General features: G+C 51.6%; 2 protein-coding genes and 1 pseudogene across 3 annotated transcripts; all 3 read right to left on the reverse strand.

Annotated features, from left to right (window-relative positions):
- Nucleotides 1-20241: 20241 nt before the first annotated feature.
- Nucleotides 20242-80250, reverse strand: ADGRB2 (adhesion G protein-coupled receptor B2). Of its 2 annotated transcripts, XM_016217442.2 has the most exons (32): nucleotides 80147-80250; nucleotides 79393-79518; nucleotides 49138-49945; nucleotides 38055-38138; nucleotides 37637-37801; nucleotides 36360-36524; nucleotides 35572-35736; nucleotides 35324-35491; nucleotides 35148-35249; nucleotides 34884-34990; nucleotides 33907-34101; nucleotides 33667-33735; nucleotides 33482-33590; nucleotides 32823-33153; nucleotides 32347-32452; nucleotides 32114-32157; nucleotides 31724-31850; nucleotides 31208-31311; nucleotides 31007-31109; nucleotides 30125-30275; nucleotides 29895-29964; nucleotides 29401-29467; nucleotides 29175-29260; nucleotides 28776-28874; nucleotides 26590-26761; nucleotides 26203-26298; nucleotides 25813-25852; nucleotides 24561-25183; nucleotides 22201-22236; nucleotides 21808-21906; nucleotides 21655-21711; nucleotides 20242-21255 (listed from the first exon to the last, which is right to left on the reverse strand). In XM_016217442.2, the coding sequence occupies exons 3-32, from the start codon at nucleotides 49928-49930 to the stop codon at nucleotides 21070-21072; spliced, it is 4719 nt and encodes a 1572-aa protein (XP_016072928.2). In that variant the 5' UTR covers nucleotides 49931-49945; nucleotides 79393-79518; nucleotides 80147-80250; the 3' UTR covers nucleotides 20242-21069. The 2 variants fall into 2 exon arrangements, with proteins under 2 accessions (XP_016072928.2, XP_016072912.2); XM_016217426.2 differs by lacking the exons at nucleotides 79393-79518; nucleotides 80147-80250 and adding an exon at nucleotides 56704-56842.
- A 1983-nt stretch (nucleotides 80251-82233) lies between these two features.
- Nucleotides 82234-92287, reverse strand: LOC107542024 (SPOC domain-containing protein 1). Its single transcript, XM_087820827.1, has 13 exons — nucleotides 92192-92287; nucleotides 91711-91752; nucleotides 91507-91567; nucleotides 91136-91211; nucleotides 90206-90365; nucleotides 89964-90080; nucleotides 88357-88482; nucleotides 85333-85486; nucleotides 84956-85106; nucleotides 84521-84656; nucleotides 83901-83990; nucleotides 83451-83637; nucleotides 82234-82886 (listed from the first exon to the last, which is right to left on the reverse strand). The coding sequence occupies exons 1-13, from the start codon at nucleotides 92273-92275 to the stop codon at nucleotides 82234-82236; spliced, it is 2037 nt and encodes a 678-aa protein (XP_087676953.1). The 5' UTR covers nucleotides 92276-92287.
- A 7589-nt stretch (nucleotides 92288-99876) lies between these two features.
- Nucleotides 99877-101259, reverse strand: LOC148092377 (SPOC domain-containing protein 1 pseudogene; annotated as a pseudogene).
- Between the last annotated feature and the right edge of the window lie 40969 nt (nucleotides 101260-142228).

A 142228-nucleotide genomic window follows, 5' to 3' on the forward strand; every position in this document is an offset into this window, starting at 1 on the left:
GGGTCCGAGGACGCAAGAATCGAGGTTGGATGAAAGAACTGGACTTCTGAGGAGAAAGGAGCAGGTAATATATCCAGCTCTGTCCAGAGGCAGGGGAATTATCAAGGTGACCCTTCCAAGGGTCTCCCTCTGGAGGCAGCAAATGTCTGGGCCCCAAGGCTGAGGAGCTACAGGGAAGAATGTTCGAGAGTCCCATGAGTGGTAGGAAAGGGTGTGGGGGTGAGGGGAGGCAACTGGAGTGCTCTGGGTTTGGGGGGCTCCTGTAGAAGCAACATGGTGGAGCCTGGGCCTTATGGCCCCATCTAACCCAGGATTTCCCGCCTCCAGAGCCAGAGGTGCTGAGTCAGCGGAAACCCCAACCACGGCCATGGAGGCGCCCGGGCTGTGGTCCCTGCACGGAGCCGGCCCAGATGTGGCTACGACAGTGGTGGAGCCTGGGGATAGCTGAGCTCAGCAGGCGGGAAGTGGAGGGGGTTGCTCTTTCTGGGTTCTCTGGCCTGAGGGGTGGGTATAGGGAGCCTGGCCATAGGGAGCTGCCCCAGTGGTGGGCACTTGGGTAATAACAGGCAACACAGCTAGGTCAGGCTGTGTTAGTAATGTCACACAGGCTAGCCCCTTTAATCCTCACACCCACCCCAGCAGGGAGAATTCTACTCTCATCCCCACTTTACAGATGGGGAAACCTGGGACACAGGAACAGCACAACTTGCCCAGGATCACATGGTTAGTGGGTAGTTGGGCAGGACCTATGCCCAGTTAGCCTGGACTCACAGCACAAGTTTTTAACCCATGTACCATGCTGGGCAATTCCTACCCTTCCCCCACTCATACCCCTAGACTCTCCCAGGCAGGAGGGGATGGCTGAACCCAGAGCTGGAGGGACCTTCCCACAGCACCCCAAGGTACTCACCAAAACAGCCAAGCCTGGGGTGCATCCTAGGTACACTATCATATACACAGTCTGGAAATGTGCCCATGCCCCTTCCTCCCTCTGACATGTGTACATTCATCCAGAAGCGTGCAGTCAGATATGCTCTCCCATGACACGTGTGCGTAGACTCCATTTATACGTGTAGGTGCTTATGTTCACACACAGACACATGCATACACATAATACTACTCCACATAAGCAGACATTCAGAGACACAAAGTCAAACCCAGGTGCATAATTCTCAGAAGGCTTGCACACAGCACTGCAGGTACTTGGATATACACACATGCAGGTACACACAGACATGTACATGTACAAACAGACCCACAGAAACACACATATGTGTCCACAGGGATAATTACTCATACATGCAAGCAGAGATACCCACAGACCTACAGTACATACATAGGTGCCCACACAGACACAGGTGGCTCTCGCAGAACCCCCACTCAGACATGCACACATGTACACACATGTATGCCTGCAGTGAGGCTGACACATTACATGCATTCAGCCCCAGAAAGCCCTGCCCGCCAGCAAGCAGGGTATCTGTGGTGCTGGGCTCAGTGCCTTCACCCCAGATGGCATTGTCACAAGGTAATCAACACTGCTAATCGCCACCAGCTGCCCCAGAGGCTGCCTGCCACTGCCGGGTGGGGCTTCCAAGGCCTCCTGGGCCTGGAGTAGTATGCCCAGATGTCAGCAGTGCCCAAGGGCCAACCCACCATACTGTCCCAGCTGGCCACTGGGGAATCCCTGTCTGGCAGCAGCAGCACCTAGGGCTGGGAGACAATGAAGAGCCAAGACAGGGCCTGGTCCCAGAACAGCCCCAGAAGCCCCCATCCAGCCAAGCAGAGGTGATCTGAAGCCTCATATGCACACTACACACCTGGTCCCACACATACACACACACAGAGGCACATCACACATTTAAAACAGACCTCTTTGTTATTTCCCCACAAATCTGTTTCTCTCTGTCTATCTCATTCTACAAAATGCCACCATAATTCATTTGGATGTTCAGTCTAAAACCCTAGTCATCATTGGCTCCTTCCTTTCCTCCACCCCCCTGCCATCCTATCAATTCTACCCCAAAATACAGCCCGCATCCGCCCACTTCTTCCTAAGCCATCGCCCTCTTTGCCCAGATTGTTGCAGGAGCTTCCCAGCCTCCACTTCCCACCCAGCGGCCAGCAAGACCTCTCCCAACCTGTAGCTGTAGATTTCAGTCTTCTGCTTCAATCTTCCAGGTCTCATTTCACCCACAATATAAGCCAAAATCTTTCCCTTGGCCTTACCAAGTCCTTCATGGTCTGGCCTCTGCCTTCCTGTCCATACCTCACCCCAGAAGCTGCGGCCCCACTGGCTTCCTTCTCAGACCTGAATTTGCCAAACTGGTTTTCTCCACAGGGCTTTTGCACCAACTCTTCCCTCCTCCTGGAAGGATTTGTTCCTGATCTTTGCTAGGCTGGCTCTTTGACAGGTCTCACTTCATAAGTCACCTCCCCAGAGTGGCCTTCCCTGACCACCAGATTGAGAGGATCCCTAAGTAGCTTCTTATCACATGACTCTGTTTTAAATCTCTGCCTAGCTCTGTCATGTGTATTGTCCTCTGCTAATAAACAAGAGGCTCCATGCGGGACCCTATCCACTGGTACTCACTGCCCTACAGCTGAGCCTGGCACCCCACAGGCACCCACTGGGGAATTTAGTGGACAAATGTACATGAGCACTGTCCACGGTCTGAGCTCAGACATAGACGTGCACCCACAGGAGATGTGACGTGCAAGCACACACATGAATATGCAGCCCTGGCTGGCATGCTCAGTGGTTAGAGTGTTGGTCTGAGCACCAAAGGGTCACGGGTTCGATTCCCAGTCAAGAGCACATAACCAGGTTGCAGGTTCAATCCCCGGCTCTGGTCAGGGGTCATGAGGTAGGCAACCAATCGATGTGTCTCTCTCACATTGACGTATCTCTCTCTTTCCCCTTCCCTCCTTTCCTTCCACTCTCTCTAAAAATCAATGGAAAACATATCTTTGGGTGAGGATTAACCAAAACAAAAAACAAAAAATAGGAATGTACACGTGTGTGTGCGGAGATATAGACGCACACAGCATCTGGGCCACAGAGAAGAGACTGAGAACAGAGACCAAGGTGTCTGCCCACTTTTGGTTTCTCTGGGTGTCTTTGGCCTGTCTCCTGACACCAGTGTCTCACCATCCCTGTCCTCTTTTCTCTGTGTCTGTGTCAGATTGCTGGTTCTCCAGCTCTCTCCTCCCTCTCTGTGATTTGGCCCCTCTCCAGCACTCTCTTGCTTTGTCTCTCTGTTTTTAACTCCCATTTCCCTCTGTTTTTGGATCTGTGTCTCTAACTCTGCATCTCTATCTCTCTGTGTCTCTGGCCTTGGTCTTTTGCTCACACTTCCCGTGTCTTTTTGTCCCGTCTCCTGTCTGTCTTTGCTTCTCTCCACCATGTCTGTCTCTGTGTCTGCCCGTGTCTGTTTCTGGCTCTGTATCTCTGACTCTCTGACTCTGTCTCGTCCTGCCTCCCTCTCTCTCGTGGCCCTAAACCAGCGCTGCCACCCTGTCTCATGGCTGTCTGCACCCCTGCGGCAGGGAGACCCATCATTCACCTCTGATGGCAACTTTATGGTCTCAGCGGGCCAGCCGGTGTGCCACTCGCTGGTGCCCACCTTCCCTGCGGGCCATGGTGAGCTCCATACCCTTGGCCCTGGCAACATTGGCCTTGGCAACATTTTTAGATGCCCAACTGGGGCATCCCAGTTCAGTAGCCCATGGCACCAAGCAACTGCTTGGTTTGGTCACCGTGGTGCTTCTGGAGAGGTAGCTCAGACTCTTGACGGGCACTGCTGTAGATGTGGCAATGGCCAAGTAGGTATACACCGGAGGAAGAAGGAAGAACACTCTAGGCATCCTGGACCCCAGCTTGGTTGTCCCCTGGCTCTGCCCACCTGTTCTGAGGGGCCTGTGGAGAGGTGACAGGCACAAGAGTCCTGATTCCAGTCCTACCTCCACCCACTGTGTGACCCTGGGCCCAGCCTGCCCACCATCCCATGGGGTAAACTGTAGGATCCCATGTTAATCCACCTGGTGTGGTAAAGCACCTAAAAGCACCTTGCCTGATTACCTCAGGAGTTCTCAGCGGGGGCATTGCTTCCCAGAGGACATCTGGCAACATCAGGAGACATTTTTAGTTGTTAGAACTTGGGGGTGGGGCTGCTAGCATCTAGAGGGTAGAGGTCAGGGATGCTGCTGAACATCTGGCACTGCTCAGGACAGTCCCCACAATATAGAATTATCCAACCCGAAATGTCAATAGTGCTAAGGCGGAGAAACCCTGCTTCTCAGAACTCCCACACTCTCTGCCCTCCTTTAAACTCTTAATCATACTCTGACCAGGGGTGGGGGCCATTAGAAGACACCAGAGTTTGATCTCCGCTCTGCCTTTAATAACAGCAGCTAGCATCTATTGAGCCCTCTAAAGTGCTGGCCGGCACCATACATAGAGAAACTCATTTCAGTCTCACAATAACCGTAGGAGGCCCAGGCACTCTTCCGATCCCCATTCTCAGCACGAGGAAGCAGGCAGAGAGAAGAGGAATCGACTCTGGGCCACACAGCTGGCAAGGACGGAGCTGGATTTGGACTGGTCGTTTAGGGACAGACCCACAGAGCAGCATCCTCCCTGGGAAAGAGTCCACACAGAAGAGATCTGGACAAGTCCTTTTCCCTCTGGCAACCTTTATTTTTTCATCTCTTCAAACAGGATCTACTCTCTGATTTAACCCAGCAACAATTCTAGTGAGCAGGTTCTGTTATCACCCCACTTCACAAGCGAGAAAGGCAAAAACTCAAGATTTAAGCCTCAGGTCATAGGGCTGGGAAGTGGTGGGGCAGAGATTTGAACTCAGCTCTGCCTGACCCCAAGGGTTCATGACCTCAAACAGGTCACCCACAGCCCCCCAAGTACTATAAAGCAGTAGAGCATTAGTTCTTGAGCTTGGAGGACTTAAACACAGATTGTCGGGCCTCACCCCAGAGTTTCTGATTCGGTTGTTTGCTTTTTGAACAAGTTCCCGAGCAATGCTGAGAACCCCTGAGGTAGAGCATTGTGTTAGATCACCTGTACCTGGGATCAGATCCTGCCTCTGGCTCTTGCCGGCTTGAGAACTTGTGGGTATTGCTTAACCTCTTCCTCTGAAAGCAGAAATAGCAGCAATATCTATCACTTAGGGTTTGCCCACAGGATTAAAGGCAATGATAACCAAGGGAAAGCTCCTCTCACGGTGCTGGCACCTAGTAAACGCTCATAAATGCTCACTGCATAGAGATCCCCAACACAGGAAACTTCTTGCACCAGGCAGACTGAGAGTTCCCAGAGAACGAAGGACTAAAACTTCCCCTTCCCCTGTCTACCGGCACAGAGATGACGTCTCAGAACAAGCACAGGACGAGCAGTGGGAAGTAGCCCCCATCTGCCAAGACCTCCCAAGAGGCCTCTGTCCCTCAGGGCCTGTGGACAAAGGTGAGGGTGGAGCATAGCCTGCACTGAGGACACCCAAGCTGACATTGCCCCCAGCCTTCCTCAAGGCCCTGCCCCACCCCCAGTGATCCCCAAGGGGCAAGAGTTGGCTTCCCCAAGGCCCTGATGGGATAGTTTGTGTACCCTTACCCAAGCATCTCTTTGGCTACCAACCAACTCAAGTCAGTCCTACTGTGCTTTGGGACCTCTAGCCAATCCCTAGGCCTCTCTGGGTCTTAGTTTCTTTACCTAAAAACCAAACAAGAATTCAGCATAGTGGCTAAGGGTGGGGGCTTTCAGCCCCAGAATAACTGGGTTCGAACCCCACCTCAACCACTTGCTAGCCGTGTGACTTTTGGCAAATCGCTTCACTTCTTGCAGTGAGTTTCATTTTCCTTGTTGGTAAAACAGAATTGCCCACAGCTCACAAGGATGCTGTGAGGGTTGCCTGGGATGATACATATAAAGTGCTGAGCACGGTTCCCGGAACTCAGTAGATGCAGCTATTCCGTAAGTACGGTGAGAAAGTACAACCTCCCCACCACAACACCCGCAATCTGTTGGCAGGCTTCCCTCCCCGTCTGTCCCCACACCAATGTTTAGCTTTGAGACTGTCTTAACCTTCCTTCCACTGCGGGGTGAGGAAGGCAGTGGGAGCAGCCTCCCGGATGGGGTAAATCTGAACAGAAGCTTGGAAGAGGGAGGGGTGCAATCAGTTATCAGCCCCTGATTCATTTGAGAGTCTTTGTGCCCTGCTAGACTGTACGCCATAGAAAGAACGGCTTTTGCCACCATTTTATCCCCAGTCTGTGACAGAGACTAGGCACTTTATAAATATTTGCTGGATGAGTGAAAGAAGGGGCTCAGCTCCTTTAGAGGACAAACTCCTCTCCATGGAGGGCAAGCCAAGGAGTGTCCTGTGGGAGGTGTGGTGAGGAAGGGAGCATTCGGGGACTCCCAGATTATTTCCTTGCATGCAAGAGACTCAGACAGTTGGACTCGTAATTTCTTTGAATCCTGGAATCTCTGGATGGAGAGAAGCTTTTGCGGTTGCCCAACCCGTTCCTCCCAGCAGTGCCCAAGGCTGGGCTGGGGTGACCTGACAACCTAGCCCGAAAGGGAGGCTGAAGGAGAGAATGTTTGGGGTGAAACCCAACTCTTTCACCAAGGGAGAAAATAAAATCAAAGATCTGAGAGGGCCTGACTCTGGCTCTGCCACTTTCTGGTTTTATTCTCTTAGGCAAATTTCTTCACTTCTCTGAGCCCTTAGTTTCCATATATGTTAAATGGGGTGATACTGACGCCTAACCACATGGAATTTGGGGGAGGATTAAATGAGATAATATGAAACTAAGCCAAGCCCATAGTAGACACTCAAAAGTGTTCATTATTAACATTGTTATTGAGGGGGGAGAGGATAGTAATTCACCAGGGACCCTTGCCCTGCACCTCACACCCCCTTCATTATTTACATAGCTGATTTCATGTAGCTTTAAGAGGTCAATGACATTTCTGACAAATATAAGATAGGGTTTGTTTTTTCCCCGCAAAGTGACCTAAGTAGCAAATAACGCGTAAAGAAATAAAACCACCTGAAGTATTGTCAGCCTTGACCATACAGAAAAGGCCTGACTCTGGTGCAAGGATAGGTGGTTGACGATAGGAGGACAGAGCTTGGGACTGAACCGGGGTTCAAAGGCAGCGTCTGCCTTCATGCATTATTTGCCCTGAGGAGGGTCCACGTCCTTTGGCAACAAGGGAAAGCTGAACCTGGGGGCTCTTAAGCTCCCTCCATTTCCCAAGTTTGATGGTAACTGATTTGCTGAGCTGGGATTGAACCCAGGCATACTATAACTCCCAATATGTCTATGCTGTTGTTGTTTTTTTAAAAAAATAATTTTAACCATCAGGACAATCCTAAGTATCTGTCATTATTCCCATTTTACAGGTGCATGGTTGTCATCCTCAACTTGAGCACTTTACATAAGACGACAGGCCCTGAGAAGTGTCTTGCTAACAGGCAGAGCTGGGATTTGAATCTCTGCTTTGTGATATGCGCCTTCCTCTCTTTGGTACTCAGTTTCCTCATCTGTAGAATGGGAATGTTTACTGCAGAATCTCAGAGATCCAAGTTGGGACTTTTTGCTCCTCCAAGTCCAGGTCCCCACCCAGAGAACAGCCCCTTGGGCCTGGGAGGGAGAGTAAAGGCAGGTGTAGACATGACTGTCCCGCCAAAGAAAGGGGTGGGGGTGGGGTTTGCTGTACACAGCTGCCAGACACACAAAAACAACTAAATAAATCAGGGCCAGGAACTCCTAATCCTTCCCGGCTGTGGCTGCTACTGCTCAGCTCACCGGCCTCTGGCCCCCATCGCCTGGCCAGCTCCCTGACGACATGGCACAGCCAAGAGCAAAGAGTTGGGCCAAGAGCATGATGCCTGGCCGTCAAGGCGGCCTGGGCTCCAGAGGAGGGCGGAATGCCGTCCCTGCAGGGTGACTCAGGCCTCCCAGACCCCCTCCTGGGTGGGCACCGCCTGAGCCTTGGTCTATTTTTAGAGCCGGCTCCAGGCCTGAGCACTGAGGCGCAGGGAAGGGGGGCGTCGTGGGGCACAGAGCCTGACCAGCTCCTCCCGCTCCAGAGCTCAGGTCCTCCAGCTGACCGTTTAGAAAAGAAGAGAAGCACTTGGGGTGGGAGTGGGGAGTCGCAGGGCTGAGGTGCAGGCCAGATGCGTCCCTCACCCCTTTTCCCTGCCTCCCCTCATGGCCTGGCAGTTCCCGGGAGCTGGGCGCGGCCTCCCAAGAAGCGACCTCTGTAAAGTGGGGCCAGGCAGTTGGTCTGTCTGGCTATTGAACTGGGGGCCAAAGCGGGCGGGGCTCCCGGGCGACCTAAGGGGCTACGGGGTGGAAACCCAGGGAAGCTTCCAGGTTCGAGGATCCGGGCCCCGCCCCGCCGCCAGGCCCCGCCCCATCCCCGCCCCGCCCCCATCGCGGCCACGCCCCTGGCCCGCCTTGGGCCCCGCCCAGCTCGGGGACCTCCCCTGACTCCACCCGGCCCGCCTCCTGGCTGGCTCCGCCCTGCTGGCCAACGTGGGATCTCGTCCCCAACATCTGACAGCCTGGGACTCGAGCTGGGCCTGTCTCTGGGGCCTGGGGCAGAAGTGAGATGAAGGGGCCCCCTCTCCCAGGAAGGGTGGGGAAGAAAGAGCATTTGGGGCGGGGCGGGGGGCGACAATGGCGCGGTTGACGGGGAGGCCTCTAGTCTGAAGACGAATCTGTGGGAGCCGGGCGGTCTTCCAGACCGCAGTGGCTGAGGCATCCCCGACACGCGGACACCCCTGTGTACACGGGCACAGAGCGGCACCCGGAGGCACCCGGGGCAGAGGGCTCTGGACTGATGCCCCTACTACTGGACCCTAGAGGCTGAGGTGACAGTCCTGGGGTGTGGGGGCAGCTGATGGCCCCAAATACATGGGCTTGCCTGGCAAATTCAGGGACACAGGGTCTGAGGAGGCCCAAGTGGAGGCCCATTCCACTGGGGGTGGGGGGTGAGCGACCTGAGGATGGAAGGAGCGGCCGGTCTCCCAGCACCAGCCCTCCATCTAGTGGGAAGTTTGGGAATCTCGGGATGCAGAGGTGGGGTGTTGGGAGGGATCCACTGCACCCCCAATCCTTCCTCTCCCTGGTTGTCCCACTGGCACCTACACATCACCATCCTGCTCAGTCTGCTCCATCTCAGGGATTCACCCACATAGTCATTTGAAGATCTGCCCTCCCCTCTTCCCCCAGCCCCAAGTCCTGTCCCTTCTTCCTCTTATTTATCTGTGGATAATCCCTCTCCATCACTACCACCATCACCACCACCGCCACCGGTCCAGGCAGCTACCATCCTTTGCCTGGATTCCTGCAGCTCCTACCAGTGGCTCCCTCTTCCTCCGGTTTTACCCTCTCTCCAACTACTAGCCAACTAGTGTTTCTGGTTTAAACCAGAAACTTCTTCATTAAAATCTTTCAGTGACTTCTCATAGTCAAGATGAACTCCAAACCTTGGCTTGGGACTTAGGAGGCTCCGCCACCCAGCCCCACCTCCTTCAGTCCTAGCTATTCTCACAGGGCAACTGTCTGTTCCTCACACACCCTTGTACACTCTCACCTTGAGACCTTCACACCTGCTGTTCCCTCTTCCTGAAACACCTTTTCTTGCTATCTTCAGTGCTCAGTTTGGTAAAAATTCCCCTCCTTGGAAGGCCTTTCCTGACCCCCCAGGTGTGTTAGGTAGCCCCTGTCTGAGCTCCCACAAACCCCAGTGCCTCTCTGCCCCTCTGAGAGTATCATCGCCTGGGTCTCTCCTGTCTATCCACTCTGGTAGGATAATTTATTGCAATGTTAATTTTTTTCCTTTCCTCCCAGATCCAAGCTCATAGCCAAGCCCTTTGATTTCCCTAGCCTCAGGGAACTGTGTAGGGCTGAACACAAAAGCTGCTTGAAGTCTGATGGCTCATCCTGACTTGTGAAAAAGCTAACCTCTTAGAAGTGACTGTGCTAGGTGTTCCCAAGAGGTGAGGAGAAAGGGCGGCCTATGTTGGCAGAGGAAAGAGAGAGAGCAGCTAGCTGAAGAGGGAGCAGAAGTGGGGGTTCTGTGAGCAGTGGGGACCTGTGTCCAGCAGCACCTCCCCTGACAGATGACCAGAGCTGTGGGATACTGGTGGCTGTGTACCTGGGGAGCCTGGAGCCCAAGTACTGGGGTACTAGCCTCAGCGCCCCCAAGAGGCAGAGGAACAGCTGAGTTGCTGAACCTCAAGGGACCATGTGGACCAGGACAGTGGGTATCTCCGTGTGACCAATGTAGACCCAAGACAAGGCACCTCCTCCATGCTTAGACCCAGGTGGGACAGCAGGTCCTTGCACAAGCCTCTACAGGGGGCCCCAGTGATGGTTGAGATAGACTTTTTCTGCCAACTCATAGGAAAGGGCTTAGAGTGAGTCAGATTGGAGCTGATTTAACGAAAATAGAGAAATGGGGAATTTCTTGTTTGCGTGCCAAGCTTCCTACCTGCCACACCTGTCTGTTGCATTCACACTGCAGGGCTGAGATGTGTGTGCCTCATTCAGAACTGAGTCCTCAGGCCCCAGCAGGGTGCCTGGCACATAGTAAGTGCTCAAAACATATTTGTTGAATCCACTTTTCCTTGGTAACTACAGAAATCTTTCTAAAACCCAAGTCAGCTTCAGTGATTCCCCGGCAGTCCTCAAAATAAAATCCAAACCCCTATTGTGGCCCACCAGGCCCACTCTAATCAGAGCCTGCCTCCCTCACAGCCTTAGATCTGCAGCCCATCCATCCTCCCTGCATTCTCCTCTGCAGCCAAACCACACGATTTGCAATTCCCCAAACTTGCCAGATTGTTTCATGTTTCATGCCTTTGCTTACGTGGCACCCTCGCCTGGAGTGCCCTTTCCCCTTTCTCTACCTGCTGAGCTTTCAATTAGGTTTCAAAGCTCAGTGCAAATGTTTCCTTCTTTAAGCCTCCCCCTAAAGGCAGAGGAGACCCCCCCACTCATCTCTATGTCTATCTCCCTCTTTCTCCAGGCCTGTTTCCTGGACTGTGGGCTTCTCTAGTGTGGCAAGTCCCCAGGGCCCAGCACAGCACCAGGTACACATTTGGTTCTCCATAAATGCTCACTGTCCACTGAGCATTAGCCTTGACCCTCCATGGACTCATGATGTGACCTCAAGGAACCTCTCCCCTCTGTGGGCCTCAGTTTTTCTCTCTGCACAATAAGGAGAGTGAAACTCAATGGTTTCTATGGACCCTTCCTTCCCTGGTTGGGTTTAGAAGTGATGGCATGTAAAACATGTCACCAGTGTGCGCTGCAGGCCAGCTAAGGGCCCAGCACACTCAGACGTGCAGCTACACATGGAGCACCCATGCATAGCCACCTGGGAGCAAGGCCCTTCCTAAATGGCTGCAAATGATGCTTTCACAAAAAGTGTACATGGCACCCGGACAGTGTGGCTCAGTGGCTGAGCATCGACCCATGAACCTGGAGGTCACTGTTCAATTCCCAGTTAGGGCACATGCCTGGGGTTGTGGGCTTGATCTCTGGGGGGGTGGGCAGTGCATGAGACAGCCGGTAGATGATTCTCTCTCATCATTGATATTTCTGTCTCTCTCTCCCTCTCCCTTTCTTTCTCTGATTCAATAAAAACATTTTTTTTTAAAAGTATATGTGGCCTTCTGAACTTGGATGCTCCTGTCCTCCCAACCCCCATCCCCGGTCTACCATTGGCTCTGACTGAAAAATTCAGCAACAGCGGGGAGCTGCCAGTCCAGCAGCAAGTTTATATGGAAGGAATGAGCCTCCTGCATATGCATGTCCTGAGGCCGGAATCCTATGGGGCTCTACACATGCAAGGCCCTTCCCAGGCCTACACATGCAACACCATCCCTCTTACCCACTCCGCAGGACTAGATATCGACACAGTTAACCTGTGGCAGGCCAGAGCTTTAGCTCTGCTTCCAGGACACTCACCTTCTTGATGTCCTGTGGGAGCCTTAAGCACCACATTCATTCATCATTTATTCAACAATATCTTTTAAGTTCCTAACGTACCAGGCAATGGTATATATGTCAGTGAATCTCACTCTGTTCTGCCCTCGGGCTCATAGTCTAGTAAGTGAATGTGGATGAAAACGGGCCGCATGCTAAACCTGACAAGCCCAGGGAAGGCCTGCATGGTACCTAGCAAACTCAAAGGCCTAACGTAACCACAAAGGATGGTCTGAAATGAAAACTTTTTAACTAAAAGCAGTCTATGGTAGGTAGTCTCATCCTAAGGCAATATTTTTCCTTAACAAAGATTAATTTTCACCTTAACTAAGCCTGCCCATCTGAATTTTTGCATCTTCAATAACATACCTGATTAACATGCCTTTGCAAATCGAAGTAATTTCCCCTTTTTATGGACCCCTTAAAGCACAGGCACCACAACCCCCTCATTATCATTGTTATCATGTTAATTGTTGACTGTTAACTATCCTGCACTCACCTAAGTAAAAGAAGTGTGTGTCAATCATTTACTTCATCCAATCCCAGATGTTCCCCCACCCCACCCCCACCCCCACTTTGCTTCTCCCGCCTCCCTAATCTATCACCAATGGGTTTCACTTAACCTACTGAAGTCTCCTTTGATTGTAATCTATAAAGCAAGGTGCAAAACTGCCATTCTCCGGAGCATTATCTCCACCCATTGAGATTCTGCTTCTCTCAGCATGTGTCGACAGTATGGTTCAAATAAACTCACAAAAATTCTTCACAGGTTTGAATGTTTCTTACCTTAAGGGGAGACAGACAGTAAAGAGGAAACTGGCCAGTGTGGCTCAGTGATTAGAGTGTAGGCCTGTGCACCGAAGGGCCACGAATTCGATTCCCAGTCAAGGGCACATATCTGGGTTGCAGGTTCAATCCCTGGCCCTGGGCAGAGTGCATGTGAGAGGCAACCAATCATTGTCTCTCTCACATTGGTGTCCCTCCCTCCCTCCCAGTCTCTCTAAACATCAATGGAAAAATACCCTCAGGTGAGGATTAACAAAAGAAAACAAAGAAGAAACGCCCGGTAATTTCAGATTGGGAGAAGCAGTACTATGGAAGGATTAGAATGATGTGATAAAAAATGACTCAGGGGGGTAAGGGGTATGCAAGAAAGGCCTTTCTGAGGAGGTGGTATCAGAGCTTCAATCAAAAGATGAGGATCCAGTGAAGTAGATAATCCAGGGAAGAGCCCTTTTAAGTGGAGGGTACAACACATGCAAAGGCCCTGGGGTCAGAGAAACTATAAAACGTGTAGGAGGAGCAGAAAGGAGGCCATATGAGTGGAGCTCTATCAGTGAGAAGAGCACTGTGGAGGGGACCAAATCAGGCCCCAGCTCTTGGGCTACAGTGTAGGGCCTTAACTTTATTCTAAGAGCATTGGGAGGTTTTGGACAGAGAAAACAAAATCCATCCCTTCCCCCTGCTTCCCTCCTCCTGGGTATCCTTCCTAGAGACCATGTCTTCCTCATCTTTACCTTGTCAGTGTCCAGCTCAGAGCCTGGCGTGACTTGGAATCAGACAATGTTCACCAAATAAGTGAATGACTAAGTCAGGCTCTTCTGGTTCAAGGCTTGACTGAGTGGCTCAGAGAGGGTCAGCTGGGCCACTGAGAAGTCCTTGGGCAGCTCAGGATGGAAGTCATCTGGGCCAGATTAAGACATTTAGATGCCCTACCCATTGTAAAGAGTCTGGTGTTCCCCATACATAATTCATAATGGGAACACTATTAATCCACGAAGAACAATACGTACACGTATGCTGAAATGCAAACAACTTCTTCTGGGGTTTTCAACTGCAAAATTCTAGATAAGGTCATCAAAGCCTAATTCCTTTTCATTTATGTGTGCGTGTACCTGTGTTGCTGCCACCTTGCCGGTGCCCCAAGCTGAACTATCTGCCCATTGGGTCGGTCACCCAGTGCTAGATGGCAGACCTGGCCCAACTGTCCCCTTGGTGATCTGGTCTTGGCTTGTGAGCTGGAAATAGTGAGGAACACCAAGGGTGCCGTGGTGGCCAGGACTGATAGTGGACAGCCCCACAATATTGTTGGCAGCTTCTCAAGGCCACACCAGATTTGGCAGCTGCTCTGTGTGAGGACCCTGAGGAACACCCCTTTGCCTCATGAAGGCTTGCCCCTCCCCAACCCTGACCCTCTGAAAACTATAAAATGACTAAAGTCCTAAGAGACTTCTCAGAAGAGGAATCAAAGGCTTAGAGAGGTTACTTAACTTGCCCAAAGTCACTCAGCATGTTGGGGATGCAGTTGCTATTTGAGCACAAGTCTGGCCCCCAAAGCAGATGCCATTCCCTTCCTGAGGGCAAATGGGCTGGGGAAGAATGTCAAGGGTCCCAGCTTACCTGCCCATATCTAGATCCACAGAACTGATAAGAACAAACGGTGGAGCTGGACACAGCCCAGCCTGGATGAGGGCCCTGCCCTTCCCCCAGCCTCTTTCACTACCCAGCTGGGCTCTAAGCCTCTAAGCTCAATGCACCCAAGATACTGTCTGGGACCTAGAGGTGGACCTTCGCCTCAAGGTCCCCATGTGGGTTCCACAGCATCACACAGGCTCAGCCCTGGCCACCCAGGAGAGGTTCCAGAAGCCTGAGCCAGCACAGCTCTTGGCCTCCCACCTCTCCCCCATGGTGGTGGAATATCCCACAGGTTCGATCCTTCCCTCTATCATTCAACCCCCCACCACACCTGCTCTGTTTCCGGACCCTGCGGGGGAATTAGACAGGGCCTGCCTGGGAGGAAAGTGGGCCTTCCCTCTCCACTTCACCGCACACCACTGCCGCCCCCTCCCTGTCACCTCCCTCCCAGGAGCCAAGGCTCAGGAAACTCAAACAAAGCAGATCCGTGATTCTTAGGGAGAAAGAAAGCTGGGTAGCTCAGGGCAGCACTCCCACCTGCAGGCCAGTTCCCCCAAGCCAACCCCAGGCTGAGCTCTGCCTCTACTGAGTCCGGGCGCTGCCCCTGTCCCCAGTGGGTAGGAAGTGACAAATGAGCCTGAGGAAGTGGAGGGGGGTCAGTAATCGATGGCATTAACATGGTGCCCAAATTAAATATTGACTTTCTTGGTGGACTCTAGGGGCTCCTGGATTGATGGCTGGGGCTGAGCCCTGCCACCACAGGGGATGGGGACATACCAGCCTGGAGCAGGCCCGTGGGAGCTGAGGCTTTGGAGGGAGAGCTTACCTCTAAGCCTGCGTTGGGGGGGGGGGGGGGGCGGCAGAGGTGAGGGCTGCAGAGAGCCCAGGGCACCGTGTCTATATCTCCATCTTGTGCCCGGGTGCTGCCTATGGAGCCCAGAGTGCCCTCCTCCCTCCCAGAAGGTCTGAGGTTTTGTGGAGTGTCCACCCCTATCCCCTCTGCCCCCGTTCAAGAACAGTGGCTGGCCTGCAGCCCCAAAATGAGCAGAATCAATCTCTGTGATGATTTCCATTACCAGGTCTCAGGACCCTGCCTCCCAGGATGGTAGGGCTGGATATTTTTGGTCTGTCGTTATGTAGGATTTGGGGGAGGGGTTAAGGGCCTCTCCACTCCTGGAAACATTCCATCAACCTCTGCAGCTGATTCACTTTCAGAGCCTACAGTGGGCCCTGAGCTTTATCTCCCTCTTTCCATAACCCGACTTTGAGAATTGCTACACAGTCTTCATTTCCTCCCACTCACTGTACAGCCGGCTCCAGCCCAGATTCCTGCCACGCCAGTGATTCTAGCCCAGCCCTTCTGATTCCAGTCCTGTCTAACCACCTACTTTCCACTTGAAATTCCCCCTTGACCATCTCCAAGGAGTTTCAAGGTTAACATGCCCAAGGCCAAAGTCATGATTATCTCCCCCAAATCTGGTCCTCTTTCTGTACCCCAAATCCAGTGGCAAGGTCACCCATCCAGGTGTGTAAGACACAAGCCCACAGGTCATCCTTTGCTCCTTCCCATGCCATCCACACCAGGGCTGACAATTCTACCCACTACTTACATATAGATTCCATGTCCCCTGCAAGCCCCCCGCCCTCCCCGAGTTAAGTGTCTTTCATATGAATGGACTCCTCACTGGTCTCTCCTCATCCACCCTTACTCTGCAGTCCCCCCCCCCCCAATCCATTTCCCATCCACCCAGAGCAATCCTGTTTATATGTAAATCTGATCATGCAGGTCCCCTGCTCAACACCCGTCTTGATATGCACTAGTCTGAAATCCCTTGCTGGAGTCTCCCCTTGACACTTAGCATGCCTTAGGACCTAAGAGGGTAGGAGTCTTCCTGGGATTGGTCACCTTGGAGGAATACAGGAGAAACAATGGGGGTACAGCCTTAAAAAGCCCCAACTGTGGACCCCATGTGCTGCCGTGGTGGGGAAGAGAAAGCCTCAAGGGGAATGAGTCCAGAGAAGGAGTTGGCAGCATCCTGCAACCAGGCTTTCCCCCAGGCCACCTAAGTTTTTTTAATTGGTGCCTAATGGAAGTAAATTAAATCCAAGTGAGTTTTAATGTGTCTGTTAAAGCGCCAGTCCCACCTGCCCCCTTCTCCCAGGGCCTGGGGCCATAGGTTGAAAGAGGGAAGAAAGGCTCTAGGGGTGCTTGTTGGTGTGGGGGCAGGGGTAGCCTCCCCCCAGCTCTGCTAAGGGAGGCCTGATACCAATCCACGGGTCTCAAGACCTTCTTTTGCTTCCCCTCCCTGCCCACCTGTATCCCCTGAATCCCTAGGTTCCAGAAACACTGGCTTAGGGTCCAGAACCTTCCCTACCTCACCTCCTTGAGCCCTCACCATGATCCAGTGATGCAAGGCAGAACTCATACCTCCTTTTCGCAGAGGACACAGCATTGACGTGCCCAAGGTCACTGCCTTTTTTCTGTCCGGAGCTGTGCTGTCTAATATCGTAGCCACTAGCCATATGTGGTTACCGAGCACTCAGAACGTGGCCAGATTGAATTGAGATGTGCCCTTACCTGTAAAACACACTGGATTTCAAAGAGTGTTCAGTGTCTCACTGGTAACTTTATTAATTATGGGTTGAAATGATGTTTTTTGATATATTAAAATGAATTCCACCTTTTTTTAAAATTATTTTTTGTTAATCCTCACCCGAGGATATTTTTTCCATTGCTTTTTAGAGTGTGAGGGAGGGAGGGGGCAGGGGGGGAAGAGAGAGGAGTGAGAGAGAAACATCAATGTGAGAGAGACACATCGACTGGTTGCCTCCCGCAAGTGCCCCGACCAGTGCGAGGGATTGAACCTGCAACGCAGGTCTGTAACCTTGACTGGGAGTGGAACCCAAGACCCTTTGGTGCATGGGTCGGCGCTCTAACCACTGAGCCACACCAGCCAGGGCTGAATTCCACCTTTTAAAAACATTTTTAAAATGACTACTAGAAAATGTAAAGTTACAGATGCAGTTTGCATTTTTTATTTTATTGAACAATCTCTGGGGTCTGGTCTTATGGAGGTTGGATTGCCTGATCACCCATGACCCTGCCACAGTCTGGAAAGGCTGCAGCCGAGCCTGAGTGAGCCTCTCAGGCAGTCTCTTTATCTCTGGGGAGGGCAGCAAGTCGCTTTCAGGACCCTGGACAGCACCCAGGACTGGCTTTCCACTTGGGGTCCTGGGATCGCCTAACCTAGGCCCAGGAAGGAATAACATCCCTTCCTGTAGATATCACCTGCAACACACTCCCCATGAGTAAGCTCATGTCACGCTCCAGACACCCAGTGAGGAGGGCCAGTTAAGGGTTATTACGATCCCCATTTTGCAGATGAGGGGACTAATATTCGGGGACATTTGCTCATTCCATCTGTTCACTCAGTAAAGACCAGCTGATGCCTGGTTCCTGTGGAGCCCTTGGCTGAGTGCACAAACCCAAACCGGGTCAACATAGATGCTAGTAATTCTGCAGTGAGATGGTGAAAGTGGGTGCCAGGCTGTGGGAGCCCAGCAAGCGCTGACTGCTGGGGCTGCGGAGTTCAGGGACAGCTTCAGAGACAGAGGGGTCACTTGGACTGGATCTCAAAGGATGAAGGGGACTTTGCCAGAATAAGTGGGAGGGCGTTTCAGGCAGCAATGGGGTGCATAGGTGTGGAGGTGAGAGGTGGAGCAGGACAGGTGGGCGAGGACCACATCATCAAGGGCCCTGCATTCTAGACTAATTCTAGGATCGTCAACAAAGGTGGTTTTATTTTACTGATTTTTTTTTTAGAGAGAGAAACATCGATTTGTTGTTACCCTTTTTTATGCATTCATTGGCTCATTCTTGTATGTGCCCTGACCAGGGATGAACCTGCAGCCTTGGCGTATGGGGACGATGCTCTAACCAACTGGGCTACCTGGCCAGGGCTTAATTCTAGGATCATCAAAAGGCTTCTGAGCAGGGCAGTGGCCTGGCCAGATCTGCATTTTGGAAAGATCACATGTGGGCCAGGTGAACAAACCACCAGATACTGGGGGCAGAAAGAATGAGGACAATGAGATGAGAAATCCAAGACCAGGAAAGAAAGGGCAGGTTGCTGGATATTAGCCCAAATGGAAGGGCTATTAGGCCTACAAATGAGGAAACTGTCAGACAGGGGACAGTGACCTCCCCAAGGCGACACGGTCAGCGCCTGGGGGGCGTGGGGACTGAGGGACAGAGAGGAGCACCGTCCTCAATGCAGGAAAGCTCAGCTCCTGACCATGGAAGTGGAGTCTCAAAGCCCTGAGGAGCCTCTACTGCAGCTGTGGTTGCTATTTGAGCAGAATCAACATGCTAAATGCTAAACTTCCCCCTCAAACCAAGAAACTACAAGAGGAGAGAGGAATGAACTCCGCAGCTTAGTCCCAGAGAGATCCTACTTGTGGCCAGTGGAGCCCAGGGTTGGGAGGGAAGGAGATAAGAACACAGGCACCTAGAAGGTGGCAGCTGAGACAGGAACTTTGCTTGTGTGTCTATCACACTCTACTGGGAACTATAACCTCTCCTCCCCTGAGGTTCCCAAGGGGGCTGCCAATCCCAATGCCCCACCCCTGCCTGGGGCCAATCAGAGCCCTTCCTTGGGGGTTTTCTGATTGGAATTCAAGAGAAAGTTTCTTTCCCTCTGGGGCAAAGTTGAGTGCTGGGAGCTGGGAGCTGGGAGCTGGACTGAGGGGGGTGAGGAAGCTTGCCTGGAAGAATGGAGCTGACACAGAGAGCAGCTAGAAGGGATCAAACATCTGGTGGCACAGTGACCCTGGGTCCCATCATGCAAGGCCCACCACACCCTCCCACCACTGTCCTTGCTGCAGCTTGCTACCCCTGAGCAAACAAAGTTTCCTTCTGCCTTAGCTGGCTAGTAGTACTGGGATTCTGCCACCCCTGGCCACAAGTCCCAATATAGTCACTTACAAGCTATAAGCATTTTGGAAAGTCACATCCCTCTCTGATCCTTGATTTCCTTAACTATAAAATGGGGGAGTGACAATATCTACCTTGAAGACTCCAATGTGGTGCTCCCTGAGAGTGTTTTATATGTGTAAGTGCTGCAGCTGCCCAAGGGGAGGCTCCTATAGCACTTAACCCGTCCCTCTGACATGTTGGCCACCCCCAGAGACTGTTAGCTTTCCAAGGGCCTGTGTCTGTGGCTCAGAGTCACTGTCTGGGGGCTCAGAGGTGCTAAATGACCAGGCCGCAGCTGCATGTGTAGCCCCTACTTCCATTGCTACCTAATTACAGAAGAGCCAAGGCATTTAGAGCAAGACGTTGGATATACATTGATACTACACTCCCTCTTCCTGGGTGACTGGGAACTGAGCAAAGGTCCATGCACTCAGGCACATAAAGAATACGCCCCAGCGATAAGCCTCCCACCCTTGGCCTCTGAGACCACGCCAGCCTGTCCCCTCCATCCCACAGCCTCCCTGAGCCCTGGCACCCGAGCTCCACCACAACCCAGCCTCCTGCCACTCCCCTGCAGCCATAAAGATCAAGCACCTAGAAGCAGAGCTCAAGCTTCCTGTCCTACCAGGGGTATTGACAAAGGTGAAGCCCCGGCTCTGCCTCTGGCTGTGGCCTTGAGCAAGTCACTCCTATTTCTGTCCACAAAGCAAGCAACTAAAACCTTCCAGCGAGGTGTGGTGAGGGGTCAGGGGCTGTGTGTGTGTGTGTGTGTGTGTGTGTGTGTGAGAGAGAGAGAGAGAGAGAGAGAGAGAGAGAGAGAGAGAGAGAGAGAGAGAGAGAGACATGCTCCTGACACAGAGCCCAGCGTGAGAGCAAGTGCCAGGAAATACAAGCTGATACTTACAGAGCTTATTGTGCGCCAGGCACTCACTATGCTTTACATATAGTAATTATTTTATTCTCATAACAACCCAATGAGGTAAGTGTTAGTTCCATTGCTATGTCACAGATGGGGGTAAACTGAGGTCACTAAGCTCTGCCTGGGCTCCAGCCCAGGCAGTCTGGCCTCCAGGCCTCAGTGAAAGGCAGCCATGACCATCACAGCCACTGGGGATGGCCGCTGCAAGCTGCCCCATCCCACATTCCCAATCTGCCTACCCCAGGCCCCAAAAGGGAAAGGAGTACGTCCAAGGTCACCCAGGGATTCAAGGGCAAAGGCACCCCCTCCCAGTCAGGGCTGGTCAAATCACACAATTTGAAGAGACCAAGAGAAGTGAACCAAGGAGATAAACAAAGTCAGGGTCTCAGGGCTGGGCTTTCACCTGGGGGAAGCAAACAGCTCAGCAGCAAAATCCACAGAGTGAAGTTTATTCCCAACAAAGTTCTCCTCCCCCCTCCCCAGCCCAGGACAGGGACAGACAGGCTGGGGCAAAGATGGGGCTCCAGTGGCTGAGGGGCCTCTAAGAAACAGGGAAGGGCCCTGGCCCCCCAGGCCACACCGTGTCTGGCTCCCCCAGACCAGTTGAGTCCACTGCACCTCCCTGCCCAGCCCTCGGGAGAGGGGAGGGGGCGCTGGCTCCTGGGTAGTTCCAAAGTGGTGTGTGAAAATAGAGAGATATATATATTTATACGCAGAGGGCAGTCCGGCATGGCACTCACACCTCTGTCTGGAAGTCACCATCCGGTGGTTCTGTGGGCTCCCAGGCTGCTGCCCTGTGCAGGGCCAGCCTTTCTCGGGGCTTGGGGGGCAGTGAGCCCAATGTCATAGACTTGAAGGTGCTCCAACTCTGATGTCGCCGCTGTTGGGACAAGCTAGGACGCTCCCCTGGACTAGGTTTCTCCTGTGGAGAGAGCAGGAAGGGCCCGTGAAGATGGGACAATACCTTCTCACCCGTTGTACAGATGAACAAACTGAGGAGGCCCAGAGAAAGCCAGTGATGCCCAAAGTTACTAAGCAATCAGGCGCCAAAGTTGGGTTCAAATCCAGATCTGCCTGGTCCTAAACCCTGTGCTCAGAGTGGACCCTTGGGACCATGTCTACTGAGTCTGCCCACCCTACTCAAGACCCCAGTGGAGCCCCCATCAATGCTCTGCATCCCCACACAACCCCAGAACTGTTGCTTATGGCACAGGTAGGTCCTTGGTGAGGCAGGCTGAGTTCATCCAGGCAGGGGAGGTGGACAGGGAGGGAATGAGCCCCTTGGAGCCCCCTCACCCCCACCCAGCCCAGGGAGACTTACACTGGACAGGGTCCGTTCGGTCGCCCCACCCGAAGACACACTCCAGCGCTTCTCCCTCTGTAATGGGGGCCATGGGTCAGGGTCTGACCCCCGAGGCCACTGCACCAGGCTGCGCCCTGCTTTGGGGAGGGCGGCCCCAGGAAGAACCCTCACCTTGGCCGTGGACTGGCTGCGGTAGCGGTCGAAAGTGTGGAATTTCTGGTTGAGCTCGTGGTAGAGTTCCGAGTGCCGTTTCCGGGTGTGCATCACCTTCTGGGAGCCACAGGGTGTCAGAGGAGCTGCTCCCCACTGGGCCAGCCCCGCACTCAGGGCTCAGCATCCTGGGTCCCCACACCCCTGCCTGTTGCTGGCCCCTCTAGGACGAGGCCTGGCTCTCTCTTCACCCCAGAGCTACAGGATTGGGCAGGGTGGGGATGTTAGGAGGATCCTACAGAAACCACAGGCTCATGGGGTCAGGCTCTGCAATGGGCCTTGGGCTAAATTTAAGAGTGGACCCTCTAGGGACAACCCCCACCCTCTCCATACACACAGGCACATAGCACTTACCTCAAAGTCCAGGTCTGAATACCGTAGCTTCTTTCTCTGGGAAGGGGCAGCAAGGAGGCAGTGAAGGAGAAGAAAGTTTTTAACACATGCAGGGGCTTTAGAGACCGGAAACCTGGTGCCCCAAGGTCTGCCCACTGCCTGGGGCCTAGGAGTTCAGAATCCTTAAAGGGCAGCCCTTGGGTTGTGGGAAGAGGGGCTGAGGCCTGGAGGATGGGCAGCCGAGGCACTACCCTGCCACAGGGCTGCAGCTCAGACCCCAGGCCCACATTCACTGCCACCCCTGCAATGCGCACACGCAGGCAGGAGCTCACAGGAGGCGCACACACTGGCACGCCCTCAGACACGCAGCTGCACACGGGCCCAGTGTCCCAGCACAGACTTACAGTGTGGCAGGGACTCAGATTCCCACACGGGATCACAGAGCAGCCTTTCCTTCCTCTCTGCCCTGGATTCTACCCCTTTGCCTCATCTTGGCCCTTTCTCATTGCCAGCCATGGGCTTCCCTCTCCCCAGAACCCTCCACTTGTCCTGTAAACACGAGGACTCTGGTTTTTAGTCCTTCTGACCCTGCCGTGTCCCTTTTCCTGAAAAACCAGGCCCTGCCTCCCTGGCCTCCCACCCTCTCACTGGCCTCTCTTGCCCAAGATCACCTCCAAGGCCCTAAAACTAATCAGTGTTCAGTGCCACTCGAGGAGGAGGCCTTAGAGTCTTAGGATGTTGGCACGGAGCACTCATGCAACCGAGTCAACTTTCCAGGTTACGCTGGGGAAACTGAGGTCCAGGGAGGAGAAGGGACCTGTCCCAAGGCCCTCAGGGATGAAGCTAAAACCACCACCTAGATCTCCCGAGTCCCAGGCCCGCAGACATGCTTGCCACCACTGGCCTGCATGAACCACTCTCCTGGTCCTCCCCCACCTCCCCGCCTGCTCTTTCCCAAGCAGCCACCTTGGCTTCCCCACTAGGTTCTGCATGCTGTGCCCTGGACCTTCCCTGCCCTTCACCATGCACCCGTGTGTCCTCCCTGTTCTCAGCTACACCTCTATTTCTGGAGGCAGCACACCTCTCCCCTCCCAATGCCCATAGCTGTCCCCAACTGAATAAATTCAGAATCCCCTCCACCGCAAATCCACTCCTCCACCTCTGCCTCGTTGTAGTTACCCACACCAGAATTCGGGATGTCATCCTTGACCCCTCAAGATGCTGCCACATTTATTGCCACCTCCCACACAAGGAGCCCAATGCTGGCCCCTCCTCTGTGGTCCAACCATGGGCAGGTGTCCACAGACCAAAACCATAATGCTGAGCACCCCCCCCCCCCCCGATGCTGGTGTCGGGTTTTGTCTTTGCTACGCCTTCCTGTTTTTGCCATCTGCAACAGGAGCAGGCACCAAATGTTCAAGAAACATTTTGGGAAAAAATCTAAACTTACGAACCTCCTAGATGCTAACTTAATTTCCTTCATGCGGAGGATGGGGAGCAGGATTCTGAGGCCAAACGTGAGCAGCCAACAGTGTCTGAGCTATGACTCCTGCCCCCTTCCTTATCTACATCCCCTTCATCCCTCCAGCTAGAGTTCCAGAAGGTTCTGGAGTTCTAGATCACTGCCATCTGTCTGTTTCCAGTGATTCTGCTCAGGAAGCAGGTCTGAGGAGGTCAGAGGGAAAGTGGGGCATCCACAGAAACCGCCCAGGCAGGCAGAGTGAGGGGCTTACATTTTCTCAGAAAGGGGAGGGTCAGTTAGCCCAGGCCCATGGGCAGTGCTGAGGCTGATATCCAGGATAATGACAGCAGCAATCCCCATTATCTAGCACTTTCTACCTGCCTCACACAGAGATAAATGTTTTGTATCACTCACTGAGTCTTCGCAACACCTCTACAAAGAAGCTGCTCTGTTATCTCCACTTTACAAGTGAGGAAACTGAGGCTCAGAGAGATTCTGCTCAAGCTCTCACTGCTGATCAGCAGCATCCTGATCTGAACTCAGATCTGTGTGACCAGGAGGCCCAGGCTCTCAGCACCTGGCCTGAGCCACAGGCCCCTTAAAGAAAGACCCATCCTAACTATTCACCCCAAAGCAGGCATTAAAAACCAAGTGTGAATGCAGTGCACAGGGCACCTTCAGAGTGTGAAGTCCAAGCCCCCTCAAGGAGTTGAGAGGAGCCAGGATTTCCCTGCATTTGCCGTGGGCTCTAACAGAGGGGGAAATGCACAGTGTATATACTCCCAGCGACTTGGACAAAGACGCTGCTCTGGGGAGGTTGCTGGCTGTCCCTTCCCGGCCGCTGCCTGGGACTTAGACACAGTCTCAGGCACATGGGGGCAGGCCTCCCACGCCCACCCCATGCCCTACAGCCCCTCACCTCCAGGGAGCCCAGCTTCATGGTGGAGCCGGGCACAGTGCGGGGCATGGTTCGACTGCGCTCCCCCGGCTCCGGCACTTGGCGGGCGCTGGGCGTCGGCGGTGGTGGTGGTTGGAAGGTCATCCCATAGGGGTTCTGTAGAGACCCATAGGCAGGGCCCAGCCCCAGGCCTGAGTGGTCCACTGACAAGAAGCTGGGGTAGCCTTCGGTGTGGGCCAATGTCTTGGCAGCCCGTCGGGGGGTGCCCTCGGGCCGGGTCCTCGGGGGATCCTCACCACCTCCACCCCCACTGCCAGGCTGCAGGCTCAGAGTCCTTCGGGGCAGCACCATGTAGTCCCCCTCAGAGCCTGGGTCGCCTGGCCGTAGCCATGTGAGGTCCAGCTGCCGCAGGCTGCCCTCCCCACACATGTACACGGGGTTGGCCTCCTGGGGGGGCGGTGGCTCCCCCAGCCCTGACGAGGCTGCCATGGGCATCAGGATATTCCCAGGCAGCGTGGAGAAACTGAGGCCGCCCTCCGGGCCCACAAGGCAGGACTTGGGCTCCTCCTCCTCATCCAGGGACAGGCGGGACAGTGTGCCCGTGATGGTGGACGGGTTGCAAGTGTTGACCTCCTTGAACAGAACTGGGGGCAGGAGTGGGAGAGAGGTAAGTTCAGGGGAGGAGGAACCCCCAGATGCCCCTGCCCAGGCTGATCAGGTACCAAGCCCCTAAGCTCAGACAGAGGAGGAAACTGAGTCCTGGAGAGAGGGCTGCATGACTGGTACTCCCTCCCACACCCAAGGAGTTAGGAACACAGCTGGCCCGGAGACCCACAGCAAGGCAGGCAAGGAACAAAGCCAAGGCCCAACTCCTACGGGTCAGCTCCTCCTGTAGGTCCTGACCTCTGACCCCACGGCCCTGACGCTGTCAAAAGGGCCTTGTTCCTTCCCCGCCCTAGGCAGCTCCTCCCCAGGAGACACAACTGGAAAAGGAATCTGGTAAGAATCATGGAAATGATACAATATTGGGACAGCTACTATGTGCCAAGCACAGTGCTAAGCATTTGATGTCTCCTAATTCCTTTAAGGCTCAGAGAGGTCTGCTATCTGCTCAAAGTCACACAGTAAGTGTGTTCACAGCTTTGAATTTACTAGGGGCTGTCTGACTCTAAAGCTAAACTCCAGTCAGACCCCTATCAGGGCCTCCCACTGGGGGCCCTCCCTTCTTGCCCTTCCCTGAGGACCATTCTCACCTCTGTGCCAGCAGACTCACCTGTCTGACAAGCCAGATCCACATCCTTTTCAAAGTCTGACTATAGGCAGAGAGGAATAGAGCAGGTGGGCAGAGAGAGGATCAATGTATCACGGTGGGGGAGGCTCAGTCCCCTCCCACCCACCCAGAGGTGCTACCCATGGCACACCACCCAACAGAGCCCACAGGGGCCCCACACATGTCTACTCCAGCCCCACCTGACAGGTGAAAAAACTGACTGAGGGGAAAGACTTGCCCAGTGACACCCAGAGGTCAGTGGCTGGGTCTGAATCGAACCTGGTCTCTGTCCCTCCCTGTCATGGATGGGGAAGGTGAGGGGACTGGGGCAGGGAAATGGGGGTGGGGCATGCTCAGAACCCACCCATGCCCTGTCTAGGCCCCCTCACTCACCAGGATCTGCAGCTGTCCATTCTTACAAGAGTCAGGGGAGTCTTCGCTCTCATCGGCCCGGCACACGCCCATCTGGCACTTCACCACATCCTGGACCTGGGGGCAGCAGGTTCCTACTGGCCTGAGGCCGCCATAGGGCCCCTGGCAGCAGCTGGCTGTGCCTCCCGCCCCAGGCACCCAGGCGGGTTTGGAAGGACAGAAGCACATCCAGCCGAAGGGAAGGGAAGGCTGAGGGGAGCAAGAGCCCCAGGAGACCAGCAGGCCAGAGACAAGCGCTGCCCAGCTGGAGGCCTGGTCGGGGCCTCAACCCTCCCTGCACAGTGGGGAGAAGTGAGAGCACTGGCCTGGCGCCGTGGGTGCAAAAGGACAGGAGAAGCCCAGCCCCACCTCTCGGCGCAGGAAGCAGTGCACAGCCGTGATGACAAAGCCCTGCGCAGAGTTGAAGACAGCGAAGAGGGCCTGGAAGAGGACCGAGCGGCGGTCTGTCATGGCCAGGACGGCGGACATCCAGGTGAGCGCCAGCAGGGGCAGCACCACGCAGGAGCTCCAGAGCGAGGCCCTGAGGACACAGCAGAGGGTCTGTCAGCGGGACGCTCCAGGAGACAGGGTGAGCTCCGCCCAGGCCTGCACTGAGCCTGGCGCCCTTAAGCTGCCCAAGACTGGCAGGGCCCCGAACTCCAAGACCTCAGTAATGTCCCCAAGCAGAGATGGGCTGAGGAGCTGGAGTCAGAGAAACAGAGTACAGAAAGCGAGAACTATGGGGCCAGAGCAGGGACCCAGAGAGGTGGGAGGGACAGAAACATGGACGCAATGGGACTGAGCCACAGCCAGGGGACAGGGATGGAGAAGGTGGAACAGGACGGTGGGAGAGAAAAGGAGAAGGGAGACATATGCGGATGCTGTGACTTTCAGCTCCGATTTGCACAGAATCACAGGCCTGGGCCACATCCCCAGAGATTCTGGGAGAGGAGAAGAGGGACAATGAGAGATGACAGACACAGAGAGAATGAGACAGGCAGAGCCACATAGACAGAAAGATTAAACAAGCAGAGCCCACAGAGGATGTCACAGAGCACAAATCTTTGGGGAGAAGATGGCCACGGCCGGTGCAGCAGAGGCTCATCTCCTTAGGTTCCCCAAGGAGGGGGCACCAAGCCCCCCAGTGGTGGCTCAGAGCCCTGGGCAAAAAGATTATAGTTGGGGCTGGGGGTAAAAGCCAGGACCAGGGCCATACCCACACATCCCTCGCCTCCTTGACAGGGGTGGGCAGAGGCAAAAAGGCAGACGGGCCCTTCATCCAGCTACCAGTGCCAACCTGCCATCACTGGCTACAGCCCACGTGGGCACAGGAGGGCAGCCTTGCCCTACTGGGCCAGGTGCCACACCCAGCCCACTCTGCCTCATGAATACCCCAGGTGGGAGGGTCAGGCAGGGATGGGTACAGCCCCAGCTAAGGCAGAGACGGGCAGGGGCCAAGACCTGTCCTATGAAGAACGGCTGGGAGCTGCTCAGACTGACGCAGGGCAGGCACAGTGCTCTGCACAGCCCCCAGCGGCAAAGCCAAGACTAAGAGAGGGCCTAATCACAGTCATAAGAGCTACCATTGATTAACCACCTATTCTCTGCCAGGCCCTACACTGAACACTTAACGTACATTAGTTCACATTGTGATCAAAACAACTCCAATAAAAAGGCATGGGAATTATTATCCCAATTTACAGATGAGAAACTGGAGTGTGCCCAGCTGGGCAGACAGAGACCAAGCTGGGATGCAAACCTAGTTTGGCTGCCTCCAAAGCCCAAGCTTTTAACTGCTAGTTCTGACAGACTGGGTCAGAGAGGCAGCTGGCAGCCCAAGTAACAGCTTTCTACTCCATGGAGCTGCCCAGAGATGGTGCCAACTGCCTCCAGAGGCAATGAGCTCCCTGACCCTGGAAGTGTACAAGATAAAGCTGGACCCCACTGGTCAGGGAGGCTGAGATGGATTTCTGGCTCTGGGTGGGAGGTTGGGCCTGAGGCCCTTGTGGATTTGTGCATGATTGAAATTTTAAGTTTCTCAGCTGCCAAGGACAGGGGTGTCTCAATGGTATAATTCTCTACCTCCAAGATTCTCTGTCTCCCAATTGGTTGAGATTCAATGCCTCTAAAATCTTAACTTTCAGATTCTATAACAGATGATAAGACTCTATGATTCACATTCTAACATTCTTAGCTTCTGATTGTTTTATTCTAAGATTCTATCATTCTAATTCTAAGGTTCTATGGGCTCAGAAATTCTAAGGACCTGAAATTCTGTGAGCTTCTGTAAAGTGAGGCGTAAGGAGGGGTCTAGATAAAACCTAAGCTGGCAGTGAGGGCAGGGGTGGGAGCAAAGGGGTAGGCACAGGAACCCAGCATTTTCCAGGAAGCACAGACATTCACTCCTGATGCCCTCTGCCATCTGGACACCAAGCCTTTGGCAGGGCAAGCTTTCCAGGGCACTGGGCTGATACTCCCCCTCCCCCCACCAATGGCACTGCCCCCCCATTCTTTTGTCCCACCCCGCCTCCCCGCCCCCCAGGGGCACAACTAACATGGCGTTCCTGGCCGAGGCTGAGCTGAGCAGGGGACTGGGGACCGCTCCACACGCTGAGCAGGGGAGGAGCAGGCTGGCCCAGGGGCACCGCTCCGACCTCAGGGGCGGCACAGACAAGGGAGAAGGGGGGAAACACATGGGAAGCAGGAGAAGAGGGGCAGCATGAGCCCCAGAGCAGGGTGGGAGGGGGAGGGCAGGTGAGAGAGAGAGAGGTGGGTTAGGGTGGGCGAGGGGCTGCAGCTGAGCACTCGGAGTGCCCACCTTGCCTGCACCCTTGATGCACCAAGGTTAGGGAGTCCCGGTCAATCGCATCCTCGAGCCCTGACTCCAAAAGTGGCCAGAGCCCTCCCTCCCTATACCATGTCCCACAAGGCCAAGTCACAGAGACCCCCCTTACCCGGCCCTCTGCTTCTTGGACTTGTCCGAGATGCCATCTCGAGCCATGAGCTTGTTGAAGACGACGATTCCAATAAGCATATTCACCTGGGGGCCCAGCAGAGTGGGGTGGGGACAGAATTACCAGGTGCCCTCCTGGCAGGGAAAGCCCCAAGTGGGAGCTGGAGGGCAGGGAGGAGTAGACTCCCTGGGCCATACCCCTCCCAGGACACTGAAGGGGCACATACCAGGACAATGACCGCCGCGGGGCCTACAAAGGCATACAGCAGGCCACCCTCCAGGGAGAGCCAGCAGCTGGGGGAGGAGAGGGAGCATTAGACACCTGAGCAGGCTCCTCTCCACCCTCAAACACCATCCCTCAGTGCTCCCTGGGCTGCCAGGCCCACATTAGCAATGAGGCCAAACCCCAGGCAGGGTTAGAGGGAGCCACTGGTTCTTACTGAGCCTCAGTTTCCCCTCTAACAAAAGTGAAGACCATTAGGCCCAGCCCCATGGGAATCAAACAAGGCTGATCCCTGAGCTAAATGGTTCTTAAAGATTATCCAATCCCAGCACATCCTTTTACATTCAGGGAAACTGAGGCTCTGAGATGGGGAAGGATTTGCCCAAAGCCCCACAATAGGCGTGGACCTGAGGTGTAGCCTGAAAAGGCCAGAGGCCTAGACTAGGACCCTAAAAGGCTCCGTAACCCCCCACTGCCCACCATGGGAGGCCCACGTACTAGCTGGATGTACCATATCCTTTGGTGCGAGTAAAGCCAACAGACACAGCCACCACCAGGGCAGGCAGACCTGGGGGAGCAGAGGAGCCAGAATGAGATGGCTAGTCCTCAGGGCCCTCTCATCCTCCCAGACCCCAGCCCATGTGACCCCTGTGCCCACAAAGGGGGGACCTGTCTTGCTGCCCTTGCCCCAACATCCATTGGCAGAGTCCAGCACGGGCCCTGCTCACCCCAGCCCAGGCAGAGAAAGCGCTTGCGAACAAGGCGGGTGCGCATCCGTCCAATGACAGCCAGGTAGGACTGCCAAGCCTCAGTGAGCACCCAGCAAAAGGAGGAGAGGAAGAAAAAGTGCAGGAAGGCGGCTGTCATGGTGCACACACCCTGCGAGGAGAGAGACAAGGAGGGAGTGGCCCTGAGCAGCTGCCAGGGCAGGAGGCGCCAGGCTTCCCACGCCCGCTGCAGGGCTGCCATGGCTGCCCACCCGAGCTCCGCCCCCCACAGAGCCCTGCCAGGCACCCCCGTCTTCCTGCACCCACACACAGCACGACACAAGCCCAGTGACATGCACACAGCATTCAGCATCCGAGAGGCGGTCGGGCAGGCTGCCCACACACAGACGGGGTTGGCAGGGAGGGGGACAGACAGGAGCACCTGCCACGTCACAGTCGGGTGGGCCCCACACCTGGCGCTCACAGTGCGGGCACTACGCATAGAAGGCTGAGGGGGCATAAGGGGCAGCCAGCATAGGTCACCCACAGGCAGATGGCACAAGAGGCCTTGCTGAGACTCCTACATGTCCATAGACATGAGAAGGCCCAGGCTCCACAAATGCCATCCGCCCACACATGAGCTCGCAGGCACTCAGCTCACATAGACGTTCACAGATGTACGCAGACATTTATCACTCAAGTACACACCCCCCTCCTCTCCAATGCCTGCAGTATGCTCACACACAATCTCCCACACCCTCACCCAACACACAGCTGGAGTGTATAAAAACATCCATCACTTAGGTTCCTACACACAAACACACCATCACCTGCAAACTCTCTCCACTCTCACCCCCTGCACCCCACTCTCACTCCCTGATACCCCCATGAGCCTGCACCTGCCTTGCTCAGCACCCGCGACTGGCCCACGAGGATCAGGATGTTAGACGCCAGGATGGACAGGCAGAAATTGAGCAAGATGATGGAGCGTTCAGATTTTATAAACCTGAGGGCACAGCGGGCAGAGACAGAGGAGCTGGCTGCCCCAGCCCAACCTGGGATGACTGGTCACCTCCCGCCCTGTCTTCCCAGTGTCCCACCTACCTCCAGAAGGCAGCGTAGATGGCAAGCAGGGTGAGCAGAGCCATGCAGGACACAGCACAGCCAATCACAAGGGGGACCGAGGGGGAGCCCGCCAGCTCCAGGGTCTAGGGAAGATGAGAAGTTCAGATGGGTCACTGGGAGCCTCCCCACTCCCTGTCTGGTAGAGACTGCTCCTGCACCTTTGTCATAGCCACACACAGAAGGGGACTCACCACTGTCTTCACAGGTGCACAGAGCAGACCCAGTCACATACATGGAGGCATATTTATGCTCAGTCACCTACGCTCTTGCACATACAACCACACATGTACATGTGTGCCCACTGGCACCCCCCCCCCAGGCACATGTCATCACTGTGAGCACCATCCCAAGGACATAGACTTCCATGTGCAATCCCCAAAGTGCAGCTGCTCAGACACATGTGGGGTCACCCAGGTCCCTCCCAACACTGTCACAGACGGCCGCTGGCAGCCCAGGTGCCTTCTACTGGCCCAGCCCAGGCACCCTCCCACTCACCAGGTCCTTGGGCGGCTGGGCCAGCACGGCAAAGGTGGACAGGTGCTGGCACTGGCAGCGGGTGTGGGCTGCCTGGGTCTCCAGGGTCTGGCAGCTCTCGGTGTCCCAGTCCCCTGAGCTGGCATCTCTTGGGTGGGGGAAGAGGTAGAGTGAGCCCCAGCCCAGCTTCACAGCCCCACCCCTCAGCACTGGCCACTGCCCAAAGACAGGGGAATCCAGGGCAAGGCCACATCCAAAAGGCAGGCAATTGAGAGCCCTGGGATGTGCCCTTCATCCCTCAGGCCAAGGATGGCACCTAGGAGCCCTCTGGCCTTCCAGGAGGGAGATCCCCTCCTGAGATGAGGTCCTAGGACTGCACTCCTCCCCACACAGAGCCCCTGTCCGACTCACGCTCTGGAATAGTCCCAGCTGGCACAGTGGGGATCTGTGGTGCCCTGGGGAGCAGAAGACATGAGTGCAGTGTGGGTTGGGGAGCTCACCATGCTGACCACCGCCCACCCTGCCACACAGACCCCAGAGGTCAGAGGGTCAGCCTGTCATTGGGCACACCACCTTCCCATCAGCCAGGCCTTCAGCCGCGCATGCTGGGTATTCCCGGGGTCCCTGTGTGGGACCCCACTCACATTAATGATGTAGGAGAGCTCCACTGTGATGAGGGGCTCGGCTGGTGGCTGTGTAGGGGGCCGCACAGTCACTGTCATCACCCGGGATGTGACGGCCAGCGGGGGCCTGGGGACAGGTTCTGAGGTCAGCTCCTGCCAGCGGGTGCCCAGACCCAGTCAGGAACCCCGAAGGTGCTTTGGATGAGGGGCAGGGGGCTACCAGAGATCAAATCCAGGGAGAGGCCTAGATCTCAGTGGGGCCCAGAACTTCAGGTAAGGTCTAGAGCTCAGTCCAACATCCCCTGGACCCCAACGAAGCCTCTGGGAGTTTCGTGGACATCTTTGAGAGAAGCACCTGTATCCAGAGCCAGGGGTCCCCAAGGCTGCAGGAGGATGCAGCTGAATCTCTGTGTGGCCAGCACAGGCTCAGTCCTACTTCTCTCATCTGGAACTCCCTGGACCCTCAGAGGCCCCATCCACCCCTCCCAGGGACTCACCTGGGGGGTGGCAGGATGAGGCCCAGGGTGCGGTAGAGCACAGCACCAATCACAAAGTAGGAAGAGGAATCCTCAGGGTCTGCTGGGAGGAGGCGCTGATGGGAGTAGCCTGGGCCAGGGGGCACTGTCCCTGGGCCCTTCCCTCTGCCAGGGCTGTTTGATGCCCCTGAGGCAGCTGGCTTCGCTGGGGAGGAAAGGCTGAGCACTTCCTTAGGCAGGAAGAGGCGGTCCTCTGAGTGCCGCACCCAGTCCTTCATGCCCCGGCGGCCCCGCATGGGGAATGTGATGTCGCTGGACACTGCAGAGACTGGCTCTCGCTGAATGCTGATCACTGTAAGGGGATGGGGGGCAGCAGAGACAGACAGTCACATAGAGGGCAGGCACAGGGAGGGAGAGATGTGGGGGAGACAGACACCAGGAAGGCAGATGCAGAGACCAAGGTTGGTACCAACCCAGAGGTGTGGGGACACATACACAGAGAAACACAACACAGAAATGGAGGAGGGGAAGAGACATGGAGAGAAAGATACAAATGAGTTAAATAAGGAAACACAGGGTCCCAGGAAAGAGAGAGAGAGAAACAGCCTTAGAAACCACCCCTCCCCCATGTGGGGCCTGGGTTCCATATCCAGCACCCCCTCCCCGCCAGCCTCCTGTACCCAAGTTGTCTGTGACGATCAAAGAGCTCTGAAAGGCCTTGAGAGCATCGCCCACCAGGTGAATGAAGTCCTCCACCACCCGGAGCAGGTGCACAGAGCCAGGGGACACCTGGGGACGAAGATGTGTAAGGGTCCAAGTTGGAGGTGAGTCATGAGGGAGGAAACCTAGAAGCCTAGCCCCTCACCTGCTGAGCATCATCCCACTTGTCCTTGTTCTCTGCGTCCACCATGAAGCTTACCACCTGGAAGAAGCGCTGGGAAGAGAGCGGTGACTGTCAGGAAGTCCCAACTCCTGGGACGAGAGCTTCCCCATCACAGCCACACTTGCTGTTCCCAGCAGACTCTGCCATAGGGACCCAGACTTGTTCTGTCTGGAGCTTCTGCACCCTCAGTCCTCCTTCCCCCTAAGCAGAGGAGGGAGGTACCTGCACATCATCAGCTGAGGGCACATAGGTGGCCCTCTTGAAGGTGTCAGTGACGTTCCTTAGAATGTCCACAGAGAAGAGCAGGTCTCCGCTGTAGTAGGTGCGCCGGGCCAATAGCTCCTGCAGGCTGCGCACCACTTGTGACATGCCCTCTCCTGCCAGCATGCGCTGCCCCTTGGCCAGGTGCTCCCGAAGCTGCAGGTGACGAGTGGGCTGCTGTCATCAGAGTGTCAGGAGCTGGGACCAGCCCCTGGCCCATCCCACTCCAGTCCGCCCACAGCTTGCATAGGGAAGAAAAGGCAGAGATGCTCAAAGGGACTCAAGAAAGAGACCCATAGAGAGAATCTCTAAAGATCCTTTTAAAAGACTGAAATAGAAATAGCTAGAAAGGGGAGGTGCTCAGATGTACACGTAAAAGAGGATAAGCAGGGTGCAGGGGTAGGGTACCCCCATCCCAAAAGGTCATGCACACTCTGGACTGTAACTCATTCATATGCATATTTTCTCTCTCTCTTTCTCAAATACAAGTTCCAAATGCAAACACACAACTAAACCAATTACAGTCAGACCAACAAGTACACACAGGCCACATTCGCTGACAACATTCTTACCCCATGATAGGCCCTAAGTTGGACACTGGGGACACAAAAAAATTCAACTTTGTCCCTAGGCCTTCAAGGAGCTCCCAATCTAACAGGACACAGACATTTTGAAGAGTACTCATTACATTTAAGACTGAAAAGCTCAGGGAGCTGTAGGAACACAGAAGTAGGCACCAGGGATAAGGGAATACACTTGAGAGTTAGGCCTTGTACGAGTATGAGTTTGCCAGACAAGGAGAGGCACAGCCAGGCAGAAGTGAGCACAGCATATATATGCCAAGGTACATGGGCACGAGTGAGAATTAAGCTCCCTCCACCCCCTACCAGGGTCTGGGGTAGATCGTGTGTCGCCCCAGCCCAGCAGGGAACACTCACTGACAGATATAGGTAGCGGTACTCGTGGGAGATGCAGCGGGCAAAGCTGGGCAGCCCCCAGTATGCCACACCCTGGGCACTGAGGAGGCAGCGGCGGCTGGCAGACCCTGCAGGGGACAGGACAGAGGGTTGGGTGTAGGAGCCTAGCTCTCGCCCACTTCATTCTGCACCTCAGGATGGGGGATCAAAGAGGCTGGAAACCCAGGAGGGGGCAGCAAGAATGACAGGGGTAGCGGCCTGAGGGGAGAACTACCCGCCGCTCACCTGAGGCATTGGGGGGACACTTGTTGTAGATGATCTCGCCAGCAGCTGCCTTCTTCCACGTCATCAGCATCACATACTCATCCCTGCACATCTCATGGAAAGCTGTGGGTATAGTGAAGGGGCTCAGCCAGGCCCACATATTTGTCTCCCAACCCCCAGGGTCCTGCAAGCAATACCTGGACACCTCTTCTCACTGCAGGGCTTCACCTCCTCTCCGGTGCCCTCACAGGGATAGCCCTGCGCGCCCGTGGCCTGGCACATGCGGAAGCGGCGCTGCCAGCCTGTGTCACACGTCTTGGAGCACAGGCTCCACGAGTTCCATGGTCCCCACTTGCCATCTGTGGCTTTAGGAGAGGGCAGGCATGAGCGGTCCCAGGTGCCCCCAGGGCCAGGACGGCCACCTGCCGCCCTTGCAAGCACTCACCCGGGCACTCAAGGTTGCTGCACTCGCGAGTGTCAGTGAGGGCACCCATACACGTGGCCCAAGCTGGACCCGCCACACTGCACTTCCGGCTGCGCTGCTGGGTCCCATTAGCACAGGACGTGGAGCACGGGCCCCAGGGACCCCATTCTAGCCACTGGCCTTCCACTGCATGGGGAGACACAAGCAGGGGCGGCCCTTGAGCAAGGGGTGTGGGATCTGTCAGGGGCAAAACACGGCAGGGAGATGGCAGAACCTGCTATGCATTAAGACTTGAATCAGGCCAAACCCACTGGAGAGGGGTGGATGAAGGGGGCGATGGGGGGGAGAGGGGAGGGGGCTGGAGTGAGCAGGTGGTGCCTGGGCCCAGTCCTGCCTGCTTGTCACTAGCTCCAGGAACACAAGGCACCTATCCACTCAGCACCGAGGCACACAATCTCTTGGCTAGGGAAATGGGTCACCTTCTGATTGATCTTTGTCTAACTTAAGCCCAGCTTTGTGTCCCCTCACAACCCAATTGGCCATGAGCACCAAAGTGCTATGAACAGCAAGGGCAGCCCAGGGCTTAGGGGCAGGGGCACTGGCAAGCAGTCCCCCTTAGATGGGGTCATTATGTGCCAATTCCAACTGGGTTGGGCCAGGTCACCTCCCACTCTGACAGTCTCCCCATGCTTGGTCAAAGTTCACGGGGCCCCCAGGGGCAGGGCACTGGACATGACTGCCTCCTTTGAGTCTCCCGACCCCCACCCAGATGGCCAGCGCCCGCCTGGAAGCCCCTGGGCGCTACTGACCCGGGCAGGCAGCCATACTGCAGAGCTTAGTCTGCAGCTCAGGACCCTCGCAGGCCTTGCCGCCGTGCTGGGGGGGCACGCAGGTCCGCATCCGGCTCCGGGACCCCCGCCCGCAGCTGCGGGAGCACAGGCTCCAGGACCCCCACTCCTCCCACACGCCGTGCACTGCAAGGAAGCACGTGGCTGGTGGCTGGGCTGCACCTTGGCCCGGACCACTGCCCATCCACCCACCAATCAGGAGCTCCAGCAGTTCTGCGACCACTCCTCATTGGCTCTGTCCTGGGCCCCACCCTTTGGGGCAGGTTGTGGACTACCAAGGGTTTATAGTTCCAGCTCACACAGGACACCCAGACAGGGAGCCTAGGATCAACCCAGAAGGGTAGCCAAGGATCCTTCTCTCCTGGGAGCACAGGAAAGCTCAGGAAAGGACTCAAGATCTATCCCCACCCTACCCTACCTTACCCCTCCCCACCCCTCTCCACCCTAAGACCAAGAGCAGGAAGCCAACACAGCAGCCCTAGAGCAAGAGACGTGCCCCTCTGACTCCAAGCGCATGGACACACAAATAGACACGAACCTCTACATGGACACTGACACAAAGCTCACTCCAGAACACAGCTTTGCCCCAGCCCCTTTGCAAGCTCCTGTCATACCCCCAGGTATCAAGACCTCTTCCCAGATAACCCTACTTTAAAACCACAGCCAGGAGCTAGCCAGGCCTAGGCACCACTGCACTCCCTCAGGGCTGAGGAGCACGGAAGCTGCCCCAGCCCTGGGACTCCCTGGCCCAGGCAAGCGCATGCACACTCTCAACTCCATGCTGAACTGAGGAACGCTTCAGGGGCTATAGGAGGCTCCACGGGGAGTGGGGTGGCAAATCAGAGGAGGGAGGGGATGGTCAGGGAAGGCTTCACTTTTTTTTAAAGTGAAATTTGTCTTAGATCTTGAAGGACAGGCTGAATTTTGATAGCCCAGGTGGGGAGGGGGCATAGGGGGAGACTAAGGAAATGCAGGGAGGTGGGAAAGTGCAAAGGGTGTTGGTGTGGTCAGAGCATAGGGAACACGGAGGGCACCGAGGGTAAGAGGGGAGTGATGTGCCCGGAACCTAGCCCACTGGTGTGGGCCTTGGTCTGATTCATCTGAGTCCCCAGTGCCCTGGGTGGGGCTGGGCACAGTGTGGAGGACAGTCACTTCGCTGAATGAAAGGAAGATTAGCCTGCCCAAGCCCCGGTGGGACCTCACCCTGCAGGCAGACGGGGTGGGGTGGATGGGCGTACCTGGGCACGTGGCTGAATTGTTGCAGGGCCGGGTCTCCCGCAGGGGCCCGCTGCACAGGGTCCCATAGGGGGAGGACACACAGGAGCGGGTCCGCACCTGCAGACCCTGCCCACACGTCAGGGAACACACGCTCCACGGGGACCACTCCTCAGCTGCTGGGTCACCTACGAGAGAGGGACAGCGTCGGCGGCAGGGGGCACCTTCCAAGCACTCAGTCTCATAGGAATCCTCCTACCTGACCCGAAGTGACAGGCCCTTCAGAAAGCAACCCAGCCCTGCCCACAGGCCTCACATGGCAGAAAGATGTGACTGAGCTCCAGGACATAGACACAGACGGGCACATGCCAAGCACACATGCCACTAGACGCCACACAGTCGGGCCCCCGCCGCAAAGGAAGGGAGGCGGGCCCGAGTTACCTGTCTGCGCCAGGTATACCCCAGGCTCATCCGCAGACCTTGGCCACTGGGTTTTCACCTTTGGTTCCTCTTCCGGCTCCTCACCTGGAACACGGAGGTGGTGGCAGGGGCTTAGCCAAGGCCAGCTCTGTCCTGCCGGAGTGGCACAGAGAGGGCAGCCTTGCTTGCCCTCAGCCTGAGGGTCTGGAACCAACTGCAGACGATGCTGAGAGAGCATCAAGTCCTGCCCCTTGCCCCACCACCACCATTTTACAGATAAGGAAACTGAGGCGCAGAAGGCCACACAGTACTCGCCGCAGCCTCACAACTATCTTTTCCTCCTCTTGCCTCAGGCAGAACAGGGGAGACTGGAGAGGAGTGGCCACTCATACTAATGAGCTCCAGGGGACCTCTGTGCCCAAAGCTGTCCACACCAATCTCCTTTAACACTCCCCTGGGAAGTAGGGACCCCCATCTCTGTCTAAAGATGAGAAAACTGAGGACTAGAGAGGGGAAGTGATTTGTCCAAGACCACACAGCTTGGCGAGCCCAAAGCCCAAGCTCTTTCCCCTCACAGGGATGACTCCTAGGGCTGACCCTCCCCCACAAGCCTACCTTTGGGACACAGTTCATGCCAAGCCAGGGGCTGCGTCTTGGCCCCGGGTTCGGCTCCCCAAGCAGCACTGGACTGTGACCTGGAGGCGCAGGTCAGAAGGCTGTTTCTCTGAGACCCAAGGACTTAGGGCAGGTGCCTTCATCCGGCGGACCCTCCTTCCCTTGCCCCTTTGGCAGGACAGCAGCAGGTCCTCCAGGAGGCCGATGCTGCCCCGGCCCCCGCCTCACGGGGCTCGCGGCTGCCCTGATATATGTGTCTGGTCTAGGCCTTGGAAGCACCACTAGCGCTGGAGGAGGGGCTGGGAGCACCCATTCTCCAAACCTGGCCCCTCCTGCTCATCCAGGAGCTCATCCAGGCATCCAGGTCCTGGGCGCCCCCCCCCCACCACCCCCCCAGGCTGGGCAGCAGGGATAGGGCAGAGGTGAGTGCAGAGGAGAAAGGCCCAGCCCATGTAGAGGCTGCTGGGCAAGTGGGACAGGAACAGTATCTGGGGACAAGGCTTAGCCCATGCTGTCCCCAGACAAGATGGTACTCCTCTCCCCAAACCTCAGGCCCTCTCCTATTTCTAACAGCCACTCATGTTTAAAGGAGCCTTAGGGCTGCACTCTTCCTGGCCCCTGCCACCCAGTCCGGGCTCTGCATCAGAGAAAAAGCTCTTCCTGAGCAGGCATAAAGAGGGAAAACTGAGAAAATCTGCTGTCCAGGGGGCCTTCGACTGCCACTCGGCCCAGCTTTTAGTCTCATCAGTTCTGGGGCCCTTACCTCCACTGGGCCACCACTCCTAAGACCTGCTCCACAGCATCCCCGGAACTTCTCCACTCATCTCTGCCCGCAGGACAGCTTTGCGGTCAGGCAACCCTGGATCCCAACTGGGGCGTGGACACTGACCAGCTGTGTGACCTTGGGCAAGTGTCTTTGCCTCTCTGGCCCCATTTTTACCTCTATGACACAATATTCAAATTCTTCCTGACGGCAGGCCACCAAGCCCTTAGCACACTGCTTGGCACATGGCGAATGCTCAGGAGGCAGGAAATGCCTGGTTTATTTTTATCACCTCCCTCTCCCCTCCTAACTTCCACCCCTCTGCACCGTCACATCCCACCCTTCAGCCCCCTGGGCCTCCTCCTTTTGAACAGTATCTGAGGTGCCTCCTGGCCTCACTCTGGGCCCTGCCTCCATCAGGACCACTGAGAAGGTGTTGGTGCCACGCCTGCCAGCTCCTGAATCTGCTCACCCAGCCCTTCCACCATACCCGCTCAGCCAGTCCCCCACCCCAGAGCCTTGTGACAAGCCGCCTTCTCCACACCCACCCCCAGGCTGCTGAAGAAATCTACAGCTGTGCCAACTGGCACCGCGACAGATTCAAGGCTGCACATCCGCTGGGTGCCCAGGCTTCTCAGCAGCCCTTCTCGGCTCCCTGCCTTCCCCATTCCCCACCTCTCTGGCTGCCCCAGACCTTGACCTCTCTCAAGCCTATCTCCACCCACTCCCTGGGCGACAAGCTCCTTTACACAGAAAGCTGAAACTGATACAGGAGCCTCTCCCCACTTCTTGTCCCACCCCTCCAACTCCCAACTTTCCTGCAGCTCTTCTCACAAAGCCCAGGCCCTCGGCCTGGTCCTGCGTCCCACCCCTCCCTCTTCTCAGGAGGGTTCCGTCCATTACCCCCTCTCCCATCAGCATTTTCTCATCACAGCCCAGGAGCGTCCCCAGGCCTCCTCCATTCTGGGGGAGCCCTCCTTTGGCCCTCCTTCCTCATCCAGCTACTGCCCTCCGGCTCCTCTTCGCCATCAATGAGTGGTTCACAGCTGGCACTCCAGTTTCTCACCTGCCACTTACACCCTAGCTCAAATGTCACCTCACTTGGTAATCCACTGCAGCCTGGCTTCTGACCGCATCTTTCTACTGAAACCATTCTTGACAAAGTCCTCCACGCCTCCTTGTTAAATCCTAGGGACACTTTGCAGGCCTCATCTCACTTGACCCCTCGGCAGCATTTGTCCCTGTTGACTCTTCCTGCCTTGAAACACTCCCTTCCCTGACTCCCGCTTTCCTCCTGCCTCTGTGGCTCCTCAGGCCCAGTTTCCCTACTGGTCTATCCTCCTGCTGTTTCAGGCATCCACACTTTGTCTTGTTTTCACTGCACACTCTGCACCCCTCCTCCAGACTTAATTAACCTGTCATGCCCGGCCGGGTGTGGCTCAGCGGTTGAGCATCAACCTAGGATCCAGGCGATCAGGGTTCGATTCCCAGTCAGGGCACATGCCCGGGTTGCGGGCTCGATCAACGACTCTCTCATCATTGATGTTTCTATCTCTCTCTCTCCCTCTCCTGTCCTCTCTCTGAAATCAATAAAGATATATTAAAAAAAAAAAAACTGTCATTATCCCAGACCCTCCCCCTTCCCTCCTGTCTAGTCTCCTACCTCCTGAACAGGTCTCCCAATGGGGAGCACTCACATTCACTCAGCATGTCCAAAATAGGATCATCTTCTCCTCTCAGTCCTCTACCTGTTTGTTCCCCACCTTCTTTGCCTGGAAAACTCCTACTTGACCTTCAAAACCCACCTCAAATGACCTCTTCTCTGTGAAGTCTTCCTTATCCCCCACTTCCCAGGCAGAATTGACTGTCCCTTCTTGTATGTGCCGTCTCATCACAAATGATTCTATCTTCTGACTGTCTGAACTTCCTCCCACCCATGAGCCCTTTGAAGGAAGGTTGTGTGTGAGCCGTCCCTGACCACAGTGAATGCCCGCACAGAATCCGGTCCAGGGAAACATCAATGAACACACTGCTCCCAGCTTCCTCCCCCCATCTCATGGCGGGGTCGCTGGAAACAGTCATTTATAATCTTGAATATCAGCTCTGCCCAGCAGCCCTCCACCCACTTATTAATGAATCTGACACCCATTTACGAATAAACATTCTGGAGAAGCCTGTTGCGAATCTAGCCAAGAGTCCCCTTATCCAGCTCCTGTTTTGGTGTCTGGGCCATCATTGTGTCTGTGACAGATGCCCCACCAGCCTGGCATCCAGGAAGACCAGCAAACAGGAACACGTGACAGACTAGCCTGACCTGCTTGTCATGAACTCACACTGCTTCCTGTGGTCCTCAGTCCTCTGCTAACCACTCGCCAGCCGTTTTCAGGCCAGTGCCACAATATAACCAGACTGATGATGGTGGCTGCTGGAATCCACCCTAATTGAAAATCAGAACATGTCCCAGGTCCAGCTTGAGTCCCTCTCCTAGTCTCCTGGGCTGGGCCAGAGAGGGGAAGGAACACATCCAAGGCCACACAGCTGGGGCCTACACTGCCTGCCCTCCCTTCCACCCCCACCCCACCTCCCTCAGAGGAGTGCCCAGCTGTTTATTTCCCCCACATGTGAAAGCCAGTTTTCCCTCAAGGGGGAAGACGACAGATAAGGCCAGAGGTGTCATCTACTGAAACAAGCATTTATTCAGCATCTACCACGTGCAGGCCCCAGCCGGCTCCGGGCCCAGAACAAGGGGAGTCTGAGGGGAAGCTGAGCCAAGAAGAGAAGGAGAGGTCCAGGAAGGGGTGGGAATGCACCCAGAACTCCCGAGTGTCCCACCCAGTGAGCCAGAGGCCTTCCTGGAGCAGGGGCTCTGATGCTCGCAGGCCTGCAATCTACTAGTTTTCCCACCTGGCTGCCTGACGGCAGACAGACCTGCTGCTGGGACAGACTTACCAGATCAGCCCCTGATGGGTTCTGCTTTGTTTTGAGTAAGGTAACACACAAGCGCTCATGCCAGTCACCATGCGCTCCACAGCACCTCGTTTCTTCCTCATGAGGACGGTTCTCCCACTCACTAGTGAGGAACGAGGCTCCAAAGTCTCACGCTCGAAAGAGGCTGGTGGGGATTCGAACCCAGGCCTGTCTGACTCTGGAGGCTGTGCTCTTTCCACTGAACTGCACTGGCTCTGACAAAATGCAAGTCAGCTTGGCCCTCCTCAGAGACACCTTTCCTAATTCCCACGCAAGCCCGTCACTCCCTCACCCCATCAAAGTCCCTCTACCATGCCTCGATTATCCTGTGAAAAAGGGTAACTGTTCCTTTGCACACCTACTCCTCTCTCCTCCAAGGTGAACCTGATTTTCCTCTGTAGTCTCCAAAGTGATTGTTTAGGAATCTGGCTCCAGACACACTCTGCTACTGAGGAACCTTCAGTGGTTCCCCACTGCTACAGCCACAGTGTCAACCTCTGAGCCTATCATGCTCCGGCCCCCACTGGCCTGTCCAGTCCCGTTCTCTCCTCCCCATTAGGCAGCCAAGCCACTGGGGACCCATGTGGAGAGCGGGAAGAACATAGATTTTGGAGCCAGGCAAATGTAGGTCTGATTCCCAATTCTGCCATAGTCTTGCTGTGTGCCACTAAACAAGTCGCATCACCTCTCTGAGCTTAAAAATCTTCAACTAAAAATAAAGGTGAAATTTCCTACTGCAGGTTCATTGCGAGAATGAAAAGAAATGAGATATGGACAGCCTGGAGCATCATAACCTCTCAATGAAAAGGAGCTGGAACTTCTTGTTTTTCCTTGAATATACAAATGCCTTCCTCCCTCTATTTGCATTGGCCAATGGTGTTTCCTCCCTTCTTCCACATCAGTTTGCCAACATTTTCAACATGTCAATGCCACCTCCTCCAAGAAGCCTTCCTAGGCTGACCACATAGGGGTTTGGGTATGCCGGTCCCTTCTTCTCTGGCTTAGACCCCAGGCTGCCTCCTGCTGCAGCTGTGAGTATCCTCTCGTGGGCCCCAAGGGAGGGTCTCAATCTCCCTCACCCCTCTTGTACAGGCAACCTTGCTCTGAGCAGCCAGATACAAGACAGGCATTCAGCAAACATGGTCCAGAGATCTCTGAGGGCTCCTCCACCCAACAATACAGGGACCATTCTTGTCTCACCCCTGGCACTGGCAGGCAGGGTGGGCACAGGCTCTCTGCCATTTGAGCAGAACTGCAGACCCCACTCCCCAAACTCCATAACATCCAGCCCCCTCAGCTTCTTTTGTGGGAAACTTGTTAAAAATAATGACAATTACTTCCACAGAGAGAAAGGTACGATTTTCAAAGATTCCCCAGCTCCCTGCATCCTCCCTGAGGCTTACCCCAGGCCCCGAGTTGGCCCCAGATCCCCTTGACACGTGGCTCCCCAGCCCCACCAGTGCTTCTTGTACCCCATAGTGCATCAGAATCCCAGGGGGATAGGGGCAGAAAGAGGTGGCTTTGGAAACTTCCAGGCTCTACCTCTACATTTCAGAGCAACCAGGTGTCCCCATGAGACTAGAAACCCAGCCAGAATGCCAATCCCCCTCCAATGACTTCCTCCCCAAGCTGCCGGCCTATCTGCCCAGCCTCCCAACAGAGCTAGCTGGGTCCCTGCCACCAACCCCACGTGGCCAGGAGCTCCTCGAGAGCAGGGACCACATCTGACTCATGCTGTCTCCCCCACGACACCCAACTTCTTGCTGCCTTACTTACAGCCCTTGGCCAATAGGCTGATGTCCCAGTGTTTGCAGATGGCAGTCAGAGCCTTGGCCCCATCTCCCACCACTGGCGGGGGGGTGTGTGTACTATAATCCAGTAATGCCAGTCCATGTATCTCCCCATACCTGGCACATTCATACCTCCACTTCCTTACCTCCTATGGGGTTTCACAAAGCCTGCAACAGGAGATGACTTGGGGTGGCTCACAAAAGTGCCACAAAATAGCACTGGATCATGGACAGAGGAACGTATCTTCTTTCCATGTCTCTTTTAATTAAGGTGGCTTTTGCCAATCTGTCTGTGATAGTTATCACTCCTGCCCTGAAGCAATTAACAGTACCCACTCCCCACTTTATAACCTCAAAAAAGTCCCAGTTTAGCTGATGAATTATATGGTCATCTAACTTTTAATCCTCCCAAATGCATGGAAGATGAAGTCTCTAGGCTTTCAAGACTTTACCACCTGCCCACGTGCTGATTTCTCTGTCTAACACGCTGAGAAGAGGGACGAGTATTTCACTAGAATTTGATAATGTTGCCTTGTTTTCACTGTGGTTGTTTCTTCGGTTATCTTCTATTTCAAATGAGTGATACCCTTTTTCCATTTATGATATAAAATTTCTTTTTAATAAAATGAATTTTAAAAGCAAGTCAAGGAAAATTTCATAGGCTAGTGACTTCCTATTCACTCCTCAAAACCCAGCTCGGAATCACCATCTTTAAACTGCCTTCTCACTCCTGGTGGTTTTGTCCCTTACTCTTCCTCCTCCCTTAACATCAGCACACACATACCACACCTATTATACTAAATTATTGACAACAGGCAGCTATTTATTAGGGACTAACCATGTGCCAGGCACTGCGCTAAGCACTTCGCCACATTCTCTTGCTTAACCCTCACTGTTATTCTGTGGAGTAGCTCTACCATCCCCATTTTCCTGGTAGGGAAATGAGGGTGAAGAAACTTGCCTGCAATCACAGCTAATCGGTGGTGGGGTCAGGAATTGAAGCTGGAGCTGGGCGACTTCAGCCTGTGGCCTTGACCACCGCTGTACTAGTGGTCACTCTCCCCCACCAGAGGGCAGAAGGGGTGTCTGGTCCACCTCAGATCTCATTCACTCTAAGTAGCCCAAGGTCTGGCACAAACTGCACTCTGATAAAGACATGAAGATGCATGTGATAGATGGGCTGGGGTCCGTCCCTGCTGAGATGTGTGGGGGCGTCTGTGCCCCACTCTCCATCCTGTGATAGAGCAACAAAGCTACAGCACAGGTCTGGGCTGGAAGGATCTTCCAGGAAATGCATTGCACGTGCTAGGTCTTCCTCCACCCCCCAAAGATTGGCCCTGCCTCCCTGATGTCTGAGCCCTAAACAGGCAGGTAGGGCCCCACTTGCTGCCACCGGACCAAGCTAGGCTAGCAGAGCCTGAGTGTTGACAGGAGAAAGGCCAATCTAGGTAGGACTGGGCTGGGCAGGTAAGAGGCAGCTTCCTAGAGGAGACAGGCCTGAGCTGTGCTTAGAAGGATTCAGGAATTCTGGATAAACAAGGGCAAGGGCATTTCAGGTGAAGGAAACAGACCAAAAAAAGGCAGGGAGGCCAGAAAGCAGGGAATTCAGGGGCCATGAGAAGCCCTGGTTGAAAGGGTAGGAAAGAATGAGGGAAGGTTGAAAAGTAGGTGGCAGCTGGGTCCAGGGTTGGGCTAGAATGCCAGGCTAAGGAGTTTGGGCCACAGTGGAGAGTCACTGGGGGCTGGATCAGGGAAGTAACACAGAGAACTGGGGGTCCTGAGGCTCCAATGGGCAGCACCTTGTCCAGGTCACACAGCAGCAGCGGCAGAATGGAGATCTGAACCCACTCTTGCTTCCCCGGCCTGACACTCAGGAGACCCCAGGCTCACCTGGCAGCCATGACTCAAGAATGGAGCCTGATGATGGGGAGATAAGGGCAGGACAGGGCCCCTAGGGGGAGGCAGGGAGTGTGGCAGAGGAGGGAGGGGGATTGCAAGAGTGAAAGCTACTCTCTTCCGGGTGTCACTTTGCACAGCCATCCCCATCGGCCGATGCCTCCTCAGGACTGGAGGGTCAGTGGGCAGGAACTGCAGGTTGGTGGCCGGTCCCCAGGAGCTAGGTTCCTCAGCTGGCACCACCTCTACAACCCGCCCTCCTGCCCCTGCCTCAACCAGCCTCGGTACCAGCCTCCACCAGGCTCCTTCCTGCCTGCCTTCCCTTTCTTCCTTTTCCCCCACTTAACAGATTGCAGCAGCAAGATGGCACAAATTTATGGCTCAACTCACCAAAAATAACAAGAGATCTATCAAAGGCAGTTTGCGTGAAATTAACAGGCGCCTGTACCCTCTTGTCAAACGCACTCAGCTCTGAGGCGAGCCCAGACACTCTGCTCTGCCACTGCCTACCGGTTCCCGGCCTCATCGCTCTTCCAATACCAACCAGCCCCACCCCACCTGGCCTTGCCATTGATCCTATTCAGGGTGTCCCAGAGGAGGTGAGCACAGCTCCCTGCCCCAGTACCTGGCAAAGGGGCTAGGAGGAGGGTCCTGGCCTTCCTGTTCACCACCATCCCCACCACTCTTGTTCTCAATCTGGCAGCTCTATGTGCCAGCCGGTTCTCCTACAGTTGGTACATGTGTCCAGCTGGCCCAGGGGGAAGGAGGTGAAGAGAAGCATGGAGATGAGGCCAAGGGCTTGGCAAAGGTTGTGCTGCCACCAGGCACAGAGTGCCCTGGGCCCTGACGATGCCACTGGCCCTCGGACACTCCCTACCACACAGAACAAACTGAGTCTTGCCCCAGAGTGGTTAGGCAAAAAGAAGGAGGCGGCAGAGAGGAAAAGTCTCTTGCTTACCAGGGGAGAGAAAGAGGCTGTGCCAGGCCAGCTGTGAGCCCTACTGTGCCGTGTGAGCCCTCTTATGATGGCTTATACTCCATCACCCCATGCACCTCCCCACAGGGCCCCCTTGCAGGCAAGCCTATGGAGCACCTGGAATCAAGCCAAGTAGGACAAGGGGCATGAACAGAGGTCAGGCTTGGGAACAGCCAGGAGCCCAGGGCTCCCTGCTCAGAAGTGATACCAGACCTCATGTCCAAGGACAATCAGCATCCCATCTCCACCCATCCTCAGTCACAGAGGCTGCTGCAGAGGCTGTGATGATGGTAAGGATGATGGTGCCCTTCCTATAACCAGTCCTCTCTGATCCCCAAAGACACCCTAGCTACCAACCAGCTCCTGCTTCCGGATCCAACCAAGCCCAGCTGGCCGCTTCTGGCTCCGTGCTTCACATGGCAGCCTGCCCAGGTGGTGCCTGCCCAGGAGGGCAGAGCCTTGCTCCATCCACTACAGACCACTGGGCCGATGGACCACAGGGAAAGCCAGACAAAAGAACTCACCCTCTGCTGAGCATGATGGAGGCCCCCACAGAGTGACAGGCAGTGGCAGCCAGGCAGGAAGAGCCATAAACCTCCTGATATATGCCTGGCACTCTCCACAGATGTTCGACAAAGAGGCGAAATTCAATTTCTTCCTGCAGGCACTAAATCCCAGGCCAGCCTCCAGGGCCTGTAACCTGCCCACGGCCTACCTGTCACTGGGACAGCTTCATTGACCACTGTAAAGAGGCCAAGCTGGCCTAGGAGAGAGGCTAGAGGAAGGCCATGGGGCACTTGCCAAGGTTGGGCATGATGTCAGAAGTCTCTTGGGGGAGGCTGAGAAGCCCTCCCCCAAAGCATTGGGAGAGGCTATTGTCATGATAAACACTCCCTTTTATTAATTCAGAGATATCTCCTCATTGCATGGGTAAGAAACTGATGGCAAAAAAGGGGGATCCACCTAAGATAACAGCCAAAGGCAGTGCCCAACTCCAGGACTCTGGCTTCCAAAGCAGGGATGGGACAGATCATAGTCCTCCAATACTCCCAGCAGCCCTCACATGAGACCCAGTGCCTCCCTGTAATACTCTCTGTCAGATCCAGATGCCCCTTCTGACTTACAGTCCTGCGTGACACCCTCATGATAGTCAGCCAACACCAAATGAGGAAACTGAGGCCCAGAGAGGGGAGGGAACTTTCTGTTAGTACCAGAGCTAAGAACCAAATCCTAGATCTGCCTTCCTCCCACCCAACTCCCTGCCAGTCCCTGGCCCAGCACTGTTCAGCAGGCACTCAGGATCCAGCTGAGGAGCTTGGGGCCTTGAAGCCGCAGTAAGAAAGGCTGGCAAAAGGAAGCTGGGGTGGAAGCAGGAGCAGGCAGGACTCAAGGGCTCAGGGAGCTTTTGCCCAGTCAGCAGGAAGCTCTAGCAGCTGGCGGACTCAGTCCCAGAAGACATGGGCCCAGAGCAGGGAGACAGTGGATGCTGGGAGCTGAGCCAGCCCAGCCCTCCAAGGCAGCCTCGAAGCTCGGGCCTCTTCACCCAGGCACATTCTTCTGCACCTCCCTCTGTCCTGACCCTGGGGCCACTGCCAAAAATCAGTGACCCATGTGGGCAGGAACACAGCCCTGCTCCCTGCCTACTTCAGCCTCCAGGCAAACTTGTCAACTTGCAATGCCAGGGCCTTCCACAGTCACTCCCAGCTTTGGGCCTTTGTACACACTGCTCACTTGGCCTGGAATGCCCTCACCACGCCTTTGGCTTGGCTCGCTTCCACTTGTCCTTCAGATCTCTGGCCCTGTTTCACTCCCTTCAGGTAGCCTTCCCGGACTGCCCAATTAGGCAGTCCCTTCCCTGGGTTTATCATGATGCTCTGTCTGATCTGTGCCCCCATTCATCCACCCAGACTGCAAACTCTTCAAGAGGGAGGTGGATTAGGGACCCTAATCCATTTTGGTGACCCCAGCATCTAGACAAGGCTAGACACAGAGAGGACATGGGTGAACAGCTAGCTATATGAATGGCCCAGGGATCTGCTGAGATGCACCATCAGTCCCTGGACACAGGCACCCCACCCAGGCCCTGCTCAGACTCACCATATCTCATCTCCGTTGTGAACAGGTCATTGCTGCTCCCCGAGTGCAAATCAGCCTCAGCAGACGGGGGTGGGCCCCCAGGCACGAGGGCATTGGACAGGGTGTGGGCAGCCGAGGGACCTGGAGGTGTGGTGGTGGCAGGGCTGGACCCTGCCTCACCAGGGCAGCTGCAGCTGGGCTGCGCAAAGCCACAGGCCCTGCCGGCAGCACGGCCACACTCCTCGCTCCAGCGGCAGAGCACACCGCAGGTGAACTGGCTGGAGTTGTTGTTGTTGATGAGCAAGACCTCGACAAAACGGAAGGCCAGGGCCGCGGGTGCCAGAAGGCGCCGGGCCTCGGAGGGCTCGGCCGACAGGCACAGCTGCACGAAGTTCTTGTCGAAGTGCAGGAAGGTAAAGGGGCCTGAGCCACCGCACAGCTCCAACCCCGCCGCCTCCTCCTCCTCCAGCCGCCCAACCTCCGGCTCCACCTGGGCCACCGCCTCCTCCAGGCTAGGCCGCAGGCAGGTAAAGTTGACCAGGTAGTGGTCCAGGGGCAGCAGGCGGGGCGCAAAGTGGGTGCACACCTCCTCCTGGCGGTTGAAGCGCAGGTAGAGGGAGTACTTGGTGGGGTCAGGGTTCTCCAGCGTCCAGGAGCAGCCTGAGGCGATGGTAGGAAAGAGGTCCTGCAGTGAGAAGGCCCCGTAGAGCACACCGGAGGCCAGGGCAGAGCAGGCACTGGGGTCGGGGTCGAAGGCGGCGGCCAGGCGCAGGGACAGAATCACAGATAGTAAGAGGGGACAGGCTGGGGTCATCCTATGTCCCTTGCCCTGTGGAGAGAGACAGTGTCAGTGGCCCCAGGCACAGCCAGCATGGGCTCTGAATCTCCTGTGGCTAGCTACAGGTAGTGGGCCTCGGGGTTAAGACCACCTGTATGACAAGGGACTTGACATCTGAGCCTCGGCTTCCTTACCTGTAGAATAAGACACTTGGGAGGGTGCCTGAAATCTTGTAAGCCCTTAAGAAACATTCATTGTTGTTACTATTATCCTATAGTCCTGGGTCAGTCTCATCAACCACAAGCATCTCAGCTTGACAATCAGATCCAGCCCCATCCCCTCCCACCCAACTTGCATTCTCCAGAACTGTTGCTCTGTCGCAGTGTGTCGTGATCAGCTGTGGGGTGTGTCATGCGTAATACAGCAGTAACTGTCAAAGTAGTGATGTTTGACAACGATTTGCTTTTGTATAAATCAAAGCGATTCAAGGTTATTCCCAGAACGTCATTCTCACTCATTTGCTTTACTGAGTGGGAGACAAAGGGGAGGCGTTAGCACCAGTGTGCCAGGGACTGCGCACAACCTGAGCCATGCCCATGGGAGGGCATCGCAAGTATGAACATCAAGAGTATTGCTACTGTGGATTTCCTGGTGGAAACAAGCGGGAGTGGCATCTGCGAAATGGGTGCAGTAATTTCCCGAGAACCCTCCTTCCCCTCCCATCATGGGGTTATCTTCCAAGGCCTGGCTCAGGGCCTGCTACCCCCAGTGAGGGCACAATGCCATCTCCCTTCTCTTAGCTCCCACAGCCCTGGCCTGAAAGTCCACATCACCCAGTCATGACCTCTGTCCCTTGCTGTTTCCCTAGGGCTGACTCATGCGCCTCAAGAGTCTTCAGGCTCCTAAGAGTGGAGACCAGAGTTCATTGATTTCCACCTTCCCCACAAAAGTACAGCCCTATGCTGAGCTCCCAGCAGGTGTGAATGTCCTCTAGGTGTGGGAGGGCAACAGGGCGCAAGCCCAACCCTGACAGACATACCAGGCAGTCAGGCCAGGGTGGACCAGAGCAGCCAGGACACAGTCACTGCCCACAACCAGCTCAGTCCCACTTCCAGCCCTGCCCCCAAATCGATCCACACTGCCTCCTCCTCATGTCCACAGCATAGCTCACAGCACTGGATGGGCCCCAGGAGCCTGCTTGTTCCACATTAGAGGAAAAAGGATGAGGCTCTGAGGGGGGAGGCAACCTGCTCAAGATCACACAAGAGTGGCCGACCTGGGACTGGAGTTCAAGACCTGAGGCCCCAGCGTGGGTTTCTCTCTCATCCACCAATAGCCTCTTGCTCAGTCCCCTTCCTTGCTCAGGCTTCAGGCCCGATGGACAAGCCATTAGCTCTGGGAACTGAATCACGGGCATAGGAATATTCACAGGTGTGGCTAGATTGTCCTAAAACAAAGCTGCTCCTCAGGGACAGATTTCCCCTTAGCTGGTCAGGAGTCTAAATAGTGGCCAGAGGTTGTGGGGGGTAGGAATTAGAACCCCAGGATTCCAATCCCTGTGTAGCATCCACGGAGCTCCTCACTGCGCCAGATCCCACATGCTACAATTCTCAGCCAGGCCCAAGCCCTAGCCACAGTTAAGCACTTGCCCCTTCCTAGCCACAGGGGGGTGGGAGGGCAATAGGGGCAACAGCACTAGGCAGCCCCATTTACCGGGTAGGAGCCGCCACCCACCTCCTCCAAAGACCCTCATGGAGTTTTTCAGCAGAAGCCAGAGGCTATGTCTCCACTGCCCCCCTCAGAGCAGAAAAAGGAACAAGACCCTTGGTCTTCCCCGCCCCACATCATGCCTGTCCCAAACTGTTCAGCCCGCCCAGCGTGCTGCAGCACCAGCAAAGCCAGCGGCTGATGATGAGTGACATCCAATCCCCCTGCTGCCCCCAATTATTTTTAAGCAGGCTGCAAAATTCAGGCCATGGCTGGGGCTCAGCGGAGGGGAGGTGGGAGCTCATTATAATTGGCCTCACCTCCCCCACTTAGACCAGGCAGGGAATCTCCCCACGCAGTCACCAACACACGCAGGTTTGAACATCTCTGTGCCCTGTAGGCATGCACACAAAAGCGCGTATGCACAGATGCATATTTAGACAGGCAGTCACAGACACTGTGCGTGTGAGGAGATACACATGCACATAGATGAGTACAGACCACTGATTCGGGAACTCACATGCACACAGGGCTACACACATTCACGTGGACGAGGGTATAAAGAGCCAAACACTTGTTCACATAGGCAGAGATGCAAATGTACTCTCCAGTGTGAACACACACAGGTATTTGGTCCTCTGAGGCTCAGCATGACAGCTAAGTGTCAGACAGGATCTGACCTGCTGCTCCTTCCTTTGTGTTCCTGAAGCCTCTCGGGCGTCCGCTGCTCCCTACTCCATAGCCCCAACTCCCCCACCTCCTGGGCGTCCACTGCTCCCTGACCCACCAAGAAGCACTAGGTACACATCCTTCAGAGCCACAGCCTGGCTTCTCCAGAATTGAGCCACCTCTTAAGGCTGCCAAAACGCCTCCTGTACTCAGTCTCCTTCAGACACCCCTTCACACCAATTCTAGAATTTCACTCTTTGTATGGATGACCCTCACTGTTCTTGCTGTGACCTAAGATTTTTTAGAGGCCCCTCTTTATATCATTCCCCACCCTGCAAAATAAGGCAAAGAGCCCAATTCCAAGCTAGGTCAGAGAGAGCCTCCCCTGGTAGGGGACCTAGAAGAATCCTTGCCTCACAGGCAGCCTAAGTGGTTATTAGCCATGATTAACCTCCCTGAGCCTCAGTTTCCCACTCTGTGGAAGGATCCCTGCCCTCAGGATTGTATACACCTTCTCATTCAGCCTCACAGAGGCCAGCACAGAGAAAAGGCTCACAAGTTCCCTCCCCCTCCTGCCCTCCCTTTTCTCAGAACCTCACAAACTCTCCCCTCTTTCCTGCTGAGGTCAACTGCTGCCTCTGGGAAGGCTCTTTGGGTTGAACCACAAGAGTAGCTTTGCCACCTGTAAGCCCACAAACCCCTCCACGCACAAGCGCCAACTAAACAGGAAAGGCAAGGAGGGCAGCTCTGAGGAGGTGCTTCCTGGGTCAGGAGGTAAATGGACAGAATGATCAAAAGGCCTTGTCCCTCGGGACCTCACTGGGCTGAGACGGGTGAGTTGCTGGATGGAGTGATCTCAGTCTCAGGGACCCCTCCCCCCAGGCTACTTTCACCGCAGGTGTGCGGCCTCCCAGCAAACCTGGGAACCCACCCTCTGCCCAAGCACACTCAGGCCCCCGCGCTCCCAGGTCCCACAGGCCTGCCCGGCCTCGGGTTTCCCTTCTGCACCAAAGAGGGAATCAGAGGCTTTCGCAGCAGCTGGAAGGGCCAAGACAAGGCTGGGGCGGGTGGACAGCAGAGCGGAGGGGTGGGGCACCTCAAGTCAAGAGCTGGGGTCTCCGGAGATCCCCAGGATCGACCCCTATCGGCCTGGCCGGCTAGGAGCAGGGCAGCTGGGCTGTGGGGAGCCGGGAGCCCCGGCCGCGGTCGGGGGAGGGGTGGCGAATGGGGGGAGGGGGCGCGGTGGTGCGCACGTCGGTCGGATTTATCCACCTGGCAGCTGCAATTCGCCCGCCCGTCACTCACCCTCCGCCTCCCAGGCGCTCACTGCGGGGCCAAACCCAGGCCCACGCACGGGCGGACACCCACAGTCCTGGCCTCTGAGTTCCCTGCCCACGCACCTGCGGGGGTGGTGGGGGGCGGGGTCCTCAAGGACCCCTGTCCCAGAGCTCTGGCATCCTGGAGGGGGCACAGCCTCCATCCAACCTCTGGAGCTGGTGGGCAGAATCTGAGGGAGGGGGCGAACCCCCAGTCCCCCCCAGCCCAGGGCGGCCCCCTCCCTCCAGACTGGCAGAGAGTCTCTCCACCTCTCTCCCAAGGGTCTCTGTCCCGGGAGGGGGGCTCCGGGAGCCTCCCGCTCACCACAAGAAGGGGGTTGAGGGGGTTGAGGAGAGGTCCCCAGGCCCCCGGGGCGGGGCGGCGTGGGCAGCGGGGGGAGGGGGGGGCGGTGACTCAGCCGCCCTCCGCCCGCCTCCCCGGAACTTTGCAGCAGCTGGAGCCACGGTTGCTACAGGAACCGAAAGCTTTTGTTCCCCAATGTCAGGGCTGCCATCGCAAGAGGGAGGCTGCCACTCCCAGGTGGGACCCAGGCCTGGCCGCACTGCCCATAGGACTTCCAGCCCAACAGAACCTCACAGATTCGAGCCCCCTCTCCTCTTACCCCTCCCTTCACTCACGCCAAAGCCAGGTTTCTTCAAACTCTTGGGGCCCACAGATCAGGTGGCCCCCTAACTCTGATCTGGAGCACTAACTGCCCTGGAAAGTGCCAGATGGCATCTGACCTCCTGGGGGAGTTAGAGACTTTTCTGTGACTCGTGTGCTCCTCTGTGACTGATTTCCCATGTCCGCCCCCCCCCCAACAGGCAGCCTACCTTTGGGGACCTTGGCTTGGGTTTCTTCTCTGTACTTATCTCACCGCCAGACTCTACACCTGAACAAGGACTTCAGCGGCCCTGACCGGAACTGATCCCAGAGTGGGCCAGTGGGATGCTAAAGGATGAGTGAGGAAGGGGGGAAACTAACAGTCACAGGCTCCCTGGAACCACTTTGGGGGGCTGAGGTATTTTCTGGCTTTATTATCCTGGGGGTTGTAGTGAAGTCACTAGAACCTGTTCCATTTCTCCTCTGGGATTAGGAGTGGAGTAGAGAGGGGCCTAATTTTTGGTCTTGAAGAGAAACAGCCCAACACACCTATTATTGTTGGGCATTATTAGGTGCCAGACACTCTATAAGAACAATCTAATTTCATTCTCCCAGCAACTATATGAGACAGTTATCATTGACCCATTTTATAGAGGGCCGACTGAGGCTCAGAAAGGTTATGCAGCTTGCCCAGGTCACACACCTTTTCAATCCAGGTCATCTGACCAAAAGCTGAGTTCCTAACTACTTCCTCAGCTCCATTACCTGGGTGTTGGAAGGGAGGAAAGAGGGCAGAGGCTAGCCAGGACCTCACTTTGTTACCTACCCAGACCTCTTCCTTTCTAAAAGGGGGGGGGGGGGCACAAGAGGAGAAAAGGCAGAGAAGGGAAGAAGAGGGGAAAATGTCAATCTTGGTCCAGAGAAGACCTTCCCTTATGCTTTCACCACCACCAGGGCACACCCTGTAGAGAGTCCACACCGACCCCCACCACTGTAGCATGGGGGACACTCCCCGGGTGCCTACTGGTCCCAGGGCTATGTGGTCTCCCCCACTGCCTACTCCATGCCCAAGCAAGACAGCGCCCACCTCTGCCCCTACCTCCCACCTAGTGGGGACTGCCCTGGGGTAGACAGAGGCTCCCTGGGGACAACTGCCCAAACCCAGACAAGCCCAACCAGACCATCTCAAATCCAGGGGCCCATCCTGTCGGTCTGTGCCTGGTGGCGCAAAGGGCTCCTGAACTGCTGCTAAGATGAGCCCTCTCCTCCACCCCACCTCACCCCCAAAGTAAATGACCCGATGACCAGACCGGTTCCAGCAGGGGTAACGCCAGGGGGCACCCGGCCTCGCCCACCAACCTCCTCTCCACAGGGACTTCCCAGCGCTAGTCCCGCAGCCACCGTTGCTGCTTGGGCTGCGGAAACCTGGGATTGCCCGCGGATGGAAATGGGGGTGGCGGGTCCAGGGCGGCGGGCAGGGGGCGCCAGAGGACGCCCAGGGGCCCGGCCGGCAGCTGGCCAGGGGGGGCAGGCGGGCAGTATCTCTTGGCCCCGGAGCCCCTCCCCCCGCCGGCACCAGACCCTTCGCTGGCTCTACAACCGCCGCGGCGCCGAAGACTTCGCTCGGACCCGGCCGACTGCGGGAGGGGCCGCCAACTTCACAGCCTACAAGCCCTCCTCGCCCATCGTGCCAGCCCCCGGGGCTGCGGGAGAGTGCGTTTGGTCCCTGGCTCTATGCCCTGGGGGTGGGAGAAGAGGGATGGGGGTGGACAGATAGACTCCGGCCAAAGATGGACAAGGGAGCCAGAGATGCACGGCCAGCCGAGATCCTGGCTGGAGAGGAGGGGGCTCCGAGCAGACGTGGGGGACACAGCCCCAAGTCCAGACTGAGGGGGAGGGACTTGCAGCAGAGATTGGCGAGGGATAGCGGGACACCGGACAAATATGGGGGAGGGGGCAATCCGGACAGAAATAAGAGGGGAAGCAATGGTCAGGGTACCCACTCGGGGAAAGGCAGTAACTGTGGGCAGACATGGATGGGGACAGGAAGGGCTCCGGGCAGAGATGAAGTGGAGGAGAGGGGCAGGGTCCGGCATCCAGACAAGGAGGGGGCATTAAAGGGAGCGCACCATCGAGCTGTAGGTTGGAAAGAGGGGTTCTAATGAAGGGGGGGAGCACTGCCCGAATCCAAGCTGAGACAGCGAGAGACTGGAGACGAGGATGGGGGTAAGGTCTGGGTCAGGACTGGGCGGGGGCGGGGGGCGCTTTAGCAAAGATGTAAAGGGGAGGCGGTGGAAAAGGGACTCACCAGGGATAAAGGAAACCTCGGCCCCAGGCTTGCAAGTTCCCAAAGAGATGGGAGTGGGTAGGCGCCGAGCGAAGTCAGTTCGGGCAGGGGAGAATTCAGCAGATGGGCAGGGGAGCGCCCCGAGTCCCGGCTGGTGCGGAAACTCCGGACCGCGCGGGGAGGGCTCGGTGAGGGGCCGCATCAGGGTCTGGGGCCGAGCACTCACCTGGGCGCCGTCAGCAGCAGGAGCGGGGGCCGGCGCTGGCGGAGACGACCGAGGGGCGCAAGTTTGCCATCCCTAAGGCGGGGGCCTGGCCGAGCGCGGGGCAGCTCGTAGCAGCCGCGCGGAGGGCCGAGGCTCCCGATCCGCGGAGCGGCGGGTGCAGAAAAGGCGCCGCGGAGCAGCGCGGGGCGGGCGGGCGGGCGCCGGGCCAGGCGCTGGCTCCTGCCGCCGCCCCCCACCCCCGATCCCCTCTCCCCCGCTCGGATCACTGTCCGCGTCTCGCACCGCCTCCTATTCACGGGCGGTGGCCGCAGCCCCGGACTCTGGGAGCCGGCGCCGCATCCTCCTCGGTCTCCAAGAGCCGCCGCAGCTGTCGATGCCACCGCCTCCGCCGCTGCCGAACCGGGTTCCTCGGGCCGCTCCGGCCGCTGCCCGCAGCGCGCGCCAGGCCGAGTGACCGCCGAGGCGGGACGCGGCGCCTGCGCGGGCCGGGCCTGGGAGGGGGCGCGCGCCCGGCCCGGCGCTAGGAGCAGCGCGAGAAGGGGTGGGGGGCGGGGGCGACGCGCGCCGCCTCCTGTTAAAGGGGGAGCGGCGTCAACCGAGCCAAGCGCGCCCTCCCCTCCCTCCCTGGGCCCCAGGCGCCGGCGCGGGAGAAGCCCCGGGTAAGCCCCCGCCCCGCCCGCGGCCTCCGGGACCGCAGAATGAGGCGATCCGAGACGCCCCTCCAGAGATACCCTAGGCGAGAGGCATCTCAGTCAGTCTCAGGGGCATTTGCCCACGCCCACCCCCATGTGCATTGCAAATTGCATATCCCTGTGCATGCAGGTGCCACTCATGTGCGCTGAACTTTGCATATGCTTATGCATACAGGTGCCTTAAGTGTGCACTGCAATGTTCACTGGCTCTATGCATGCAGCTCCTACACACATGCACAGTATGTTTACATGTGCTCAGGTCCTGAATGAATGTTGCTTTATTCCTGTATGTAGGGATGCTATTTGTGTGCAAGCTTACAAGCGCCACATATGTGCTGAGTGCTGTGAGTCACTTGTGTGTAGGAGCCACATATGTACACTGCAGTGTGGTATGTTTGGTGCATACTCCGGTGTAAATTCTGCAATGTTGCATGTCCCTAGGCACGGGGATGCTACACGTGTGCACTGTGTTACATGTTTTCCTGAGGGCCTGTCTATTCCCACAAGCACCTTTCCCTGTGCCAGGGGCGCCCCCATGTTGCATCTGTTTGTGTAGAAGCAGCAGAAATGTACAGACCCGCCCCCTCCCCATCCTGGCACTGTGCCCAGGGACAGTTGGGTTGGGCCATGGTAAAGGCGGCACCCAGGGAGATGCCTATGGCTCAGGGCCCTGGTTGGGTGGTTTGTGGCCTGGGCATGTTGCCACCAGGAAGATGGGCAGACCAGGGACACACTACTTTGGCCAAAGACAAGTAGGTTAATCAGATGGCTCTGGTCAGAGGACAAGCCAGCAGGGAGGCAGCTTTGCAGTAAGGGTGAGATGGTTTCAGGAACCCTACTTTTTGAAGGTTCTCTGGCCAGGAAAGGTCCAAATCTGGGGACAGAGAAAGTCCCCAGTCCACCCAATCCCAACCCCACTTTTCTAATGAAGGCCCTTGAGTTGTGTCTCCCTGGAGATGGGGGTTGAATGAGAAGACTCCACCTCTCCCCAAGGCAGGACCAGGAAGAGGCAGAAAGAAAAGACCCTTGTTTCCTCCCTCTGTCCCTCCCCCATCCAGCAGTCTCAGTGACATTTGTTGTGAGTGATGGTGAGAGATTATCGACTTTAATGGAAGGAGGTAATAAGGGGCGATGAAGGAATCTCACCCGTCACCTTAAGGGAATTTATGAGGCTGTATGAGGCAGGGAGGAGGGTGGGAGCCCAAGGAGGCGTGTGCCTTGGGTCTAGCACAGGCAGGCAGAGCATGTGGGTTCTTCCCAGCACCCTCAAACACACCGCAGGTCTCTGGGTTTTGAGGCTCAGCCCCTATTGTAAAAGCCGGGCAGGTTGCTATCTGCATGGTGTGTCGAAAGCCACCCCAAGGGCAGTGGGAGATCCCAGGCCTCCTCACTTGGGCATTGTGAGGGGTAATGGGGTTGGTGGGATTGGGGCCTTAAGGATGTGGGCAAAGGTGGGGAGATTGATTGGGACATGGGGTACCCACAAGGATGTAAGGATAGGCCCTCAAAAACCTCCAGGACCCTGTCCTACAGAGCTCCAGCCCCTTCCACTCCTACAGAGAACTGCCTCCCTCTTTATGAATATTCATGATTAGCATACTAGAGACCCAGAGCCCAGAGAAACTCAGGCAGGTCTCTTGCAGATGTGATGCAGCTGGGTCCCTAAAGCCCTCCCCAACTCCCCCAGAATCCAGCTGGATGTGGGGGGTAATGGGAGGGGCTGGCTCCAGAGAGATAGCAGTGTTTTGTCTGTTTCTCTGTTCCTTGTTAGCCCTCTGACTTCTTGACCCCTTTCTTTCAGTCATAAAAATGTATGCCCTAGGAAAGACAAGTGGTCAGACAGAGTGAAGGACTGACAAAGATAGTACCCCATACCAAGGGCTCACAGCTGAGTGAGATTAGCAAGACAGGACGGTTGTGGGAACTGGACAGAGAGAGCAAGACCTCCTAGGGGCTGTGCAGAAGCAGGCTAGATTAGGGCAAACCTCTGGAAGCCTCTCCCAGAGGTGCATCTGTGCATCAGGGCTTACCCACCTCCTTTCCCAGGAGCTCCTGCCCTTCCAGACTCACTCTGGTGATGATGCCGCCCGCCAGGGAGGACTCAGAGTAATTACAAATCGTTTCCATATTCAAATCCAGCTGGTTGAAGAGAAATTACTTTTCCAACAGACCAGACAGGGGGTGAAAAGAGCAAGTCTCAGCCCCATGAGGGGCCTCCAGGGAGCCTGGAGCAGAGACTGGGCAAGGGAAGGGGCACCAGCCAGAGCCTGAACACAAAGGGCTTGGGCAGAGTGGAGGGACATCCCTCCACCTGCCCCTTCCCTCACAGACTGAGCAAAGGACAATGACCCCAGCCCTTTCGCCCCATTGGGGCCCTCTCTGGAACCTCGGAGGGGTGGAGTGGTCCAACCCCACAGGGCAAGCAGAAGTCAGGCTCTCTACCCTGCTCTCACACTGCCATGCTCAGTGACCTTGAGAAAGTCCCTTCAGCTCCCTGAACCTCTGTTTCCTTATCTGTGAAATGGTGTAAATAATCTCACCTGAGTGAAAATGATGGCTGCAGCAAGATAAAAGATATGGATTAACAAGAGTTGCCTCTGAAAGAGGTATTTTAAAATTATTATTATTATTATTATTTAATCCTCACCTAAGAGGGTTTTTGATTTTTAGATAGAGGGGGAGGGGGAGAGAGAGAGAGAGAAACATTGATCTGTTGCCTCCTGAATGGCCTCGACAGGAGTTGAAGATCGAACCTGCAACCTAGGTGTGTGCCCCAATCAGGAATCGAACCCACAATCCTTCGCTGTACGAGAAGACGCTCTTACTGACTGAGCCACACCAACCAGGGCTAAAACTATTTTTTATTACCAATTAATTCATAATTAATATTTTTGTTAGCAGTAACAGCCACTAGTGGCCCAGTCTGGAGGCAGCACAGACTTCAGTGGGGCAGCTCAGGGGCAGATAGAAGGTCGAGTAACCCCAGCCTTACCCGCCTGACCTCGGCCCTGCCTCCCACTGGGCCAGCCACGGCTATGCTTCATTGCCCTTCAAACAGATGAGAAAATGTTCGTCTTTCCTTCCCAGTGATTTATTTGGCCACAGCCTGAGGTTTCCTTCTAGCTGGTGGGACCTAGGAGGGCCCCCTCCCTCAGCCCCCACCCTCCACTGCCACTCAGCCAGGCACCCATAGCCACCAAAAGTTCTGGGTACAAAGATCTCCTTTCAGTCCCCCACTCCCACCCCAGGCACCTCTCAGGAGCTCATAACATGTCCCCAAAGACACCCAAATCTGTGTGATGGTCTTTTACCAGGGTCTGCCCCAGAGCTCATATGACAAACCCTCACTACTCTGATGTCATGGATGCTGGAGGGCTATCCTGGAAAGGTGAACTGTCCTTCTCTGCCTGGGGAAGTCCTACATGTCCTACAGGTGCCAAACGGGTTAGGAGCCTGGGGCAGCCCAGGCTGGGTGTTTGTCATTTTCTTGGTGATGTAGATTAGGGAGAGAAGGGAGGATTACCTGCTCCCTAGCTGAATCTTCCCAGAAGGTCAGAACCTGCATTATCTGGCCCCTGGCCCTTAGGGCAGAGGGTGGAAAAGACCTTTAAGGTCCCAGGTGATCTGAATACACATGTCTTATACTGGAGGGTGGGCACAAGAGCCTGGCACCAAAAAGGTCATTGTCATTCATTAAAAAAATATTGAGTGTTGCCCAGCCGAGCGTGGCTCAGCGGTTGAACATCGACCTAGGATCCAGGAGATCGCGGTTCAGGGCACGTGCCCGGGGTTGCAGGCCTGATCTCCAGTGCAGGGCATGCAGAAAGCAGCCGATCAATGACTCTCTCTCATCATTGATGTTTCTGTCTCTCTCCCTCTCTCTGAAATCAATAAAGACATATTAAAAAATTTAAAAAAATTTTTTTAAATATTGAGTGTTTACTATATTCTAGGCACTGGGATCCAGGCCATTGGCAAATCCTGTTGCTTCTGTCTCCCAAAGTATCCCAAATCTATTCACTCTTCACATCCCCACTGCCACCACCAGAGTCCAAGCCTGATGCCTGAACTCTCCCTTATTTAATCTCTGGGCTCCCGCTTCTTCCTCACCACCCCAATCCATTCTCCTGGAGCCCGATGAACTATCTTTTTAACATGTAAATCAGGGCACCTCTTTTTAAGCCCTCCAATGGCTCCCCACTACCCTTACCAGCCTCTCCAGAGCTATCTCCTCTACCCTACCCCAACACCACCCCACCCTAGGCTTGAGTAACACAGGTTTCCTTGCTGTTCTTGGAAAATTCCACACCCTTCTTCTCCTGGCACTTCTCCTGGCTGACTCCTTCTCATCAGGAAGGTTTCAGTTCCAACATCACCTCCTCTAGGATGTCTCCTCTGATTAAACCTCTAAAGTAGCCCGCTCCATCCCATGGCCTTGTAGTTCTTCCTAGCACTCATTACTCTGAAAATAAGTAATTTATTTACACACATCATGTTTCCCCCACTGGACTACGAGTTCTGTAAAGGCAGAGACCTTATCCATCCATTCACAGTTGGATCCTCTGGCACAAAGCACTATGTCAGGCATGTGGTAGATATTAATAAAAAGTTGTTGACTGAATGAATGGTGAAAAGGCAAGCAAAGTCCCTGCCCTCACAGAGCTTCCAGTGTGTGATCCCTAGTCAATGTTTGTCTAATAAAACAGTGTTTTATGGTTTCTTGTGTGATGATGCAGCAAGAGTTCAAGCCCTGTGATCTGGACGTCTGCCTGTGTCCCTCACTGGTTGTCTAACTTTGGACAGGTCACTTATGCTCGCAAAGCCTTGGTTTTCTCTTCTGTAAAATGGAAATGATGGTCCTAACCTAGCAGAGCTGACTGAGTCACATGAGATGACAAAGACTCAGTGCCTCTCACAGTGCCAGACGCAGGGAGGTGTCATGTGCAGGAATGTGGGCTCCTTTCAGACTTCCTCAGGGCTGCAGGCTGTTCCAGATTCTGGGGTCATAGAGATGACTCAGAACGGGTGCCTGACCTTAAGGCCTTCCCAGTCCCCCTCCCCAGTCCCTCTCCCCTCCTCCCAGGGAGAAAGGCACAGCAGCAGGAGTTATCTGTTGAGATCATTGCAGTGAAAGCAGCAGCAGGAGCCACGGAGGGACCTGGACAGCGTGTGTGTGTGTGTGTGTGTGTGTGTGTGTGTGATTCCTGCAGAGAAACTGAATCTGGACCCACTTCTCTGCAGCACCTCCTCTCCTGTTTGGAAGCCCTCTCTCTCCCTTTCCTGCCTTCCTTGCCTGTGTAAACACACACGCGCACTTACACAGATGCATGTACAGACAAACCCATATCCAGACACACAGTCGCTGGCCCACAGACGTGTACACTTGACTGGGATACACAGGTATATGAATAACTGCACACACAACCCAGGACACACCACCCTCCATTTGTCTGGTCCAGTGAGATAGAGGCCCAGCCCCCTCATCCAGCAGTAAAGCAATTATGCTGGGTGAGGGGGCTGGGCCTCTCTCACTGCCAAGCCTGTCTGGCTTATCTATCAGTCCTGTCGCCTCCTGCTTTAGGCTGAGGTCAGACACAGCCCCTCCATGTTGACAGGAGTCAGCCCAGGCATTCCCCTTGGTAAATTCTCCCTAAGATCTAACCCCACACTCCCCTGCTACAGGCTTGAAGGTCAAGGAGCCCAGGCCACCACTCCCAACACCCAGAAATGACAGCACCATGGCTTGTATCCACACCTCTAGCTGGTGGCTGTGCAGGGGGTGCCTGAGAAGAGCTGCTCCCAGCTTCCTATCTGGTGGAAGGGGAATAGGAATCCTTGAGAGAGGGCCTGGGACAATTGGCAGGCCTGGGGCACACTGGCAGTGGGGGGCCAGTGTGTTCCCACTATTTGGGATGCCCCAGGTTCTCTCCCCTGGGCTCTGTGCCACCTGGATCCTGCTGGACTGGGTTGTGCCAAGCAGGACACAATGAACATAGCAGGCAGGGTGGTGGTGACCTAGAAGTCTAGAGGGATCGGCTCATCCTCTTGAGCCTCTCTGTGGGCCTGACAGTGTGCCAGCTGCTTTTAACTTATTGTCACAATTAGCCCTCGGAACAACCACTTAAAGTAATATGGTCACACTCCCCCATTTCACAGATGAGAAAACTGCGCTTAGAGAGAGGCAGAGCCAGAAGGGGTGCCTCCCCTCGTTCAGTGAGGCCCTGCCTGCGTCCTGGCTCATCCTTGTCCTCCTTGCCACCCCCAGAGGACAGACCAAGTGCCAACCCTGGGAAACAAGTTATTTCAGGACTGGACTGATCCTTCCAGAGAAGACCAGCTCCTCAGGGTGAGAGACTGGAGGAGCTCTGACTCCCAGGGCCTGGCTCCTACAAGGAGAGACTGGGGCCAGACACCTACATTTGGGGGAGGCAGCCAGAGTTGCTGAGGGTGTTTGGAAGGACCTCACACTAGGATCACGGACCCCTGGCAGGCATAACCACACTCAGTGACACCACTGCACGCTGACACCCCCCCCCCCAGAGGTCATCCCTCTCACCTGAACACACTCTGCCTCATGCTGGCAGTAAAGCAAACATGCTGGGCGAGGGGGCTGCGCCTCTATCTCACTGCCAACCCTGGCACACCTCTGACCTCTGGGGGTCCCAGGCTTAGGAGTGAGGCCTGCGGACAGGACAAGGGGTGGGAAGAGAAGGCTCCTGAATGTTGTGGTTGGAAGGGAGAGGCCCTGGGGTGCATCGCCAAGCCCATGTTCTGTGTGTCAGAGCGGGAGTGCGTAGGGCTGAGCTTGGGTACAGGTGTGGGTGGCTGTGTGCGTCAGTGTGGGGAAGAGCCTGTGTGTGTGTGTGGTGTGCCTGAGCGCAGGTTCTGTGTGTGCCTAGGCCTTGTACGTCACAAGCCTGGGCCTGGCTCTGGGGATGTCTGCTCTGAGTGTGTGTGTGTGTGTGTGTGTGTGTGTGTGTCTTTGTATGCAGGGTGTGTGCCTTTTTCATGCATTAATTTTCTGGGTGTGTATATGTATGGTGTAGAATGCATACATGTGTGTGACGCTGGGCTTTGTGCACCTGCTCAGTGTCTGGGTGATTGCTGGGCAGAATTTGCCTGTTGTTGGAGTTTGTGTGCAACTAGAGTATGTGGTGTTTCTTTGTGTTCAGTGTGTGCTTGAGCCTGTATGTGATGTGTGCGTGTGCGTGTGTGTGTGTGTGTGTGTGTAGGGGAAATGTTTTCAGGCCTGTGTGTGTCTGTGTCTTTAGGTGGGATGTGTGAGTCAGGGTGCATGGCATTTGCAGGCCTGTATTTGACTGTGTCTCTGTGTGTCAGTGTCCAGTATATATCTGTGCCAGCCTGTGATGTGTGTCCCTGTGTGTGCTTGGGGATGTTGGCAGCCTTCAAGTTTGGGTGTGTGTATATGTGTGTGTCTGTGAGTAGCCGTGAGCCTGGGTGTCATATAGCTCTATGTACATGCTTAGACAAGGGGTGTGATTAGTGTGCTGGGTATGTCAGCAGATCTGTACGTGTGACATTGTGATTCTTGTTTTAAGGAACTTCTTGAACTAATGTTTTCCAGGCAGCCACCCACCCCTTCCCCAGGCTGAGACCTTGGCCCTGATCTCCATTTTCAACCAGCTTGGTCAGCTTTGCATCTGCCTTGACCTGGGGGGGGCAAGAGAATACTGGCCACCCTGTCATGGCAGGAGGCACAGGGGCTCCTCCTAGTGCCCCTCATGGCTCCCATCTCACAAAAGGCCCTACCACTGAGGCTCCTATGCACCTGCATCCTGCCCAGGTCTCCCCTGAAATGTATTTTACTTTTCGCTAGGGGCTTGGAGACCATAACGAGTCCCTGGAGCCAGGAGCCAGTAGTGGCAGGGAGGCAAGGGTGCTGGGGCCCTTGGGCTGCTGGGGGTGGCTGCAGAGCTCTGGAAGGGAGTACAGATTTGAGTTTCAAAGGTAGCTGGGGCCCAAGTGCGCCTGCTTTGTGTGATTGTGTGTGTGCAGCTCTTGTGTGTCTGCTACTGTGCACCTGCATGTGTGGCGTGTGTCTGGGTGACTGTATTTTGTGACTGTGCCTCTGTGAGGCCCTTGGGTGGGCTGTGAGTGTGGGTGCCAGTGAACCGAGCATTCAGGGTGTCTGTCTCTGTGTGAACATCCACAAGAGCATTGGGCGTGTCTGTGCACGCTTGTGGGCCAGTGTTTGCATCTGCAAGTGTGTATTTTTAGTATGAGTCTGTATGAGCTTGTCTGTGTCTGGGTGCTTGTGCCTGCGAATGTCAGCGTGTTTGGGTGTTCGCTGTCCATGTCACTGAGTGGAAGTGTGCGGGGGCGTGAGGGTGTGTCCCTATGTCTGTGCACACGTGTGCACGGCGTTTGCATCTGTGAATCTGCGTGAGCATGTATTTGTAGAAATGAGTCTGTCTTTGTGGGTCTGGTTCCCAGCCCCTGCATGGATCTGCGAGTGGGTCCACCCATTTGTGTGCTTGGGTGTCTGTGCCATTGCGTTCATGGTGTGACTGTGTGAGTGTGCATCTGTCAAGATGGGTGTGAGTGAGCATGTGCCCCAGGCTGCCACCCACCCTGCCCCACGCTGTGTGTCAGCGCTGCCTCTCTGGGTGCCTGCAGGGAGCTGATGGAACTGCCTCTCTTCACAGGGCCCCTGAGCTGCAGCCAGCCCTGGGCACACCCCACTCCTCCCCCAGCGTCCTGGCTGCCAACCTGCGGGCGCTCAATGGGCTCTCAGGCGATGGCCAGAGAGGACGGGCAGTTAGCCAGTGGGGTGGAGCCGAGCTGACTCACATTCCCGCTTTCCTGAGGGTGTGGGGGCAGTTCTTCAACTTGGCAATGGGTCTGCCTGGCTGTGAGATCTTTGTGGTCCTGTGGCTGCAAGGGAGGCTCAAGTTAGAGTACAGAAAGGACTGCCTGGCCCCAGGCAGCTTTGACTCCTAACAAGCACATACACACTTGAGCCCTAACTCAGACACGCCCAGGCACGTTTCCAAGTACATGTAACACACACAGGAGTGTGGGACAGGACCACTGGTGTATATCCAGGAATGTACACACACACACACACACACACACACACACTAATCCAGAGATACAGGCAAGTTCATGTGCACATCTCACACTCACTGGAACAACCTCACCCTTCCCTGAGTTTTGGACCCTTTGGTGTGAAGTGGACTGAGGCTCAGAAGTCTCAGTGAAAAGGGGCAGCTTGAGTCACTTGATGTCCCTTCATGCTGTCAGAACCCAGGCTGGGCCCTGGGGTGGGAAGGGCAAGTCCCCAAACCCAGTTGTTCCCAGTCATTTCCATAATGTGCCAGAGGCAGCCAAGAGCCATCTCCTCATGAGGGCGCAGGGGTCTGGCTGGACACAGGGAGGTGATATCAGAAAAGACAAAAAGGAGGAACTAGGGATGGAATGATGGTTTCAGGTCCTCCTTCCTTGCCAGACAGGGAGAATTTTGAGATGGGATGGGGTTGACTCCTCCCAGTAAGTTTCAGCAAAGCACCCAGCACCAAGGGGCTGCTCCAAAAACACTTACAGACTGCATGGAAGAAAGACTAAGTGAGTCAGAGAACGCAGAGGACCACCTAAGGGGTGTGGGAACCCCACACAGAGGTGGAAATAGTACATCACATGCATGATTCTGTGCTCGTGTGCATGTGTGTGCGTGCGTGTGTGTGTGTGTGTATTGATATTTAGAGGAAGACGTGTGAAGCCGGAGGTTTGGCTGGAAATATATCACTGAGAGGTTTGTAAGCTAAACCAGAGGTAGATTTTATTCTGAAAGCAACAGAGATCTATAAGGGTTCTGGATAGGAAAGAATCATGGTCAAGTTTGTTTAAGGAAAGACAGGCAACCAGGGCAACTAGAAGATGGATTTGAGGAGTCAGGACTGGAGAAGGGGACTGGTTAGAGGCTCATTCATTCACTCATTCATTCAACAAATATTTACTGAGAGCCTACTTTCTGGAGCTCAGTGAGTGAAACAGATGCAATCCAGGACCCCAAAGAACTCTCAGAACCTGACCACATAACTGCTGTGCTTATGTGGAGTTTGCCTTCTACTGGGGGAGGGGAGGCACATGCAAATACATAAATGTATGAAATGTTACTATTAATAAGTATGAAAAGGAAAATGATAAGGGGCAGGAGCGAGAGGGGGTCAGGGGGCTATTTTAGGCAAGGGGACATCTGAGAAGGTGACATCTGAGCAGAGACCTAAAGGGGGTGAGGGATATTTAGAGGAAGCGCTGTCCAAATAGGGAAAGCTGCAAGTGCAAAGGCCCTGAGGGGGAGCGTGCCATTTACTCAGCTGAGGAAAGACTTGTGGGAAGTCAATGATTTCTATTTTGGACATGCTGCATTGAGGTGCCTTCAGGACATCCAGGGATGGTGACCAGAAAACAGGAGAGATCTGGGTAAAGATAGAGATTAGAGGGACTGGAACCCTGGGAACTGACGCAGCAGGATGGAGAGTAAGGGGTGGGGATCATGTGACTAAAATGGCATCCCCAGAATGGCCCTGGTTCTAGCTGCCCTTCCTCCCAATCCTGCCTGGGCCCACCCTGCTGCTCCTCACTTGTCGAACTACTCTGCTGCCTGAGAGAAAGAGAGCCAGGGAAACAGGCCAGGTTGTTGACTGGAGCCCCTTTCTACATGACCTCCTATGGTCCCCAGGGCTCCCTCTGCCTCCGTCCTGGTCATCAGAGTCAACCCGTCCACCTTTAGTGCTTCCTTCCTCCAGCTGGAGGCTGAATCCTCAAGCAACTCTGTGGCATCTTCCTCCGTTATCAGTCCTGGGGAGTGGGGAGTCTGGACTTCTTAGGTGGCCTCTGAGCCTCAGTTTCCCCCTTATGTTGGGATTTGGAGAGACGTCTAAGAAGGACCTTCCAGCCCTAACATTATCAGAATTTCTGGGGCTCTCACATCACAGTTCAGATGGTTTCAGGGTGTGTTGAGAACTGCTCGACAACTGGCTCTAGTGGGGGAGGGGGCGGTAAGTAGACTTGATTTGTGGCATTTGCCAATTTCCAGGGTGTAAATCCTCCCACGATGGCCAATTTAAACTACCAAGGTGAAATCAACTGGCTGGCGAAATTCCTAAACATTTAACAATCAGCTCTCACAAACTGGGATGAGCTGGATCTAGCACCTTTGGCAGATTCTTTCCAGAGAGACGGAGAGACAAAAAGCTTGGGGTGGGGCTTGGGGGTATCGGCCTATGGATGAGGAGGGGGGAAAGCTGGGCTTTTCAGCCCCCCCCTTAACACCCAAGTTATTCCCCAGGGAGAGGCTCAGAGCCTCTTGTCTGCCCCCATTACACCTCCAACTTTAACCATTTAACACCTCCCGGGGCCCTCTACCCACTGCACTTCCTACTCAAAGGTGAGCTGGTCCCCATAGCCTCCCCCATTTTTCCTGCCTCCCCCAAAAGGGGCTCCTTTATTTGGAAACAGAGGACAGACATCCATGGGCTATGCCATCCTGACCCACAGCTAGACCTGTGACTTAGACAAGTGACTTAGACAAGTGACTTAGACAAGTGACTTAGATATCTGACCCAGCTCTGCCACCAGCTCCTAGGAGCTTCCTCCCTCTACCTGTCCTCCGTTTCCCTCTCTCTAAGATAGAAGGCAGGGCTGGCCTCTCCAAAGGCCCTTTCGGCTGCGAGAGCCTGCCATTGCTATCACACCTGTTTCGGCCCTGTGACAGCTCAGAGCCTCCTCTCTCAGACACATTTCCCCAGCTTCCTAAGACCGTCCCTGCTCCAGCGGCCCCCTACCACCTCTGGCTCCCCAGGCTCCCAGATAAGGGGCCCAACTAATTACATTAGGATTTCATGTCAATTAGCAAACAATTACACGGGCAAATTGGTGCCTAATTTGGGGCAATAATGACAGCTCCTTTGGCCAAGAACAGATAGCTGCAGACGGGACTGTTCACCCGGCCTGGCCCTATCAGAGCTCCTGGAGGCTTTCACACTTACCTGGGCCAAAGCCTGCAGTTCTCCTGTAAGGATCTTTAAGCCACTGTTTATGCTGAAGACATGGCTTGCCCAGGCCTTTGCTAAGTGAAGGGTATAGAGGAAAGGGAGGGAAGGTGGGTTGAGGGGACCGAGGGGAGCTAAGGCAGACAGGGCTGGCTGAGGGTTTGGGGAGGCAGAGAGGAGGGAAGGGTTAGGGGACAAAAGCTTGGATGCTGGAGCTGGTCTTGTGAGCTCACAACTAATGGAGAAACCAGTTGGGCCAGAGCACAGGATGGTGGGGGAGCACAGGATGATTGGGGGGGGAGCACAGGTAGGTATGGCCATACTGGGAATACCATTCTAGGGAATTTAAACATTCTCCTGGAGCCACTCAAGGAGGACAGAAGAGACTGTCCTGAAACTCATCCTGGGCTCCTGAGTTTGGATCACTAGCAACCACCTATCCCACCTACTGCTGCCATGGGATCCCATCTGGTCTCCCCTCCTAAAATCACTGGAACCCACTGCCCTGTTCAGGACCACAGAGACCATAGCAATAGCTGCCAGTCCTGCCCCATCCCCTGTCCATATTTCCCCAAGTGATCACTCTAAAGAACAATCCAACTATATTCTTCCTTTGCTTAAACCCTCAATGGCTCCCCAGTACTCTCAGGATGAAGTTCGAACTCCCTGCCTCAGCATTCACTGTCTTTTACCATCTGCCCCTGAAGACCTCCCAGCTTTCCCTCTCTTCCCACTTCTACATCCACCCTGTGCCCAGGGAACTGGGCCCCACTGCCTAACTGTGCCAGGCTCTGTCTCACCTCAGCCTTTGACCACTGTTTCCTCTGCATAGATTACTCTTCCACACCCCTTCCTTTTACCAGATGCAACCCTCCAGGCCCCCTCCTCTGCCTCCCACATTCCTCCAGGAAGCACCAATTCTCCTCTCCTCTGGGCTCCCTCCGTAAACTCCCTCTCCTGTAGGGACGGTTCACCCTGATGGGAGCTGTTGGCATCAGCGTCTGCCTGTCCTGCTGGACACAGAGCTGCTCATGGGCAGGGCCTGGAGCTGATTTACTGTGTCTCCCTCATCCAGCACCAAAGTGGATAACGAGAGAAGACAAAGGGATGGAATGAAAACATTTTCCCCTGAGGATGGTGGGGAAACTGAGGCAGGGACCCAGAGAAATATTCCTAAACCTGGTGAATGCTTCACTTAGAAAGGAAATTGGGTCTGCCTTTAGCCCTCTGCACATCGGAACAAGGCCCTGCCCCCATCCCTCCAGGGATTTTTCCTGAACACCATCACGAAGCTTGGAGTACCTCACTTGAACCACTCTTACCCAGGTGTTTTCACCTCTCTTTTCAACAAATGAGATTTTTTAAAGCCCCTACTAAGCTAAGGATACCCTCAAAAGCAAAGGTAGCTCTCATGAGGACAATGAATGGCACAGTAAATTGAACTGCAACATGAAGGACTATGGGCAGGCTCAAGGAGGAGCCTCCTGACGATCAGGGCTCAGCCTCTAAAGCAATCCCTAAAGGAATGACCTATGGGGAAGGGCGGCAGGCTTGGCCTATCTGGAGAGACAAGCAGAGGCTAAGGATGGGACACACACCTTCCCAAAGGCAAGGGGATGACCTGGCTGACTTTCCTGGAAGCTTGGTTCTCACTTAGGCGGCTGCCACTCCATCTTAAGGCCCATCACTCACGTTAATTACCAAGAAAAAGCCGATTTCTCCTCATTTCCAGACTCCAAATGACAATATCATTAGGCTGGTAATGTGCAGAGAAATTGTGCGTGTCTGTCTTGGAACATGTCCTGAGCCAGAATGGGAGAGGGCACCCCAGCCAGGGTTTGTCTCCAAGACGCTTCTTGTGGCAGAGGGCCAATCTCAAGAAGAGGTGCTGTGCCACCAGGGCAAAGGCGCTCTCCCTCTCTGTTCAGCAGGTACCACTGATGGTGATTAAACCATATCAAGCAATGGTGTGGTTAACAGGCCACACATACGAGGAAACTGAGGCTCAGAGAGGTGAAGTGATTTTCAGGAGTTCACATCTCAGAGCTCAGTTTGACCCCAGGTCTGCCCAAGGTCAAAGCTCAGGCTGAAAACAGTCTTCAATTCAATCCACGCTGCACTCTGGGAACATGTCCTCTGCCTCTGCTCCTGATACAGAGAATTGGACCCAAACAGGCTCTGCCCTCCAGAGCTGAGGTCAGTGGGAGAGAGACAGGATGTAAAAATATAACTATAGCTCCGTGTGATCTGTGCACGACACAGAAGAGGAGATACAAGAGATTTATACTCACCAGTAACCAAAGAGATGCAATTAAAACAATGCAATGTGGTTTTGCCTACTGAAATTAATACAGCTGTTGCTTTTAAAAGACAGCATCAGTGTTGGTGAGAACTGAAATCTGGAGCATTCTCAGACTCCAGTGATGGACAGGTAAATTAAAACAACTTTTCTGGAAGTCCATGGGGCCATGGTGTCGAGACCTTTAAAAACAGACTGACCCCTTGGTTCTGTTCATCTACTTTTAGGAGTTCAATCTAAGAAATAAGCAAAGATGTGGAAAAAGAGCCATGCGTAAGGATGTTTATTGCCATTATTTATGACTGTGGAAAATCATAGCCAACATAAATGTCCAGCAACAGAGGGTTAGTTAAATAAATTATGATATATCCATATATAAGAATATTATGCAACCATTAGAAGTCATGTTCTTGAAGAATTTTTAATAACCTTGGAAAATGCTCACCGTATAATAATAAGTAAAACAAAGCAGGAAACTATACACATAGGATGTTCTTAACTGTATAAAGGAAATACTTAATCAATTCATTTAAAGAAAGTCTAGAAGGAAATAAACTGAGAGTTAATCTGAGGGAATTATGGGTGAATGTTTTTGTTTCAATTAATACTTTTCTGTTTCTTTTAAAAGTCACTAGAAATACATGGTGTGTGTGTGTGTGTGTGTGTGTGTGTGTGTGTGTGTGTGTGTGTGTGTGTGTTGGGGGGACCATCCTAGGATGTCTTGAGAATACAGAGCCTCCTAACCCAGCCTGGGGGCAGTCAGGGAAGGCCTCCTGGTAGAGGTGATGTCTGTGCTGAGACACAGAATGAGTGAACTTTACCCAAAGGAGAATCAGCTCTAGGCTAGGAAACTGTGTGTGTAAAGGCACAGAGGAAGAAGGGATTCTGACCTCTTCTGGGAACTCTTAGTAGCTTGTGTGGCTGGATGAAAGGGCAACAAGTAAACCCGGGTGGTGAGTGGAGGGGACTGGAGGACCAGGTTAAGGAGCGGGTGCTTTGCCCTGGGAACAAAGTTGAGCATTAATGGTGCTAAGCAGAGGATGTAACAAAATCCAAGTTATGTTTTAGAAAGATCATTCTGGCCACAGAATGGGGAGGGGAGAGGGGCACAAAATGGAACACAGAAACCAGAGGAGAGCAGTTAGGGGGCTGTTGCATCTTCTGGGTGAGAGAGGGGGTTGGCCTGTGCTGGGCAGTAGTGGCAGATGAAGGGGGGGCAGTTGGAGCAGTGATTGCCAGGAGATTTGACAGGACTTGGTGATTAATTGGAGAGGGAGGCTGGGTGAGGGAGGGAAGGCTCCACCTCTGACAGCGATATAGCATATGCATGCACACACACAGCCGAGAGAGTTAGATTGCATGGTTTCAGTAGTGCCCCCCCCTTCCCCCAAAGAGGTAGATTTGGGGCTTACTTGACATTGGCTGCAGACCCTGGAAGAAGTTGACCTTGACCCAGTCACCACACCTGGTTTCTGGCTCACCCTGGACACGCCAGGGAACTGGATACTCTATACTCCCAACTGCAGCTCCAGAAAGCGGGAGTGGGCAGGGTTGGGGGATAGCCCACTGGGAGCGGGGAGAAGGCAGGGGCAGGGGCAGACATAGAAAGGCCACAGCTAGGTCTTCCCTCAGGACACAGATACACACTCACACATGCACCTTGATCCACAGATAGCGAGCAAGTCACCCATGGAGATGCTGAGCGTCAAGCCACAGGCAGAGATGTACACAGAGACACAGCCTGTCAGAACAGGCCCTGTCACACACGCAGTCAGACAGCTCCAGCACAGTTAGCCCCACACAGGTCTCACACTCAGGCCATTGTGCCCAGCTGGATCCCCCAAGGTCCTCCCAGCTGCTCCACCCCCAGCCCCACACCCTGCCTCCCCAGGACAGGACAGAGGGCTGGCAGAGGGGCCAGCCTGGGGGACTGGCACAGGGACCAGCAGCCAAACGGGGCAGCCGGGAGGGAGGCCTCTGAGAAGGGGTTGCCAAGGCAACAGGCTTCTGCAGAACCAACTAGGGGCTTAGATTCTCTTCTCTTATTTTTAGAAGTTGGGCCTGGGCTGGTTGCGCCTGCCAGTGGGCCAGACCCCCAGGCAGTCCCCAAGGGCATAGACGCCAGCTTCAACCGCCCCCCTGGGGGGGTTCTGGTGGGCACTGCCCATGTCCAGGCCTCTTCCACAGGCCCCAGCCCTCTTCCTGAGTCATGTCCTGGGCAGGATCTTCTACTCCCTCTGTCTTTGCACAGACCCAGGGTCCTTCTACCAGCAGCACCCTCTACCCTTCAAGCCCTAGGAATGAAGACACAGCTGCTCGCCCACTGCAGCCTGTTGCTGTCTGTGGCTTATTTGATGATGTATCAGGGGAAGAAGGGGTGGGGGGCTTTGCCAGATGTGTGTCATGGTGTGTGAGAGGCTGCTGTCTGAATGAGTATATGTGTGTGCATCTTAGGGGAGACTCTCCCCCTCATAGTTCGTGGGCCTGTAAGTGTGTGTGTTTGTGTGAATTCCCTTTCCACAAGGGTAAAACAGAGTTCTCACTCTCTCCCAGCCCCACTCACCACCCCTCCTGGGAACCTCCACCTTTGCCTGGATCTCTTAAAAGTGGGGGTGAGGGCAGAGATCTCAAACTAGAAGGTTGGCGGAGGGCCTGGGCCTTGGTATTTGCCCCTGTCCAGACCCTCCTCAAGTCTGAGCAGATAGCTCCTGGCGGGGGCGGAGCGGGAAGCCAGGGAAGAGTGGTGGTGAGGACAGAGACGGCTAGACAGATCCCAGTGGACAGAGGCTGGATGAGGAGGATTCCAGGGAGCTCCAGCGAGCTGATTCTGGTGACTCCTCCAGCTGCTGGGGATTTCTCTGTTAATCTGGGACTGCTCTGTTTGCATCTCATTTGCCTATATTTGCATAAGAAGAGCCTGGCTGGCACCAGAGATCAAAATTCCTTGCCTGGGTAATTGTGTGAAAAAGCCTCTAGAGACCAACCAAGCAGGAATCCTGGGGGAAGAGAAACAGAGGCAGGGAGCTGGATGTGTTGACAGTCGTGGTCCCTGTTCAATCCAAGGAGCTTCCACTTGTCCCTCAACCCTGGTGCAGGAGGGGTGGGGATGTCAGTGAGAATGGGGTAGGAAGGTCACAAGACTGAGAATCAAGTCGCCCTTGAGAGCCCCTGGCACCCAGATGGAGTTGGGGACAAAGCATTGCCATGGGTGGGAATGGCCCAAAAGTGGTAAGGGCAGAGTTAGGAGTAGGGGTGGGGAAGTAAAACTCAGCAATCCCCTTGTCTAGCTAAGAGCTGACCCCCTCACAGCACCCCCTAGGCTGATGAAGAGCTGACTCCAGCCAGAGAGCCTGGGATCATATCCTGGATCTGTCACTTACTAGCTCTAATACTCTCAGACCCAGGCAACTCAAGAACCTGTCCTGGGCCCCCCACTTAAAATGGTACCACCTTGGCCTCTACTGCACGGGGTGAAGAATTTGAAGGTCCACAGGCTCACAGGCCCACCTAGAGCTCCAGCTCCCTTCTGGACCATACCCCAACCCAGAACCCTGGAATTCCCCACGCAACAGCCCTGAGCCAGCTGCCAGGGCCTGGGTGGCCTCTTTCCCACGTCTCTTCTCCTTAAGCTCTAAGAGTGGTAGGAGGGTGGCTATATGCCAGGAGTGTGAACCAAGAAGGAATCCGAGTATTGGGGCATCCAAAACAGGAGGCATACAAGGCCCCTCACGTAGCCCCCTGGAGCCTAGGGATGGAAGGGGTGGGGGAAGGGAGATAGGGGGATAGGAGGGTTGGAGGGTTGGAGGGGTGTAGGTGGAGGGCTAGGGGCTTCTTTTGTATTCCAGCCCCAGTCTCTTGAAACATTTGGGTTGGCTCTGACAAGCTGTGACCTTGGGCAAGCTACTTAACCTCCCTGTGCCCCCAAGTAGGGTTAATAATAGTAGCTGCCTCACAGACTTGTTATGAGGATGAACTGAGTTAGCTCGTGTTAAGCACTGAGAACAGTGCCTCGCACAGAGCAAGAGGTTGCTATTATTATCTATTATTCTGGGATTTGGCTCTTTTCCCTCCTGCTGCAGAAGAAGCACCTTTCCCTGGCTTTGAGAGACTGAGGAAAAGGTAGGGAATGGGGACAAACCCTCCGCTCCCTCGCCCTCCTCCCTCCCAGCCCAGGTGCCCCTTTTCTCCTTCCCCAGTTACTGCACCCCCAGGCCAGGATGGCCCGAGGCCAGCCAGGTTGTTCAGCTGAATGTAATGATTTAATGGTCTTATTACTGGATGGATGGATGGATGGATGGATGGATGGATGGATGGATGGATGGATGGACAACAAAGATTGAATGAGTAAAAGTCAAACAGAAGGCTGACCAGCAGATGGTTTGGCTTTGGAGCCCCTGGGATCTATTTCCCTGGACCATTTTCTGTTTGCTTTCATTAGATAGTGGGAGGCAGAGAGGGGGGTGAGGGGCCTGGCCAGGCTCTACAAGGTCAACTCTGGTTTTGGTGAGTGGCTCATGCCTAGGGAGAAGGTGCCTGTGCCTGTGAGTGCTACAGGGGGAGTACCTGCCTGAATTTGGGTCCTTTAGTGTCCTGCGGAAGTCTGAGTGTGGGTGAGTGTCTCTGTCTGTGTGTTCCTGCTCAGAAGCTCCTGCCCAATAATGAGAGGCTTTGGGGCATGCCACATCAGGATCTAGGGTGAGGGGGGTATTGGTGAGCCTCATTACCTCTTTATTGACACCCCTTCCCCCCTCTGGCAGAGCCAGGCCTCAGTGCACCCGCCTGTCAGCTGGCATATTGGCTGGTGACGGAGAGCTCTCATGGGACCTGGCGACCTCTGCCATCTGGCCAGGCTAGTGTTGGGAAAGGTGGGGGGGCCTGTCCCAGGATGCCCTCTGGGCCCCAAGGCTCATCTCAAGAGTGATGGGAGTATGGGCATGTGGGAGCACAGGTGTGTGTGTGTGTTGTAGCACATGTGCAGGTGTATGTGTGTGTGTGTGTGTGAGAGAGAGAGAGGGAGGGAGATTTCGTGTGTGCGGAGGCTGTGCATAGGTGGCTAGGTCTGGGTACAACTGTGAGTAGGATTTTATGTTTGTATCCACAACTATCCGTGCTTGTGTGTCTGCATGACTGTCTCCTGGTGGTCTGGGGTTTCTGTACATAAGAGTATATGTCCCAGACTGCGGGCTCAGTGCATGGGTCTGGGGATTTTCTGTGGAAGCTCTGAGGTGGAGGCAGGAGTAGGGAGGGGTCAGGCCCAGTGGGGACAGAGCTGTGGCCTTGAGAGGAAGGTGCCCATTCTCAGTGAATTCCTGGCTCAGCTTTCAATTGGGAGAAATTCACCTCCAGGTGCATTTCTTTAGAAACTGTTCTCCATCTCTCTCCTGGGTGAGGCCCCAATAAGTACGGAGTCCCACTAGTGGAGCTGGAAGTCCCTGTGAGGGAAGCAAGGTAGCCCAATGAGTCCTAGAGGATCCTTGACTGTCCTCAAGCCCTGTCTCCTGGAGGTAGACTTTGGGTTCAGGCACCCTCAGAACTCCTGGGTCCCTGGGAAGCCCCTTGTAGACACTCCCCTCACCTGCCCCAGCACAGAGACAAGGCATATGTAAAGCCACCCTGAGGTACAGTCACACAATTACCCAGATGCGGGCACTGGCACAACATCACACATGAGCCAGAAATCCACATGGATAGTCGCAGACCTTCTGGACACAAGCACATGTGCACACACCCATGCACACACCACGACACACAAACGTTCATTCAGGGACACCGATGTACAGGCACATGCCTCTCTACACACAAGAACATGCCCATACATTGGTAAAACACGCTCTTGCAAGGACACACATGCTTAGAGCAGCACGCCTGCAGACACGCTTGAATATGTGTTCACACATTCTGTCCCTCCCACCCTCTCTGCAGTTCTCAGTCCCACATACTGTGCAGCTCTCACCCACTGTGGAGGCCCTTTGCAAGGCGGGCATCAAAGAAAGGCGGATGCCATATGCATTGGGGACTCTGTCAGTAGGTAGCTGTGTGTGTCTACATGTCCAAATTCGTGTATGTGTTTGTCACTGTGTGTCCGGTAGTCTGAGTGGCTCTAACTTTGTGTAAACCAGGGAAGTGTCTCTTTGTGACACTGGGTATTTTTCTATGCGTGTCTGTGTGCATTCCTGGCAGGACCTACATGTAGCTGTGTGTACCCATTTGTGTGAATGTGAGTGTTGGACAACAGTGGGGAGTTTATCTATCTGTGTGACCGCATCTTGTGGACTATCTGTCTGAGCTTGTCTGTATATGTATGCTTATGTACATGTTTGCATATGTGTGCATTTTTCATATGTTTATGGCTCTGTGGTCCACAGGTCATCTAGCTGGGCAGGCTCCCCTCCCGGGAAGAGGCTGTGGCCCGGGGTGGGGCCAGGTGGGACCTCGAAGCATCCCTCAGCCATTGACAGTCGTATTTACAGAGCTCCAAGTAGGATGTAATTGCTTCTATTAATCTTTCTCCGGTTGTTAATTGCTCACTTATCGGGTTGTGTATTATGCCGACTGTTGCTCTTAATTCGCCTCTATAGCTGCAGGTGCTCACTGCCTTATTAACTGTTAATCGGCGCCACTAGGGATGGAGACTTAATTGGCCCCCAGAGTGGGACACAAGCAGGCCAGCCCGGGCACTGCCAGGCTCTTAGCCTGTCCCTGGAACTCTTACCTATGGAGCATAGGTTGCTACCAGAGAAGGAGTTGACCCATCGCAATCCACTGGCAGATAGTAGTCCAGCACACAGCAGTAACAGTGACAGCTGCAAGGTATGACCCCCTCCTCCAGGAAGCCAACCAACCAATTAGAATCCAGCTCCTACACTCCCTCTCATCACCAACCCAGAATGGGAGCCAACCTCATTATTTTAATTATCTGAACCTAACTGAGAACTAAGAGACTAACACTTCTTCTGCCTTCCCTCTGATCCAGGCAGTCAAAGCTGTTAAGATATCAGAGACACTGGGAGAAAGGAGGGCAAGGTGAAGGAGCTTCTGCCAGAGCAGGAAGGTGAAGTTAGATACAGGAAGGACTTCCCAGTTTTTGAAGAGGCCATCTGGAACAATCAGAGTCCAAATAAGAATAAAAACTTCCAGGAGGAGATCTGCTGCTCCATCCTAGCCCCCCTCGAGGGGCCCCTCTCAGCCTCTGCTTTCACAGCCCCAGCCTCCCTGTGGCACTGCTCCACAGCTGCAGCAGTGAGAGAGTCTCCCTACAGAGTGGACTTCTGCCTTCTCCGGCCCAAGTCACAGCAGAGGAGTCCCAATTGTCCACAATGGGACACTGAGGCCCAGAAAAGGCAAGGGAGTGACTCCAGGCTCCCCAATCCTCTCTGGCAAGGGCTCAGATATGTGGGTCTCCAAGCAAAGTTTCTGCCTCCAGCCTCCCCCTAGACCCTGCTCCATCCCAGACATCTCAGACCTGGAGGGGACTTTCTCGGTCACCACCTTGTTAACTCTGGTCTTTAAGCCTCTCAACCTCAGCTGCCACTGCTGCAGCTGCCTCAAGCTCCAGCGCCTTTGAGACAGCAATGCAAGGTTTCTGGAAACAGCTGGCCCCTGAGAGAGACAAGTGTGTTAAGTGGGTGCATGCGTGGTGGTGGTGGTGATGGGGTGGGGGTGGGAGGGTCCATGCTTCACCAACCTGGTCTCCAGCCTCCAAGAACGACAAGCAGGCAAACAAACCAATAGTCCACGTTCTGCGCCTCAAATCCAGTCTGCCCTGACATCTGAAAGTCTGTCCTAATGTTGTTAGTTGTCATGTCTTGAGCTGCAAAGGAAGTTGATTTGCTTTGGTTGGGTCCTGAGAGGAGCTGGGCTCTATGGAGAGAGGGAGGGAGCTACCATTAAATGCCTACTGTGTGCCAGAAGCAGCAATGAGTGAATGCAAAAGTCGCATCTCACTGAACCCTCACATAACCCAGTGAGTCAGGGATTAGTATTCCTCTTACAGGGGTGGAAACTTAGCCATAGAGAGGGAAACTAAACTCGCCCAAGACCACACAGCCTGGAAAGGGCAGAATTGGGATTCCAACCATCACCTGGGGGTCTGGGGGTCTTTGGTCAGGGGTATCTGGATGGATTCAATCTAATGGTTCAATAAGGTGACCAGGGCCGGGAATCGGTGGTCACTATTACATTTTACCCACTCAACCCCAATCTGGGAACATTAATAAGAAAAACGCTCACGCATGCGCAGCCTTCGTGCCCATCAGGCAGGCTAAGCAGCAAAGCGAACTGTCCAGGGAGAGTTGCCCAGACAAGTTCCGGCCCGCCTCTATGTTAATGACATGCAGATATATGTAAATTTGCACGAGCAGCCGCTCAAACCTTGGGAAGCAATGGGATGACACAGAAGTTTCTATGGAAACCCAAAAGCGACCCCCCCATACACACACCTCACTGTACAAGCAGTCGCAAAGACACGTGCACAAAGACCCAGGGTTCCTCGCTGCAGAGCCCAGAGCATCACCGGGTCGCGGCGGGTGTGAACCGGAAGGCCCCGCAGAGCCCGCGTCCAGCTGGCGACGCTGAGCTGGGAGAAAGGCGCGGGGAGAGCGGCGGCGCGCGGCGCCTTCCACTGAAACCCCGGGGAGCTCGGCGGCCTTCCAGTCGCGGGCGCCTCCTACGCCGGCCTAGCAACGTGAGCCCCGCCCAGCGTTGCTTAGCAACATCTCGTCGAGCCTAGCAACCGTCGGCCTCGCCCCCTAGCAACCGCTCGACTAATCCACCGTCCGGGCCTCCGCTGCCAAAAGAAAGGCAAGGGGCTTGTGGACTAGCGCCAAAAGGTGGCTGGACGTCTTGTTCACCAGCCTCCGGCCTCGAAGCAGGCTGCAGGATTTCGGGGTCCACCGATAACCCCCTCTTCACAAAGGGGAAAACTGAAAGGAAGCCCCAGCCCAGACTACAGAGCTTGCTCTTTCCTGAGTGCCCCGGGAAGGCAGCAAGGGCCCCGTCTCCCTGGGAGGAAGCCCTGCACCTGGGGAGGGAGTGTACGGCCATCTCCTGCTCCAACTCCTCCCGCTTCAGCTGCTTTAGGAAAATGACCCAAATTGCAGACTCGGAATAGAGCCGTAGGTTGCATAGTAATTTGTGTCATTTGCATATAGCACAGAAGCTGTGGCGCTCACAAGCCGCTCAAGCCAGAAAAGTTTCCGAAGGGGCCCCGACCTTTCCGCTGGTTCACCTGTCCAGTCCCTTCTTCCAGTCCCACCCAGCACCCCACCGCTGCCCCTGCCTCCAATCCCTTAGGCTAAAAGGCCACTCCTCGCCCCACCCCCAGCTCGGCCTCTAGTCCTGCCAGCCCCGACCTCCATCCCAAGGCCTAGGGCCCCCTCTGCTGTCGTCCGCGGGTAGGGCAGCAGCAGAGTTCATGGGGCGGAGAAGAGGGATTCCCCCCAACAGCCCACACCCCATCCTTCCCAGTCCAGCATGGTCCAGGGAGAGGCTGGTACAAGGTAGACGTCAAGAAGGGGTGGGCAGGGGTACGCCCCTTAAGGTTTGGGGCGAAGTTCTCCAAGTCAGATCCTGCTTCTCCGTGTGGGGTAGGCAGCTAGTTTGCAGATCAGTCCCCAGACTCAGTTCTCCCAAGGTACACCCCACACTGATATGCTTTACAGTTGTAGCTGCTATCAGTAGCTCACTCCAGGCCCCAGGCAAAGCAGTACCATCCAGCCCTAACACCAGCTTGAATGTACACCTGCCATGTCCAGACCCTTGGCTTTCTCCAGTCCCAGTGTCCGGGAACTGACAAGAGATACAGAGAGGAGTCATCCTTATGGATCTCCCGACTTCCTCACCAGACACACAAACACACACAGACACACAAACACGCACAGACCTGCTCACAGGCAGATGAACATACAAAGACACTTAGGGACTATGGTGGTAGCCCCACCGCTACCCCAACTATCCAAAGGAAAAAAATCTTGGTAACTGAAAAATTTTAAAACCATTGCAACTTGATCTCCCATTTCTCCCTAACAATCTCTAGGTGCCTATGCCCCTTCAAAAGCCTAATTCTCCTCCCACCCTAGTCCTGCCTTCTCTCCCATTACCTCTTCTTCCCCCTAGTTCGAAATACTTGCAGAATGCTTCCAGAACCCACCATGGCAACAGCTGTGACCTCGCACATAGTGATAGTTAAGGATCTCAGACAAGCAACTGGCAAGGCTGCTCCTCCATCCCAGCACTTTAGCTTTGCTACATCTGTGCTCAAAAACTCCCAGACACACCCACCCCAACCCACACCTGGCCAGGCCCTGGGTCTTCCTGCCCAGCCAAGCAGATGCATATAGCCTCAACTTTGTCAAAATCTTTATTGAACCAAAAATCAACTATAAGCAGTTTGCAAAACAGGAAACTCAAAAGGGGCAGGTGGATTGAGCTGGCCCTCCCCTTCCTCTGCCCCAGTCTCTCCCTGGAACAGGTCAGGACTCAGCACTGGTGAGGGAATCAAAGCTCCTCTTCTGGTGAGTAATGAGGGTCAGGTCTCTCTGGGGAGGGGACACTCAGAGCCAGCTCCATCTGCGGGCCCCAAACAGGAGTCAGGGGCTGGGCCAGGGGGCTCTGGAGCTGCAGGGTGTTGGCAAAAGAGGCCAAGAATTCCACAGGCTGCAGGGGACGGGGGAAGGAGCTCCTGGCCTGGGGATCTCAGGGAGGCTTGGAGCTGGTGGCTCATAATCACCAGGGATTCAAGATGCTGGAGCAGAGCTTGCTGGGGACAGGATGCCCTGTGGAGGTGCTGGCCATGGCCAGCTGGTGCTGCTGAATAGGCACGTCGGGGCTGGCACCAGCCTGGTCTTGTGGGCCACTGCCCTCGCCCAGGACTCTGCCAGGTCTCAGGCTCTTCCCACAGTCTCCCCCTGCCTCTAGAGGGCTTCTGCCAAGCACTAATTCCCCTTGGAGCCAGGCTGCCTTTGCCCTGGCTCTGCTTCAGGGTACCCCCTGAGGGAGGGGAGCCCTTCAGGGCCACATCCTGCCTCCTGTCCTTCCACTGGTAGCATCTCATCTCCACTTTTCTGTTGAAGGAGACCGTCTTGCGAACCTTCTCCAAGGGGCTGGACTCTGCTGTGTCTGGAAGCCCTGCCGTGGGGAGCAGCACAGCCAGCAGCAGGCTTGAGTGCGTGACTTCCAGGCCTGGGGAAAGAGGGCAGACCAAAGGCCTGGGAGGAGAGCATGCACAGCCCCTCACTCCCTCCTCTAACCTCCCGCCCTCATCCCACACTTCAGCTGATCATTAGAAGCTGCATTCTGGCTGTGGCAGGAGGCCTGGAGGCTAGACCCCAAGAAGAGTTTTCCAGCAGTGAGATGGGGGCCCATGAGATGCTGGGGAAAGTCAGTGGGAGGGTGAACACTCCCACAAATCTTGGAAGATTTGCTCTCAATGCGAGAAAGGGTTCACCTGACTGAAGGTGGGTATGGATGGCTTGACCGTACCTCAGTTTCCTCATCTGTGAAATGAAGAAACTAATAGTACCATTCTAGGGTTATTTGAGGACTAAGTGAATTAGCATAAGTAAGCTTTCAGAACACTGTCTGGCATGTAGTAAGCAATATACAAATATGAGCTACCGTTGTTATTGTTATATTTTCCTGTCTCAGGAGTTCCCTTCTGGGATGTGCCTGCCTCCACAGAGACACGGGTGACAGTGTCACCAAGCGAAGGGAGGCAGGGTCTTGTATGGGCATCAGGATACTCACCGGGGCCTCCAAGAGGGCGCAGTCTGGTAGGCAGGGGCTGGAAGGCAGGCAGGGGCAGCAGGACCATCCTTGCATGATCCACAGCTGCCAGGCCATGGCACTGCTTACTGTTGAGGTAGGAGTAGAGCAGGCGGCAGTTCTGGGTGTCCTGAGCTCCCTGTGGGCACAGTCTGACCACACAGATGTCCTGCAGTCGTAGGAAGAAGTGATCATCCTTCACTCCTGCAAACACCCTGCTCTCATCTAAACCCCTGTGAGGAAGTGTGTCCCCATTTTCCAGAGAAGGAAACAGAGGGTCTTGCCCAGGGTCACACAGTGAGCCTGCAGTCACAGTGGGAAGTAGACCTGAATATCTTACACCAGGCCTCTGCTCCAGAGGTAGAGAGAGGGAACACAGGGCTTGGGGTACGGTGCTAGCAGAAGAGGTGGTACCCAAGGGTGGATGGTTACCTTGGCCTTGGCTGGGCAGATGCTAGCCAGAAGGTCCCAGACGGTGTTGGGGGGGATGCAGCCTGCTGAGCGGATCACCTCGGGCAGGGCCTGGGGGCAGGTAGCATGGCCAGTCAGCCCCCCAGATTCCCACCCACTTAAGACAGGCTCGACACTAGCTACCTGAAGGCCACAATCTGTGACAAAGAAGATGAACAGCCAGCCTATCAGGGCCCCAAGTGGCTGCCCAGGAAGCCCTAATTGCCCTTGGAGGCCTATACCCTGTCCTGGCTAATCTCCTACTTCTCAGGAGCCCCTCATCCCTCCTCTAACCTCCCACCCTCTTCCCACACTTCAGCTGATCATTAGTCACATAACAATCACACTCCTAAAATCTCCTCAGGGCCAGGGAGGCACAGACCCCTCTCCTGGGTCCTTCTTGCCTTGGGTTACAGGGAGTCCTTTACCCATGTGGGTGTCTCTGCAGGAGTGGGGCTGGCATCTCATTTGTCCCCATGTCTAGCCCAGGGCCAGGCACAGAGAGGGTCTTAGAGTGAGTGAGTGAGTGAGTGAGTGGATGAGGGTGGAACTGGCTGGGTGGTCAGCGTGTGAGGGGTCCCAGGTGAATAGGGCAGTGGTACCATGATGAGCTGACAGCTGCGTCCTGAGACCAGCTGGGCCTTGACCCGGAACTGCTTGATGGAGAACATGGCCACAGCCCCCTCCCAGGGCGGCTGGCTGGGCAGGGCCTTCGTGGGCCCAGCAGGCATCTGGAGCCTAGAGGGAGGAACAGAGAGAGAGGGCCAGGCAGAACAGGTCATCAGGGCTTCCCCCAGCAACGTCTTACTTTTCCAAGAAGGTCCCAGGTCCCCACTGTGGGTGCTACAACACTGATCCAATCATGGGGTTATGCAGGTGGGAATCGGGAGGCAGGATGATTAGTTCTACCGCACAGATGGGAAAACTGAGACCCACAGAAGAGGTAAGATTTGTCCAAGGCCACCTAAGGAAAGCCCATGCTGTGTCTGCTGCCCCAGAGGGTGGCTTCCCCCACCTCCCTGCCCCCAGCCCCACACCTGTCCTGGGGCTCCGTGGGAGGTTTCTCCCCGATTTGGGGCATCTCTGGAGAGGACACAGAGTCTGGGCTTGGGGCTCTCTGGAAGACACTGCCCTCCACCCTCCCGTTGGCTTTCGAGAAGCCTGGCAGCTCACAGGAGGGCTTCCAGTCTGCGAACAGCAGAGGCAGGAGCTGAAACAGGGGCAGGCGGCTAGGCTGAAGCCAGCCCAGGGCTTGAGAGCCAGGGTTTAAAGCAGGTGATTTTGGAGGTGACCTGGGGCATAGGCACCGCCACCCTGCCACCTTCTCCCTAGGCCGCACATCCCTGTTACTGCTGAACCTCACACTCAGCCCCAGCCTGCCCGCCCCCCTGCGCCCTCTCTCTGTCTCCCACACCCTTGCAGAAGTGGCAGCTGGGGTCTAAGAAATGCTGCTCGTGCTGCTCCGTAGGGTCCTCCTGCTGCTCCGTGGGCTCCTCCTGCTGCTCCAGGGGTTCCTTTGATGTGGGAGGCAGGGCCAGTGGGCTGCAGTCTATGGACACCATGGGTCCCTGGGAGGCACAGGAGAGGGGGTGGACTGGAAAGGCAGCTGGGCAAGTCAGGAGCCCTCCATGAGCAGAAAGCCTCAGGAACATGGTTTTACTTCTCCAAATAATATGTTCTTATATTACAAAAGTACTGTGAACTTGTTAAAGAAAATTTGGAAAATACAGAACATTTTTAAAAATCACCCCTTGTCCTATCACTCAGAGAAAACTGTGAATATTCTGGGTATTCCTTTATCATAGCTTTTTGCTACACAGGTTTTAGGGACCCTTTTACTAAAATAGCTAAGATCAAATATCCAACCTGGCCTTGGCCAGGTGGCTCAGTTAGTTGTAGCATCACCAAAGAGATGGCAGGTTCGATATCCAGTTTGATCGGCACGTACGGGAGGCAACCAATTCCTGTCTCTTTCTTTCTGTCTCTCTCTCCTTCCCAGCCTCCCTCCCCCCCTCTCTCTAAAGTCAACTTTTTAAAATACATATCCTCAGATGAGAATTAAAAATATAGGGTGGCCCCCCAAAAATGTATACACACTTTGAATGATTACAAAGTCAGTATTTATTGACATACAGTTCATTTTCAAAATTTAAAAGAATCTACAGAAAGGAATAAATTCTTTTTTGTCAACGCCTGTGTGCAAACTGATGACCGTTCCGGCCCAGGCGCTGCTCATAACGCGAAGCAGTGGAATTGCGACATCAAGTATCATTTCGTTCGGTATCTGTGCGCCCTCAATTCATCAACTGTTGCTGGTTTTGTACCGTAAACTTTATCTTTTATGTATCCCCATCAAAAAATCTAGTGGATAAGTTTTCTTTGTTCAAAGCTTAGTCTGGCTTCACTCATTATTTCAAATCAGTTAAACCTGAAAAGGAGTGAAAATTAACTGAGTTATCAGCTGTTAAACAATAATTATGAAGGCAGTGTTTCTACTTCAACTGCGTTTTCAAACTTCCAGCAGCATTTTAGGATGAGTTTCCTTTGTTCAAAGCTTAGTCTGGCTGAAAAGAAAGAAACATCAATTGAGCTATCGGCTGTTAAAGTGTGTATACATGTTTTTGGGACAGTGTCTGTGTGTTCAACCTGTAAAGCATTCCTCAGAGACATGGCAGGTTCGGTTCCAGGCCACCACAACAAAGCGAATATAGCAGTACAGAGAGTCAGGTGAGCTTTCTGGTTCCCCGGCGCATATAAAAGTTATGTTTACACTATTCCATAGCCTATTGAGTGTTCAGTAGCCTTATGTATATAAAAACGTACCTACCTTAAAAATACTGTATTGTGGTGAACACACAATACAATGTACAGATGATATATCATAGAATTGTACACTTGTAACCTATATAATTTTATTACCAATGTTACCCCAATAAAACAGGGTGTGCCTGTATTCTCGTCTTGTCCCTGAATTACAGCATGTTACATGGTCCCTGCAGGTGTTACAAAGATGGGGTGCGTGGCAGCGCACATCGCCTCGGTTGCTAGACGACCGGGTCATCCCCAGGTTTTCACTATTACAAGTGGTACTGAGGACATCCTTGTGCAGAAAGTAGTTCCCTAAACTTTTTATTATTTCCTTAGGACAAGTTCTCAGAAGTCAATGACAGAATTAGGGAGAATGAACATTTTTAAGACTCTTGATGCCCATGGCCAAATCACCTTTCTTCCTCGTAATAGAAACAGTTTTAAACACAAAATAATCATTGCTTTAGGAAAAGTCAAGATTTCTGACCTCTACTCTTGCCCTACAAACCACCTTCAAAGTAGTGCCAAGGCTCAGGCCCTGGAGTCAGACAGCCTGGCTTCAAGTTTCACCTGCCCCCATGCCAACTAGGTGACCCGGGCAAGTGGCTTCAGGTTCCTCTTCCAGGAAACTGGCATCTCCTACCTCGTATGTCACTGTGAGATTTGAAGGAGGCACTGTTTGTAGAAGGCACACACAGCAGGTGTTTCAACGAGGAGTAAAGATTACTGTGTGTTATTTTCCCTCCCCTACTCTGCCACCCCCTTGCTCTTCCTCTCTCTTCTCTCCAGATCTTCTCTCAAGATTCAATCTATTCAGGGGATACAGGTTGGTTTTGGTTGGGGAGCAGCCACACCCCTGTGGGCTCCTCTGCACAGGCAGCAGCTCTGGTTGTTGGCCTGGACACTGGTTGGGAGGAACAGGGACTTTTGTCTGTCATGATCACTGCCATTTCCCCAGTGAGCATGGGTCAAGGGACCTTCCCTGCACTCCCCATCCTGGACATGCAGCTGATTAGACTGGGGTGAACATCTGACTCACAGAACCCCAACGAAAGCCACGGGGGAGCTCTGACAGCTGCAGCGGGCTGAGCTGGGGGTGCATTGACCGGAGGGGCTGTTGAGCCACCACATCAGGCCATGTGCCAGACGGAGGAGCCAAGCAGGAGGGAGGAGCAGGACGGACATGAGGATGGGGCAGATCCCCAGCGATAAGAGGATACTCGCACTGACTGCCCTGCGATCTGGCTGGAAACCCCCTAAGTCCTTCTGCTGAGTAGAGCAGGTCCCTGTTCCTCACATGCACAGACACTGCCTCGAACAGTGGCTCACCTGCTTCCCAACCAGGTATCTGGTCAGGTCTGTGGTTGGGGGGACTGTGGGGATAGGATCACTCACATGAAGTCCTTTGGAGTTAGGTCAAAAAGAGGGGGACCAGCACCGAGGAGCTACCAGGCGGCTGTCTCACCCCATGCTCACTGGGACCCTATGCGGTAGATCAATACTCAGCTTTATAATGAAGACTGTGGGCCTCAGAATAGTCAGGTGGTTTGCCCAAGGCACACAGCTGGTGAGGTAAGGAGCGGGATCCCTGGCACAGGCCCTGCCGGGCTCCAGGTTGGGTTCCGCTTACCACCAGATCCTCCAGGGTCAACATCTGGTCAGTATCCCGCAGGATCTCAACTTCACCCTTGTGAGTCAGTTTGGATGTCGGGAGGCTACACGGCTCCTTCTGTTGCTGCTCGATAATCTCCAGGCCCTGCAGGGTGGGGCAGTCCAAGCTCGGCTAGGTTTGTGGCTCCCCAGTCACCAAGAGCCCAAATGCTCACTGTCCTCCCTTGAAGCCCCACTCCTGTGGTCCTCTTTCAAGCCAGCCCTTTCCCTTCCCCCACACTTCTGTTTCTGTCTTTCCCCTCACCTGGAAAGCCCTCCCCCCTCAGCCCTACCTCTCCATGTTCCACTCATTCACCCTCCAGCACAAGCCCTGCCTCCTCCAGGAAGCCTTCTTGAACTTCGCCTGTACCCGCAAGTCAATTCTGCTTCTGAGCACACCCCACCCTCTGTCCTGGGAAGAGTGCAAGCTCTGGAGTGCCAGCTGGGCCATTAATAAAAGACCTATAGGGTAGTGTGGCCTTGGGCAAGTGCTTTACCGCTCTAAGCCTCAGTTTATCTGTTCTCCAGGAATTCACTTAAGAGCATTATGTTAAACTGCATATGTAGAGTGCTTAGCCTAGAGCCTGGCTCATAGCAAAAGCTACTTGTGATTATTATTGATCAATGTCATCCTATCCAAAATGTTTCCTGAAAGCCTGTCTCCCCGTCTAACTGCCCCTGGAGGTCCTCTCCTCCCTGGCTGTGCTGGCTTCATGGGCGCGGGCTCTGGTGCAGCTGCACAGATTAGAAATTCCTAATAGTTGTTGAACAAAGGGCCCCACATTCTCATTCGGCACTGGCCCCACCAGTTACGCAGCTGGTCCTGCTCCCTGGTCGCCCACAGTGCCTGGACAGAAGTTCAACCTATAGTGGACAGATTCACCTAATGGATTCTAGCTATTGATTCTGATCAGTGTCTACCAGGGCAGGAGTCTTAGCACCCACCCCATCCCACTGGCCCCACTCCCTAGATCAGTCCTTTCCTCTCTTACTGGACCACAAAAGCCACTACACAAACATGCCCAGCACCAGCTCAGTGCCCACACCTTCCCTGCCCCTGAACAGTTCCCAGGGAGGGGAGACCCACGGACACAGGGTATATGTGGACGTAACTGTGAAGTGTGGGGGCAGTGGGGTCTCTCACCCAGCCTGCGGCACCAAGATGACTTCCAGCCTTTTCTGGGGCCTCTAAGGCTGGAATTGGAACAGAGGCATCCCAGGGGGGCCATTCCCCGTGGATGGTGGATGTCCATCATGGACTCCAGAGCCTGCACCTCCATCATCCCCAGCGCCCCCTCCCAAGCCCAGCTCCACAGAAAAGCAAGTGGAAGACACCCCCTTTTGGAGTCACTTCTCTGCCAAGCTCCCCAGTCCTAACCCCTTTATCTCTGCCTCTTCCTAACTGTTCTGGTGGAGTCCCGACTCTTTTCCTTGCCTCGTTTCCATGCTTCCCTCTGCCTGCGCTCCCCGAGCCCCACCACCTTCCTCCTCACTCTGCTGTCTCCCTTCCTGCTCCACCCCGTCACCCCTCCCACTTCTCCTTCCCCGACCTCCTGTCACCTATCCTGTCCTGACCCAACAGCTCACCCTTTTCTCCTCCTGGTCCCGCCAGCGGGCCAGCTCTTGGGGGGCCAGCTGGATCGAGTTCATCCGCACCAGGCCGTGGGGGGTGACATCTCCATGAACCACTTTGAGAAACAGGTCCTGCAGGGGCAGCAGCAGGGGCAGGGGCAGAGGCTGCACCACACTGCTCAGAGCCCCCACCCCAACATCCTGCTGGGGTTTTATGCCTCCGAGGGGCACCTGGCCCAGCCCACAGTCCCGCTCACAGGGTTCCTGGGGTCACGCAGGTTGAACAGCAGGCTGCGGTACTTGGCCTTGTAACGGCAGTTGGTGGCTTGTGTCAGGTCAAAGAGGGCAGACTCGATGCCAGCAGCGATGCCTTCCACCACGTCCTCACTCAGCATCAGGTCTGGGAGCTCCCGAAGGCTGTGGGGGACAAGGGCAGGGCCACGGCACTGAAGTGGGAGGATAACCAGGCCCTCAGCCAGGAGGGAGAGACATGGTGGGAAGCAGGGTCTGGGCCAACTCCAGTTTCTGTTCTGGGCGTTTTCCTACGTGAACCCATTTATTCTCACCCCAGCTCTCTGTGGAATAAGTCTTATCATTCTCCATTTACAGAAAGGTAACTGAGGCTCAGAGAAGGAAAGTGGCTTGCCCAAGGCCACATGATCTGACCGCTGCCCTCGCTCGGGCTCTATCCCTGGCCAGTGGAACTGAGGAATGTATAAAGGGGAGAAAGCCTGGGGGAGGGTAAGGCGTAAGCCAAGGCAGAGGACAGAGCCCTAGCCCTGGCCCTGACGGTAACCCTGAATCTGCAGTTGACTTGCTGGGTGGCTTTTGCAAAGCCCTGCCCTCTCTGGGCCTTGGGCTCAACATTAGTAAATGAGAGCTCTGGGCTCAAATCTCTGAGATGCTCCCACCACAGTCTCACCGTATCTGAAAACATTTGCTGTGGGTGACATCCACGAGGACCTGAGCAGACCCTGAGAGCTGCAGGGGCTTAATGGGAAAGCATAATCTTGAAGCCAGAGAGACCAAGGGTCAAAGTTCAGCTCTCTTCTCACTCTTTGTGTGGGCAAGTGACCTCCAGGCTACAAAATGGGTTAGTCATACACTGAGAAGCCCTTAGAACGTGGCATGGCCCAGGGAGGTGGTGGCCCATCGGGATGTCAGGGGAGAGGGGAGCAAGGCCTTACCGACTCCACAGCACCTTCTGCATGACACGGACCACAGTGTCCCGAACCCCAATATCCTTTTGGAGCTGAATCTGAGCTGTGGGGAAAAAGGGTCATGGGTCCCCAGGGGATGTTCCGGGGCAAGGGGAGGGAGTGACTCCATGCTGAAGGCCTTAGGTAGGCAAAAGAGGGGTCCCACTCTCAGGGACCTAGCCTCCCCATCTGTCTGAGAGCCAGCAGCCCCTAGCTACTTGGGGAAGGACTACAAACTGATTGGGGGAGAGAGAAGACATATCCTGTCTTCCAGGGAATGCTGGGTATGAGCCCCCTTCAGTCTCCACCAGTCCCTGGAAGACAGGTGGCTGCTGAGGGCACCCTGCATGGCCCCTTACCTGAGTCCTCTCCCCAGTCCTGTTCTCCGGGCTCCTCCTCGTCAGCCTCCGCTGGGCCGTACTGTGGGGGAGGGGGAGGAGCTGAGGCCAAGTCTCTGGGTCCAGCCTCCCGATCCCACAGGGACACTGCTCTCCCCAGCCACACATTCCCTCTGACCCACGTTCCAGTGAAGGAGGCTGGGTGACAGGAGCAGAAGCACTCACCCTTGGCCGCTCAGTGCGGGACTCCTGAAAAGGAAGCCCCTCCTGCAAGAGAAAGAGTATGTGGAGGAGGAGTGGGGTCCCTGGGGGTCAGGGAGCCACTCCCAGATGGTGGAAGTGGTCAGAGAGGCCACCAGAGCCCCACGCTGTCCCTCCTGAGGGAGGCAACCAGAGGGACTTGCGATGGGCAGGAACAAAGGTGGGCGCCTGCTCCCTCTCCAAATGCACTGAGGCCAGCCCCTCCCTCGCTCCAGTCACACTCATGAGTTCAGAGCACAGGAGAAAGGCACGAAGACCCCCAGGCCACCTGCCAGGCGGCGGCCTAACCCTCTGGCCACTGCATCCTGTGTGACCATGAGCAAGTCATAGCATCTCTCTGGGCTGCAATGGGCTACGAATCAGGTGTGAAGATGTCTCTCTCACCAGGATTGACATTGCCTATGTAAAGAACCAAATAAAAAATAAAAAGGAACTTGTTCTGTACCTGGCACCAAGTGGGGCCCCAGGCCCTGGTCCTTTCCTTCCTTCTGGGTCTCTGGGCAGGTGAGGCTGAGCTGACCTCCATCATGTTCTCCAGAGCCTCCAGCTTTAGAGGCTCCCCTGCCTGGCCCTGGCTGATGGCCCCCAGGAGGTGGATCACTGCCCCGGAGTCCAGCTGCGGGGAAGAAGAGCACCTCGAAACTGAGCAATGTCAGAGTGCCCGCCTCACCCGAAATGGCTTACGCCGCTCTCCCCTCCTGCATTATAAGCTCCATGAGGACAGGGAACATGTCTTGGTCCCCACTGTATTCCCAATGCCTACTAAAGGCCTGGCACATAGTAAGGTTCAATAAATGCTGGCTGGTTGGCTGGCCTGTGTCCCAGGAAAGGAGACTGTCTTCACTCCAGCCTCTCATTTTCCCCTCTCACTCCCAGACATATTCAGAGGTAACTGGGCCCATCTCACCCCCCCCTAACTAGAGTCCCATTTCATCAGGTGGGACCTTTCAAGGCTCGAGTGGGGTTTTGGCCTTCTAATGAGCTACAGACTCTAGCTTGCTCTCCTTTTTGCTATGGCTGCCAGGAAGTTCAGTATAAACTTTGAACCTTGCAGTTGTACCTTTCCAAGACTGGTAGAGGGGGTGGGGTTGTTGTAACAAGATTCCCCTTCCTCCTTCCCTTTTTCTTGCCTCCCTTTGGCTTTAATCCCATTTTAAGTATGTTTTGATTCGTTTACTTTGCTGCAAACTATGGGTAATTGTTTTGAAAGCAAATGGGTCGGAAAAGTAATCCTCGAATAAAGTATCATGAATGGTCAGGTTCGAGGTCTGGGGGAAACTGGAAGTCTGACATTCAGCAGCACGGCGAGTGGGGAGCACTAGGGTGCTTGGAGGCAAGCCAGTGGTCTGGGACTGCCTCTACTGGGAAGGGCCCCCCACCCACCAGGCCTGGGGAGAGGGAGCAAAGAGGGAATAAAAAGAAACCTACGTAGCACACATGCTTCACCCCACAGGGCATTTTCACTGCCTCCTTGAAGAGAGAGAGGATGCAGAGGTTAGAAGGCAGGGGACCCAGGGACCCGCTGCGGGGAGTGGATCCGACACACGCGGGTGAAAGGTGTATGTTCAGTGGTCAATGCGTTGGTATTTACAACCAAGAAAACTGAGTACAGTCTAATGTCCATCAAAGGGGAATGGTTAAGAAACAGTGGCACATCATACTATGGAGTCCATGTAACCATTAAAAAGGGTGAGTCACGCCCTGGCTGCTGTGGCTCAGTGGTTGGAGAATCAGCCTGCGCACCGAAGGGTTGCAGGATAGATTCCCTGGCCCCAGTCAAGGCACATGCGGGAGGCAAACAATCCAGGTGTCTCTTTCACATAGATGTTTCTCTTCCCCCCCCTTCTACTCTCTCTAAAAAAAAAATCAATGGAAAAAAGAGCTTCAGGTGAGGATTAACGAAAAAAAAGGGTGAGTCATAATAACTGCCATTCATCAGACGTTTAGAAGGTAGCTGGCCCTGGAGGAGGCACATCACGAGTGATCTCATGAAGGTCTCAGCACAACACTACGAGGTATGTGCTATTTCTATCCCCATTTTACAGAGGAGGAAACTGAGGCTCAGAGAGGATCTGAAAGGTGCCATAGCAACTAAGTAGCAGAGCAAGGATGAGAACCTAGTTCTGTGTGACTCGAAGCCCAGGCACTAAACTGCTGAGCTGCGCAGAAGCGCCGGCTGACACAGGAAGGTGTCATGGTGTACTATCAGGAGAAAAATAATAAGAATGGCTGACAAAATAGTCTCTGTTGCATAAGCCCATTTATGTAAATACATATTTAGAGTTGCATAACAGAGGTTATCTCTGGGGAATGAAATAACAGGGGGACTTTTGCTTTCCACTTACAGGCACTTGGGTATTTATATTATTCAAAATGAGCACGTATTTCTTTTATAATCAGAAACATGTTTTTTTAAACTAAAAAACAAGTTCAGAACAATTTGTGTTGTGTGCTACAACTTGCATTAAAAAGAATTTTTAAATTTGTATTTGCTTGAGTCTGCATAAAATTCTGAAAGTATCCACCAGAACCTAATAACCGAGGCTGCCAATAGGAAAGGGACTGGGAGCTGGGGAGGAGACTTCTCACTTTTTTTTTTTTTAAATCAGCCTTTCAAAAAAATACATTGAGGAAGAGACGGGGAGAAGAAAACGGGACATCTGGGAAGGAAAGCAGGAAAGATTAAGAACAGCCCTTCATGATTTAAAACCTCTCGGCCGGCCGTCTCAGGGTCCGGAGGCTGCAAACAGCAGGAGCAATCAGGCCGGGGAAGACTCTAGGTACTGAACCCACCAGGCAGGAATACTGAATACATACATGCACCATGCTAATGAAAGAAAAGGGTCGAACATACGAACAAAAGGCAAAAAATAATGATTTTGTTTTAAATGATCAAGGAAGCCCTGACGGGCGTGGCTCAGCTGGGGCATCGTCCCAGACACCAAAAGGTCTTGGAGTTAATTCCTGGCCAGGGCACATACCTGGGCTGAGGGTTCGATCCCCGGTTGGGCATGTACAGATGGCAACCAATCAATGTTTCTTTGTCACATCCATGTTTCTCTCTCTCTCCCCGCCCTTCCTCTCTCTCTAAAATCAGCAAACATATCCTCAGGTGAGGGTTAAGAAAAAATGATCACGCAGATTTGGTTGGGAACCAGGCACAACTTCTGGGAATGAAAAAAATATGATAACAATAACTAAAATTAAAAACTCAATACATAGGTTAGGTATAATAGCATATTAGACACAACTGACACAAGTGAACTAGAAGATAGATTTCCTAAGTTATTGAGACTGTTCACAGCACAGACTGTGAGACACAGTCAAAGAGACACAAAGGACGAGTGAAAATGACTAATTAATCTAAGGTTCCAGAGGGAGACGGAGAATGGGGCGGAGGTAATATCTGAAGATCTATGGCTAAGAATTTTCCTGAATTGATCAAAGACAACAATTCACAGATTCAAGAAACTCAGTGAATTTCAAACAGGATAAGTAAAAGGAAATATGCACCTAGACAAGCCATAGTGAAACTGCTCCACACCAACAGTAAGGAGATCCTAAAAGTGTTGAGAGAGAAAAATAATAGCTAGCGCTTGAACAGCACTGAAAATGTGCTACCACCGCTCTGCATGCTTTACACGTTAGTTTACTTCATCATCACCACAACCCTTTGCTAGGGGCTGGTATCAGTATTGTTCCCATTTTACAGGAGAGGAAACTGAAGCACAGAGAGGTTAATCAGTTTGCCCAGTGTCACGCACCTAGCAAACCACAGCGCTAGGCTTTAAAGCCACAGTCTTGATTCCACAGGCCACACCTTAACCACTGCTCCTAATGCCTCTCACCAGAAGACGTTTTACCAGCAAAGGAATGACAGTTAGACTAATAGCTAACTTCTCAGCGGCAATATGGAAGGCAAAACACAGCAGAATATTGTCAATGTACTTAAAGAAAATAACTATCAATTGTGGACCCCGACAAAATCTCTTCTGAGAATGAAGATAAAACAAAAATACCATAGAGAAAACCAAGTTATTGTTTTTCTTCGTAATTTAATTTTTCTCAATAAACAAAATGTTAAAGAATGAACTTGAGGCAGAAAAAAAGGAAAAATGGTCCCAGATAGAAAAGCTGAGATGCAAGGAGGAATCTTGAGCAAAGGAAATGTTAAATATGCTGTTAAATCTAAATAAACATTGATTTATGATACTATGATAACTGTGCAATTTGTGGAATTAAAAAAATAACTTAGGAACAACTCACTGAGTAACAGCAGCACATAAATTGGGAAGCTTCATGCCTGGAATTAAAGCACCCCTAGATCCTTATATCATGTCAGGGGAAAGATAAAGATGCAACAGCCTTTATACTTTGGTAAGTTAGGTATTCATGCTAAAATTTCTAAAATAGCCTCCAAAAGAATAGCAACAGGGCATAGAAAACTTCCAACCTACTAGAGAGATAAAAAGGAATTAGAAAAAATTAACCTAAAAGGAGGCGGTAAAAGGCGGGGGGAGTACAGAAAATGCAAGGTATGTGCAAAGCACAAGCAAGACAGTAGGATGAAATTCAAATAAATCAGTCATTACAGCAAATGTAGATGGACTAATACTTCAGATAGATAAAAATAATTATCAGACCTTTAACAAAGAAAATCCAATCATAAGATATTCATAAGACCCATTTCTAAAATACAACAATGCAAAAAGGTTGAGGAAAAAATGAAATAATATGTGAATTGGCAATTATCAACCAAAATACAGGTTTGTAGCTATATTAATATCGGATAAAACAGACTTCACGGCAAAAAATAACTAGAAGTGCCCTGGCCGGGTGGCTCCATTGGCTGGAGTGTCATCCCACACACCAAAAGGCTGCAGTTTCAATTCCCGGTCTGAGCACATACCTAGGTTGTGGGTTCGATGCCCAGTCGGGGAGGCATGGGAAGCAACCAACTCATGTTTCTCTCTCTCCCTCTTCCTTCCTCCCTGGTGACTTGTCTCCCACTTCCCACTTGTTGAAGAAATTATAATAAAATCCCATAAATCCAAGCCCCTTAGCCAGGCCTTTGGCAGCCTGGCTCAGAGCATGGACTCTGGAGTCTTACGGGCCTGGATTCAAATTCTGGCTGCACCACTCACTAGCTGTGTGACCCTGAGCATTCACTCACCTTCTCTGAATCCCAGATTTCTTAACTGGCAAAGCTGGGATATTAACACTGACTTTTAGTGCTATGGTGAGGACTAAAGTATGAGATGATGACATATGTGACGTTCCTTATTTACAATAAGAACTCAATAAAGAGCTATTCTTAGGTTGTGCATCTGTTGGAAAGACACAGTCCTCTCTCACACCCCTCATGACACTTTGCAGCTACACACAGGACACCTGAGGCTGGGGACCTGGGTGGGGCCAGAGGAGTTCTGTGCCTCCCTGGTTGTGATGGGCAGAGCAGGGGACTCGGGCAGAGCTGCCCTCCCCACGCCCCTGCCATCCACAGAGCAGCTCCAGACCTCCCTGACCACTGTGGGGCTCAGGACAGAAAAGATAATGGCATCTCAACCCACCTCCCCCCACCCCATCAAGTGTCTCTATTTCAAGCCAGAGGACTTCAACATGACCAACCTCACACACCACATTCCCCGCAGTTCTGGAGCCCAGCTGATTCCCCCATTTTGTAGAGGACGAAAGTAAGATTTAGAGACGAGACATCTCTCATCCGTAGTAAGGATCAGAGCCTGACCTCGAACCTGTCTGTCTGCCCCTGGCACAAGCCAGGCTGCCTCCAGGAGAAGGTGCTAGAGCCCTAAAAGGGGCTTCAGACCAGCTGGACACTATGCCCATGCCCCACTCGGCCCTGTCCTCAGTCACCCGCCCGTCCCTGTCATGCCCAGCCTCAGTTCTCCTGCAGCTGGCACCAGTTGCCATGACAACAGGTTATTTGGGAAGCTGTGAGATGCCGGGCTGTGCCGCAGAGTCAAGGACAGGGCCTGGAGGCGAGAGCAGCAGCCGTGGGCTGCTTCCAGTCAAGGCAGGTGACACCTGGCTCCACCACCAAGCTCAAACTAGCCCCTCAAAACGCTGTGGCCCAGGAACCCCAATTCTGGGCACCTGGCTTAAATAACTAATGTGAACTGGGGAGAAGCCAGGTGCGCAGCGATGTTCACCCCAGCATTACTTAGAGCAGGACAAACCTGTATGTCAACAGCAGGTAACAGTTTTGAATATTTTTCTCACACCAGGTACCCTGCTAACTGCCAAGCACACGTCACCTCATGCTCACCATTGCCACCCTAGGAGATACTCCAGAAAGTCACTCAGATAGTGGCAATGCCAGTCTGGTGACCTCCAGGCTTCGTGCTCTGAACCACACTAAGAGGTAGGAAATGAGAAAAGGGAGCCCCAGCCCATCCTGTGGTCCTAGCAGGGCCAGTGACAAGCATGTCTGTAACTGCTATGATGCAGGATTCAGGGGTTCATCAGAACAGCAGGTACCAACTTGGAAAAATCTTCAAATACCACAGCTCATGAAAAACAAAGTGCAAGCCCCAGAACAATGAGTGTAGTAAGAGCCTATTTACAGACAAGAAGGCACAACATGTAGGCGTTCACATGTGCACAGTTCACAGAAAGGAGGCAGGAAAGGCTCTGTTAGCAGTGGTTTCTCCAGAAGAAAGGCAATGGGGCCGGGAGGCGTTCAAAGGGATTTCCTCATTCTGTGCTAACAATAAATTGTGAAAAAAAGTTAAATACCAAAAAATCAAGTTATAAAAAATTTGGCACATGTGATCCCATTTCTAGGCAAAGAAAAGATATATATGCATAGGGGAAATATGGAAAAAAGGACATATTCCAAAATGTCACCAGGAGATAGCCCTGAATGTTGGCATTATGGGGATTTTTATTTCTTCTTTATTTTCTATGATAAACAAACATTAGGGGTTTTTTTTATTAAAAATTAATGATTTTGAGTGACACAAAAACAATGTAATTGCATTCTCAGGTAATTACAGCACCAGATAGTGGTAAACCACACAAGGAGCTCACTGGTTCCTATGCCAATTCTACTAATTTGCTGTTTGGCCTTGAACTAGTAGTTTCACCTCTCTGCGTCTCAGTGTCCATATCAATAAAACGGGTTTATATCAATGGCATCTACTTCATAGGGTTGTTAGGAATATTGAAGATAAAGTGCTTAGAACAGTACTCAGCACACGGCAGGCAGGCTAGCTGCTTTGCTGACAGTAATGGTAGTACTGTTCCCCAGTGGCAATCTTCCCCAGCGGGGAACATGCACAAGCAGGCAGTGCAGCGAGCTCTCAGGACAGACCTCTATGTTTGTATCCTGGCTCCCTCACTCACCAGATGGGAGACCTGGGGCCCGTTACCTTACCTCTTTGGGCTTCATGTGAAAATTCAATCAAAAGCACCTAGCACACAATAAATACTCAACAGGTGTGATAAAAATTTCAACTATGGGAGAGTATACACCAAAAACAGGCAGTACCATCTTCTGCCTTTGGTGTATAAGCATGTTAGCTATGATTATTAATAAAATGACAATTATTAAAAGTAAAAGAATAATACAGGGAACATGCCAGGCACTGACTCCCTCTCTGTGTGTGAGTTTGGAGAAGTCTGTGAACTTCCCTGAGCCCATTTCCCCATCTGAAAATACAGACTAAACTGAGGCCCACCTTGTACAGCTATTGTTGACACTAAAGCAAAAGCCAATTTAATGTAAATTAAGTCATTTACCTTGTGCCACATGCTGTGCTAGGTGCATTATTTTACACCATCATCTCGTTTAATCCTCAGAGAAACTCCATTAAACTGGAATTAATTTTCTCATTCTTTTTACATATGAGGAAAGAGAGAGATTAAAAATATTCCAAGGTCACTCAGCTAAGTGGGCAGAGGCAAGATTTGAACCCAGGACTTACCAAAATGTCAGCAAGTGCAGTTTATTTTTAGTTTCCTGACTCGGTGGGCCTCAGTTTAGTCATGTATAACATGGGCATGAGGGATAACAGTCATTAAGAGTCCACCCAGCTTAGCTCTATTAAATTCCACTGCCAAACATGGTGTTGAGGCTGGCCTGGCCCTTCCTACCCCAACCGCTCAGACTCAACTTACCAGTTTGGGGAAGCCTCCTGGGCAGGATGCTGCTGGCTGGTCCTGGCTGAAGTTGTCTGAGCTTCTGTCTGTGCCCTGGTCTTCGGCAGGGGGCACTGAGACCCTCCCCAGCTTAGCACACTTGGATCTTCTCTGCCCCATGAATGAGCCTGAGCAAGATGTGTTGGCTGCAGACTCTGGGGAGCCGGCAGGGGTGTCAGTGGGAGCAGAGAGTCCTTGCCCCAGCCTCCCCCTAGACATTGGCCAAGCCTTGACCTCCAGCTCCTCCTCGGTGCATGAGGCGGCAGGGCCATCATCACCGCCAGCCCCCACCATGACCTGCTCAGCTTCCTGCTGCTCTGTGGAAACCTTTCCAGACACTCCCAGGCATAGTGCAGGGCTCTGGGGAGGATCCTGGGCAGCTGGCCTGAGGGACAGCCCTCCATTGGGCAGTGGGAATGCGACAGGGTCATAGGAGCTGCCTGGTTGGGCCCCATCCTCTGCATCAGTCAAATATCTGAACTTCTCAGTCCCTGTGGCACACCCTGCACAACTTCCATCTGAATCTCCTGGTCCAGACCCAGTGTCCTTGGGAAAAAGAGGACTGCAAAGGCCTCCCAAGGACTCCAAGTCAGCACTTTGAGGGGCATCTCCCACACGCTGGGGGTTGTCCCCACCAAGGCTCTGACCAAGCCACAAGAAGCCACCAACCCCCTCCCCACCCTCTGAGCAGGTCTTACACTTCCTGCTTTTCTTTCTTGTCTGAACGGGGGCTGAACCTAGTGAGGACAGCAGTTCCCTTTTGGGGGGCTCCTCTTCACCGAGGGTGGGGCTTCTCCTATCATACCCTGGAGAACTCCTCCCACCTTCTCCCACCCCTGTGGGCCTGGGGCAGCTCGCCCTCTCCACCCCTGCTGGCTTCTCCCTGCCAAACAAAGCTCTCTCTGGGAGACCCACAGGCATGCTACAAAGATTCCTGGCCCAATTTTCATCTAAGATGTTGTGTAGAGAAATCTGGAGCCTCTTGGAGGCCCGAGCCCTTTCCTGAGCAGGCACTGTGGGCAGCTGGACGTGGAGCTTAGGGCCAGGCACCAAATCCTGGCTTTGTCCCGCAGCTTGCAGCTCCAGGGCCACCAAGCGGGCCTTGGCCTCCAGGTTGGTCCCAGGAGTACCCCCAGCCTGGCAGCTGGCACCTCGATGGGCCTCTTCCCTGAGCAACCTCTTCCTTCTGCCAGCCGAAACTCGGGCCCTAGCGCTCGCCCCGGGCAGGTCTGGTGCCAGGCCTGACACGGAGCTAGCTTTCTCCATGTCGTCCTGGAAAAGCCCGCAGCCACGGCGGGGGCTGGGAACGGGGTCCTGTGTGCTGGAGCCCCCTGCAGCCTCTTCCTGAGACATGTCTTCCACCTACAGGGGCCAAAAGCAGAGCGTGGGCCCTGCCAGGAGACAGAGAAGAGACTTCATCATGGAGGGCCTCGCTCACTGGCCCATCAGGACGCCGGGCTGTTGGGAACGTGGGGACAGCCTCCCTCCGGGTGCCCCCGGGCCCTGCCGCTCTCGAGGCCGGGAGGCCACAGGGCCCGGAGGCAGCTCCCAGCCACGGAAACACCCCGCGGGGCCTGCGCCCCAGGCGCGGGAGAGCCACCGAGGGGGCTGAACTACAGCGGCCTCAAGGTCTTCCCATCTCTGCGGGTTTACACTTTTGCTTAAATGGGACATAATATTAAGTTACCACCTATTCATTACTCACTTTTGCGTATTATTTCATGTCACACTGGCAGCCATGAGTGAGGAAACCGAGATACAGGGACGTTTCGTGACTCGCCCAGGGGCCGCGGGCAGGACGGCGAGAGCCGGTGTCCTCTCCCGAGCTCACCGCCCAGCTCTAAACCACCCCTCACGCGGACACCAAGGGGCTCAATTCCACCCCCACCCCGCCCCAGCCCCCCTACATCGGTCCTGTTCGGCCTGACACCCCAGCCAGGCTCCCAGGCCTGACAAGGGCAGCCTCCTACCGCTCAGGGAACTCCGCTCCAAACCGTCCAGAAGCTCTCACACCGAGCCCCCTGGCGCCCCCATTCCAGGGTTCCACCCCCAGCTGGGAAGGGGCTGGAATCACGTGACGCGAGGAGCCCCGGCTGAGCGGTGGGGGCGTCGTCTCTCCGAAGGTTCGCAGAGGGCGGCAGCCCCCTCGCACTGGCGTCTGGCACCAGCAGAGGGCGCACTGTCCCTCCAGAGGGCTTTCCGGAGGAGGCGCCTCTCGCGCGGGTTCCGGAGCAGAGATAGGTGGGCGCCTGAAGCCCGAAGTCCCGCCTCGACGTCGCAGGGCCTCGGGAGTTTAAACTTGACCCCCGGGCGATGGGGAGTTACTGAGAGTGCCTGAGCCCCTAGGGGAATGTCAGAATCAGATCTTTTTGCCTAATTAGTTATTATTTTAATAATTATCTCAAATATAAAAATATAATTCGTTTAGATAAAAATGCGCATCCAAGCCCAATGTAAAAGTTAGAAATAAAAGCTTTTAAATGTCCTCACACTTCCCAACCTAGGAGCAGCCTTACTCTTTTTTTATTATGCTGCCGTTTTCGTTTTTTATTTATGTTATTTCCATAACTGTGAGTAATGTGCTCACACTCTGTTACGTGTTTTATTAATGTTAGCAGCATCTACTGATTCCCTGCTGTGGTGACTTCGTAAACCATCCTTTGCCCCTTTCTCCTCCCAAATTTTTTTATAGTCATATTTTTCGTTTTTCTATTGGTTACGATTATCATTTTGAATAATAGCTTTAAATATCTGTTTCTTCCTTAGATTGTATCATTTGATTTTCCTCTGTGGGAAATGAATAATTTCCCCTCCCCACTGCTGCCTTCTTCCACCAGTTCAATTTTTACTTTTGCTTTGTCAAGGTTTGTGGCATGTACATTCTATTCTGTAAAAGGTGATTCGGTTTGCCGTACTTTGCTTGTAGATTGATTCTTAACATTGAAAACCAGATGACATTTTACAACATTACTACTATGTAAGTATTTTCACTGCCGAACTCAGGATTTGATAGACCTCACTAAGAGGGAGATGGAATTCCTCGCACTAAAACCTGTGCCATGTGAGACTGTGAAAAGCTTCCAGGTTAATGGAATAATACACTGCAGTTAGAATGAATAAATTAGATCTATATATCAACATGGCTGTATCGCAAAGACATAATGTTGAATTTAAAAGGCAATATAATGTTAATAACAAGGGAGCTGAATGCCAGGTATTTGGGGACTCTCTGTACTAATCTTCAAATTTTTTTCTGTAAATCTAAATCTTTTCTCAAAATAAGGTTTGCTACAAAAAATAAAAGGAAGCTGTTGTGTAATCCATATTGAAAACTATCATGATCTGGCTGTCAGGGTGCCAAATGAGGTAAGAGTTGAGATTTGATGTCACCAATGACATCCAACTAATGCTGTAATGAAATAATTCTTCTAAGTGAAAAGACCTCCCACTATGGAATGTCCTGGTGATACCAGACACAACGGGTCCGTTACTGCCTGTTGTCACTAAGCCAATAAGCAGAGACAAAGTTGAATCTTTCATGAGCGTTTATTAATCACATAACCAGCAATCTGAGAGAGCAGCAGGTATAGTACCTTGAAGAAAACTGCTCTGACATTTCATTTCAAACAAGCTCTTATATAGGGTTAGTGGGTGTGGGAAAATCTAAAGTTAGTGAGTTCCCAGAGTCTGCCTTCTTTCATTGTCCTTGCAAAGATTAGCCCTGGAACGCTATCTCCCTTCAGATATGTTCTGTCCTTGATCTGGGCTCTGGGCGGCCTTATCTCCAGGGTCTGTTCTCCTTGTAACTCGTCCTTCAGTTTGCCAGGGTCTGTAAGAAAATCTCTTCTTTATAGTGAGTAGCTATTAAACAACTCTGAGTCTATTTCTATTACGTGCCCCTCCCCTATCATTCCCCCCTATTAGTTTTAAATCTTGTATCTATGAGATTAGTTCGTATGGAAAGTGTCTTGCTGCTGCAGGGGAAGGGGTCTAAAGTTCTCTGTGTGCCAACCAGCACAGTCCATTCCAACAAGGACCTGGAAACTGGCAAGTGGTGGCCTGGTGTGCATCATCCTGATTCTTCGTCACGCTGGTTCTACATTTAAAGGTCAGCAAACCTCCCCCGACTGGGATGACTAAAGGTCGGAGTCTGTATCTTCTAAAGTTAGTTCCTAGGATTCTTATACAAACATGCTATTTGTCTACAAACTACACATTAGTCTGAGTCAGCATTTACAGAAACCATGTCAAATGAATGGTGGGGCGGGTCACAATTACCACTATTACACTGGTCGTTATGGCAAAGACTTGACCAGGGCCCTAAGACCAAATGAACTGTTATTCTGGTCCATTTTGGATAATGGAAATCTCCCCCACCGCTGGGCAAAGAACAGGGGGCAGAGGTGCTATTGGCACCATGTGGTGTTGGGGATAAATGGGCAGTGATAGGTAACACATACAGTGCTACTTTGAGCCAGAGACTGGTCTAAGTGCTTTACCTATCTTAACCCTATATTTCCCTATTTTAATTACCTATATTAATCCTTACAGCAAGTCTATGAGGTAAGTACTATTATGATCCCTCTTTTACAGATGAGGAAATAAGCAAAGAGAGATCAAGTCACTTGTCCAAGGTTAGTAAGTGGTAGAATTGGGTTAGGAACCTAGCCAGTCTACCTCCCTGATATTCTAAAATGTCTCATTGTCATAAAAAGTAATCAAAGGTTTTGCCCAGGTTTTGGCCCAATGCCTTTTATCAGTTGTTTGTCCATTTCTCCATTGACTCATAACAGCACCTCTTTTTTACAGCCTGTACTTATTTATGACCAGGGTTTACCTTCTTTGTTGTTCTTGGTTGCCTCTTGCATTAAACTCCTTCCATCGAAGTGAAACTAGAGGTAGAGAAACTGCACGGGAGGCTGCAGACATGATCCAGGTGTCTTTTGAAAAAGGATCCAAGGTTCCTTTAATAAATATTTACTGAACATTTACGGGTTAGGACTTTTGTATGTTATCTCACTGACTCTTCACATCAATACTATAAAGTGCACACCATTCAGCACTTTTTACAGAGGGGAAAAGCAGGTTTCAGGAGATGAAGTGCCTTACCTGGGATCATGCAGTCTCTAGAGAGAAGCGGAGCTGTTGGTGCAACCTCACGTCCAACTCAATCCAAAATTCCTGCTCTAAACTATATTCCCATGAGGGCAGGACCAGACTGGGTCTGCCCTGCTGGCCTGTTTTTTCACAGTGCCTACTGTGGTAGCTGTCATTTGGTGAGTAAGAACACACACACGCACGGGCGAGCTCACGCACGCACACAGAGGGAGAACATAGTGGCCCAATACCATGGAAGCCAAGGGAAGAGTGTTGGGTTTTTTTTTTTTTTGGGGGGGGGGGGTCCTTCTAATAAATGATTCCTCTTGAAATAAATTTAGGCTCCCAGAAGAGCTGCAATTGTAATACATGGGTTCTATATACCCCTCGCCCATTTCCTTCCACTGTTAGCATCTTACATTATTGTGGTACATGTATTGGCACAACTAAGAAACCAACATTGGGACATCACTATTAATTAAACCACATTATTTGGATTTCATCAGTTTTCCCACTGATGTCTTTTTTCTGTCTCAGGGTCCAGAGCAGGACCCTGAAACAGTTTGCGTTTCCTGATCATGTGGTGCCTGGTCCACATTGCATTTACTGTCATGTCTCCCCAATCTCCTCTGGTCTGTGATAGCTCCTCAGTCTTTCCTTGTTTTTTATGACCATGACAGTTTTGAGGAGTAATACTCAGCTATCCTGTGGGGCGTTCCTCAATTTGGGTTACTCTGATGTTTTTCTCCTGATTACACTGGTCTTAAGGGTTTGGGGCACGAATGCCACAGGGGGGAGGTGCCTTCTCACATCGGCTCAGGGGCATGTGATAGCCACACAACATCACAGGCGATAGGAACCTTCATCGTGTGGTAAGATAGTGTTTTCTAGACTTCTCCACTGCAGAGTGACTGCTTTAAGAGTGTTAAGATGGAAAGAGGTAATGTTTTCAAAGGCTATTTAATGAGACGGACAAAGTGTCACATGATGCTAAGCAGAGGCTTAACGCTGGAGCCATCACGGACCCAGCAAGGGGGAAGCTCTCAGTCTCGCCTCCCTGAGACGGACTGATTTTTGTAAATCAGCTTCTCCCGCTGATGGGAGGGGGAAAGAGAACAGAAGTTCATTTTCCTGGATGCTTTGTGCACAGTCTTCACCCTGGTTTACTAGCTGTGGAATCGGGGGGGGGGGGGGGGGGGGGAGCTGATCTGGGCCACAATGAGCAGCCAGTGGACACCTGGAAAGACAACAGGAAGTCCCTGGGAACCACGCTGGGATCAGGTCAGAGGTCAGCAGGGCTGTCCACAGCGCCACCGAGGCAGGTGTGGGCCTGCCTCTGCTGCAAGTTCTCTGATTTGCGAAAGGACGTGTTCAAGGCTGTTGACTTCATGAACTGGAAAAACAGAAGCAGACCCTCGGGGCCCGAGGCAAGTGGTTTCAAAACATGCTGCACGCAACTTGGTGTCCCGCCACACCTCAGGGCCACCAGCAGCACTGCTGCTGCTTCCAGGTGCCAGTGTCCCTGTGACCCCAGCTGCTGGGACCTCCTCTGCTGCTCCTCTTCGCTGAAGCCATGCCCGCTGCCGCTGGACAATGAGACTCTGTTACAGCTGGGCCCGGTCAAGTTCACTGGCACGGCTGGGCCTCTGACAGAGCCCTCCCGAGATGTCGCTGGCTGTGGCTGTCCCTCTGAGCCCTGGGCCAAGGCCGAGTGATTGGATTTCCGGTGCCTCTGAGCTCCGAGGGGCTGAGGAGACAGCAGGCGCTGCAGGGCTCCTGGTCCCCACCCCACAAGGCCATGGACAGGCACAGCCAGGAGGACACGGGAGCCGTGGCTGCTCCCAGTGGATATGCTTGTGTTTATGAAAAGCAGACCTTTTCCAAGGCTGCCAGGGGCTGCTGGCACCCTGGCCAAGGCTGCTGATGGACACACGTCATATCAACCCGACATCATGTCAATACTGAGCTGATCGCCTGGCGGAGGGAGTGTTTGTCAGGTTTGTCTACTGAAAGGGTCACTCTGCCCCTGCCTTCCACACTGTACTCTTAGGAAGGAGCCACCATGAGCAGCCCACACGTAAGCAATGGGGAGTATGCACCACCTCCTTGAGGGCAGAGTTTCTACATAAATTATTTGGAATTTTTTGTGGGAGATCTGACTTCCCAATCATTTATATCATTTATTCAATCATTTATATCAGTATGGATAACTCGTGGACATTTATTTTATACTTTGGGTTGAAATACAATGCTACTTATTTTATTGCTAAGACTCTTCCAGCTTTGGCAATAGGGAGCTCTTTTCCTTGGCTCCTGTGTCTCTGGCATTTTGACATTATTGTTTGGGGGGAGGGGTTACATCGCCTGCCTTCTTGGAGACTTTTGACCCCACTGATGTCAGATGTCAATGCAGCTGTGACTCAGATTGACCCTCTCTTCATTCGCCCCTGCCGCTTGCGACTGGGCCTCTGAACCCCAAGCCTTGGCTGGGCCTCTGATCATGGGGGACCTTGGAGCTGCTGGACACACTGAACTTGAGACGTTGCCCTTCCCTCCCTCCCGCGGCCACTGCCCTGCAGGAACGGTGCCCTTTCCCCAGCTGAGTCTGCCCAGCTCTGGCCCCAGGAAAGCTCGGTAACCTTAGTAATGTAACTATATCCACCATGCGTGTGAATAAACTTCTTTAAAGGATGAAACAAACAAACAAAAATCTGCCTCTCGATTATCTCTGAAACCTAGCTTATCTTCTCCATTCCTGGACTTCAGGTCAATGTTCTTTTGCCTGAGACTGTTTTTATTACGCACCTTCCCATCTGGCTGGGGAGCATCAAGGTCTTTGGAGTCAACCAGACTCGGATTCCAATCCTAGTGGCCTTGGGCCGTCACTTGATCTCTCAAAGCCTCCATTTCCTCACCGGTAAAAGAGGGATAATAGTAACCTCCAAACAGCTACCCCTGATTGAGCGCCTGCCATGTGTATTAAGTGATAACTTAGGAAAAGCACCAAATATGAGGCCTAACACACAGTAGGTGCTCAACAAATGAGAGCTATTATCACCTTTAGTAGTAAGAACACTGTAGTCATTTCTCTCTCTCACCTCTGTCTCTCCCTCAAATCCATTCTCTACTCCACAGCTCAGACGTTACACTTCAGTCTTCCACCCACAAGCCTTTGAGACTCTAATATCCAGAAACTCCCTGGAATTCAAGATCTTTTGGACTCTTGACCTGTTCTATGTGCCTAGCCTCATCTTCCTTCCCTCCCCAAATCCTACCAGACTATTAACTGTTACCCGAGCAGGCCTCACTTGACACCTCCATGCCTTTGCCTGTGCTGTTCCCTCTGCCCACAGTGATCTTCCAGCCTTTCTCTATCTGGGGACTTCCAGTTCCAGGTTTCTGTTCTCAGTGACAGAAACAAACCAACCAGCTGGAGCTTGTGGCTGCTTCCTGCCCTGCATGTTGTAATTACTTGTTGATGTGTCTGCCTACTTTCCAGTTCCCAACCCCCTTGCCAACCAGGCCACCCAATGGTCAGGGTCATGTTTTATTATACTGAGTGGTAAGGAAAAAAGGGCTTGGCCCTGGAGTCCCACAGACCTGGGCGTGATCTGCATGTGCAGCTTATCAGCTGTGTGGCCTCTTATAGGAATGTTGTAAAGAGTTAAGTAAATAATCCATGTGAAGCACTTCTCATAAATGCCCAGCACACAGAAAGTGCTTAAGAAATGGTCACATTCTCTCTTTTATTAATATCAGGCAGCTAGGAGTTGCCTGCTCTGCCAGGTTCCAGTTATTGATGAATTTAAGGCTAAAAATAGAGCTGCACCCTTGAGGAGTGGATCCTTCCGGAGCCGAAACTGATGCCCTTGGTGCTGTGGGTGTGGAAAGAGCGTGCTTCTCCCCGCAGGGGCCCCTCGGAGAAACACAAATCTTGCCACCTCTGGCCTTTCTCCCGTTGGTGTCCAGGGTGGGCATGCAGAGGCTGGCCCAGGCCAGGCTGAGGAGCAAGCCTAGCAGAGGGCTTTGTAATCTGACAAGCTGGCTTTTCACTCCAGCCCTGCCCTTCACCTGCTCTGTGACCTTGGGCAAGCAACTTTCCCTCTCTGAGGATCATTACTCTTCTCTAGCCTGGGAAACTGACAATGGTAATAACGTAGTTTGGAATAACAAGCAGCTTACATGCACAGAGGCCTTGAGGCCAATGACAAGCTCCGGGACTCTGGATAATGACATCCCCTCTCTGAGCCTCAGTTTTCATATCTCTGAAATAGGCACAATAGCCTGATCTTGCAAGACTGTTGTGAGGACCTAGAAAGGTTGTGGACAGCGGTCGCTCATAGCAGCATCCCCTGATGGAAACTTGAGTTATCTAAAGCCCATCTCCCCATCTGAGGGTGTGGGGAGCAGAGACAATTTATTTTAGCTGTTTGTAGCTATTGACCCACCAGCCTTGGAAAATGCAAAGAAATGCATCCAACAAGAAAAATACCTCTCGCCTTGAGCTCCTGGCAGGCTAGCCCTGCCGGTGGATAGACCACTTCTGTGTGATTGACTCTCTTGCCATCAGTTCAGTGCTCTTGTAGAGTTGTCTCATCTCCCAGGACAAGATGCTGATTTAATTAAAGCAGATCCTCAATTGTGGATGGGAACCCCCATTTTCCCTTCTACAGCTAGTCTTAACCGTGCTGTCAAAGGGCATAAGTCTGGCTTCCAGGAGCACTGACCCAGCCTCCTCCATGTAGACATGTGGAGCTCAGATGGTTCACAACCTCAAGGCCACACACGCTGGCTGGTTTCTCTCCTTCTCCCCTTCCTGGGACAGGTCCAGTCAGGCTCCAGTCCCCTTGCTCATTTCTAACCATGAGATGATTCAGAATTGCATGCAAGAACATTAATAAAAATATACAACCCCATCACATCGCAGGCCTCCAGGGAGAAGGAAAGTACAGCAGTTTCTGCAAGAGATCAAGAGCCTTGGGCCAGGGAACCATGTGCAAAGCTCTCTGTCCAACCGCCCGCAATCTGTGCACCTGACAAGAGGAAATCCATGTTCTTCTGCCCAGGCCGAGCTTGAAGGGAGGAAGGCTGGGTGATCATCTCAGGGTGCCAGCAAGCCCTGTAGGACTGATCCCACTCGGTGGGGGTGTCCATCCAGCAGCATGTAGAATGAGAGTTTGGGCTCTGGATTCTCACTTTCCTGGGTGTGGGTCTCAGCTCAACCTTGGGAGACCTTGGGTCAGTCCCTTAACCTCTCACCCCTGAGTTTCCTCAGTGTGTATTTATTTATTTACTTGTTTGTGTATTTACCAGTATTCCCGCTTGCAGACACCAGAGTCCTCTCCGGCCAGTTTAAGGAGAACAAGAATTTACAGAAGCACGTTAGACTCATTGGATGGTGGAGAAACAGCCTCTGGATGCAGCTTTCAGGAGCATCTCTAAGAAGCAGAATCGAACTGGTGGGGGAACTGCTGCTGCTGCCCCCGACTCCAGAGTCATAACACGTTGGCTGCCACCGGGCCACAGAAAGGGATGCCCATGTGCAGCCGTTACCACATGGAGCTCATCTTCTGCTCGGCATCTCGGGCGGGTGGTGCGATTGGAGGAAACCAGGTCGCACACCTGCACACCAGCCACAGGGAGGCTGGCTGGTTCTGAGAAGGAGGAACTCAAGCTCCGAGGGGTAATCAAAATGTAGGCAGGGACTTTTGAAGTTGTTGGACAGCAATGAATGCCAGGCACTCCATATATCTTCTTTCTATTTCCCCCTCCCCGAATGAGATTCCGTCGGCCAGGTATTTTCAATGCCTTCTTCACCTCTGTATACCCAGCCCCTAACACGGAGCCTGTGATAAACAAACAGATCAGTCAGATGTGGGTAATAAGCCTGCACTTTGAGGCAACTGGCCTACTACAGTCTCAGGGGCCTGTGGCTCCATGCCTTTGGAAAAGCTGCTCCTTTATGGAATGCATTCCTCCAAAACCCCTCACTTGACGGTGACGCTGTCTTCATCTTTCAGTTCTCGGCTTTGACTCACCTCCTCCTGGAGGCCTTCCTTGATGTATAACTATCCCTTTCCATGTCATAGTCATCACTGCAAGGGCCCTGCCCTGGGGAGCTAGTTTTGTATGGTGGTTTAAAAGGCAAGCTCTACAGTCTAACTGGCTAATTGCAAACACTGGCCTCAGCTCTTACTGGCTGTTGGAGCTTGGTTAAGTCATGTAATTATTCTAAAAACCATTCTCTTCATCTATAAAATGGGGATACTGAGGCACAGAGTTGTGAGATTTAAATGAGATAGTATATGCAAGTTCTTGGAACAGGGTCTAAGAGAGAGAGAACTGGCACAGAGGTAACTCGATCGACTGCTGCTGTTGCAAGCCTTGCTATTCTAGTGCTTATCTGGGCAATATTATGATTGTTTTCATGTCTACATCCCCAAGTTAATGGAGACCTCTGGAAATTACGCCACTAGGGTGGCCTTTATGCCCCCCATAACTCTCCATGCATCTATCATACAGATCAGGCGCTCACATGCTTTGTTGGGTAAATGATTAAATCAATCAGAGAAATCACAAATGCAAAGACTGATAGATAAAACATTTAAAGTTTGTATATTAGAAAAGTAACTAAAATTAAAATGTCACCCAGAAGTAGGGAGAACGGCAAATGGCTAATGTCTACAAAATGTAAAGATTTCATGCACACCAATATAAAATGCCTGAGTTGCTAAGAGACACCAGAACAAAGGTCATGACAGGCAATTCAAGTGAGGAAACAGAAGTGGTAAGTAAACATGGAGGAACAAAATTCACCCATCAGCAGGAGAAATAAAAATGAGATACAAATGAAGGCAACGATAAACAGAATTCAATACCAAATTATTTATAACACTAAAAAAGATCCAGTAGCAGAAGAGTGGTTGCATAAATAATGATATATTGATTCAATGGTATGATGTTTCACCATTAAATAATTATGAAAATGTTGAAACAAGTGCTTACGCTATGGTAGGTTTACAAGCCGACTGCAAAATTAAATTTAAAGCCTGATCACAAGTGTGCAAAATGTTCATCTGGATTTGATGAAAGCTTGGCATAAAATACAAGAAAAAGCAAACAGTTGCCTTGATAAAGAAGAGAAACTTTTATGGAGTGCCCACCAACGCCAGGCACTATGCCAAGGGATTCCACATACATGATCTCAATTTCCCAGTTCTCCCCAAATCCCTAAGTGGTTGGAGTTGTTCCCCTTTATAGGTGAGGCAACTAAGGCATAAAAAGAGGCAATCAGCTGCTGAGGTGGCACAGCCAGTAACTGGCAAAGAAGGATGCCAACCCTGGTGTGTTAGACTCCAGGTCCAGTCATCCTTCCAACGCATCAAATGTGTAAGATGGATGGGGTCCAGTGGTTTTTCTTTCTTTTTAAACATTGCCTTTAGTGCTGTTTAAATGTCATTTGTGCAATCAAAACACAATTCAGAGAACAACCCAAGCTGTCTCAGGAAGGCAGTTCAGCTCTTGTCCCTCCAGAGAGTCCATAGATCAGAGCCCCACCCTACCATTGACCAACACCCATGGTTTTGCCCAAACAATACCAGGAAACAACCCAGCTGAATCTTTTGTCCCTCTTCACTGGATTAAAAACCCTTGGGGAGGCACCTGACATTTCCCCCACCTTCCTCACTAAGACCCTTCTTTCACCCCAGGGTACCCCAGGGACTCTGGATGCCTCAGCAATGGGGGACCCAGGACCTTTGCACATTCCATCCCCTTGCCTAGAACACTCTCCTCTGCTCTTCACGTGTCTAGCTCCTCCTCCTCCCCTCCTCAGAGAGCCTCCCAAGTTACTCTTTATCTGTCATCATCTCTGCCTCCCTAGATTGCTCAAGGCTTTATTACCAAGTCAGGCTCCCTCCACTCTGAGGGAGGATGCTTCTTGGAGGCTCCCTAGGCCCCATGCAGATAAGCCCTGGGCTATCTATCATTAGATTGGCTCATTCCTATAGATGTTGCAGCCTGGCTGCTAGTGGACACCACCCCCTTCAGAAATACAGGAAATAAAGCCCTTGGAAAATTCCAAGTTATTCTGCACCTGGAAGCAAAAGGCTTCTTTTTGAGCACAGGTGAGAATCCCTCAGGGGCTCCCAGAAATACCTCCCTCACTTCCTCCCTCTAAACCCCCACATCTAATCATGTTTAGCTAATACATTTCTTGAGCACCTCCCATGTGCCAGGCCTGTGCTAAGCACTGGGTATACACACCAGGGCCGGTCACTCACTGCACAAGGGCGCCCGGCTGAGGGACAAGTGGGACCCGAAATCCAGCCCACGGACCAATAGCCAAACTGTGGGCTCACAGAGCTGTGTCTGCTCGAAAGGATGCCTCTTTCTAATTTCCCTCAAAAGCACCGTATGGGCTAGAAGCAGCCCTGCACATTCATAAATTAAACCCATATGGTCCCTGCCCATGTGGAGTTACAGTCCAGTGAGAGACAGACCAATAATTAAACAACTAAATACATCATTAGAATTTACCCTTATTTTCCCGGTGAGGACACTGGGTTTCTGAGAAGCGGAGTATCTGGCCCAAGGCCACACGGCTAGTGAGTGGCAGAGTCAGGATTCAGATTCGGGCCCCCTGGCCTCCGCCGCAACCGGCCCTGCAGAATGAAAGGGGCAGTTAGCCACATGGGCATTCACACCGAGCTCCGGGCCCGTCCTCCAGCATCACGTCTCCCCCTTCCTGGCCCTGTGAGGATCAACTCGGGTCCCTCTGACTCCGGAGGCCCCTCCTGACCCCCCGCCCTCTGGCTCGGCTCCGCTCGCTGGGATCCACCTGCTGCCTGGCGCGGAGGCTTTTAGCAAAGTGACTCCCGCCTGTCGCGAGTGGGTTGCACCGAGCCACTCAGCCCAGGGCTGGGCTGGGGACCGCCGAGTGACTGCTCCTGTGCTCTCCCCTCTGCTCCGTTCGCACTGGCCCATCCCGCCCCCTGTATCTAGGAAGAGCCTGGCGTGGGTGACATTAGAGCACTTTCCTGAAGGACGCAGAAGGGACTGGATAAGGGGAGAGGGCACGTCCCTGGGTGGAGAGACTCGGGGCCAGAGGTGTCAGTTGTGCCCAGGGCAATAGGCAAACTGAGTGTAATTTCAATCAACATAGGGAAGGTATTTTCACAGAATCTGACAAGGCGATTCTCAAGGTAAACTGGAAGGGGGGAAAAAAACCATAAAAAATACAAAAGAATATCCCCAAAAAATTTAGAATTTTTTATTATGGTAAAATATGCATAACGTAAATTTACCATTCTCACTATTTTTAAGTGTACAGTGCATGGCATTAAATTTATTCAAATTGTTATGCATCCATCACCAGCATCCATCTCCGGAGCTTCTTCGTTATCCCAGACTTAAACTTGTACCCGTTAAACAACAGCTCCCCACCTTCCTCTCTCCCACAAGCAAAAAAGATTTAATGAATAAAAATGAGAAGGAACTATCAAGCCAGACATAAAAATACTCACAAAGCAAGAGAAATTCTATGTACTGTGTAAGTGTCATCAGGAGTGTAGCATTTGCATCCCTGAGGAAATTATAGACTATTTAACCAACAGCATTAGGACAAAGGGCTTCCCGGTGTGAAAGACAAAACCTTTGAACTCTGCCTCACAACAGACACACTACAAAGTACCTTTGATTTAAAGAGTGAAATGTAAGAAACACAACCTGGCCCTGGCCAGGTAGCTCAGTTGGTTAGAGCGATGTGCTGATACACCAAGGCTAGGGGTTCGACCCCCAGTCAGGGCACATATAAGAATTAACCGGTGAGAGTGTAAGTAAATGAAACAACAGATAGATGTTTCTCCCTCTCTCTAAAAATCAATCAATATATATGCTTTTTAATACCATAAAAGCAGTAGAAAAAGAGTAAAGAAGGTGGTTAGGTTTGACGACATAAAAACATTGACCTTCTGGCTCAGCAGTTGAGCATTGACCTAAGATCCAAGAGATGGGGGTTCGATTCCCAGTCAGGGCACATGCCCACATTGTGGGCTCAATCCCCAGTCGGGGGAGGGCAGGAGGCAGCTGATTAATGATTCTCTCATTATTGATGTTTCTCTCTCTCTCTCTCCCTCTCCCTTCCTCTCTCTGAAATCAATAAAAATATATATTTTTTTTAAAAACAAAACAAAAAAAATTTTTAAAAAAAATTTAACTTCTGAATGACAGAAGACTATATGAGCAAAGTTAAAAACAAGTGACAGCCTGGGAGAGCAAATCTGCCACAGACATACAGGAATTCAACAAGAATATATCTCAAAATAAAAATTTTGCTTTTATTTTTCCCACTTCCTCACGTCAATCAGAGGCTCCATTTTACCTCCGGGAGAATTGTGCTTTTATAGCAGGAATATAAAGCGAGAGAAACAGCCAACGTTCAGATGTCGTTGTTTTTTAACTTCCCAAATAGTCTGCTGAAGCTCACATCAGAAGCCACACTTTTGAAAGGCAGAGCCTTTGATTTGCAAGAGGCTGCTTTTGCTGAGAGGAGCAAATGCTCTTGAAAATTAAGGGTAAGTCGTGAAGAAAGCTGGAGATAGAGTTTATGCCTTAATTATAGACTGAAAAGAGAACAGAGACAGCCCAGACCATGCGCCACCTGGGAGGTAAATGGCGTCCCTGGGCTGGGAGAAAGAGGGAGTGGGATGAGGCATGACCTTGGAAGAGGTCAAAGGGGCCTGGGGTGAGGGAACTGAACCTGCAGGACCACAAGGAGGGGAAGGGAGTCAGCGCCCAGAGACTAATAAACCCCCTTCATCACCACTACCAGGGAGCTTCCTGGGAATGGGGCTGTCACCAGCAGATCCTCTGGGACCTTTTGGGTGCCACAGGCCACCTCGGCTGAACAGCCACATTACCCATTCAGATCTTCACTGTCCTGCCAAGGCCTTCATTGACAGGTGTCTGGAGCGCTCATCAGAAGTGATGCCCACCCATGAATGAGACCTTGCTGAGGAGTCCCATCCACACTTATCCCTATTAATGCAGCTCCTTTCCAATGGCTCAGAACATTCATCAACCTCCCAAACCAAAGGGTGGGAGCTTTGACACTGAAGAGGGGGTGGTAGTATGGAAGAAAAAACCCCTGCAACCTGTATTTGGCTAGAACTAGATAAAATCTACCCTGCCTAAATAGATCCACAATATATATTTTTTTAAAACTCCTATAAATGAATAAAAATAGACCAACATTGTCCAATAGAAATATGGGCAAAGGATATGAAAAATAAAATTCACAGAAGAAATATAAACATCTAATAAGTATATGAAAAGATGTTTAATGTCAGTTCTAATTAGGAAAATGCAAATTAAAAGAATATCATACGTTGGCTTAGCAAATTGGCAAGAATTAGAAAGAAAGATAAGCATCATAAAGCACTGTCATACACCATCGGTGAAGCCTTAGTAAAAGGCGATTTGGCAATTCTACAGAAATTTTAAATGTATACCTTTAAATGCACACCTTTAAACCAGCAATTCCACTCAACCAAAATGTCCCACTAGGGAATGGTCGAGAAAATCACATGTAAAGGAATCTGTGGAACATGTGTGCAGTAGAGTTGTTTGCAACATTGTCATGGTGAAAAATTGGGTAACAGACTGGGAGTGCAGTCAGGGACGCTGCCATTTAGGTGGGGTGGTTGCTGCTTGCTTGGCTGAGAGAGCGATCCTTCAGTAAACCCTTAATGGTGTTGAGAATCCATGCAAACATTTGGGATAAGACCTTCCAGGCAGTGGGAACAGCCACTATGAAGACACCAAGGGCAGCATGCCTAGCATGTTCAGAAAAGTCAGAATGCCATTGTGGCTGAGGGGTCTGGAAGATGGCACACCAGGGTGCTGGGTGGGATGGAGTGGATAGGCAGATCATGTAGGGCCTTGTAGGGCATCGTAAAGGCGCTTTGGTTTTTGCTCTGAGATTGGAAATCACTGGAGGGATTTATTATTAAGATTAAAAAGTCCTGGCCAGTGTGGCTCAGTTGTTTGGAGCATCATTCCATGTACCAAAAGGTGATGGGTTTGATTCCTGGTCAGGGCACATACCCAGGTTGTGGGTTTGATCCCCAGTCAGAGCACATGCAGGAGACAACGATCAGTGTTTCTCTCTCTTTCTCTCTCTCCCTTCCTCTCTCTTAAAATAAATAAATAAAGATTAAAAAGCAGAATATAAAATCAAAGTATAGGATGACCTGTTTAAAAACTCATTTAAAAAAGACTGAAAGACCCGGCCGAATGTGGCTCAGCAGTTGAGCATCGACCTAGGATCCAGGTGATCGGGGTTTGATTCCCGGTCAGGGCACATGCCCGGGTTGTGGGCTCGATCCCCAGTGGGGGGCGTGCAGGAGGCAGCCGATCAATGGCTCTCTCATCATTGATGTTTCTATCTCTCTCTCTCTCTCCCTCTTCTTTCCTCTCTCTGAAATCAATAAAGATTAAAAAAAAAAAAAAAAAGACTGAAAGGAAATAACCAAAATTGACCGTAGCTGCTGAGTTAGAGTGAAGGAATTATTGATTTTTCCCCCCTATCCAACTTTTAATGTCTCTTTATAGTATGTTTGTGATTTAAATCTTTTTATATGAATTTTTTTAACTGGATCCTCATGAGAAGGCAGAAAATTATTCTGAAGAAGGAGGAAGGATACAAAGAACACCGGAGTTAGAGGTGGAGGTCAGAGGCCAAGGCAGCTGCAGAAATGGGCCCACGGTAGAAAAACCAGTGCTGAGGTGGGAGGGAGACAGGCTTGGGCAGGAGAGAGGGAGAGATGGGGAAGAATGAGGCCTGAGAGATGGTGACCACGACAGGGGCAGGGGCCCGATAGGGCCCAGGACAGAGACCAGGCACCTGCCTAAGCCTGTGAGGGGCCCAGCCCCACTGTACCCCCATCAGGCCCTCAACACCTCCATCCATCCCGCAGGCCCAGGCGCCTGACCCAGGCAGCTGAGCAGCAGCCCATCCTCCAGCCGCGTTGCAGCATCTCAGGAACCCTGCCTGGCGGCTTAAATGATCTTCAGCAAGGAAGTGACAGGGCTGAACTTGAGCGTTCACAGAGCCCAGGCCTATGAGGAGGAAATGGGTTGGACCCAGCACAAACACTGAGAAGCACCTGGTACTTCTGAGAGCAAGGCAGGGCCTACAGATCGCTCTCACACCACACACACATCGCTCCCCGTGGAGGGGCCCGCACACCTGCCACAGCCCGCACAGGCAAATTCTGGTACCTGGTGAAGGCCAAGGGCATCTGCTGGAGCCCCCAGTAGGGCAGTAGCAGCACCTGGCAGCAGGAGCTTGTTTTTGAATCAGCCAAGACACTTCCAGACACGGTGGTGCTCCTCCCAACAGCCACTTGGCCCAGTGATTGGTGGCAGCTGGGGAGCTAGTTTTATGCAGCTTGCTTCCACCCCTCTCCAAACATGCCCTCTGGCTTCCCTTGGTTCTTCTGCCCCAGGGATTTCTCTTTAGCTGCAGAAGGCCACTTGGCCCAGGAGAAGCCACAGTTTGGAAATGCAGGAAGCTGATGCCCCTGGGGCAGCCCTCAACAGTGGGGGACTGGAGTCCTGGATAAATGCGTCAGCTTTCTGGCCTGACATGGGACAATTCTGAAGCCCATCCCTCATGGTTCCTTAGAGGGGCCCAGCAGGGTTGAGCCCAGTTGTCCTGCGTAACCAGCTCAGAGAACACCCACATAGAAGAAATCATTTGTCCTGTAGAGTGCCCCCCATTCTGGGTTCATCTGCTTGTTCCTTTGTGGTATCATCTACCTCGTTCCCCTGTCCCCTGTATTTCCTATAAATAGAAGCCAGTCCCAAGTTCCACTCTTAGCAAGTCACCGTAACAGGTGGTGTGGCGCCCTGCTAATGCTCTTGGCCAGTCCTGGAGGCCGCTTGCAGACGTGCTGGACCAATATTCTTCTGAGTCTTGCAACCTGAGGGCATTCTCTGCCCTGAGAGGAGCTGGAGAGTTAGTTCCCCTGGAGGGGCCTTGGGTCAGTGCAGGGTAGGAGTTGGTGGCTCAGCATCTCCGCTTCCTTGCCTGTGGGAGGAGGTTTCTGACATATTTTCGGAGGAACTGGCCCCAGTTACCTGAATGGTGGCCCCCACATTAACTCACTTTTTATTGGCTTTCTTCCCTGCCTCACCTCCCCACTTGCCTTAAAGGTACTTCTTGGGATCATCTCCCAAATGAACTTATTTGCACCCAAATCTTTTCCTTAGGGTCTGTTTTGGGGGCAATCCAAACTAAGGCAGATCCTTCATAGGAGGGGCTGCGCACATCACATATCACATCAACGGTGTGATACATATAGTGGGGCTGGGACTGATCAGTGGGCTCAGGCAGGGCGACAGCCTGATCCCTCCATTATAAAATTTGCCATCAACCTTTCATATAATCATTTCATCCATTGGTGATTATTGCCTGGGTCCATTATTGTACTAAGGGTTGTAAAAAAAAAGTCATCTATTATTTCACATTTATTAGTTGGAATTTTTTGGTAAGGAACTTTCCCTCATAAACTAGAGCTTTTAGTTTGAGATGAAATAGAAGAGTGACAGGAGAAAGCCTTAATTCTTTCGCTTGCATTGCTAAATCTCGGGATGAGGAATTATGCCCTACTTACCTCCAATGGTATTTAATGATATTTGTTTAATTTGAGGCTCTCGCTCTCTCTTTCTTTCTCTCTCTGATTATCAATATGAACAAGTGAGTATTTCTACATTCAGTGTCTTTCAGTCATTACCAGTCATTATCCTTTCTGATGCTCAAATTATTCGATCTTTAACCAGCAGGCATCCTTTCTTGTTGGCTCCTAAATGTCCACTGGATGTGATCTCATTGCTCTTTGACAATGTCTTTGTTTTCTGACCCAACAAAATGTCCCAGGCTCATGTTGCCTATTTTTTGCTCCAGGCGGGGAATCAGCCATTTTTCCAAAGAGTCCTGGTTCTTGGCAGCTAGGAGAACACAACCTGGACACTAGGTGTGCTTACTGATGGAAGGTTATCATTGCTTCTAAATTTTTCAGTGGAAAGAGCTGGAAAATACATACTTTTGAACAGAAAAACAAGAGGACTATGAGTTTCTGCTAATATTTCAAAGTCAAATGTAAGATTTCAGGATTTTCACTTAATTTTTTGGCCTTATCGTCATATATCTTTTCACATACACTGCAGATCTTGAATTCTACCATAAGTATAATTACTTATATTATCTTGGTATTTATATAAAATAGTTTCCAAAGCAATTTGTATAAAGTAATGCCAATATTTGCACTAACAATATGACTTCCAAACACATTTTTTAAGATTTCTTTGCAGCAATTTTTGTCCAGAAAATATATATATATTTTTTTTTTTAAAGAAAAAATAGTCCGACTAGCATGGCTCAGCGGTTGAGCATTGACCTATGATCCGGAGACAGAGGTTCAATTCCCAGTCAGGGCACATGCCCAGGTTTCGGGCTCCACCCCCAGTCAGGAGCGTGCACGAGGCAGCCGGTCAATGATGCTTCTATCTCTCTCTCCCTTCCTCTCTCTGAAATCTTTATCGATTTAAAAAAAAAAAGCAGCTACTATTAAATATATATATATTGATTTAGGCATGTACAATCAATATGTTGTAAAGCCACTTGAGATGATTATCTTTACTTAGCGGTTATATCACCAACTTGATACACATTTAAGGCCCTTCATTCCCTATTGTTTTCAAATTTTAGAGATGCTTTTTCTCCTTTCTTTTTCATTTAAGGTTATTTTTGAATGTGTAAAATATTTATCTGCCTCTAAAGTCAAAACCACATAACAATATGTATTTAGAAAATTTTGCTTCCATCACTGTTCCTCCACTCTTTTCTTTCCCCCATAAATAATCATTTTTATTAGTAGCCTGTTTTTGTGGGAGGTTTTTTTTAATTTTTTTTTTTAATCCTTACCCAGGGACATTTTTTCCATTGCTTTTCAGAGAGAGTGGAAGGGGTAGAGAGTGAGAGAGAAACAGAAACATTGATGCGAGAAAGGCACATCAGTTGGTTGCCTCCTGCACTTGCCCCAGGGCCAGGGATCAAGCCTGCAACTGAGTACGTGCCCTTGACTGGAATTGAACCTGGGACCCTTTAGTCCACAAGCCAATGCTCTAACCACTGAGCCAAACCAGCTAGGGCTTGTGGGAGTTTTTCTGTTCATTCTTCCAGTGTTTCTTTTTGAAAATATAAACAATTTGTATACATATTTATACCACTTCCTGCCCCACTGTCTTGCAAAAGATAGCATGCTTGTGTTTTTCACTTAACATCATATCCTGGAGATCATTCCACTGAGGCGCACCTGCCACGTCACTCTTTACAGCTGGATAGTGTTCCACTGGGTCCATGGACCACGGCTTACTCAGCCAGTCTCCTAATGATAACCATTTGGATTGTTTCCAATCTTTTCTTATCTTATGCCACAGTGAATAACCTTGTGCATAAATCATTTTAACATTTGTTCCAGTATATCGTTAGGTTAGAATCCTGGAAATGGGATTGCTGGGCCAGAGGTAAATATATAAGTAATCATGGATTTTTTTTTAAGTATTGCCAAGCTGCCCTTCCAAAGAGTTGTGCCATTTTGCATTCTCCCTAATAACCATTTTTTAATCGTTAATTTAATAAACACATATTGAAAGTGAAAAAGGAAAACACAGTCCCTACACTCAGGAACTTACAGTAAGGAAATGAGAGTGATCGCTCATGATGTATATTAAGGAGCAGTATCGGTTTTACAAGAAGCCCTGACTGATTTGGGGGGGGGGGGGCGGGTGTCAGGAATACTTTCCTGAGGAATAATGTCTAAGCTGAAGTCTGATGAACAAGTAAAAATTAGCCAGGAAAAGGGGGTAGAGGAAAATACCTGGATAAAGAGGAAATAAAAACAGAAACTACAATAATAAATTAAGGAAAAGAGAAACCCTTTATAGCAAAACTTATGGGGTACAGTGATCTTTATTTAGAAGATAATTTATAACTTCAAATTATTTCATTTGTTTAAAAATGCTGAAAACAAATAAACTAAATATGCAACCTAAGACCTAGAAAGAGAAAAAAATAAAGCAGGAGAAAATTAATAAAAATAAAATAAAATAATGAAATAGAAAGGAAAGAAATAAAAAGCAGTTATAGGTGTAAATTAACACTAGTACTTTGAAAATATTTTCAAAGTACAAAATCACTAGAGGGAAGGGGGAGAGGAAGGGGGAGAGGAAGAAAGGAAATATAACTATGGATACAGAAGTGGCTGAAAGAATTTAAAGATAAAATCATGACAACAGCCCTGGCCGGTGTGGCTCAGTGGTTAGAGTGTCGGCCGCAGAGTCACGGGTTCGATCCCTGGTCAAGGGCACGTACCTGGGTTGCAGGTTTGACCCCTGCCCCCAGTTGGGGCGTGTTCAGGAGGCAACGAATCAATGTGTCTCTCTCACATCGATGTTTGTCTCTCTCTCTCTCTCTCCCCCCATTCTCTCCCGCTGTCTCTAAAATCAATGGAAAAAATATCTTCACTCCTTGGATTAACAACAGCAACAAAAATTACCACAAAAATTACCACAACAAATGTGTAAGTTCACAGGACAATGGCAATCCATCAAAATATTAATTGCCAAAATTGTCACAAGGAGAAGTAGAGAAGCTGAACAGACCAACAATCAAACAAAAGGTTTAAAAGACTATTACAGAACCACCATTAAAACACAGCATAATCCCCCCCTCCTTCTCTCTCTCCCCCCCATCGCTCTACCTTTACTCGTATATTGGCTTCAAGCCGTCATATTACAGTCTCTGTGTGACCTCAGAGGTGTCCCCACTGACAGCCTACCCCTCATTTTCTTATAAAACATAAAGAGTCCACTGTCCTGTTAATTATAATGGTAATAATAACAACAACAACAATAGAAGCTCCCGAATGATCGCCCAGCTCGAGGGGCGGGCCAGGCAGTCCCCGGCCTGGCCTGGCTGTGTCACCCTGCCCGCTCCAGGCCGCAGTGGCCGTGTAACAGGAACCCAGGTCTGCCGCCTGCCACCACAAAAACCAAACTCGCGAGACAGATGCTGGGGAAGAAGGAGAGAGGTTTTAGTCAAGTGCCAGTCACCCGAGGAGCTGTCACAAAGCCCATCTCTCCATCTCAGTGCAGGCAGAGGTTTTTCTAAGGAGGGAGCGACCACACAGAAGGAAGAAATCAAGGGGAGGGGGCTGAAAAGTTCCCTACTTGCCGGAGCCCGCCAGCAGAGTCAAACGGTCCGGAAAAGGACCTCAAAGCCGGCACCGTGATGGCCTGATGCGCGCCACCCTGGTCCTTGTCACGCTGGTCCTACATCTGAAGGTCAGCAAACCTCCCAGAACTGGGACGACTGAAGGTCGGAGTCTGTATCCTCTGAAGCTAGTTCCCAGGATTCTTATACAAACGTGCTATTTATCTACAAGCTACACCTTAGTCGGCGTCAGCATTTACAGGAACAATGTCAAACGAATGGTGGGGTACGCTACAGTCCCCACCGTTAAAGCCGGGGTGCCTGTGATTGATAGCACCTCCCAGATCGCAAGGAGTCAGAGGAAACCCCAGAGAGAGTGACGTCCTGGAGGCCGTGTCTCCAGAAAGAAAGAGAAATTAGCTGTGCCAAATGCTGCCCATGGCCAGGTGAAGATGAATGAAGGCCATTTAGGCGAGTGCAGGGACAGGAGTCCTTGGCAGGGCTTAGAAGAGGCTGGGGGGGACGGGGGGAATGGAGAGCAGGGACTAAACGCTGCAAAGGTGAGTTTTTTAAAAATGGGATGATAGCTGGCAGGGAAAACGTGGTTTAAAATGTTTATTGTGTTTTATCTTATAAAATGGGAGAAATCACAATACTTTTTTTGCTGATGGAAATAATCCAGTGAATGATTGTGAGACAGGTCACTACTGACAGTGAAATGGGGAGGAGATGTTCGGAGGTTGAGAAGAGAGCAGAATGTATGGAACAGTCACTTAAAAGCGTGTAAGAGTTCTGGTTGATGTGACTCTTGGAGCGTTGCCCTGGACACCAAAAGGTCAAAGGTTTGATTCCCCATCAGGGCACATACCTGGGTTGCGAGTTCGGTCCCAGGTTGATGCGCATACAGGAGGCAACCAATTGATGTTTCTCTCTCTCTCTCTAAAATAAAAATAAAAATCAATAAACATGTCCTCTGGTGAGAATTTTAAAAATAATAATAAATAAAAGCATGTGAGGGTGAAGGATCTGCTGGTATATAGTGTGATTGCCAGGCAGCCTTCAGGGCCCAGTTGAAGTTTGTGGTAGAGAACTGTGAGAATTACATGAGTTAATATAGAACATATGAAAAACACTTAGAACAGAATCTGGCACATAGAAAATATTATATCAGTTTTAGCTACTATTATTTAAAATTAAGTATAGAAAGTTCTAAGAGAGTCAAAATCACAGCATTAGTGATCTTGTGATAAGAAATCTACTCATATTTGCTATTCTCTTGTACTTGGTCTATTAGAATGACAACCATGTAACTCCAATTTAAATGTGCAATCGAGTAATTGATTAAGACTTATGATTAAAAGTTGAAATCTTACTAAAGATTGAAACCTCTAGTTGAGTTTAGGCTCATCATATTTATAGTTTAATTTTCTAGATTGATAAGAATTATTTTGTGCTTAGGAAGGTTTTGTTTGTTAAGTGAGAAAATTGAAATACTTTTAAAAAATCAAATATATTTAAATTTATCAGTGCAGTTTTACAATGGTGAAGGTGTTTAATTAACTGAGTTCATAAATGGGACCAAACATTATTCAAAGTCAAAGAATAATTAAAAATTATTCTTAAAATGGATTAGGCTTCTAAATAGAATAATAAGACTTGTAAACTGAACATAAAAAGCTGAAGAAGAACCAATGTTTTTGAATTTGTAATTTTAATAAACTGACTGCATTTTTAAAACCCCAAATAAACCTTCTTAATAGCCTTCTCTGCAGACAAAAATCATCCTCAAGGGCACCAAAGACCAACAACAATACATTCCCGGGATATCTGCTTCCTGTGGGAGAAGCAATCAGAGCCCAAGACAGACTACCTTGCTGGGGAGGATCGTGTTGGGGGCTGAGCCAAGAGGGGGCACAGTGTGGGAAGGAAGGGACTGAGGTGGAAGGATCGGAAGGAAAGAGATGACCACCAGCTGGGGTGGGAGCTGAGAGTGAAGGGCTGAGTTTTCAAGGCAACTGAAAGGTTTGTGAATGAAACAAATTCAGAGGGAAAGGAGGCAACTTCAGGTATGAATATTCTTCATTGAATCCCCTTTTATGTTACTCAAGACATGCCATTGAAAAGTCAATCACTTTTACTTTGGTGGCCGAACAGTCTTTGTTCTAATATAATTCCAAGCCAGGATGGACCACGTAGATTCCTGGTTTCGGAGAATCTGGGGTCTCCAGGCAGAAAGCTTGCTGCTGAGACGATCCCTGCAGCACTGGCCTGGCGAGGGATGTTGACCCCAGAAGGCACGAGGGAAGTGGGCCTTCGGAGGGCGCGTGCTGCGGGCAGGGACACTTTCTGAGGTTCTTCCTCAGCTTCAAAGAAGACACCCTGGGGACTGTCCTCCCTTAGCCTCATTCCTGGTTCACCCGGTAACCCTCTGGGTTTTGTTTTCTTCTTTTCTGGTTTTCAACTCCTGTCTATTTAGTGTTTCTTATGTGCCAGGCATTGCTATCAGCTCTGCACAATCATCTTGTTAAATTCTCATAAGAATGCTGGGGGTGGGGGACTCTGCCCAAGGTCACTGGCTGGCTAACCAGCCCTAGACCCAAACACTTAACCACCATGCTACATGGCCTTTCTCGATGAAGTTTGCCTCCCAGAGGCCCTGATACCAGGCTTAATGTTGGCAGGTCTGAACCTCAGTCTCCTCGGGTGTAGGAAATAATGCATCCTACATATTGGGCGGTTTACATCAATTAACAGGGACAACGGGTACAGAGAAAGAAGACAATGGTCCTGGTTTTCTTTAGGAAGATTCTGTTTCCCAAACTCAAGGATGGTGCAGAAAAGGAAAAAGATAGACCAAGCTCACTCACTCATATTGATGCAGAACTTCTGAATAAAATTATGACAGAATGAGAAGTGTGGTATTTCTTGTGCAACTGAGTTTACACCCTTTAAAAAATATTAACAAAAGAACCTAATAGCATATTAGGAGATAAATATACCAGGATCAAGTGGTATTTATTATAAAAATGTTAAGATAGTTCAATATTAATGAAGCTATTAATATAATTTATTCTAGAAATAGACTACAAAGAAAAATATACCTCAACCAAGTGGTATTCTTTACAGGAATAAAAAGCATAGATCAATACTAGAAAAGCTATTAATATAATTTATCTTATTAATAAGTACAAAAAGAAAACCATGAAATATTATTAAAAGATAATAAAAATGCATTTGATGAATTTAATATCCATAACTAAGTTTGTAAAATCTTAGTAAAAATAGAAATAAGATACTTTTTCACGACTATTTTTTTAAATGTCTGAAACCTACTTTAAGCATTATGCTTCACAATGAAACTCTAGAAATACTTCCATTAGGTAAAGAACAATGAAGGATCCCTACCACAGCTGTTGGTTAACATAGCTCTGGAAGCTCTCTTTGATTTAATTATGGAAACAAGAAAAAGAGGTATAAATACTAGAAAAAGAGGTATAAATACTAGAAAAAGAGGTATAAATACTAGAGGGGAAAAAAGAGGCAAAATAATCATTATTTAAAGTTAATATGGTTATATATCTGGAAATCCTCCCAAAATTCATTAAAAATATTAAGTGAGTCCAGGAACATGGCCAATCACAAAATAAATACACAAAAATCAATAGCATTCCCATTGAACAATAAAAAGCAGTCAGAACATGTAATGGAGAAGAATTTCACTCATCATATCAATAAAAACAGAAAATAACTAGAAATAAACTTACAGAAAGTGTGCACATTGAAAGACATGGAAGAAGACATGGAGATACATACCTGGTCTTGAACAGAAACACTCAATGCTTAAAATCCACCTATTTCCCCCGAATTAATTTAAAAATTTACATATTCCAACTCAAAATTCCCAGAGGCCTTATCTTACAATTTAACAATGCAGTTCTAAAGTTAATTCAAGAAGAAAGCTATGGGAATGTTCAGGAAAAGTCTGAAAAAATAAGAGAATGGACTTTCCCATCCATTAAAATGTTACAAAGTTTTAGAAATTAAAACAATATGATACTGGCATAGATAGTTTTAAATGTACCTAGAATATTGCTTTAATCGTGTAGGGTAAGGTGACAGACACAAAGATGAATGCTTTTGACATATTTTAGTACTTGTGGGTCCCAAGAAGAGGGGGTATGCCATCCATGCAGGGCCACATGGGGCAACACCAGGGTCGGTCAGGAAGCAGGAGTAAGGGGAAAGAGTGGGCCAGAGTCTTTATTGTAGTTTTCACAGGAAGGAATGGACAAGGCAGAGAAAGCAGCTAAGAGGGTTTAGAATTGGTGGTTCTGGGCTATAGGGGTTGTCTGGTACCTGGCCCTGGGGTGATTTAGGGCAGGAGGAATATTGGCTTGGTTTGTGAAAGTCAAATAAAAAGGAAGATTGTGGCTAAGGGCTTTGGTTCAATTGCTTTGCATATGAAAAGCATGATTGTAGGCAAGATGTTTACTATCTCTAGAGTTAGTTAGCCCTGAGAGGGGCAGTCTCTCCAAGATTCATAAGGCCCCAAGATGTCAATGCAGCATAAAATAGAGAAAAAAATTTTAAATGATTAATACAATGGAGTAGACAGATGATTAATGAAACAGAATAGGAAGATAAAACCAAAGTGCTTAAAAGAATTTGATATATGATAAAGATTGTTTTTCAAATCAATGAGAAAGTGTTAGATTATTCAATAAATAGTGCTAGGACAAAAGTTAGAACCATATCTCACAAAATAAATGTGAGATGGCTTTAAAATCTAAATGAAATAATAATGTGTTAGAAACATGTACAGGTGATTTTATATATATATATAACTTTGGGGTAGGAGGGAAGGCTGTCAGCTAAAATATAGGATCAGTATGTCCCATGCAATATTTGGGACATACTTATACTTAAAGAGTATTTCTTGTTGATCTAGAATTCAAACTTAACTGGGCATCCTATACTTTGATTTGCTAAATCTAACAACCCTGGGGAGGGGAAACCTTTCTAAGAACAACAAAAAAAAGCAGTCAAATGCACTGATAACCAAATAAATGAAAATAAAAATGAGAAGGCACTTTTGCCTATCAGATAGGTGAAGATTAAAAATTGACCAAATCCTGCCCAGCCGGTGTGGCTCAGCGGTTGAACATCGCCCTAGGATCTAGAAAGACACGGTTCGATTCCCGGTCAGGGCACATGCCCGGGTTGCGGGCTCGATCTCCAGTGGGGGGGGGGGCAGGAGGCAGCCGATCAATGACTGTCATCATTGATGTTTCTATCTCTCCTTCTCCCTTCCTCTTTCTGAAATCAATAAAGACATATTAAAAAAAAAAAAATTTGACCAAGCAGTATCGATGAGGGTGTAAGAAAACAGGCATGACCACTCTGACCAGAACCTTTACTTTTGCTTTCTCAGTGGTGCCAATCCTACAGAGACCCGACCCTCAGCGTCCGCATCCTCACCGTCATTCATTCCTCGACCCACTGGAGCCTGACTCCTGCCATCATCACACCATCAAGCTGCTCTTGCCTCTCTCGAAACTCAAATTGCCATTTCTCAGCCTGGACCTTCTTCAGTTTCTCTGATACTGTTGACGCCTCCTCTCTGGAGCCACCCTCCTCTCACCCTCCTCTCACCCTCCTCTCACCCTCCTCTCATCCTCCCTGGGCCCACAGGGCCCTCCCCACCCCGTGTTTCCCGTGAGCCTTCCCAGCCTTTCCTTTGTCCAGCTCTTCAGCGCTGCACTTCCCCCGTTTCTCTACCAGGTCCCCCTCCCTTCACAGCCTCGAGGGCAGTTCCAGGGCTTCCCCACCCACATCTGTCTTCAGCCCTACAAACCCAGCTGTTTACTAGCCTTCAGTGTCCCACACAGCACCTCACACTCAAATGACCAAAAGGAAAAGCATCATCCTCACCCCCAGGCCTCCCCATCTCAGAAAATGCCGCCACCATCTAACCAACTGCTCAAGCCAGAGATCTGATGTCACTCACAACCGCCTTCTCTCCTTCATCCATAACCAGACCATCACCCAAACCACCATCCGTTCTGCCTCTTAAACTTCTCTCCCACCTCTCTACTTACCATTCCTACTGCCACCAAATCACCCAAATCAACTTCAGCTCCTTCCCCTTCCTCACCGCCTACAACCCAGTAAAAAAACAGACAAAGGGCAAGAACAGGAAAATTGCAAAAGGAATTCACATGACCAACAAACATGGGAAAGTGATCAGCCTTGTTAGTAATTGAAACATCTTATGAAAAAGTAATGAGAAAAAAGTGAGATGCTATTTTGCCTAAAAAAAAAATCAAAGATAAAGAAAATGGCAATATATAATACCAATGAAGTTCTGCAGAAATGAGATATTCTCACATCGCTTGAGGTCCTTTTGGAAAGCAGGTTTCAGTATCTGTCAAAATTCTGAATGAGAAGAAACTATAAGCCAGAAATTCCTCTTCTAAGAATTTATTCTAAAGAAAATGATCATGTGTAAATGTGGACCATGACATTCACTGCAGCACTGTCTGTAGGAACTAATACCCGCTGAGCACTTACTCTGGGCATTTTCTCATTTAATCCTCACAGCAATCAACTCTACGATGCAGGGAGTATTGACCCCATTTTACAATGAGAAAACTGAGGATAACTTTCCCCAGGATGCTTATAACTGTCAGGGCCAAAACCACAAGCCTGAAAGCCCACACTGTGCTATCTTCTCAACATAAAGGCTTTGACCTATGGAGGGAGCAGGTTCAGGGGAAATGTCTTCTGGGTGGGCCATTTGGGAGGGGTAGTGCAGCATGTGGCAGAAGGGACATACATGGAACCACAAGGGCAGCTCCAGAGTCTATTTGGGGCCCTGGAAGCAGCAATCTGGTTGTGGGTAGGATGCCTTGGGTCTTGTTTTGATGTTGTACTTGCATAGAAAATATGTGGCTTTACTTAACTGGCTTGGGGAGCTGAGGGATGTTAGAGAGAAGTGTGTTTCTGTTAGGGACTGCTTCAAGCAGCAGGTCAGCCAGCTAACAGTGGCTTAAGTAAGGGACTTGATTTTGTCTCCAGTGCCCTGCTGGTGGCTTCTTTGATCTCCTGCTCTGCCATTCTTCTGCTCTGACATCGCAGCCACAATAAGGACGGGGGGAGGGGAGGGAATGGACATAGGAAATGCAACGAGCAGAGTCTTCCACAGGAAAGATGAATTTCGCCAAGCCACACCTTGGCACCACCACTGTGGAGCTTTGATTTAAAAGAAAAAGAAAAAAGTCTGAGCTTTGAAAAGCTGCTGGTGAGAGAAGCTGAAGGAGGTTTTGGAGAAACCCTGTATCTTCAAAGCCCCACTACACTTCTGTATCTACTGGATGGGTAGCCCTTCATTTCTCCCTGGGCTCCCTCAGAGGATATGATATAGCAGCCTTGGCAGGGACATCGGCCTTCTCGGGACAGGCAGTGACAGTGGGCGGGGTTCTCCAAGAGCCTTCCCAGTGGGGCCTCAGTTGGAAGAGAGCTTATTGCCACCTGGGGACAGTAGTTTACTAATTAGTTTGGGGAGCCCTGGTACCGGTAAACTGTTTTTTCTTTAATTTAAAAAACCACCCTGATTTGTAGCATTTGCTGATATCCATGGTGTAAATACTCCCACTGTGGCCAATTTCAAGTTACCACAGTATAACAACCAGCTCACAGGATTCTTAAATATTTAACAACCAGTTCTTGGGAGCCTCACATGCCAACTCTAGCACACCACTCCTGGAGCCCTTTTGGGGACTCTCAGGTATAACTGGGGGAGGGGGCTCTGAGGAGAGACTGAGGACCTTGTCATCACATGAATGGAGTATTAAAGTCATTATAGTTGAGTATGAAAAGGTAATCAGACAATAAACCCAACTTCATAGTAGCAAGCTGATGAGGTTAGGTACTTGGGCTATATTTGCATTAAAATTTTTTAATATGCATTCTCATTATAAAATAGACAACTATGGCCCTGCCCGGGTGGTTCAGTTGATTGGAGTGTTGTCCCATACACTGAAAGGTTGTGGGTTCATACCTACGGCACATACCTAGGTTGCCAGTTTGGTCCCCAGTTGGGGCTGTATGTGTTAATGTGGAAAACTGTTCATGTATTTATCATTTAGTAGGGGGAAAAGCAGATTCTATATCAGTATGTATAACATAATCTGATTTTATGCAAGTTTATAACCTGTTCAAATGCAAGTTTGTATTAGTGTATATAGATGTATGTGTAATTATATGTATAGATGCTTAGGAAAATATTTGGAATGAGATACACCAAGCCTTGTATATGGTCACTGCAGCATGAGTACATGTGTAGATTTTTTAAATGCTTATCTGTTTTTTAATTTCTTAAACAATGACCATGTGTGATGTGTGTAATAAAAATAATAATAAAGAAAAAAATTAGCCTTAGTTGGTTTTGCTCAGTGGTTAGAGCGTCGGCCCTCAGACTAAAGGGTCCCGGGTTCGATTCCAGCCAAGGGCACGTACCTCGGTTGTAGGCTCGATCCCTGGCCCCAGTTGGAGCACACACAGGAGGCAACCCATTGATGTGTCTCTCTCACATCAATGTTTCTCTCTTTCTCTCTCCCTCTCTCCCTCCCACTCTCTCTGAAAAGCAAGGGAAAAAATATCCTGAGTGAAGATTGAAAAAAAAAAAAGATTAAAATTTGTGATCCAGATCAAGAAAGAGCTCCAAATGAGGTAAAAATAAATAAATTAAATTAAATGATTTTTTTAAAAAGCTTTATCCAGCTTCTTTTTATTGTGATGAAATATACATGACATAAAATATACCATTTTAACCATTTTTAAGTTACAGTTCAGTGAGATTAAGTATATTCACAATGTGTGCAACCATCACCACCATCCATCTCCAGACCCAAACGTTATACCCATTAAATAATAACTCCCCACTCCTCCCTGCCCCAGCCTCTGCAGCCACCATTTTACTGTCTGTCTCTATGAATCTGACCACTCTAGGCACCTCATATAAGTAGAGTCGTACGATATTTGTTCTTTTGTGTCAGGCTTATTTCACTTGGCATAATGTCCTCAAGGTTCATCCATGTTGAAGCACGTGTCAGAATTTTTCCCTTTTCAAGGCTGAATAATATTCCATTATATGTGCCTACCACATTTCGTTTCTCGTTGATGGGCATTTGGGTTACTTCTGCCTTTTGGCTGCTGTGAATGGTGCTACTGCGGACATCAGTGTTGTATCCATCTTTTCACTAGAAGGTCACCACACATCATTCTGTGTCTGGCCTCTCCAGTTGCTGATGAGGTTGAGATTCAGCTAACATTTAACAAGCAGCGCTGAGCTCCAGGAGGTGGGCTGAGTGCTTTCAATGCCCTGTTTCATATAAACCCTCGAGGCAACCCTGTAAGTGCAGTAAGCGCCCTGTCACCGTTTTACAGATGAGACGACCCGGCTCAAACAGGTCAAGTACCATGTCCAAGGCCAGTGCGTCAGAGCAGCAGGGTGAGCTGGGTTACGCTGTAATTGCAAACGACTCCACCATCTCAGAGACAATTTTCCCCCCCGAAAAACCATTTATTTTGCACTTGTGTTCATGTCATCGCAGGTCAGCTCATCTCTGCTCCATATTATCTTCATTCCGGGCTGATAGCACGGCCCCTCTCGGGACACGGCTGTCCTCACGGTAGAGAAAACAGAAAGACAGCAGGTCACAAGCCAGCTCTTAGCGCATCTGCTTAGAAGCGATGTGGTCGTTTCCACCCACATTTCATTGACCAAATCAAGTGCTATGGACACTCCTGTTCAACAGGGCAGAGGTATGTAACCCTGTCCCAGGCCAGCCAGCGAAGAGTTTGAGCAGAAATGTTAACCCCTGCAGTCCCGCAGCAGGGGTGCTCCTGGAGCTGAGAGCGAGGCCCTCAGCGCCGTCAGGGAAGCCGACAGGTACTCAGTCTATTTCCAGAACACTGGCCCACAGTAACCAAACTCAAACAGGTCAAGATGTTTGTTTACAGTGAGCATCAGAAAGGCCTCAGGGATCAGACACGTGGGTCCTTTGGGAACACAGTGTCTCTCCAGGATAGAGGCCTCCCAAGGATCCCTGCTGTAACCAGGAGGCCGCGTGCAGGCCCAGCAGCAGTAGGTGGGTCTTGAGGCCCGTGGGTGGTAGAACTCAGACAGGCCTGGGTACCTCTCTAATTCCCTGGAATGCTGCCATCTTTTACCTGCCATGTAGGAAAAACAAGCCAGTGTGTGCCTGGTCTGTGCTGCCAAAAATCCCCTCAGGAGCCTCCTTGGAGCCCTGTGAGCAGAGACTATTCAGCCCATTTTACAGAGGGAAAGTGGGAGGGAGACAGAGAGGGATACACACACACATACACACACATACATATTCTATATAATGCATAAATTGTATATAGAATTACATATATATTTAAATTGCATATACACAAGAATTTTGCCTGCCTATGTTTTATATGTATATTATATATGATATATGTTATACATAATATATAATATAATCATATATAGTATATGTGTCTATATATAAAATATAGGCAGCAAAGATCAAAGAAAAGTCAAGAGGGTTTTTTCTGGCGATGTAATTATGGATATTTAGATCTTTTTTAAAAATGAATTTCTGATCTGCATGGAGCATATATCAGTCTATAATTAGGAGACATTTATTAAAAATTAAAATAATATAAAAAAATTAGCAGGATGAGGAGTTGCAACACTTATGGGAATTAACCTTTCCTGGATCTTCTACCCAAATCCCATTACAGGAGTCTGTTGGGTACCCACTGTCCGCCCAGACAGCAAGGTGTCGCATCTACAGTGGAGGACAAGATGCAGACATGTCCTCGAAGTGCTCACAAGGTGGACAACAAAGACAATGAACAGGCAGTTTCCACAAAGTGTTTGGAGGCCCAAAAACCTGAGAGTGCTTAAGAACTTGACCCAAAATTGCCCGGTCACTAAGTCGTGAGTACTTCCAACAGAGTTTAAGAGCAATGGCTCTGGTCTCAAATTCAAAACCCTGGTTCCATCCCCTTAGCTGTAGGATTCACCTCCCATCGACAAACTACTAAACCTCTCAGCCTTGGTTTTGCAATCTGTGAAATGGGTCCTTATAAGATTAACTGAGGTAACCGTGTAAAATCCTGAGCTCAGGTGTCTAGCACACAGTGAGCGAGTCACTGAGATTTAAGAAGGCATTTGACCCAGGACTCCCAGATCCAGATGTGTTGCTCTTCCCAGCCCATCGCACTGTCTCTAACTCAGAACGAGGCCCACTTCCTCAGTCACAGTGGTGCTCCCTGCAGTGTGGTAGGGACCCAGGTCTCTCCAAAGATAATGACTGACAAACTCTCATCTCTAGAGACGGAACTAGGAGACTGCATATCTTTCTGAACTGTTTGAAAAAAAATCACTTCTTTATTCATGAATTCTTTTCAGGTTTAAAAATATGGGACTGCAATCGCTTTAATAATTGGAATTAATTAACTATCCCGGTACCCCTTCAGCGGAAAGCTCATTTCCCTCTGCAGAGATTGGTCTTCCTCACAGTTGAGTCCTGGGACCACCTTTATTAGAATTCCCTCCCCCTCCCCCGCCGCCAGCTCCCACGAATCAGAATGTGGTGTGGGGGAGGAGGGCTAGCCTGCTAAGCCTCCCTTTAATTAGTTCCCCTGGTACTTCTTAAAGACACGAAACTTTAAGAACCAGCTCCTTAGGAATCAGCTGGCGTCTGAAGTGCTTAGAAATGTTACCTTCCCTTTCAGTGGGCCTTCACCCAGACTGTATTACAGGTCATTCCGCCTGTACCTTTGTTACTATTTATTACGCAAACTAAAATCATTCACCCTGTCCTCGCATTGTCCCGAGAACACCAGTGGTCAGATGCGGCCTCAGTGGGCTGAATGAGTATAATGGATACTATGTAAACGTAAAAGACCGAGACTGAGCTGGGGACCAAGCACTAAGACATGTAAAGTGAAAAAAATCAAAATGTACGACAGTGTGTTTAGCCTGCTAGCACTTGTGTAAAAAGTGTTTCACACACACACAATATATATATATACAATATGTATACTTATATATGCAAATAATCTCCGGAAGAACAGACAAGGAGAGGAACGCAGGGACTGAGGACTATGGAAGGAGACTTCACAGTACTGCATACCCACCCTAGCTCTTGAATTCTGAACCATCAGAACACGTGATATTTTAGAATTCAATTACACGCCAATGTAAAAGCGTGCTGCCGGTGCCGCCGTCTTCAAGCTGCTCTGAACGCGCGAGCCTCCCTGGCAGCTCATCCCCTGGCTCCCTGCTCTTCAGCCTGTCTTTTCATCTGAGGCTCTCCTTCCGCAGTCAATAGCTGACCTTGTCCATCCACAGGCGTATTTTGATCAGACTGCTAAGCCAGACAGCTCCACCGGTACTTAACATTCCAGTCCAGAGGCAGCACACGCGCATTTGCAAAAGATTCCATGATTCTAGCCTCTGCCAAGAAGCAAGAGGTCAGCGTGCTTGTGAAAGCCAGCGCTGCTCCTCAAACGCGACGTGCTGGGGAAGGTAAGGGGGCCGCCCTCGGCCTCCTGCAGCGGGATTTGCACAGGGACGGAGGGGGGCAGTTCAGAGGGAGTCAGGGGGAGGGGACGGAGTCCCAGTCCTGCTGAGGCACCTTAAGCAATCCTAAATTGATTGGCTTAAGCAAAAAAGAGAAATATATTATTAAGAGTAAAGTAAGGGGCCTGGCCGGGCGTGGCTCAGCGGTTGAGCGTCGACCTGGGATCCAGGCGATCGGGGTTTGATTCCCGGTCAGGGCACATGCCCGGGTTGCGGGCTCGATCAATGACTCTCTCATCATTGATGTTTCTATCAGTCTCTCCCTCTCCTTTCCTCTCTCTGAAATCAATAAAGATGTATTTAAAAAAAAAAAAAAAAGAATAAAGTAAGGGTAACATGTGATTAACCATTCCATGCCTAGGTATTTACTTACCCAAGAGAAAAAGAAACATCATGTCCACACAAAGACTTGTACAGGAATGTTCATAGCAGCTTTGTTTGTAATAACCCCAAACTGGAAACAACCTGAATGCCCGTGGATGGGTGAGTAGATAAACAGATCTTGGCAGATCCAACCAATGGAATACTACTGAGCAATAAAAAATAATGAACTACTGATACTTGCCAACAACATGGACGAATCTAAAAATAATTATGCCGCGTGCAAAAAAGCCAGACGAGAAAGAGTGCATACTGTGTGGTTCCATCTGTATAAATCTCTCGAAAATGTAGGCTAATCTGTAGAGACAGAAGGCCGATTAGTGGCTGCTCGGGGATAGGGGCAAAGAGGGCTGGGAGGGAGGGATTACAAAGAAGCAGGAAGAAACTTGAGGGCGTGATGGAGATGTTCGCTATCTCAATTATAGTGATGGTTTCATGGGTAGACACAAATGCCAAAACTTATCAGATTACACACTTTAGATATGTGCAGTTTATTGCACATCTACCTCAACAAAGCTGCTTTTTACAAAAGAATCATGGGGTATCTCAAGAAACAGGTTATGCTTTGGGGTTGAAGGAAATGCTCTATATCTTGATTGTGGCAGTAGTTACACAACTGTATATAGTTGTTAAGCTCATCAAACTGCATACTTAAAATCATTGATTTTTGTTGCACGTAATATACCCCAATGAAATTGATCTTTAACGAACAGGACATATACATGGGCACGTACACACACACACACACACAGAGAACAGGTCAGCAGCTGGTGCCCACCTGCCATTGCTGCGAAGATGCTCACTCCATCTCTCTGTTCAGGTTCTCCACATGCCTATGTCTTTCCAATCTCTCTTTCTCCAGCTTGCCCACTGATTGATTCCCTGCCAGTTCTTCAGCCCAAAAGACAACACATTCAGCTGCCGATACTATCTGGGCTCTAAGGCCCAGGCATTTTTTTTTAAAAGGGTGGGAGGGGACTGCTGAGTCAGGTTGCAAAATTCGTGAGGCTTCTGATCGGTCCCTCTGGAGTTGTGTGTTAGGCCTTCATTCCCTGGAATAAACACAACATTGAGCAGCACTTGCAGGCATTGTGCTGGGCCCTGGGAGCCTGTGGACAATGACACTAATGATGTCTCCACCAGTGTCCCTCCCAGTCTCACCGACAAGGCTCGAGCAAGCAAATCCACGCGCCCACTTCCCATCCTGGTAAGCGCTCCACAGAACAAACCAGAGCCAGGCGACAGAGAGCGATGGGCCATGGGATTACTTTAGATCAGGTGGCTGGGGGCGGTCTCGAAGGAGGTGACATGTGAATAGACAGAAGAATAAGGGGTTAGCTCTCTTTGGAGCTAGCAGGTAGAAAGAGCAGCAGCAAAAAGGCCCCGAGGCAGCCGTGTGAGGCCAGAGGCTGGAGCAGTGAGGGGACAAAAGATGAGGCCAGAGCAGACAGGACCTTGGGGGACAGAGACAGGAGTTTGCATTTTATTTCAGCATCTTGGAAAGCTCTGGAGCAGTTGACACAGGGGGCTGACCTGATGTGATTTTTTTTAACCTCCTCTGGCTGCTATGAGAAGAATCGGTTGTAGTGGGGCAGGAATGGGGGCAGGGAACCACCAGAAGGCACCTATTGAAGGTTCAGCCAGCAGGACAGGCTGGGTGCTGGGGAAGGGACAGGGGAGGGAGAGGAAGGAAGGCCGGAGACTAGGGAAAGAAAGGAATAAAGTGGGTAAATGTGGCAGGACTGGAGTCCTGCTTACTGACGAGGCATCTCCCGCAGGTGGACACAGGGTGGACAAAGTGGTGCACAGCGATCCCCAAATCCCTCTCTGAGCCTCAGCAACCTGGTCTGGAAAAGGAGATGGTTGGACTAGCTTCAGTGGTGCTCAGTGCGGGCGGAAACACCCACTGACATTTCGGGGAGGGGACCAGGGATTCCAGACATCGGGAAATATGTGAGAAGTCCCACACAATGAAGAATGGTCCCCTGTCCCACTTTCAAATGCCCCACAGCCCATTTATAAACATGAGAAAACTGTAAATCATCTGACTTGGAATTTAACTCCGCTTTACATAGAAGCATGATTTCTAATATACTTCCCAGGAATGCAACTCAAGTGAAAATCAAGGGATTTGATCTGTTTAGAAATTTGCCCAAGAATTGATTTTGGAAGAACATATCACCCAGAGTAATGCTCATAGTTTTTGAAGTGAAACACACTTGTATCTGTCAACATTTATAGCTGTGGCATCCAGTGTGATTTTATATGCGTGTGGAAACATCTGTTTCAGGCCCTTCTAGGATAATCATGTGTAGGTGTTTACAAATTTAAAATGCATTGTATTATAAATTACTTTCCTTTTATTTATGCCTTTGTTTACAGTTAAGATTGTAATCCTAAATTAATTTAATCCTCAAAACAATCCCATGAGGGAAGATACTGTCATTGGCCCCATTTTATAGATGAAGAAACTGAGGCACAGAACAGTACCCCAGTCCACATAGCTAATAAGCAGCAGAGCAGGAATTTGAATCCAGGATGTTTACTCCAAAATCCATATTGTCTAACACAATATCATATCAACTTTAGGTAGGTTTTCTATGAATTTTATTTCAGGATAGTAAGGTTGTTCATAAACATCGGTCTGATAAGGAAGAAGTCCAATGGCCTTGGTGCTCTCTAGGTCTCTCCCAGCTCTAAAATCCATCTACTCTGGCTTTGTTCCTGAACAGCTCTTTTCATTAAATTTAACCTTATGCCTGGAAGCACGAGGAACTTCCTGAGGAGGAACAGTGTTATGTGAAATTATTGAAGTGTGTTTTTTAACAGTACCCAAGTCTAGCGAAGACACAGTACAGACTCTCTCAAACATTATTGGGAGGGCAGTGACTGAGCCCTTCCCAACAAAACTTCAGCAGTATACTACATCCTTTGACTCTGACTTCACTTCAGAAAATCCTTCCTAAGAAAATACTTCTTTTTTTGTGGTAAACTACACATTACATAAAATTTAGCATTTTAAAGTGTGCAATTCAATAGCATTTAGGACAGTCACAATATTGTGCAACCAGCACCACTATCTAGTTCCAAAACATTTCATCACCCCAAAGGAAACATCGTTTCCATTAGTCACTCCACGGTCCCCCTTCTGCCCCAGCCTCTGGCAACCACCAATCTGCCTTCTGTCTCTATGATTTTATCTATCCTGGATATTTCATATAAATGGAATCCTACAATATGAGACCTTCTGTGTCTGGCTTCTTTCATTCAGAATAATGTTTTCAAGGTTCATCCATGCTATAGCATGTATCAGTATTTTATTTCTTTATTTTGTGTTAATTTTTTTGTCGAGGTAAAATTCAGATAACATAAAATTAGCATTTTAAAGTATACAAGTCAGCCCTAGCCAGCCTGGCTCAGTGGTTAGAGAGCCTGTAGACTGAAGGGTCCCGGGTTCAATTCCAGCCAAGGGCATGTACTTCGACTGCAGTCTCGATCCCCGGCCCCGGGCGGGGTGCATGGGGGAGGCAACCAGTCGATGTGTGTCTCTCACATTGATGGGAGATCGCCGGTTCGATTCCCAGTCACAGCACATGCCTGGGGTTTGGGGTTTGATCCCCAATCCAGGGCATGCAGGAGGCAGCCCATCAATGGTGACTCTCTCATCATTGATGTTTCTCTCTCTCTCTTTCTCTCTCCCTTCCTCTCTCTCCCTTCCTCTCTCTCAAATCAATAAAGATATATTTAAAATAAGTAAATAAATAAAGTATACAATTCAGTGTCCTTTAATCACATTCACTATATTGTGCAATTACCACTCTGTCTAGTCCCAAAACATTTTCATCTCCCCAAAATAAAACTTGTACCCATTAAGCAGTTAATTTGCATTCTCCCCTACCCCCAGTCCCTGGAATCATCAGTTTGCTTTTTGTCTCTATGGACTTATGTATTCTGGATATTTCATATAAATGGAATCATATGTTATGTGACTGTTTTGTGTGGTCTCTTTCACTTAACATGATTTTTCAAAGTTTACCACACTGTAGTATGTATCAGTACTTCAAACCTTTTCATGGTTGAGTGCTATTTTATTGTATGGATGTACCACATTTTGCTTTATCTGTTCTTTCTTTGATGGACATTTGGGTCATTTCCACCTTTTGGTTGCTGTGAATAGTGCTGCTATGGACATTCGTGTACAAATTTTTGTTTGAACACCTATTTTCAATTTTTTTTTTTTTTAGTATATACCTAAGGGTAGTGCTAGGTTATATGAAATTCTATGTGTAAGTTACAGAGAAACTACCAAACCTTTTCTCCACAGTGGGTGCACCGTTTACCATTTTACATTCCCAATAGCAATGTCCCAATTTTTCTATCTCCACACCTTCCCAACATTTGTTTGGGTTTTTTATGGCCATCCTAGTGGGTATGAAGTGGTATCTCATTGTGATTTTGATTTGCAGCCTCCTAATGACTAATGACAATGAGCGCCTTTTCATATGCTTATTGCTATTTGCCTGTCTTTGGAGAAATGTCATTCAATCTTTAGTCCATTTTTTAAAGTGAGTTGTTCATCTTTTTGTTGTTGTGTCTAAGGAAATCATTTTAAAATTTAGAAAGTATTTAAACATAAAGATATTCATTACACACTATTTATAATAGTGAAAAGATAAAAAATGACACTAACAATAGGGGATCCAAAGGCAGTCCCTGTCCTCACAGGGCACTCTGTCTTGTCAGCAAGATGCAGGAAAAACAATAAATTCAGTAAGTCCCATGTTCAGGGTGCACACAGGGCGCCAAGGAGCTCGGAAGAAGGGTGGGAAGGGTGTCAGGGAGTCTTTCCCAGACAGGTGAAGAAATGTGCGGGTGTGTGCGAGGCGGAGGGAATGGCCTTGTCCGGGGTTGTGAAAGAGAAGGGCACACTCGGGGAACTACAGTCAGTCTTTGGCTGTGGTATAAGGTTCAGTGCAGAGAAGCTGGAAGAAGATGGAGCACAAAGGGCCTTTCGCTCCAGAAGCAGGGGACACAATCTACTGTATGTTTTAAAAAGATCACCCTGACAGCCACATGGGATGAGCAACGGTGGGGCCAGACTAGGGTCGAGTCAGGAGGTGTAACAAGACAGAATGAACTAAGACAGTGGCTGTAGGGAGAGAGGAGGTAAGAAGGTCAGGGATCAGACATAATCCCTATATCATAGTTTCTGCTGTTACAAGTTGGACTGTGTTCCCCACCCTCACCATCAAAAAACCCAGATATGTTAAAATCCTAACCCCCGGTACCTTAGAATGTGACCTTATTTGGAAATAGGGTCATTAGTTAAGATAAGGTCATACTGGAGTAGGGTGGCCCCCTAATCCAATATGACTGGTGTCCTTGTAAGAAGGCAGGCATGTAAGATAGAGACACAGGGAGAGTGCCATGTGATGAAGGCAGAAACTGGAGCGATGCAGCTGCAAGGCAAGGAATGCCACAGATTGCCAGCAAACCACCCAAAGACGGGGATAGGCAAGGAAAGATCCTCCTAAAAGTTTCAGAGGGATTAAATAGTCATTATTTGAAACTTACAGTTAAATAAATTATGTTTAAAGACAAAGGTCTAAGTTCTTAAAACTCATCACTTCCTAATTATTACTATTATCTATGCTATTATTTTTTCTAATGCTTTTTTATTTTTATTATTATTTTTTTATTGAATTTATTGGGGCGACATTGGTTAATAAAATTATATAGGTTCCAGGTGTACGATTCTATAATATATCATCTCTATTTGTGTTGTGTGTTCAGCACTCCAAGTCCAGTCTCCAGTCACCATTTATCTTCCTACCCCCTCCTCTTCCTCCCCCCACCCGCCTATGCTGTTATTTATTGTCTTCGTATGGGGGGAACACTGTAACGGCGTGCGACTGCACATCTCT

This window comes from Miniopterus natalensis, chromosome 9 (assembly GCF_054644295.1).
Source record: "Miniopterus natalensis isolate mMinNat1 chromosome 9, mMinNat1.hap1, whole genome shotgun sequence".
Taxonomy (NCBI): domain Eukaryota; kingdom Metazoa; phylum Chordata; class Mammalia; order Chiroptera; family Miniopteridae; genus Miniopterus; species Miniopterus natalensis.

Coding starts and splice junctions, on each gene's coding strand:
- ADGRB2 (XM_016217442.2), bottom strand. CDS start 49,930: ATGACCCCAGCCTGTCCCCTCTTACTATCTGTGATTCTGTCCCTGCGC. Junction 29,468..29,894: donor GGATATGGTACATCCAGCTA/GTACGTGGGCCT, acceptor CTCCTCCCCCAG/CTGCTGGCTCTCCCTGGAGG. Junction 21,712..21,807: donor GCAGCCAGTCCACGGCCAAG/GTGAGGGTTCTT, acceptor CCCCCATTACAG/AGGGAGAAGCGCTGGAGTGT.
- LOC107542024 (XM_087820827.1), bottom strand. CDS start 92,275: ATGATGGAGGTCAGCTCAGCCTCACCTGCCCAGAGACCCAGAAGGAAG. Junction 90,081..90,205: donor TGCGTGACCCCAGGAACCCT/GTGAGCGGGACT, acceptor CTGCCCCTGCAG/GACCTGTTTCTCAAAGTGGT. Junction 88,483..89,963: donor GGGACCAGGAGGAGAAAAGG/GTGAGCTGTTGG, acceptor CCCACCCTGCAG/GGCCTGGAGATTATCGAGCA.